At 38.0% G+C, this 110,433-nt stretch overlaps 2 protein-coding genes across 9 annotated transcripts; one reads left to right on the forward strand and one right to left on the reverse strand.

Annotated features, from left to right (window-relative positions):
• The first annotated feature begins 9,638 nt into the window (after positions 1-9,638).
• Positions 9,639-16,608, forward strand: METTL21C (methyltransferase 21C, AARS1 lysine). The gene is made up of 4 exons (XM_019663861.1): positions 9,639-10,015; positions 12,453-12,604; positions 15,030-15,147; positions 16,183-16,608. Exons 1-4 carry the CDS (start codon positions 9,886-9,888, stop codon positions 16,575-16,577), a joined length of 795 nt encoding a protein of 264 aa, XP_019519406.1. The 5' UTR covers positions 9,639-9,885; the 3' UTR covers positions 16,578-16,608.
• A 7,422-nt stretch (positions 16,609-24,030) lies between these two features.
• TPP2 (tripeptidyl peptidase 2) lies at positions 24,031-90,192 on the reverse strand. 8 transcript variants are annotated; one of them, XM_019663875.1, is made up of 31 exons: positions 89,932-90,190; positions 82,939-83,067; positions 76,761-76,856; positions 74,906-75,010; positions 72,684-72,808; positions 68,792-68,955; positions 65,280-65,434; positions 64,537-64,613; positions 62,454-62,581; positions 60,310-60,409; positions 56,718-56,866; positions 53,808-53,923; positions 53,112-53,280; positions 52,260-52,417; positions 51,893-51,969; positions 49,884-49,990; positions 47,518-47,672; positions 46,012-46,128; positions 45,672-45,772; positions 44,970-45,066; positions 44,051-44,188; positions 42,441-42,685; positions 42,117-42,195; positions 40,253-40,291; positions 34,787-34,938; positions 32,772-32,868; positions 31,597-31,727; positions 30,040-30,132; positions 29,042-29,249; positions 27,146-27,265; positions 24,031-24,968 (listed from the first exon to the last, which is right to left on the reverse strand). In XM_019663875.1, exons 1-31 carry the CDS (start codon positions 90,094-90,096, stop codon positions 24,879-24,881), a joined length of 3,882 nt encoding a protein of 1,293 aa, XP_019519420.1. In that variant the 5' UTR covers positions 90,097-90,190; the 3' UTR covers positions 24,031-24,878. The 8 variants fall into 8 exon arrangements, with proteins under 8 accessions (XP_019519420.1, XP_019519418.1, XP_019519422.1 ...); XM_019663873.1 differs by having other exon boundaries at positions 74,837-75,010; XM_019663877.1 differs by lacking the exon at positions 30,040-30,132 and having other exon boundaries at positions 89,932-90,192.
• Between the last annotated feature and the right edge of the window lie 20,241 nt (positions 90,193-110,433).

Here is a 110,433-nt window from a genome sequence, read left to right on the forward strand (position 1 = left end):
CATGGCAACCCACTGCCACAGGGGCTGCAGCCTATGCCATAGCCGGCGACTCACGGCAGCCCAGCTCCAGGTCGAGCTGCTGTTCAGCATCTCAGCTGTAGAGGGCAGTGTCACTGGCCCTCATATGTGGGATCCGAACCGGGGCCTCTGGCGTCCCAAGCCAGTTCTTAACCATCGCACCACTCGGCCGGCCCTGCTTTTAACTTTTAAAATATTTTTATTTTTGGTGATTTCTCATTGTAAATAAATATAACTTTGGTACCCAATTTGTATTTGTAATTAAAAATTATTTTCCTTAAAGAAGACACTCCCCCACATTGTGTAAATTTCAGGTCCTCCAAAGCCTGGTTTACTTGGTCCCAGTTTGCATGTCCTATTGACCCAAGGACATATCTCCTGTCCCCAAGTGCATGAAAACCCAAAGGATTTTTTTTTTAATTCCAGGGTCTACACCCCCATGTCTAATACACTCCAGGCTTGTGGGGGCATAAATTCATTCACTTACTAATGTGGCTTTGGTTTCCCTCTTCATTTATGGCATCTAGGGATTTCCCGTTCATTCAAGCTCGAATATGCTTTTCTAAAGCACATTTGAAAATACTTTATTCATAGTTTATGTGTTAGGAATAGGAAAGAACACCTGTAACCCGTTTCATCAACTATGTGGCTGTAAGTGAGCCCTTATTTTCCTTTGTAACTTTATTGATGCACGCAAATTATAGGATCCAAATAACTAATGATATGCTTACATAGGCCGTGCAGTTTTTAAAGGTGTTTCATATAGTGTGTCTCACTTGATCCATGAAAGAACCTGTGGACTAGGTAGGTGTGTTAAAGGTGGTATGGTCCCTAACGGATGAAGGAAACAGAGGTTGGAGAGGTGACTTCTCTGAGATCACACAGTTGGAAAGTGGGAGGCGCATGCTCCCCAGGACTGCCAGGCCCTCTCTGCTCCACCATGCCTCTCTCACTCCTTTTCACCTGGATTACTGAAATAATTCAGGGTATTTCCACAAATCCATGATGGCACAGCTCCAGATGAGAACATGTTTTTCAAATTAAGTCTGCCATGGAATGAGGGGAAAGAATGAAAGGAATTCTCCCCTGTGGCATATCCCAGAACTGCCCAGCCAGGTAAACATTCTTTCCTAATAGAAATCTGTTGGGAAAAAATTGTTATCTTTCTGAACATGGGTCAACTGCTGTTGCTAAAATTGGAGCATGATTAGTTACCACTAAGCCCCTCTAAAAAGTGCCATTCCCAAGCAGCTGATGGCAATATGGAAAGAACAGATGGCACTGGAGGCATCTGCTTCTGGCGGAGAGTTGTAAGGGTTGTCATAGTCATTTCTGCTTCAGGTTTGACAATAAAAGTGGAACCAAGGGATCAGTCCCCATCATCCCTCTCAAAGTAGAATTACTGGGAAGGGATTTTTTTTCCCATACTGATAGATTCATTTGGTTAAATCTATTCTAGGATTAAGGTGAATTTCGGAAAGCTATCATTTATTACATTTCAAATTAGAAGGAATGTTATTAGCAAACTAATCCTTATTTCATAGGCATTTGGGTGTTAGAATGTCTTATCTAAACTTGTTTCCTAAGCATGACATTCCTCCATGTGATTAATGTCACAGGCTTATAGCTCAGCTCCAAAGTATTCTTGGCTATTTTGATGACATGAACCCTGGCATTAACCAATTGTGGTTTACACACCATTGCAGTTAAAGGTTCTTCTAAAACAATAGCGTTTCTTTGAGGGATAATCTGTTTTAAGAGCTGGCTTGGGGGGAAAATTAAAAATAGAAACAAACAAGTAAGTACAGCTCTTTACTAAAATGCATGTAAGTCCATCGAAGCTACTTAGTGGTTTCCTGTCAGAGCCACTTTACAAGGCACAAAATAATGGAGAGTCATGAGCCTTTCAGTATGGTTAAGTGCAGACTCAAATGCTTAGAAATAGGCATGTGTTAATTTTAAAATGAAATGGCTATAACTTGCTGTTTCCAAACATTGGATTATTTTGCTCAAATTCTTTCTTCCTTCTTCACTGGTAATGTTTGTCATTGTATAAAGGGCATTTAAAATGAAACAGAAGTAAATTCTTTTATGTCCACAAATCTGACAAAATGTAAGTGTTGCTTGAATGAATTTTTGAACACCCTCTTTAACGAGAAGAGTCTCATATTAAGATTCTGGTGCACAGGCTTTCTGTGTCTGATGCGTCTACAGTGCTAGGTGGTCTAAATCTTTACACTCCCCATAGCAGCATCAATGGACCCTCTCCCCTGGCACTCTCAGGGGCTTCACCAAAGTCTGTCTAATGAGGGGCATTGTATTATAGCAACCCTAAATCATTTGACAGAGAGGATTATGAACTTGGAGCCACTGTGTTGCCAGATAATCAAGGGACCGGAAATCATGGAACTGCATTTCACTGTGATCAAATATTTTTTGTATAACATTGACAATCACACACATTCTTCAATGTTAGTTGTGCCTATAGTTACTAAGGAGCATCTAGCTCTCCAGTGAAACCCCACCTTTCTGGAAGTGAATTCCCACCACAGTCCCTCCTGTAAGTAATTATGGTGGACATCTCTTATAGTTGTCTAACTGGCAACCCCTCCTCTGTGGAACTTTTGGGGAAGATCATGTGACAAGCAGTGAGCCTCTCACTCAGATTCTGGGATGTAATGCAGTGATGAAACAGGTAATCAAGTTATTGTCTGTGGTCACCTGGGATTGCATGCCTATTATGAGAGGAGTGGCACTAGTGAAGAAATAGACATCATCTAAAGGTTTAGACTTGGAGGAGAAGGGCTCCATTCTCTCTAGATGCAATAGACAATGAGACTTTAGGTTATCTTCCATTGTAGAGAGGATGGGCCTCCACTTTGAAATTGTTTTTATGCAAATGAGAGTGTGTGCCAGGAGGAGGGGGACAGCCATACCTACCTCTTGCTTTTCATGTGCCCAGCATTCCTCCGTTGAGTTGCCAGACCCAGTCCTCATGATATGGTGGGATGCCTCTCATACCACCCAACTCTAACTATGAGGCTGAGCTTATGACCAAGTTAGGCCAATCAGAATCTTTTCCCCATATCTTCATTCTTGACCACGGTTACACAGGGCTGGAAGGTGACTGCAGTTGAAGCTTCCAACTACACTACTTATAGAGAAGGCCCATGACCTTCTACTGCTGAGATCTCTTGGACCAGAGCATCTCTGGGTCCTTTATTTCTCAAGCCCCAATGCCCAGTGTTTCCATTTGATTCAGTGAGTGACCCAGAATCCTTCCAAACAACACTGCTGATTCAACCCTCTGCTTAAATGACATGCAGTTTAATAGAAGACATTTATTTACCAGTGATTCTTCTAGCCACCAGGCACTGTGCCAAATTCTTTCAGATATATAACATTTAATTTACTTCTCACAGTTGTGCAAAGGAATGGTACCATCTTCTGGGGCCATAGCAGGTGCTGTCACGGGCCTCACTCACATCTCTCAGTGCTCCAGCTGCTGGTCTCTGCACCTGTGCTGCGGTGCTGGTGTAGAAATAGCCCAGAAGCCCTCTGAACCTGAGTGGAAATAATTCCAAGGTGTGTGTTTTGCCTCATTTCCCAGACTTTCTCCATGGGTTCAGTTTTTATTTCCCACTGGCCTACCAGAACACCCTCTGTACCAACCCCCTTTACTATAGATTATTCTCCCTTCCTCTCTTCCCAACTAAAACACGCTCTCAAATTCTTGTCTCTGGGTCTTCTGGGGAAAACCAGATGAAGCCTGGGGCTGTAATGTTGGATCTATGCGAAGATGTAGCTCAGAATCTGGCATGTATTAGACACTCCGGAAATGTAAACCTACCCAAATTTATAGATGAGGACAGTGAGACAGCAGAGGCAGACATGAGCCAGTGAGTAGGCAGTATATGCAGGCGGGCATTAGAATGTCCTCAGCATGACAACTTGGATGTGTCGCCTGGACCAGGGTTTCTCAACCTGGGCACGGTTGACATTTTGGATTGGATGGTTCCTTGTTGTGGAGGTCTGTCCATTTAGAATATTTAGCAGCATCCCTGGTCTCTACATACTAGATGCCAGCAGCATGCCACCCAGTTGCGACAAGCAAAAACGTCTCCGAATTGCAAAATGTCCCTGGGAGCACAGGCAGATTCCTCCATGTTGAGGACCACTGGCCAAGAGAGCCAGGTTCAGCTGGAAAAAACCCAGTGATAGGTCAGAGGTCTACACTGATAGAAAAAGACAGTCACACACACACACACACACACACACACACACAGAGCTTACTTTTTGATCTTGTATAAATCTTTGATCCAATCTTTCATCTTCTGACTCCAAATCTGGCCCACTTTCCACTAGGCTGGGCTCCCTGAGATCAACTGTTCCATTGCTCCGCTTGTTAGAAAGTTCTTTCCTATTGAGCCCAAATCTGCTTCCCCGGGAGCTTACTTCATCAGTGTGCCCTCCAGGAGGCCTAATCCCCCTTCATGGGACGGCACTTCAACTATGCGAACACAACTCCTGGATCCCCTGCCCTATAGATTGACATCGACTGCGTGCTAAATGCTGCTGTCACACAGGGAACAGTTGTCAGCGAGTTCAAACTTCTAGGCTCTTCTCAGGTCTTTGAGCAGGAATTTCCAAGGGCCTAGATTTTACGTATTTTAGAGCTTCCAGATAATTCTGATGGAGCTCATCTCTAGTCCAACATTTAGAAACCTCGGACCTACTTATCCCAGCTCCAGGCAATGGGGTTCTCATTTACTTCTTAAAGCAGCTACCTAAAAGATGGTTTTTGAAGAAAGTATTAAAAATAAACTCTTAAAATAATAGGATACTCCAAACTAGGTCAAAGAGGTACATGTTACTATCCAGTAAAATAGCTTTATAAAGTTCATACCCAAAAAAGCCTAGAAATTGATACCAGGAAATGTTAGTCAGGCTTACTTCTCCAGATAGGGGGATTAAAGGAGATTTAAATTTTTTTCTTGTCATTTATTTCATTTTAAAGCTCATAGGATGAATGCGTGTGTGTGTGTGTGTGTAAATGTACATACATATATTCACATATGTTGCAATCAGTTTTAAAAGTTATTTACCAAGTTGTAATGATGACTGTATTTTTGCTATTTCTTATAAAGATGATGACACCTGGTGGAAATAAGACAGAATCCTAGAACTGGGCAATTTTGGGAATAAGCAAAGCATTAGAATGACAGATTTGGAAAAGACTCTAAGTCCTTCCTTCGTTTAATGGAGCAGGGAAGGCGCCTGAGTGTCGTGGGACCAGCACATCCGGATGAAGATCCTGAGTTAAAAGAAATGAACATAAAGGGGGGAAAGCGACAGCAGAGAAGAAAATACCAAAGTTGAGTAAGAAAGTAATAATAATAAAATAGGCTCTTATATCTACTCAGGCCGAATCCCTCTTCATTTAGCTCAGTGGTTACACATTGTCCCTCATAAATGTGACTGATTATTTAATAACCATTTGCCGGGGGCTTTAATTTACAATCTTCTATTTTAAGGGTTTCCAGGCTTCCCAAATGAGCACATATGCTTCCTCTTTCCCTCTTAGCTGCCCCTTATTTCAATTAAACGAATGACAACCACTGGCTTTTTTCTTGGAAGAATTTTTCTGATTTCCTATTCACTGCTGTCCCAACTAAATTCTTCTTATGTGACTGTAAGCCTTTGATTCGCATCTCTTATGGATAGACTGTTCTCATGTCTTCCTCGCAAAACTTTTCCCAGCCTCTTATTTCTGGGTGCTAGAATCAGGGTCCAGGACAGAGCCTGTGGCAGGCATGCCTCTTCCTTCAGCAGTGGGAGTTTGGCTAATGAGCACAAAGTTTGCAGGCCCTTAAAACCCCAACTACCCAACCCCCACTTCTTTTTGAAGTGAAATATAAGTCCACATTTCAAACTACATCACAGCAACTGGATACCGGAGGACAGTCTCTGCTCTGCTGGAGTGATTTTCTGGCCCTTTGGAGGGTGATTCTGTTTCATGTTGCAAGGATTGTGTGTGTGTGAGTGAGTGTGTGTGTGTGTGTGTGTGTGNTGCAGCCTAGCCTTCGCCGGTGACTCAGGGCAGCCCAGCTCCAGGTTGAGCTGTTGTTCAGCATCTTAGCTATAGAGGGCAGTGTCACTGGCCCTCATATGTGGGATCCAAACCGGGGCCATCTGGCGTCCCAAGCCAGTTCTTAACCAACGCTCACTCAGCCGGCCCAGAGCTCACAGTCTTGAGCGAGCTCTTAACCAACTGAGCCACTCAGCCGGCCCTAAGACTCATAAATTTCATATACAAGATGTTTGCTAGTTCTCCTAAAACACTGTCAAACATCTAATCCTGATCCCATGGCTTTCCCAGAAGCTCAGACAGTCCCCCTAAATATCCAGAAAAGCATCATACTGCATCTTAGCCAACTCATGAATAGATTTAGAACGTGTATATCAACATGCATATCATCATAGCATTACAAGAATTATTACAAAATAAGCCATATCAGCTCTCCTTGCGGACAAAAATAGGCTGGAATTCTGTAAAGGAAAGCTTACTTTTCATCGAAAAATCTCAACTGATTGTGAACTGCTGCGCAGTAAATTTACCAGGCCTCAGCGTTACTGTGTGTTCATTCTAAGTTAATGTGTCACAAGTTCTTCAAAACTCAGCTGTTGCTGGGGTATCATTTTCCAAAGGGAGTAAATATGAGAAGTTGCAACATACATTCCAAACCCCAAATAATACTACCCCAATACACAAAGCAAAGCCATGTGATCATGACATGAGTGACCCTTTCATTAGAAAATTTCTGCTCCCTCATATGCCAGGGATTGCTCACCAGCCAATCATATGAAGCATCAGCAGCCTGATATACATTATGTAATTTACTCTTCACACTGACCCTGGTATCGTCATTCCCATTTTACAGATGTGAAAACTGAGGTTCGATGGTTCAATGACTTGCTCAAAGTCACCAATCAAGAAGCAGCACCTGAGTGCCACCCTCAATCTAATCCCAAAGTCTTATTAGCAAACAGAATATACAATTCACATTACCTTTTAAAGATCAGGCATGAGGAGATTTCAAGGTGGCTACTTCAGGCTGGGTTTCCAGATGTACAGGAGAAGCATTCATTTACCTCTGGTTAGAAAAGTTCCTGGGGCTCTGGACTCCTCTCTGCCCCGTTGTGAACTTCTCCAGCTCTCCTGTTTTTCCAAAGCTGCTGCTCCTCCCAGGCCAGCTGAAGCCAATGAGGAAGAGGCGCTGACAGCCAGGAGAGGGAGGTGGGGTCAGGCCCAGCTCTGTGGCTATCTGCCAAACCCCTCTGGGCTTTCTTTTGTAAAATAAAAGCATTATACTAGGTAAATGGTTTCCTTTATCTATATCANGAGAGAGAGAGAGAGAGAGAGAGAGAGAGAGAGAGAGAGAGAGAGAGGAAGAGAAAATTTAGAATTGAGAGCAGGGGAGAGAGGGAGAGAGGTAGAAAGAGAGAGAGGAAATGCTAGCAAAGTAATATGTCTGAGTGCAAGTGGGTAATGCTACCCTAAATAACTTGAACTTCCACTGGCTGGCTTTTGTTCATAAAATGCTAATCCTTTCAGGTGCAGATATATATAAAACATGGGGGATTAAAGGGTACACAGAAATCTCAAATCTCTTCTGCTACATAAGGTAAAGATACGTTTAAACTAACAACAGTTCAAAATTATTAAGAGGGTACTAACAAGGGGTCATTTAAAAAACGTCCTAATTCTTTATTAAGTACTAACATATGATATATATCATACGATGCATCGAACTAATAATAATGAACACTAGGCAGATTACTGCAGTTATGTTCTACGTTGTTTTTCAATGTACAGCTGTATAGCTGTTTGAGGAAAAAAGTAATTTCTCATGTCAACTATAATAATGAAGGAGGGAGTCATTTTATTTTACAAGGAATAGTACCACCTGTTATTTGAAAATAATTCTCCTTTGCTTGCATGAAAAATGAAGAAATGTCTTAAATTTAATGTGCAGAATTCCATGGTGCTGGATGGGGGTCCTCCATAGTGTTGTATTGGGTAAGTGCTCCAGCTTCGGAGACAATAATCACAGTACTGTAGGAGTGTGAGTTTTTGCATAGATTGCCTCTCTTAATCCTCACAACCAACCTATGAGGTAGATGTCACCATTATCTGTATTTCCGACAAATTAGTACCTGGCCGAGACAAGATTCAAACACAGCCTCCTCACCACTGCCTGCCTGCCTCACTGGCCTGTGGCCTCATCAAGCCACTGGTCTGCTGTCTTTTGGGGGGAAACTTCCTGGAGTTGTGGGGAAGTTGAAAAGAAGGAGCAAGTAAATATCTTCAAGAGAAAACACTTCTGCGAAGCACTGGCCGGTAGAGCACTCGGCTGGTGGGGGATACATTTTGCGTATTTGATTCTAGAGCCAATGAAAACGTTAAGTTACTTTCACAGCACTCCGTTTGTTTGGAACCCTGCGCACATTAATGCGAGGGACACGCAGCTTCTCCAGGTGTGGGATGGGATTACATTAGCGGCAGGGGCTGGCGCTCTTCCTTGCATATTGTTTGCTCATGGGAGTAAGCTAATGCCTGAATGGCTGGGCTTCTTGTTGATTTCTGGCTCAGCTAGTCACGGTGTGATTGGTGTGGCCAGTTATTATCCGCAGTTGGCTGAAACAATATGATGGGGCAACTCCTGTGTATGAAAAAGAAACTCAAAATGGTAAACACATACAAGAAAAGCCATTTACAGTTTGTAAAAAAGACTATAAAATGTCACTATAAACACTGTAAGTAATTTCAGGGCAAACTAGGTCAGGAAACCCAGGGCTGAAGCAACACGACAGAAGCCGTGCTCTGCCGTAAGGTCAGGAAGGCAGTTTCTGCAGCTGAGCCTCCTCGGTTTGACTCCTGGCTCTGCCACTGGCCAGCTGGGGGGCTCTTGGGCTGCTTTTAAACCTCTCTGTGCCTGAATTTCTCTCATCTGTGAAGAGGCATAATAACCGCATCTACTTTACAGGGTTTGTTGTGAGGGTTAGACAAATCCATCCATGTAAAGCACTAGAATGGTGCTTGGCAACAGTGTAAGTCCGTCCTGCAGCATGTCAGGGGTTATTTTGATGCCCATCAAAGATTCCAACAGCCAGGGCCCCCCTTTTCTGAATCACAGCGTTTTCCTGTGCTCTACTAAACACTTTCGCTATCCTGTTTTTTGCTGCAGCCTTGGGAGGTAGGCAGATATTATCATTCCCTTTCGGCTGATGACGAAATGGCGAAATGGCAAGGGGATTAAGTGAAAGCAAAGTGTCGGAGTGGGGAGCCAAAGCAGGCCCTGGCTCTCAGCCCCCAGCGCTACTATCTTGCAATAAAGTCTCAGATGAAAAGGGAGCAGCCCTGTGTTTGCTCCAAGTCCTGGCTTTTCATCCATGTCATTTACCCATTAATCCATAAGGTGATCCCAGTGGTCATATTGCTGGACCAGATTTTCTTTACTACGATTCAGTTTCAAAAGCTGAATATTCAGAAATATATTTTAGACCCCAGCAATGACCCTGACCCTTCGCTATAATTGCTCTGTTTTTGCCTCTCTTCATGCACAGATTAGGTTTGGTCATGTGTCATGGTCTCACACTACTTTGCTCTGCAAAACCAGGATGGCAGCCCTCTGGGTGGCTGCCTTGCTTGCCCAGGAAACTAAGCTGAAAAGCACATATTCTTTTCGGCTCAACAGATGCTAAGGCGATAAGCTGAACCTTTTAAAGTCTTCTGGGAGATTCAAAAAGCCTGAGGCTGAGCGACTTGGGTCTTGTCCAGTTTTCTCCTCTCCAGCCACTCTGCTTATGGACCTGTGTGTGAGCTCCGAGCAGCAGCCCAAGCGCCTGGTGGAAGGACCGAGCTCTCCAGATGGCTGGTTAGAGGCCAAGGGGGAAGACACTCTCCAGAAAGATGGCTCCAATGGGCCCCCAGGAGGTAACCTCCTTCTTTATCACCTTGGCAACTTCTCAGTGGTTTTCCTGGTGATGGCATTTTCCAGTTTACTTCCGTAACAAGAATTTCCATTTCTTTTAACTCTAGATTTAGAAAAAGTTTTTGAGATGTAATTAACATATGACATTATATTAGTTTCAGGTGTGTACAATGTAATGACTTGATATTTGCATATATTGCAAAGTGATGACTACAATAAGTCTAGTTCACATCCATCTAGATTGCTCATTCAAATGCAGCCCACTGACCTTTCCTACAGCCCTGAGAGCCCCCAGTTGGTGATATGTGGAAGGAAGGGAAGAAGGAACAATCTGGACCATAGCGGGGGTGTGGGGGTGGAGGTGTAGGAGGGAGGCCTGCAGGAGCTGACATGAGTCTCTCTGATGGTCTGGCTGCTCTTAGTAGGTGCTCCACTGATGAAAGCCTTTGAGAAAAGGAGCACAGCCCTGTACCGACTCCTTGTACCAACTGGCCTATACCAACTCCTGAATTTAAGGAATTTTGTGAGCTGGTTAGTAAACACAGCCATTATCGAAATCTAAGTTCTATAAACTTATAATACATTATATAAAAGGCAAAGGTATATGAAAAAACAAGGTAATAAGTACTCAAGACTCATTAAGAATTATTTTACTACATTTGACAATTACCTATGCTCTTGAGGCTCTTGAGTTCAGTGTCTGGTTGGTAGAAACACTCCATGATGGCGTGCTGCTCCACATCTTTTCCCAGTGACATCTCCCTGGTAGTTTAAAATCACCAGGGTGGGAGTGTTTACACCATGGTAATCATCAAACCCTACAAATCAGTGTTTCTTCCTCTTGCCTAAACTGGTGGTCAAACATTTACCGGCCCCTGCAGTCTTGCTCAGCCTTCTTATTGTCTCTGAAACAGAATTTGGAGTTAGCCTACCAGCCCTATGAGAGAAGCTAGGGCCTCTTTGGTCATTCCTAAACATTGGGTTGGTGTTCTTAGATGTCAGTGGCTTCCCATAATAAGAGGTAGGGGAGGGCTGTAGGTCTCCTTCCCTTCCCTACAACTTACCCACAACCCCAAGCAGGGCATGTGACAGGAAAGGACAATGTCTCAAGACTGACTTGGCCACTCTTTATTAGCAAGTTCTGGCGAGCTCAGTGCAGTGCCAGGTCTCTGCAAGCTCACTGTTTTGTTCAGGCCAGAGAATTCTCCTCCAGCGGGGGTGGAACACACTAAATCAGAACCTGTGGTTAGCAGCAGCACTCTGAAGAGCTGTGGACATCCGCCATGCTATTTACAAAGCAGTTGCTTTGCTCAAGCTGCGGTCAAAGGCCATTTCCCAATCTGCCACATACTGATACTCTTTTTTTGTAAAAACAACAAAATGAATTTCTAGAAAAACAAATTGAAAATACAAAGACATGCAAAATATAAGCCCCATTTTGGTTTCTTTTCTTTCTTTCTTCCTCTTTTTCTTCCTTCCTTCCTTCCTTTCCCTTCCTTCCTTTCCCTTCCTTCCTTCCTTCCTTTCTTTCCCTTTCCCTTCCTTCCTTCCTTCCTTCCCCTTCCTTCCTTCCTTTCTCTTTCTTTCATAATTAGATTCAACAGACATGATTAAATTGTTGTAAAAATTCTAAATGCTTACTCCCAAGTTTCTGTACTCTCCTTCCTGTGAATCCGGTACAAATGATTTGCAGACCAGCAGCATAAAAGTGCATGTGGAAATCAGAGAGAGCTGAAATAGCCTATCCTACCTGCCTCTCTGGGGTGGACTCCTGACTTGGTTTCTTCAAAGACCCACCATCTTTCAACTTTATTCACATCCTCCTCCAAGCAGATGCTCTTTTCCTCTTATTTTATATGATATTTGAGAGCTGCTAGAGTGGGTCATGAGTATAAAAAAAGTATTCAAAGAAGTAGTAACTTAATAGCCAGAGCTCATCTGACAACCTCCCCCAGGACTGTGGGGCTGGCTCATCTTTGGGTGACCTGAACGTTTGGAGGAGCAGATGTAGGAAGAATTTAAGAAACACTCTCCAGCCAACATGTTGGAATATTACTTCAAGACCTAAAAATAGTCAGGTCCATGTTTGCCGTGGCCCTCCTTACACAGACAGCTCACTTGTGCTATTTAGCTTTCTCCTGTCATCAAAACAGAGTGTGGGGATGGATCCACACCTTTTCTGTCCCCTCCTAAATACAGAAGAGGACCCAGGGCATCCTTTAGTGTTTCATCATACGATAAAAATGTCACATCTTAATTTCATGTCCCTGTCACCCCACATCATTCCGTTTTGTGCCAGTCTGCAGCCATGGTCAACGACAGCATCAACCCTTCTGTGGAAAGAGTTCTTCCACTTCTTCCCATCTTACCAGTTGTACCAAGTGTATATTTGCACTGGATCAACAAATTATGAAACCTATTTTATTTTCTGCCCCACAGATTTTAACAAGATAGAACCATCTCTTCATAGCCTCCAGAAATTTGTGCCTACAGATTATGCCAGCTACACTCAGGAGAATTACCTGTTTGCAGGCAAGGAGATTGTCATTCAAGAATCGATCGAGAGCTACGGAGCGGTGGTGTGGCCAGCGGTGAGAGAACTGCCATGCTGGGACGGCAGGATTTCTGGGGACAATAACACTTTCTGTGTTACCTTGAAGTTTGCCAAGTGCTTTAGCATTCTGTGCTTCTCCAACTGAGGGTCAGTTGTTGGCCCCCCAGGGGTGTGGGCGGTGTGCGTGGGCTCCACAGATACACAGCATTTCTCCCAGAAGCACTGATTTTCTTCTATGCTATGTTCTGGCAACATATTTTGTTTACATTAATATAAACTTGAATTGTTGAGGAAAAAATTAGGGTTTTAGAGTTTGGACTTTGCAGCACATACCTTAGGGCCACGCCCACACACCCTCAGGGTATTCATTTCCCTTTTACATTGTGGATATTCCAGTAGAAACGTTTAGGAAGCATTACTTCATCTCGAGTTCTCCCTGAACAGCCCCTAGAGGACGGCGCTGAGAAGGGGAAACACTTGGAATTTAGAGCCAGAAAACCTGCCGTTTCCTGGCTGTGTGGTAACTGATGTTCGCTTCACCTCCGTTTGCCTTCATTTCCATATTTAAAGCATGGGTCATGTCCAGTTCCCAACATGGTTGTTAGAGTTCAGTGAGGTGCTACACCTAAGCTCATGTTAGCTGTAATTGTTAATGTAGTATTATTCATCAATATTAATGGATTAGGAAATCATGAAGAAACGTTCATTGATTTGGTAAACTATTCCACCAGGGGCATGGCGCAGAGCCGGGCTGGGGCGGTGGCCTCGGATGCCAGCACTTGTTCTTTGCACTGCAGAGGTTATCAGCCTGTGCTTAGGGGGGCTCCAGGTCAGAACAGCACAATTGTTAGCATGGATGTGAATCCTACAGGGACCTTGTTAAAATGCAGATTCTGATTCAGGTCTGGGGGATGGGGTGGGGGGAACTGTGCCTCTGCATTCCTTAGACACTCCCAGGTGATACAGACCTTGGGGGTCCAGGCACCACGAATACATGTAGTCAGGTTCTATGGCGCTCCCTCCGGGTGATCTGGGGTACTGGTGGCAAGTGAAAGGGGGAGCAGGAGGAGTGGAGAGAAGGGGAGGGACAGACAAGGGGCTCCAGGCTCTTAGAACTCCACCCCTCACCCTTGTCCCAACCAAGGAAGCTCGATTTGTGCCCCTCATGCATGTAAGTATGATTTTCTTCAAATGAAAGCTTTTCTTTGGCTTAACAACAAATTTGAAAATCACCAGACGACTCCACAGCTTCCTATTATATTTGGCAAATAGACAACTATAAACAAGGTATCAGAGATTAGGAATGGAAAAAGAATATCTAGACTATTTCATTCTCAGTAAGGCCTCAGTCCTTCACACACAAAACCCTGGCCTCTCTTGGGACCTCAATTCCCTAAAAGCTGCAAAAGAAGGGTTTATATAAAATGGGAAAACACCCTTGTCTTGTGTGATTTCAAGTGTAGCTTTCTGTGAGAGATCACTTTAGGAGTCTGCTAATAGGGCTAAGAAGGGGTGGGGGAGTGCCTGCAATGTCAAAGGATGTAGCTGTTCCTGAGAAAAGCTTTTTCCCCAGATAGCAACCCAGTGGGGCCAGGCTCTCAGAGGGAGTGGCACTTGAAAAAGGAAGTCTCCAGCCAGCCATCTCTAGAAATTCTCTCAAAGCATAGCCTCCGGATGGTTCCTGGGGACAGTGTCTTCCTAATATTGAAACCCCCACATAGCAAATAATTATCCTTTATATTCTCAAGGGACGCCTGATTACCTACATGAAAAGCAATCTGAAGTTATTCACATATATGTTTTTAAACGTCGCCTTGCCACTCTTCAAAGTGTGGTCCCTGGACCGCCACCTGGCGGCTCGTGAGAAGTGCAGTCCTGGGCCCTCCAACCCGGGTCTGCCGCACGATGTGCATCCTTAGCCAGGCCATGTGTGCTTTGTGTGCACACTGGTTTGGGGAGCGCTGTTCTGATCATCTAAGTGTTTCTTAGAGGAACCACTTAAAAAAACTAAATAACTGCCCAGTTGTCCAGTATGGCAGACAAAGCCCTAAGCCACTGGAGTTTTGACAGATGGGAGAGGCATTGAAGAAGTTTACACAATATTCTTAGAGCAGGTGGAGGCCTGACATGACTCAAGCAGAGCAAGAAGTGGCTGTTCTACAGGCCTCATGTCCCAGATTTGAGGGATGAACCCATCTTCCTATTCCTGGAGATTGATCAGGGGTTGTCTGAAGAGGCAATTTAACAAACCTGTTTCTCTAGCTCCTTTCATGCATATTATAATTTTCATATTCCAGAGGTCTAAATATGGCATTAAACGTACGTTTTGATTCTTATGAACCCTTCAATAAACTGAAACTATTAATAACATGTCTTACAGTATTTAACCTGGGGTGGGGATTGGGGTCGCAACTGCTTTCCAATGTTCTAATGCCTAGGTGACAAATGTGAATATTTTGCAGGCAACGGCTTTGTGTCAGTATTTGGAGAAACATACAGAGGAACTGAGTCTCCAAGATGCCAAAATACTTGAAATTGGTGCTGGGCCAGGTCTTGTTTCCACTGTGGCCAGTATTTTAGGTTTGTTTGTTTATTCCTGATCTGGTTTCAAAAGACCTTGACCGTGGCAACACTGATAAGGAGAGCTTGCTGTGGGACAGCCTAGGTGCTTGTCCATCACCTCACTCACTGACGTCCCGCCACGTGTCATGAGCTAGAGTGAACACTGTTATCCCCAGAGATAAGATAATTGTGTCTTAGAGAGGTTAAAGTCACTTGCTCAGTCAACCACCGACTACCGTGTGATGGATTTGAAATTCTGGAGGTGTTCAAGTGAAGACAGATTTAGGTCCAAAATGCATGTTGGAGGTTCTTGGGCACTGGGCAAAAAGTGGGTGCAAATCTGGCATACTTCTGCCTACACTATTACAGTTCTTTTAAAATCAATCTGGAAATATGGTGATCTATTTTGTGAACCATTATCACTAGCTTTAAAATGCCTAAGAATTAACTGCATGAATTTAGATAAAGGGGAGAGGCACACAAAATGGATCATCCTTTGTAGAAAGGAAACTGGGTACTGATTTCTTCACACAAGAGAAAAACAAAAATTTTAAATACAATTTTAGAAGAAAAAACATTATATATTATATTAAACTGATGCTAAGAACCTTAGTATGTTTAGCTAATTATCCTGAAATCTCCCAATATTGCACCACTGTTTAACTTACAATTTCCTAAAAGACAGGCACATTATTCTATTTCAGTTGTTCTCAACCAAATGTGGTTTTGCTCCACCAAGGACATTTGGCAATGTCTGGAGACAGTTTTGATTGTCGTGACTTGGGGGTGGGGTGGGGTGGGGAGGTGATACTGGCATTGAGGGGATGGAGACTAGAGGTGCAGCCAAACACCTTACAATGCACAGGGCAGGACCGCCCACGAGAAAGAATTATCCAGCTGGAATTATGTCAAATATAACCAGCCTGTATTTCAATAGAACCAAAGTTGAGAAGCCCCATTCTATTTCTTTTGTTTCTTCCCGAGTGTATTATGTCCCCTGTGGCTGCCCAAAAGTTTCCAGGTAATATTATACTTTTTATCTTTCTCTCTTAGGAGCTCAAGTCACAGCAACAGATATGCCTGATGTCCTAGGAAACCTTCAATACAACCTTTTAAAGAACACACTAAACTGTACAACACATCTGCCTGAAGTGAAGGAACTGGTATGGGGAGAAGGCCTGGAACAAAACTTCCCCAAGTCAACGTTTTATTATGATTATGTGCTGGCCTCTGATGTGGTCTACCACCACTACTTCCTGGACAAGCTGCTCACCACCATGGCGTACCTCTGCCAGCCAGGGACGGTGTTACTTTGGGCCAACAAGTTCAGATTCAGCGCTGATTATGAATTTTTAGAAAAATTCAAGCAAGTGTTCAATACAACATTCTTGGCTGAATTTCCAGAGTCAACAGTTAAAATTTTTAAAGGAACACGAAAGTGGGATTAAACAAAATGCCCTTCAAAAGACTAGTGTGTATTTTGAGTAGTATTAGGGATTGCATTGTCAGTAAAACGCTTCTTTTAGATGATTGAGAAGATAGTACATAAAAACGACTTGTATACCTAGAATAAACAGAACTTAATTTTACAGCACCTTTCTAAAATAAACTATTTAACAATAAACTATTTAAGATTACCTGGTTAATCTAAATATCTGTAAAGAATAACATGAAAATGTAAAATGACTTCACTGGCTTTCAAAAGTCTCAATTAAATGTTTAATACATTTCACATGAATAAATTATTAAACAAGTGGATTTCCCCCTTGTTATTTCTACTGTAGAGCACAGCTTTAAACTTACCAGTACACTTTTGTCACATGTTTTTTGAAACTAAGCTTGATAGGGTCTTTATATCTTAATTTGAAGACTCTACTTACATGGATTTTAACTGTAACAAAGGGAGAGGATATTGAGTGATAGAAAACAATTATAGACTTAACAATGACTAAAACTGAAAAATATGGAAACAGTGCTAGAATGAGGAATGGATGCTGTCTTAGGAACTTAAGAGAATTTAGTTTACAAATACTCTCCCTCTGTGCCATCTGCCTAGGACCATTTCAAGTTAGATTTCTGGATTGTTTGTTTGATTAATATTTCCTAGAAAATTAGGAAAGAATGGCATTTTTATTTGTTTTAATTAAGTAAGGCTGCAAAAAAAAATCTAAAACAGGGCCGGCCGAGTGGCTCAGCTGGTTAAGAGCTCTGGTTAAGAGCTCGCTTGGGAGCATCAGCTCTGAGCAGCAGGACTGCAGTTCAGATCCCACATTGAGGGCCAGTGACGCTGCGCACTCTACAGCTAAGATGATGAACTACAGCTCGACCTGGAGCTAGGCTGCCGTGAGTCGCCGGCAATGGCGTAGGCTGCAGCGGGGCTGCTGTAAGCTACCGTGAGCTACGTGAGTGGCTGGCAGCCAGCGTGAGCAGCCAGGAGCCACTGTGAGCGGCCGACCAATGACAGGCGACCGATCTGCCTCATCCAGAAAGAGCACAATGATCATACCCACATGGGCCAGTGAAGCAAAGTCCTCCACAACTAGACTGAAGGACAAAAACAGCAATTTGTCTACCTGTATGTTCCCCTTCCCCAATTCCCCAATGCTGTCCCCTTCCCTCCATTCCCTAATAAAATCTTTAAAAAAACAACTAAAACAAACATCACACTTAATTATAAAATATTAAAAGCTTCTCCTTTGAGATAGAGAAAAAACTTAAAATTAAAGCTTACCACCATTTCCCTTCAATATTAAACTGGAGTTTTTAGGCAATGTAGTCAAAGAAAGAAAATAAAACATGCACACTTAGGATGGTAGAAATAAAAGTATACTACTATTCATGGATGACATGATTGTTTATGGAGGCCAAGGTCAGCAAACTTTTTTTGTAAAGGGCCAGATAATAAATCCTTTAGGCTTTTCAGGCCATATACAGTTTCTGTAGCATATTCTTTTTTTTTTTTTTTTACAATCATTTATAAAAATGCAAGAACCATTCTTAGCTTGTGGGCCATTTAAAAACAAGCAGTGGGTTGAATTTGGCACATAGGCCATAATTTGCTGACTCCTGAAAGTGCAGATAATTTACAGTGGAATTGAAATTTGTAAGAGTTTAGCAAGGTTGCCAAATGTCAACATACAAAGCCCAAATGAATTTATCAATTCTAACCACAAATAGTGAGAAGATAAAATTTAAATAAAGAGATCACTTGCAATAGCAATATCATATACTTAGGAATAAATCTTAGCAAAAGATATGCAAGAACACTACGCAAACTTATGGCAGTACTGAGACAAATTAAAGACAACCAAAATAATGAAAAGACATACCAAGCTTATGCACTGGAAGCCATTTTAGAGATGTCAATTTTCTCCAACTTGATCAACAGATTACGTGCAGTTTGCATGTTATTTTTTCTTGTGGAACTTGTTAAGCTGATTCTAAAATTATATAAAAATGAGAAGTCCAAGAAGAGTAAAGTCACTCTTAAGGAAGAACCTGTAGGAAGATCTGCTTTGCAAGAAATCAAGAGGTATTTCAAAGATGTAATAATTGAGACAGCAATTAGTATTGGTTGCTAATACTAATACACATTGATATTGCTTAATACACATGTATGCACGTGCATGTGCACAGTTATTTCTTAAACTTTAAAGACAACTGTGAAACAATTAATATAAATATTCATAAATTCAAAGATGAAATGGGGATTCTAGACATAATTCCAAAGAGGTAGTTGCCTTTATTTTCTCCTTTATTAATACTGCCTATTAAGAATATGAATCTCTAAGGCATCTGGTGATCGTTTTTAAATGCTTTTCAATCCCTCTGGATGGAGATTAGAATTTCTTCTGTCTTTTAAGATAAATAACAGTGTGATCATAAACTAACAGTAAGCTCTATATTGTAAAAGCCTACTTCCAAGATTTTGAAACTAATACTTAAAAAAAATTTAGAGGAAATTATTGTGGCTCCTACCCCCATCCAAAATGAAAGAAAAAAAAGAAAACATCTTGCCTAAGGCAGAAGCCTTAATTTCTTTCTCTTAACCATGCCTTTCACAATGCTCTTCCTTAGGATATGGACCATACAGGATCAGGCTCCCAAAAGCCAAAGAAAAGTGTGGAGAACAGCAGGAATATATTTCATAATGTCTAGATAATGGGTGGCAAGCACAGGATGTACACCTGGTGACTCGATTATTCTACCCAATTATACTTGTTTTTCTCCGTCAGTAAGCAAGGGTGGTAAAGATGAGTCAATCTAGAAAACACTGCTTAGTATAACGCACATCAATTGATATCTGCATAAGGATTGACATATAGGTCAATGGAACGGAGTGGAGTCCAGAAATAGCCCCATGCATATGTGGTCAATTGATTTTTAACAAAGGGGCCAAGGTAACTCAATGAGGGAAAGTATAGATTTTTAAACCAGTGATGTAGAATAAACTGATTACCATGTGAAAAACAATACACCTTGCATCTTCCCTATCGTATGCAAAAATTAAATCAAAATGAATGATAGACCTAAGTGAGTTAAAACTATAAAAACCGTAAAATTTCTAGACAAAACATAGGATCTTTGTTACTTTAGACAAAGATATTTTAGATAAGACATGAAAAACACAACCCATACATGAAAAAAAAATGTTGAATTGGATCTTATTGGAATTAAACTTTTGCTCTTCAAGACACCATTAAGAAACACACTGAAGAAAATATTTGCAAAACATGTATCTGATAGACTTTTATCGAAAATATAGAAAGAACTCTCACAACTCAATAACACAGACAACCCCATGAAAACAAAAATGGGTAAAAAACTTGAACAGAAACTCTACCAAAGACAATAGACAAATATCTAATAAACTTGTCATTTATTAGGGAAATGCAAATTAAAACCACAATGAGATACCATGACAAACCACTAGAATGGCCAAATTTGAAAAGGTGACAATACCAAGGGTTGAGGAGGTGCAAAATCGGCAACTCTCACACATTGCTAGTGGGAATGTAAAATGGTAGCATCATTCTGGAAAACGGTTTAATAGTTCCTTAAAATGTTAAAAAGATATTCAGCAATTTCATTCCTATCTACCCAAGAAAAATTAAAACATATGCCCACACACACAAAAAAACTTGTACATAAATTTTCATACCAGCATTATTCATAATGACTTCAAGTATAAACAATCCAAATATCCATCGGGCTAGTCAAGTGGCTCAGTTGGTTAAGAGCTCACTCAAGAGTATGAGCTCTGAGCAACAGGGTTGCCTGTTTGATTCCCGGCCCGAGCTGAGCTGCCGCTGAGCTGCCAACAGGTGGCAGGATGGCTCAGATAAAAAAAATAAATTAAAAAAAAGACGAGTTCAAATATCCAGCAACCAGTGAATGGGTAAACATAATGTGGAACATCACACAATGGAATATTCCTCAGAAATAAATATTTGATATACACAACATGGAAGACATGCAAGAACATTACACTAAAAGACAAATTTCTAGAAAAGTCAAACTTGTAGCCATAGAAAGCAGGTCATTGGTTGTCTAGAGCTAAGAGAGAGAGGGGAGGCTGACTACAAAGGGGTTGAAGGAACTTTTCCAGATGATGAAAATGTTCTCAAGTTTGATTGTTAAAGGTTGTACTACAGGCACTGAGCTGTGCACTTGTACCAGTGAATTTTATGGTGTATAAATCATACAACATAATAAAGCTCTCAAAAAACCCCCTCATGGTTCGTCCCAAATGTTATGCAAATTTGCTTTCAAACTTCCTCTTTCAAGCACACAATGTAGACAAATCTATTAAGAAATTTATAGTAATGGGATCTGCCTCCTAAATCTCTTCTTGGGCTGCCCTTTTAGAAAAGCCAAGATTGTTTGCAATTACCTAACTTTTGACTTCAAACTTTTCTTACAGAAAAATTTAAACATATAAAAATAGACAAGTTGTACACTTTAGATATGTACAGTTTACTGTATGGCAACTGTTGCTCAATGACGCTGTTTTTTAAATAAGTAGACAAAAAAATGTTATGAACCCCCATGACCATATACAATTTCAACTCATGGAAAATCTTGTTTCATCTATACCTCCACCCACTTCTCTGCTCCTGTATTTTTTTTTTTCTTTTTCAGCTGAGCCATCCTGCCACCTGTTGGCAGCTCAGCTCAGGCCGGGAATCAAACAGCTGTTGCTCAGAGCTCACACACTTGAGTGAGCGCTTAACCAACTGAGCCACTTGGCCAGCCCTGCTCCTGTTTTAATTTGTAGCAAGTAACACAGACATATCCTTTCTCCCATATATTCTGTTCATATCTAAACCATAATCAGATCACATCTAAAAATATATTTTGCATAGAAATTTTTACATTATTAATATATTTAAACATCCAATGTGTTCCAATTGTCCCATAAATGTTTTGACATTTTTAGTTTGTTTGAATCAGGACCTAAAAAAGGAGCCACATGTGATTGCTTGATTGGCATGTCCCTTAAATTTCTTTTGATCTTCAGGTTCTCCCTCCATCTTGCCTTTCCCTCTTGCCCTTTATTTGTTGAAGCTGAGTTGAATGTCCTGGAGCATTTCTACCTGTTGCATTATGCTGTCAGCTTTACCAGGGTATCCTTTAATACGTCCCTCTATCTTCTGTTCTTCCTGTAAATTGTACACTTTAATGACTCAGGCGTAGAACCACCCAGGCCAAGCCCAGCTTAGATCAAACTCCAACCAAGTTACATTCGCGACTGAAAAGATTTTTGGAAACCACTGCGTTTTGAGGTAGCTTGGCACACAGATCATTGAGGCATGTTAGTAACTTTTAAAATCATACGTAAAATTAAAGAATTATAGAAGACATTTCCAGTTGCTTTGTATTCTATTCACATTTTGGATATGACCTGGCATAGTCAGATTCTAAATAAATTTGGTTTACATGACAGGAAATGCAGGTAGTCTATCCTATCTGTATAGTGAAAATGGTGACATCTGGCCTTGATACTGGAACTCTTATTGATGTTTGACCCTTTAAAGAATACAGCTTTAAATAAATTACACACTTGCTTAATTCTTTGAAATCTTCTCACAAATGCAGTTCTAAATGATCCTGAAACAATCCTTTCGCAGAGCAGGGTACAGCTGGCCCCGAGCAGGGCAGTAGGTTGTCGGCTGCTGTCAACCTGGCCTGTCAGGAGGGCCCAGCCACTCATTGTACCTAGAGCTCCAGTCCTTTCTTGGAGTATATCCAAAACGCTCCATGGGTTTACTTTCTCCTTCCACATTAAAAAACATAGCAAACAAACAAACAAACCCAAAACCTGAGGAATCAAGTGAGAAATTAGGGAGCTCTGGTTGAGTTTTGTGTAAAAAGTCATATTCGAAGGATTGTAGAACTTACTGTATATCTTGATAAAGCTCACAAGGTAGTATTTCAAAATAAATGTATTACCAGGAAGTTTCTAATCATAAAACTACTTTAAATTGGATACTAAATATATGCTAAAAAAAAAGAAAAAAGAAAAAAAAGTGTGATGTGAAACAATGGACCATTTTGTCAGTGAGAAAGCACCTTCAAAAATTCTCCAATAAAGCAATGGAGAAACTCTTAAAAATTGTCTGAAGCACCTTTTTCAGAACTCTGGAAATTAACCAGTCATGTAGCAATCTGAAGCATGTTCGCTCAAGTAAAATGGCTCAATCTCAGTAAGAGCGGTGCACTTTGGTATTTCAGACTGCCCTGACCCCATCCTATCTCCAGCTCCACTGGAAATCTTGAAAACAAGCAGCCTGGAAGTCACTGGCGGGAGCCAAATACGGTTGGGAGCTCCTTCAAAGCTGCATTCCCAGAAAACTGTCATTACTTGGCTTGTCTGGGTGTTCCCAAGGCCTCATGGCAAGGCCATCTTTATTAGACTGGACTCAGATCTCTTGTAGGCCCAGAAGCCTTTTCCCAGGGGGTGTCTGTCCAGTTAATTACAGGCAACTGCATAATTTTGTGGCTGCCTGAGATGGTGGATAACAGTTGAGGCTAATCAAAAACCTTAAAAGGAAATGCTGGGAAATGAGATGCTCATAGGGACTCTGAAAGCTCTGACATATATATTCCTGGGTGTCTAGAAGGCCACAAAGGTGGTAGAGCTGTATATAGCCTCAGAAAACAACTGAGAAGGACCCAGGCTCTCATGTCTGGCTGACTCTGAGGCTCTGTGAAAATAGATAGTACTTACCAGATATGGCAAAACCTGGGTTGTTAATCAGTCAGCCAATCAGCATGACCTTGGGAAGTCACCGTAGCTTGCCTGAGCTTCTCAATTTCCTTATTGGACAGAACCTATATATGTAGGTGGACCTGTATGTGTGTAGGTGAAAGCATGTGGCTATTCATAGATGGACTTTAGACGCTAGATGGTTCAGAAATTGTAAGCAAAATGTTTGCATGCTTATCGTAGTTTTTCATAAAGGCTCTAAAACTTTCATATTTCATAGATAAAAGGGTCAACTGCCCAAAACACAATTATGAATGACTAGACAAGATTATTGGTAGGTCTTCTATAGTAGTAAATTCTAAGGGAACACGATTTAAAAACAAACACACACACGCGCACACACATTCGCTGTAAGTGAGTGGAGGCTTTTTAATATTGTCTACGGTGTCTGTTTATTTTACGGAGGAAGGATGAGAGGAGCAAGTCTAGCCAGAAATATAGAAATAATAAAAAGTTAAACATACACAAAAGTTAACCACAATAAGCACTGGAAATATATTCAAATAACTGCAAGCCGATAAGAAACATTATAAAATAAAATACCTCACATTGATATATTTTTTTGGTCTATAGATTTAATATATTACTTCTGTTCTAATCCCAAATTTTATTTATGAAAAATTAAGACCAACTTTAAGAAGCTTCAATATTCACTTTTATTATTTATAAAAAAAAACAAAAACAATTAAGGTATCAGAGTGCATATGGTGTATTGTGATCTTGGTTTTGCACATTTATTCACGTGTTTACATTATTTCAACGTTAATAAACATACCATATGTGTATCTTTAAAATACCTGATAAAGATTTAGCTGTCTGGCACTTATACATGTATTATTAGTTCATTCTGATGCTCTCTGCATGTCAAGAGGACGTTAAAATATAATTGGCCTGAAATAACTCCAAGATGAAGATTTATGGGGGCAGTTATGCTCCAGAAATTGCCACACATTTGTGCCCCTTTAATTTTTTTCCCCTTAATTGAATGTAAATGTTTAAAAAAAAAAATCTGGAAGTGAAGTTCTGTTACTTTTTCAGTCCAATAAATAATTTTAGCTACGCTTAATGTAGCTTTTTTAAGGCCTTCATACAACTGAAAAAATTAAAGTTGAGCATGTTAAAACCCTGTTCATTTATAAAATAAAAAATAGAACTTTACAGGTTTGCAGTTAAAAGGTACTGCTCAAAACCAATCATGCATGTAACAGCTGCAACCCAACTCAAAGTCCTAGTGCTGGCAGTTGGGGCGTCGCCCAGTCCAGCAGTGTGAGGTGTTAAGAAAACACCATGATGTCAGAGGTCTACATTACATGTATGAAGCCACACGCCAGCAAGTTCTCTGATAAATACACAGCATTTTAATAATCAGTATTTGATAGCGGATGAAAACATGCATTAGACTAAAAATGCCACAAATTTGTTTTTGTATCCATTCACTATAAAACTTTCTTTTTTAAAATTTAAACTCTTGGTTCCTATTTTAGAACACACAATAATCAGGAGGATACATGATAGGGAGCCAGTTTTCAGTAAAAGATGCACAATGGGTCCATCCAAGTAACTTCATCAGCTATAACGAAACACAATAAAGTATCATTAAAGCAAAGAACAGATTTTTCAAATTCAGTATTTAGGGTAAATTCTGTATTACATCTTTAGTAATAATAAAGTAGTAATATGTAGAACTTGCCTTCCACCCAGCCCACCTTCTTTCTTACCAACCAAAGCTCCTTACTATCAACTAATCAACTTTCCTACCAACCTGCCTATTCTGGTCATTATTATTATCATCCCTGCCAACTTTCCTTCTTACCTTTCTGTTTTTCCTCCCAATTAACTGACTTGCTCCCTTTCTTCTGACCAGCCTAGTTTCGTTTTATTCAGTGTTTTTTCTGCGTGTCCACTGTAAGTCAAACACTGTTCTAGGCATTGGGAAAACAGTACTGAACAAACTCACTTCCCACTTTTAGGAAACTTATGTTCTATTCAGGAAAACCAAATAATAAAGAAGCAAATTAATGAACAGATGAATAAATAAATAAATAAGATATATATCACATATACAGTAAAAATAAAACGATAGACTAGAGTGAATGGGAAGTTAGATGGTCAAGAAGAGAGGAGGTGACACTGTTGACACCTGAACGACAGGTAGAAACCTACTCTCTGGGTAAAAGCTCTCCTATAGCTGCAATAGTTAGTTCCTCCTGTGGGAAAGGGCATGGCTGTTTTAGTCAAGCCCAGAGGAGGCTCGTGTGGCAGAAGCAGAGTGAACAGGGGAAGTGTGGTTTGAGATATGGCTGGAGAGGAAGGCAGGAGCCAGGTCACATGGGGCCTGATGGGCCACAGAGAGGAGTTTGAGTTTTATTCTAAATGTGATGGAGAGTCACCGGGTGTCTAAAGCCATCATTTCCAGCTGCTGTGTGCAGAATACACAGTAGAGGAGCAGAGTGAAGGTGAGACAAGTTACAAAACATCTCTGATGTGAATGTCTGGGTGGATCACTGGCTTCATAAACGATGAGAAGAACTACACACAACATATTAACAATTAATTCCAGAAAGAGGCCTCTTAGTCTATTCAGAGAGCTGACGGAGCTAATTCAAAATGTCGTATAATTTGGTCTGACTAGTAAAGGTACACATAAAAGGGTCTAAGAATAAAGATAACATATAGTTTAATCAAAATTTTCTACAGGAACCCACTGGTCAGTTTTACATCCAAAGCATACCTTAAATATAAAAAGCAGACCACTGGCCGCATTTAGCACAACCAATATCCTCCTAACCTCCCTATATCCTCTAGGCATAAACCAATCATGCATGTTCAAAGGCAAGGTGAGGCTAAAATAATTTCTGTGGAATTTGGTAAGTTTTTATACTTGACAATTAACTTCTATAGAAAGCTCAACCATAGAATTTCTCTGCATATACGATATATGGTAAAATAACATTATGGACTATCATCTCAAATGAAGAATAAAATCAAATGTAAAACTCTGAAAGTTCAACCATTTTACAATTAATTTTCTTCATAAAGGAAAACTTCATCTTCTAACTACATAAAAATTCATAATTTATTTTGCCTATACTGATAACATTTGAGGCTATGTTGCAGTCGAAAACAATATGGACATGGCTAACTGGCTAACAGTTACACAACAATACATTTTAACTTAGTGTATGTTATTTGCGTGTATATACATAGTTCTCTCTGGAAAGCTACATAAGAAATTGGTAAAAGTAACTGCCTTGGAGAACTTGATGGCTGGAGAAAAGGAAGGAGACTTTATACTATATTCCCTTTTGTACTTTTTGAATACTGAACCATGTAAAGTTTGCAAATCTGTTTATTTATATGTGTAAATATATACACAAATATACTTTTGAAATTTTAGTACATCATCTGATGTCATCATCTGATGACATCAAATCCTAAGCATGTACCCTAAACTTGGAAGCTTCAAGTAATAAAGTCTATATTCTGGGGGGGGGGGGGGGGGGGGGGGAGGGAAAAGAAAACACTTGAGGCTAAACTTCTGGACAGGAGTGAAAAATATTTTAAAAATTTAAATAGCTTATTGTCTCTCATACATTTATTTTATAGTTTACATTATATTAATTAGAATAAAAATTAGTCATGATAAAGTCAGTACTATAATATCACTACCATGAGGCATTTTAGCTATCTTATTCACTATATAATACTGAAGTGACCTTTAATGGTGACAATTTAAATATCACTTACTTGAATACAATTTTTCCAGTTTTCTTTTGTTGGTTTTTCTTCCACAAGTTTAGTTGCAAATTTAAGGCCTCTCCCATACATTTTATTTACTAATGCATGCTTGTATGCAAATGTCAAAACCTATAACATAAAACAAAATAAAGCTTATTTATGAGATATTTACATTTTAAAGCATGTAGCTTTAATAATAAAAGAATTAAGGCTTTTATAGAAGTATAGCTTTTAAAATAAACATGTTACATCAAGTAAAGTTCAAAAGCTTTTAAAAGAACAATTAATGTCTTCAAAAGAGGTGAGTATTCCACAGAACAGATAATTTCTTGGGAAAGAAAATTATTATAAATCACTAGCTGTTGGAATCCATACCAAAACACCTCTTCATGAAAAAGAAAGCAGGGCTAACATAAAAATGCAAAGTATAATAGAAATACAAAACTATAGTTATTATAAATTATCGAAATTGAAAAAGATAAAAGTAAAAATAAGTATGAGATTATACAAACATGTTCTTACTTTCAACTTATTTCCTTTAATGCAAGTTTTGTGCCTTTAATTACTGTCTCTGTTAAATACACTTGTAACCATTTATATACATTTCTGGCCTCCACTTTTAGAATGTGGGAAATGTTCTCAAAGAAAGAAATCCTGTCACATTTATTTGTATTCCAGAGCCAAGCAAAGTGTTCAATAATTGTTGTTATGAACACAGTAAACAGACAGGTAAAATAATGCATGGCCCCTAACACAACAGTACCATGGCAAACGAGAATTATTTACAATAATTTTATCATGATGTTCATCAACTCTGTTGGACCAGGTTCTTATTCATCTTTTTTTCACCAGCAAAGTTTTTGCAGTGTTTTGAACAGCAAATACTGATGAGGTCCTCCCATGCGCTTAATACTCATTAATAAAAGCCTATGTAGGTAGTGTCACTATCCTAATTCAATAGATTAGAAACTGAGGCCACACACACATAAAAGTGGTAGAGGCAGGATTCAAACTCCAGGGGTCTGATTTCAGATCCAAATTCTTAACCTCTGGTGCAGTTTCCTGCATATAGCTTACTGCTTTCTACATAAGCACTACTGTCTTACAGTAGCAAAACCTGAAGCATATAGGAAGAATTTTTCTCCTACTTCCAGAGTTCTTTCCTAGAAATTACAATAGTTAATGCTGAAAACAAGCATCTGTCGACTAAAACAAAATAATTGCTTGTGCTGGGTGAGGAGAATCCCACTGATTTCATTTACTTTGTTTTTCTCTCTAGAGGAGAGGAAAATTGGCAAAAACTTGCAGTTCTATAATCTCTACTGTAAGAGTTATAGTAGAGAGCTATAAGGGACTTAAAACTGTTTTTATAACCAAAATCCAAAAAGTTCATCAATGTACTTTTTATAAACTGGGTTTTAAAACTGATCAGCTATAAATCAAGTTGGTAATTATTTAAAAGTCAAAGAGTTTTGATAAAAATAACATCTAAACTAATCAGAATACCTGCCCCCCTTCCATCCCCCACAAATTAGCACTTAAATAGATGTGGGAAGGCACAAAGATAGTTTAAAAGATGTTCTTAATTTTAGCTTCAAATATAACTGGCTGGCTTAATCAAAAGACCACTACATATGTTCCTAAACCGTTTTCCAAATTAGTGTGCCTAAATGGCCACTTTGCAGAAAGAGAAAATAACAGTAAAAAATGATTTAAAAACAGGTTAAGACAAATATGAGGTACCACTAAACATATCTTCTTCAGAGACAAGCTTAGCCTCATTCCAATTATTCTCTTCTTCCGGCCAGCCATCTGGAAAACAGTAAACAGTAGGCAACGGGGCCCGAGAGGAGTTTGTGAAGTAACCCCCAAGAACTGCAGAAAAACAAGAAGCAGAGAGGTTACCTTATTGTCAAAAAGATCAGTCCACTTTGTAGTTTCCCAAAAAGTTTCTGTCAGAGAATCCAAAGTACTTTCTCCCTCCTCCTCTCTTCCTTCCGCGTCGCTTGACACAGCCCCATCTTCATCCTGTGTGTGAAGAAGATGGTCGGCCAGCGCACATCCTTTTCTACAAAGGGCATCTACGAGGGTGGATTTTTGTTTGTCCATGTCACTGCACACCAAATTGAAAAACATTTCACATGTCAGTAAAAGTTGTTTAAAAGTACAGCCTTATCTGAAATTAAATTCATGCATTCTCCTGCTTGGTATTTACAATGCAGATATCTTGTATAGCCATGTATATACATGTGTACTGTACATCAAATAAAATTCCTTACTTCTAACAAACATCAAATGAGCCACTATTTTACACAGACAGATTACATGAGCTAGGACAGCTGGACTTGGTTGAAACAGAATGCCATAAGCAATAGAGCTGAAACATTATTTGGTTCTAAATTCTGTTAGCTACATAACTCTGAATCAGAACAGTAACTGATAAAGTATTTAGATTTCTTACAAATAGCATTTATTACATATTTGCCTCTGTGTATGTACAGACCTACAGAGGTTCTCCCAGTCATGAACTTATATGCATAAATAGAGCAAACAAATATAATGCTTACTCTGAATGTGCCAGCCACTGTTTTAGCATTTTAACATATGAACTCATTTATACTCATAATTCTACAAGTAAGATACTATTAATGACCCCCATCATTTTGCAAAGGAAGTAACGGAGGCACAGAGAAATAAACTGATTTGTTCAAGGTCCTATAGTTAGGAAGTGGCAACTCCAGGATTCTAAGTTACTTAAGAGTCTGGTTCTGGAATCCCCACCCTTAATCACTGTGGTAAATAAACTGCGTGCTCCAGAGCAGGCATCTTTGTTTTCTTCTAACGTATTCCAACTGCCTGGCACAAAACAGACAATAAATCACTACTGAATGAAATATAATAACCTGCACTCCAGGGAACAGTGGTAGTCTCTAGAATGCTTGCTTATTTGAGGCATTTTGTCCAACTCATGACCGATACTTGTGAAGACAATGAGTCTGTGACAAAAGAATGAGGCATATAGTAATCTCCTCAGGATTCAGGGAGGAATAGAAGGATTTGCTCAAGAAGTGCAAGGGCGCAGGCTGAGGAGAGGGTTCCCGGTCTGAATCCTGGCTTTCCGACTTCCTACTACTGTTACCATAGGCAAGTCCTTTAATCTCTCAGAACTTCAGCTTCCTCTTCTATAAAACCTGAAGCTGCATAATATTGAATGTCAACTATAACTTAATATATATGTACATAATCACAGGATGTGGAGTACAGCATAGGGCATAGGCAATGGAATTGTAACAGCTACAATGTCAGAGAGGTAGTAGATTGGGGGAGGGGGTTATCACTTTGTGAGGGGTGTAAATGTCTATTACATTGTTTTGTACACCTGAAACTAATAAAAAATAATAATATTTAAAAAAAAATTTTTTAATGGGGTAGAAATGTCCCTGCTTTGCATGTTTAGAGGATTAAATTTAAATGAGACATTGTATTTAAAATGCCCCAAGTAATTCCTTATGCATAATTGGCACTTTATAAACGGGGGCTACACTTTTCACTGTTACTGTTATTAACAGTAACAACAACAAATGGCAATGTTTTGAGATTGCTCCTTTGGAAAGTGTGAAAGGGTGCTGACAATAGCCAAGAACCATCTTCAACAAATTTTATTCCGCTTGAAAACCACTGCTTGTAAGATTCATAAGATCTATAATATCAGTATGAACCATGTCATGCCAAGAGTTCTAGCAGTTTCAAATTCAGGTATTTTACTGTATATAGAAAAAAATATTCTGATGGGAGGAGATGGAATCTTTAAGCGAAATTATAGTACTTTTAGGCATCCTGAACAGTTTCAGTTTATTAGTTATTATAACTATGAGAAAATGAGGATATCTACCCTTGTAAATTAATGACTCCCTGGGATGAAAATAAACCGAAGTGATAGTCACTCTGAGGTGAGGGTACATGGAAGGGTGAAAGTGAGAGCTGTGGGGCCATTACACCAACTTATGGAAACCCACTCTCCCATGGAAGGAACCGCACCACTCACTCACACACCTAGCTAAGCCTCTCCGTTCTAGGCATTGCAAACTAAATATGGGGTTTTTCTTGCTATTGGTGATAAACAGTTTAAAGGTTAATTTTTTAGGGTATTATGTGTTTGCCCTCTCCACACATCCAGTTCATACAAATCCCCAAGGGCCTAGACAGCTTGATTACAGCTACTCAAAACTCTCCACCATGACAGCATCTAATGGTAGAGAAAGCAAACTACTTTTCTTTTGCTTAATCTTAAATGACTGGAGAAAATTATTACTAACTATCTAAGGAGGGAATATCTAAATGTTGCTAACTCTAATAAGGATATAACAAATACCAGGAAATAAGAATATTCTCAATAATATCAATCCCTACTTTTAAAAAAAGAAATGAGATGCAAGAAAGATTATTTACTGGTTAGGTACTTTTTTATAAGAGCTGCATCGGGCCTGGGGTCAGTCTTCATTGCAATATAAACTGCTAGGGCCGTTTGATCTATATGAGAAATAACAGCATTTGCAGCTTCAACAATTTCATTAAGTCTTTTCATTCGTTCCTGGGGAAGAAAAAAAACAGAAAAAGAAAAAAAAAAAGGATGTTTCAATGAATATACTGCAGCATTTTTGCTTGTCTCAAATCCAGTGTGAGGGGACTACATAGTCTATATGCAGCCCAGGGCTCAGCGCTATCTTCTTGTGAGAGCTTTGTAATTGTTAGCATATCTACAAAAGCTGAGCACGGGCAGGAAAATACCTAATTTACATTCCCTGCTGGCAGTAAACAATAACACCTAGCAAAATATAAAGTTCATAAACACGTAAAGTGTTTTCTACAAAGGCAATTCCTTTTCTGGGTATCTTAAGGAAAGATTTTAGAGATCAGCTATGTTGCTTCAGTCCCATGCCACATGAAAAGAGAAAAAAGCACTCGCTGATGAAATAAATTCTTTTAATTTATTATTTAAAACACGAACATGGGAGTCAACAAGAATATAACTAACATGGTGTTATGGTGTCTGATTATCATGGTGTCTGTGCGTTCCCAGCAAGTTGTTTCTTTCTTGTTCAAGTCTTTTAGAGGTCTCCTTTCAACACGTCCAGTTCACACTGAACCCTTGATAATTTTTAGTTGAATACAGCTTTCCTACTGCCATGGTTACTAATGAGAGCTCGCCCATGTTAAGAAAGTCTGGAACTATGGCTAATTCTTAAAAGCGAGAATCACGAACAAAGTTAACACAAAATAGGGGTTCTTCTTTTGCTGAAGGTGTTTAGATTTGCAGCAGGCCAGGACCACTGGCCTTCTGTTCCTTGCTCTTTAGGTTAAAGTTAAAAAAGCAATCCTTAGGGTATCTACTCCTCCCACTGACCAAAAATGTGAGTGAGAATCCTAAACTCACAGTGATGGCCTATTTTGTAACCAGCTTAAATGAAAAGAGCTTCAATAGAAGGCTCAATTTGAGTAAACACATTTTTAGTCAGCAAGAGCAGAAGACAAATATAAGGCTGTCCTTTAATACAAAATACGAACCTTATCTAATATTACCAAAAAAATAAGATATTTTTTATATAATAAAATATTAAAAATGAACATGCCCAACCTTTTCAGCATCCAATTGATGAAGTCGAGCAACGTACAGAGGAAGATAATTAGGATATGTTTCTTTCAATTCATTATAAATATCACCAGAATCCAGCCTAGGTACATAAGAAAGAGAAAACATTCATTATTTAATTTCTTTTAGAAAAAGAATTTCCATCTTTCATGTTATTTAACATTATGTTGAAGTTCCAGTCAATAACCTAAGGCATCAATCTGAACTATAAGTACACTTGCTGACAAGGATTATCATTATTTGTAGATAGTATAAATATGCTTACCAAGAAAAAAAAAATCAAAATGAAAATTATTTAAGAGTTCAACATGATGGAAGATAAAAATAAGCATCAACAGCTTTCCTACGTATCAGCTATAACTAGATTTAAAAAAAAGGAGGGGAAAAACACATTCACAAATATCAAGAAAAAATAGAAGATCTAGAAATGTCCAAGACCTATATATAAGAAGAAAAATTTAAACTTTTCTAAAAAATCTGAAGTCTTGTATGAATGACGAGACATTCCATGTTTCCAGATGAGGAAGTTCAATGAAATTATGTCAACTCTTCCTTATTACATGGAGGGGGGAGTAGCAGCCGGTAGTGTTCTCGGCTTGCCTTGCCTGGCATGGAACCACTGCCTCTTGAGCTGGGGCAGGGGTGACTGAGGCCCCAGCAGTGCCATACCTGAGGCAGACCCTCCACTTTACAAGTAGAGCTGAGCAGAAGAAGGAAGCCCCCACCTCTCAACCACATTAGCCTCAGCAACTGGTGGCTGGGCTGGAAGAGAAATGCCGAAATCCTGCTCCTCCCAGGAAGAAAGTCCTCAGACTGGGAGCTGAGGGGAACCAGTCTGGAATAAAGTTTCTACATCACCCACCATTATGCCAGAAGTCAATCTCTGCAATCTCACTGTTGAAGGATCTACATTGTATTTTCAACTGTTTATTACATCCTACCATCAGCCAGAGACGGACCTAAAGACTTCAACTTCTGGTGCAGATAGGACAGGTCCTAGTTTTAAGTGGAAAGGTAGGTTTGAATGTGGACTGACATTATAAGGAATCAATCCCTGGGAATTATTTCTACAATACAATGATGTCTGTTCTCTGTAAGACCTCATGACTGTAAAGACAGAAAAATCTGATGTGTCAATAGAGAAATGAGTAAAGAACATGTTCAACTCACAGACGCTATATGAAGAATGAAATAACACTCAAAGAGCTCAAATTTAATAATAGCTAAAAAAATGCAGTTTAAGACTTGCAATAATGGCCTTTTCTTTTTGCATCTTATACTAGCAAGGCTCTAGTTTTAATTATATGGCTCTCTGCTGGCAAAAGTACAGGAAGAGACATAGGCCCCATCATACACTACTGGATGGAGTATAAATTGTTATATCCACTCTGGAAAGCAATTGGCAAAACATAAGACGATTTTTAAAAATTAGTATTTTGGATTCAATAATTATACTTTTAAGATGCTATTTGATGGAAATAAAAAAAATATGTATAAAAATATCCATCACATTATAAAGAAAATCTATAAACATGTGACAAATAAAGTATTTCAATAGGTTATATTTCATCCACAGTACCATATGCAACATAGTCATTAAAAATAGTATTCTAAAGGACTATTAAATGGCATAGAAAATGCTCATAAACAAATAAGGAACTGGAAAAGTAGGACACAATATCATTCACACTACTATGTATAAATACAGAGACAAATAATAACAGGACAGTGATTGTCTTTGCAGAGTGGGCAAAAAGAGATTTTTATTATTTTTTTTATATCTCCCAACAAAATTCTTCTCCAAGAGCAAATCAGAGTAAGTGATTAAAATATTAAACGAATTCTTATCACAAAAGGGAATAAAAATATAAGGAAATTTAAAGTATGTGTAATCCTACCACTGTTAACATTTTTGAATATAGCCAATGCATATACACGCAATAATGCTGGAAATAGGAAAAGAAAACACTTAAGAGGATTAAAATTCACTAAATACTTACTTTGTCATCCACTGAATTTTAAGATCTCTTAATGCTTCAGTAAACTCTTCTTTTAAATCCTTCTCTTTTTCAGAATCTTTTTCCTTATCTTTGCTGCCATTCTTGGTCTTTGTTGGTGGAGATATTAGGTAGTAATGAACAGGAATTACATCCTATGAATGTGGAGAGACAGACAGTCTTAGATTAACCTGCTTAATTTTACATATTTTAAAATCATCTTCAATATCTGAATATCACATAACATGGGCTGCACCTGAGTTGTACTACACTGTATTCCAGACTCTAAGGCACCACAATACATAAAAAATTCCAATCTGCAATCAAAGTAATTTTCTCCCCAACTTTAAAGTACCAATTCTTCTAATGTCTCCTTTAAAATAAAGGAGATTAATAATAAACTTTTTCTCTATTTGAATATACTTGGCAGTCTTAGTTTTACTTGATCGACTAATTATAAAAGTATATTGTACTCTCCACATTTTATATCTGAGGAGAGGAAATAAGTTAGTAAAAAAAAACCCAAAAATAAACAAAAATTTTTTTAAAATCCTCTTTTCTCTCCAAGTAAATTGAAAGAGAAATTTATTTCTTCATTCAGTCAACAGGACTCATTAAGCCTGTGATGTGCCAAGTAACGAACTCTCACAAGTGAAGAACAAAGCAAACAAGGCCCTTTCTTGCCCTCAGGGAACATACATTCCAGTGGGAGAACACAGACAAACATAGAAATAAGTAATTTCAGATATTAATGCATGATTTGAAGAAAATGAAATAGAATAAAGAGATACTGAGCGAGTGACTGCTAGGTAAGGTGTGGGAACCAGTGGAGACAAAGTGGTTATGGAAAGCCACTCTAAAGGTCTCATCTGATCTAAATGAACTGAAATGACCTAAATAAATGAACCTCAAATGAGGACAGGAAGAAGTATTTGAAAGTTGAAGACGAGCATGTGCACACACCTGAACTTGGTATGTGGTGAGCACAACTGTATGTACTGAGCAAATAGGCAGAGGCCATATTAAGTAAGGTTGATAGAATACGGTAAAAAATACATAAACTGTATTCTAAGGGCAATAGCAAGCCTACCAGAAGAGTTTTATGCAAGGCGGTGACACGATTAAAGAGTTTTGCTTTTTGTTTAATGACTCTGGATCCTGTATGGATTTAGTTTTGCACTGTTCTTAGTAACTCTTGATACTGCTTATAGAATGGATGATAGAAGGTGAAAGTGGAAAACAAATTAGGAAGCAAACCTAGGCATGCCAACACTGCCTTGAACTAAGCAACAGGCTGTAGAAAGAAATGAATGGATTTGAGATGTTCTGGGAGGGCAGAGCCAACAGTGCTTGCTGATGATGTTTTAAACGAGTAGATGAATAAGACTAGATGGGGGTTGGGGTGGGGGGTGAGGAAAGGGTGAGTTCAGGACTTGGTCCAAGGCCTTCTACTACCTAGATGCTCTGTGAGAGAAAGAGGCAGAATCCAGAGAGAATGTGTGGTCATGGCAACCCTGAGAAAAGCCAGCCTGAAGAAAGAGGGAGTGGTCAACTGAAGACTGTAGCTGAGAGGGTTACACCACACAAGACAGAGAATGAAATAACTGGAGCCTGGCAGCAGGGAGTTCAGTGGACAGCTGGGGGATAAGGGCTGACTAAATAAGAGAGGAAGAGAGAATGGGAAGTAAACAAGTATGGATAGTTCATTTGAAAAGTTTTGCTTTGAAGAGAGCAATGTGCAATTATATCTAATTACATCTATTTCCATCTATTTTATTAAAGCACGTAAGTCTTATGAAAAGTAATGCATTCTCTGGGAAATGAAATCATATGTTATACTTGCTAGTTCCGATTTTAGGACAATAACTAATGTCCTTAATTAAATCACTATTTATTAAGCCAATTTCTCAAATTCTGTCTTCAGGTTTACATTAAAAATGCTGCTAAATTCTTATATTTGTTTTAATTAAAAAATGTCTAAAATTGGAATAAGTTATGTTACCAAAAATACTTTCTCTGCTCTAATCACAGTAATTTCAGAAAAACCTTTACACAGGTTGAGTTAAAAAATAGTACAGCAAGCTCCCACCTTCCCCCAAATTTTTAGGTGTAAATACTACAGAAATATGTCCATTTAAACAATTTTCCCAATTAAACTTTATTTTGGAGTATAATTATAATAGTAAATATAAGGAACTGCTGTTGTGGTTCTTCTAATAATATTCCAACATAAAATAATTATTATTTCAACATGACTCATTTTAAGCACAGAAAACCACTGATGTGAAATAATCACACAAAAAATCCACTTTTAGCCATGTGGGTGCCCCTCTCTTCTTTCTCTCTCTCTGTCTCTCTCTCTCAATCCACTTTTAGCCATGTGGGTGCCCCTCTCTTCTTTCTCTCTCTCTGTCTCTCTCTCTCTGTCTCTCTCTCTCTGTCTCTCTCTCAATCCCTCTGAGGTTAGAGAGCCAGAGCCTGCAAGCAAAGATCTTATGTGAAGCATGAGACTGGGAAAAGGAAACAGGTATTTTGCTTGGGCTAGCTCCTTCTGGACCCTGCCACCCATCTTTTCTCCTTGAGACTCTCTTAGGTGGGCACTGCCCTGGGCAAAGCCAGGTTAAAGTGTCTGCAAAATTTAAGTTGATAATTTACCACCAGGTTCCTATGTGAACAGACTGCTTCAGTGTCATCTGTATAGCATAGACAACACACCTAAGAATTAAAGGTATAAGTGGCCCGCAACATTTACACTGTTAATAGGGTCCTATTCTCCCTGGAATCATGATTCTGTGCCATTCAGTATGCTACAATGTGAATGACACTTGCCTGGAGGAGGAAACTAGGCTGTCTCCATTCACGCTAACCTAACCTGAGCCTTCCTTAGCTTCCCCTCCTTGCCTGATTAGGAGAGAGAGAAACTTCCAGATGGGAAGCCTCTGTCGCGGGGCAATTCTCCTGAAGCTCAGAGGTAAGGCATCTGCTATTATGTTTTAGTACAGAAGAGAATACATAGAATTGAATTTAAAATGAGCAATCCGTTAAGATTAATTTATGATTAACAATGAACTCTAACCAAGATCCATAAATAGGAATAAACCCTATATGACAACAATCATAAACTACCACTAAACACAGGGAAAATGTATGATGAATGACTGGGGTTGTGTGTGTGTGTGTATCACGTTTTTATAAGCAACATTTTACATATTAAATATATCAAATTAGAAATTATAAATGTTAATATAAATTTATAAAGTATTTCAGGACAAGAATTTTTATTACTAAAAATTATGTATACGGTAGTTTTAATCACTAATGAAAAGAAAAAGGAAGTTATTTTTCATTTGTTTTATCATGGTCATCTGTTCTTTTTGACAATAAGTATTTTTACAACTCACTTCCCAATTACTTAGCATAAGGTTAATTTAATAGAAATGATTTTGTACCATTAATCTTGAGAAATCTTGATTATGATTTAAAAACATAATCAAGAAGAATCTTCACAACAGAAATGCTCAAGTTCTCTACAGTAGATACTTAACAATAAGTGTTTTTAAAAAAATACCATTCTAGCTATTCACAAAGTATTTCAACAGTGCTTGAATGGTATTTAGACAGCCAAACCTGCAAAACCAAAAACTATTCTTTGGGCAACATGAAAGTCCACCAATTAAATTTTGATTAAAAAATGATAGTTTTCCTAGTTCTTAAATTATAACTAAATTCAAAATTGTAATACCTCCACACAAACTAAAATAGCTATTTTAAAGATTAATATTTTTGAATGCTATTGATTATCTGTTAAAAGTAACTATATACTTTCATATTACAATGAGCTTAAAAAAGGGTAACATACATTTTCAAATCAAAAGTCACCGAAACTCGGAGAACAAGTCCACACAAAAAGCTAGTTGGTATTTTGTTCAGACAATACATTTATATGTTTTTTTTTTTTTTTGGTAATATGACTATAAATATATCATGATTATTTTTAAAATAAGAGCTTCATGTGTACTCACACTGAAGATTGAGATGGGAAGAAGTTAACTCTAGCTGCTGGGTTCTTTATACAAAGCTTTACTAACCATCAAGTAATAATAATCTTCCTATTCATTTGTCAATTTTCTATCTCATACAACCTAATTCAAACAAAATCCACCAAAACTCCCAAAATATATAGGAATAAAAAAAAAAACACTATGCCTTTGTGATACGTGCATTATCTATTTTCAATGGATTCCTAGAATATTTTTTCCTCATTCTCTAAAGCAGTGGCTTGCAAACTATTTTCATTATGACCCGAAGATAAACAATCTACAGATAAAATGAAATTCCAGTTTTATGAGTTTGATGACTGACATTTCCTATTTTATTCTGTTTTCGTTTTGATGCTGGTGATGTTTTGTTATATGAATGTACATGGCCCACAAATGGATCAAGTCACTCAGTTGAGAAATGCTGGTCTACAGAGTAGTTAATATTATTTTTTAATCTGTAAAGATGATTCCCAGTGGTGTACTGTTCTAACAAAGTATTTATCATCACATTTTAATATGGACATTTCAGAAGTCTTTTTAATAAAGGAATTTTACTAAATTCCAATAAAATAAAATGGTGATTCCGTTTCATATCGCTATAAATTAAGAAACACAGGTTACCTTTTTTTCTACCTTATAATGCTATTTCTTCCACTACAATCCTTCCTGCTTGAAAGCGAGAAACCACTAGATGATGAATGATATCAGCAGGTTTTCACCAGAGAGCTCACAGAATATGTATCTCTTTCTCTAAAGCAGACTTGAACTAGAATTTTTCTTTTTTGAGTTAACTTTGGCTCAAGCAGTCAAAAGGAGATAGTCTAATAAGTTGCAGGGAAACCGACCAGATCACTTACTAGTTACGGTTTGAAAATTTGCTTATGATCTTAGTGTAAGTTTAAATTTTGGGTCAACACTCCTTATTTCTGTTCCTGCTTATCTACTACTCTGTCTTTCTGCCCTGCCAGAACTAAGACTCAAGAGAGAGGAATAAACCTCACTTGAAATATGTTAATAATATTTTTAAATCAAGTCATTCAATTTAAGAATGCTTTTATACTTTAAAAATAATTGTTTTGGCTTATACAACTGGAAAAAAAATCATCTCTCTATAGAATTTTAGATATGCAAATTTTCAAATCTTATCACTTAGTATCGTGACTGTAGTAAGAAATGAATAGCATTAAATTTTTTTCTATAGACATATAAAACAGGGGTCTTCCAGCAATTTGTGGTAGGAATATATACTTTAGGAAAGCAGTATGTCAACAATGATAAGCTAAAAGCACTATACTGCACAATTTAAAGAAAGGAAACTAAGGGAGAGATTTGTTTTTAAAAAAGATTTATAATAGTGACAGAAAAAAAACTTTAACTAATATGCGAATAAGGCTTTAAGACATCTTTTTAAAGAACTGACAATCAGTACCTTTTTAAATTTTCCTTGTCGTTTTGCTGCAGACTGCCCCTGGGAGTTAGAACGACATTCTGTAAGAAAACATGCATAATCTACACAGGATGGAGACACCACCTGTCTAATTTTCTTCCAGTTTATGTTTCACCTGTATGTGTCACAGTACTTAGAAAGGTTATGTCTATGATCAAGATGGCAGGCTTTTAAATTAAAGCAACATTGCCACTTTCATTTTATCAATAAAAATGCACTGAAATGTCCTAAGGGCTTCTTTTCAACTTCTGATTTCAAAAATTTAATACAGCAAAATCCATTAGTTATCAAAACACTTTTGAAAACATTAAATTTAGTTGACGATCCAGAATCTGATTTTCAAGGATGTCACAACACATACACACATGCCAACCATCATTCAAGTGGACTGTGAAAGTCAGAGAGGTAAATGAACCTTCCCAGCGACCAAAACCGTAAGAAATGCAAAACTATTGAGGTAAGTTTAAATAAACACTGTGTTGGGAATTATAATTAAGTATAAAGTTTTTGCTCTCGCTCAAGAAAATCTACCTTCATAAGTAATTACCTGACAAGTAATAACTATAGTTCATCTCACATTTATAATTTCACAACTGCCTCTGAAAAACTGCAGCAAGGAAGTAACTATCTCTGAATTGCTAAAAGCATACTTTTAATAACAATGCTCTTCTGTGATACTCATCACAAGGAAGTGGACACTTGAGAAGAGTGATCTGGGTGTGAACCTCATTTCTGAAGCCCCACTGCTGAAACACCACAAAGGAAGCAGATGTGCTGCCCAGGAAATCAAGTCTACAAAACAAGACTACTAGGATTTCTTAAATCAGTGCATCTATAACTTCCAATATCATTAACTACTGATTCATTTCAAATGACACTAAATACACTATATATAAATAAATAGTAGACTGAAATGAGACTCAAGAAATGTCAGGGCAAACAACTTTTTCTAAGCCACAAATTCCTAAGTTACGTTTCTATGGCAGTAAATAAATGATCTTCATTCAATAGAGCAAGAAGTGTACTTTTTAAGATGTACGAAATCTATTCATTTTGATAACAGCATTTATGGGTTTCAACATTATGTGTGGTAGGCTTACTCTGTAAGAACTAACACTAAAGAGAAATGCAAAACTGTAAGAATGACAACTTTTACTGGCATTGAGCTAAAACAATATAAAAGGTGATAGAGCTAAACACTATTCTCATAATAAATTTGTAATGAAAACAGATGGAAAAACTAAAACAAGTACTTATCAAACTGTAACATTTATCTCTAAAATGTAACAACCGGAAACATGTTTTTAACAAAAAAGCATAATTTTGAAACTATAAAAGGCAATACCAAAAGAAATACCTCATATTATCTACATAATTATGGAAAATTGCAACAAGAGAAATATTTGTATAAGTGTGAAAAATGTCATTTATTAGTAATAATTGCTCTGACGGATTTTTAGAAATAACCCAAAAAGATCTGATCTATTCCTGTATCCACACTATTATGTTGGTTAAAATTCTGTAAAATGCTCTAATTTTAAACATCTTATTCACTTAAGCCAAGTTTAATTTGGATCTATGTTTCACAGAAGTTCAAGTATATTAGCCATGCAAGGTAGGAGGTTGAAGGCCAGAGTAACTTAGCGTTGGGAAAAAGAATACTAAATACTTTAAAATACAACCAAATATTAATTGACCTTTACTAGCAACTTGAGAAAAAACTATTAATTTTTTTTGGCCAAGGAGATCTTCTCTTTTACCCATTCTGAAATGTGGAATTCCCATCTTTTAAGAAATGGACATTTTGAACAGGTAATTTCAGTGTAAAAAAAAACCTACTACTTACAGCTTTCTTTCCAAGTTCAGTTTTGGACAATGTTAAGGATCCTGAAAGGTAGCATCCAGGTCCTGCCCCTTTAGGTATTCTAAGATTCAAAAGAGAAAAAGAACAAATGAGCAAGTTTCACAAGGATAATTAGGGGAAAACATCAAAACACCTGCATTCTGAAATAATTCCCACAGCTAAGATTTCAAAAATCAAAGGGAGAAATAACCTTAGTCTAAAATGGTAATAACAACATATCATAAATTTAGCCTAATATAATAAACTAGCATCAATAGACTACAGTGTATAAGATGGGCATTAAATGGAAGCAATGTTATCGCTTACTTGTCATCAGGTAAGGAAGTAACAAAGAATGGCTGGTTATATTTGGGTGGTAGTGTTAAATTACTTGATTTCTTCTTTCCTAGAAGTGCAAGGCTATGATTTTCGTGAATATCTAAGCTCAAGGTATTAGACAACCTATGAGAAACAATAAATGGAAGATCTTTAAGACGTTCCAAATCACTGATTTGCTCATGACGAATCTGTAGTCGAACTGTATAATCTCCTTTCTCCAGTTTCATGGAATACTAAAAAAGAAAAAACAACATTTGTGAAAAATAAAGTTTAGCCAAGTAAACAGAAATTATTGTAAGAGGATAAACAGGAACAGTTATCACTTACAGAGTGCTTACAGTACGTGAGGTACAGTGCAAGTTGCTACACACACAATGATATGCACACAATTGTGTATATCACTGTGCAGGTGAGCAAGCAAGGCCACGGACATCAAGTGAACTGTCCAAGGTTACATACAGAGTAAAGGATAAGGAAGCCAAAGGCAGGTATGACTCCCAAGCCCTCCTTTTCCCCACAACTACAGGCAACTCCCATGTTCTCAGCTAAATCAGTCTGAAAAAAGCTCCAGACTGAAAAAAAGCAATGATTTTTTTGTTGTTGTTCATGGTCGCTCAGAGACATGTCTAAAACACCAAAAATTAGCAAAATTGAGGTTCTATTTAATCTAAGACAGATATATACATGTGTGTATACACATAACTGGTAATCTCTGTTATATTCAAAACATCACACCCCTTTCTTGAGCACAGGAAAAATGGAGCCAATAGAGATCATGAATACAAATCTACTATGCTCCACCTAGCTAACTGCTCGAGAGAATGGATGCTGTATTCTACATCAGCAAATTCTTCTAAGGAGATTTTAAAAGCAACCCAAGTAATGGCACTGCATAACCCAGTGTGTACTGAAGAGGTGTGGCTGGGGCTTGCTTTGAGAAAAAAAGGAAATCATTCCTTGAATGACTAACTGAAAAAACCCCCGCATAAGTTATTTTCATTATTTAGCACAAAATTGTAAATGTTATAGGAAATACCTCATTTCTTTGTAACAATATTTCAATCAGGGATAAATTTTCTGTAAATTATAAGTTTTTTTTCTTTCAATACAACAGTGCCAAGCACACTGCTTGGCATACAGTGAGTTGCTCCATACATAGCTATCCCACGAAGAAATAAATTTGAAAGTTCTATAAAGTAAAGACATTTGGCACTGCTGCAGTGCTCTTTATCCAGCTCAGACCTGGGATCATTTCAAGGTGCTCAAATAACAGATGATTTGCTGTCAACCTTCAGACGAGTAGAAGCAGTGAGTGGAAAGGAGAAATACCAAAAATAAAAGCTGTGCTGGCCAGTGTCTACGTCATCCTTGCTCTCCTCTACCCCAAAATTTACTTCAGCTGAACTACACGGCTGAAAACTACACTGTCCCAGTCTGTTCTACAACAGACAACTGAGCTTCTAGTGATGTGTCAAAGTACTAAATGCAAAACTACAGCATTAAAAGAAAAACCCGATATTACCATAACAAGAAATCAGGAATTCATTAGTTCAGGAAACAGCTTCTGTTAATTCTAAAAATCACTGCCAATTTTATACCTGATGTGGATAGGCATCGCCCGAACCCATCTGTCTTTTATTTTGGTCAAATATAATCCACAGTTGGCTGTCAAATTCTGATTCATATAATAATTCACAAAGTAGTGGGCAGCTTGGCGTTACTTCCCCGCTCTTGGGCTATAAAAAAATTAAGAATTACTTAAATGGTTTACATGATTTCTAAAGTAGGTTTATAATATTGTTATTGATGAGACTTTTACATTGAAAGTATTAAAATATTTTCTTGTGGTAGCCAATTTTAAAACTGTAGAACTTTCAGTATTTCGGCACTAATAAAAGGTACTCCTCTTTTGTACCTTTAAAAAATACAAACCTAGCTATGTGTATTCATTAATAAAGCAATATATATTTTACTTTATAAAATTGTAATTTGACAATTCACTGAAATCAATCACCTCTTGAACATTAAAACCAAATCCATAATATGCTTCAATATGAGTTTTCCTGAATTCTTACAGATCCTACGCAAATTCTCTGATCCATTTACACTAGCCTCAGCTACCTTTACCTTCAACCTAGGAGTTACTCTTTTGTCTCACTGCTCCGGTGCCTGCTTCGTAGAAAGTGCGCAGGCCCACTACTACTGTAATGAGTAGGCATCGGGCACTGATCAGACATCTGACCACTGGGCAGGTACCACTGAATAGGTGTCAGTGATTACAAAAACTAAGGCTCAAAGGCTAGGTCACCACAAATTAGAATTTGTGACTTCAAACTTGAATGGTACTTATATCATTACAAATTATAATTTCCCAAAGAATAACTTCAAATTAACCAGTTAATTACTTGATTCTATTTTGTAGATATACTAAATATACCTTCCATTTCTAATTTTATGATTCACAAACAAAACACAACAGTTCACTGTAAGGGTATACTTTATTAAACAGACACTTACTTGATGAAAGTTATATGTAAGGATCATCTCATAAAGTTGACGATTATTTGGCAAAACATCTCTTGATCCTAAAGGTTTTGTTTTTGCACTAAGTGGGCTGTAATTAGACAATTACATAATTGATTTAAGTTCATTTAATGAGACAAACAAAACTATAATCAACAAAATCTGTAACATCACAGTAAGTGATAAATGAGCACTCCTAAAACACTGTCCTTTTCAGTATATTTTATAATATTTTAATCAACTTACATAATTCTTTACTGACTGAACCACAGCAATACATACAGTTTAAATTTTGCTATATTACAAAGGTAACCTCTTCACAATAAAGACATTTTCAAATGTCAACTGATAGTTCTTAACATAATCAGGTACCAATGTTAGGATGATGATTGCTAATAGCGTTGAAAGACAGACAGGTTTTGACTGCAGATGGTGCTCACTTATCACAGGATGTGTCCTGCCAGGTGCCACACTGAGGGCTTTATATGCACATTATTTAAGGCTAGAAGCCGCTGCAGGGGCTACCTTTCAGACACCTGCCAGGATTCCTAGGCTAGAGTGTCATAAAACGAATTTACATCTCCAGCATTGAGATGGATTTAAGAAAATGACTCTCTCTTCAAAGAGTGTAAGAGGTCCTCTTGCCTCCACATCATCAATACTCCACAAGTGTAGCCCTAAAACATTTAATGATACCGTAGTGTTTGGACCCAGCTCTTCAAAGTTATGCAGGGAGCCAGATCTTCATATTTCAAGGAGGACTGAACATCAAAACGGTTGATTCCTTCCGATGCATGCTATGAAAGACATTTATCAAATTAGTGTCTCAAACTTCATTGAAAATACACAGTATTTTAAAGCAATATTTGGACCTAAAATAAATGTTTAATGCAAAGTTTATAAACACCCATGAACAAAGACTGTTATTTTCAGAAACACAGGTAATTTCCCCACTGAAGTTTAAATCTAACCAGTGAGATTATTTTTCAATAATACAAATAACTGACATTAAAAATAATGAAAACATGGAACTCACAATGTTTAACTGAGGAGCAGTACACACTATCCCATGGAAAGAAATGGTGTAATCAATATTGACATCACTAAGACTTGCCCACCAACGGGCAATGCAAAATTCAATTGCTTTCCCACTCTGCAAAGAAGAAGAAAATATAAATGTGTACACTTTTTCTCAACGTCCTTTAAATTACCTAACATTATATATTATATAAAGAGTATAAATAATAGGTGTTTCAAAGCAATTCTATGCTTTCAAACTTATCCCATTTGTACAGCAAGACAATTCAAAGAACTTTTATCAGTTCTGCTTGGATTTTGCAAATTACAGTTGCAGAGATATAGTGCAGGCATTTAAATAGTTATTTACTCATAACCCTACACTGTTTGTCATAAAAGATCTGAGGCAGTTTTTGAAAACCTATCCAATAAAATAATGGTAAAAACAAACTGGAACAAAAACCTAGGTCCAAAGGAAAAATAATTAAGAATAATGATAAGAGTAAGGTTCCTACAGCTTTACAAGGTATATTCTCAATAGCCACAGTTGAGTTTCAGGCTCAGAGCTGCCTGGTAATGAAAGCGAAATGAAATTATGGTCACTTAGTATCTTTCTCCCTATTAAAATAATGAGAAACAAAAAACGTTCCTAGTGCTGAGCTTTAAATTAAGTTTTATGGTAATCTGTACACTAGAAAGTTTAAAGACTAATGATAACACTGTTACATACATGAACAAAAATGAAAGTAGTCAGAAACATAAGAGATATAGGAGAGATCATATAACCAACTGAAAATAATATAGCAAGTTTAAGAAACAACATCAGTATAGTCACCTTCTATGGAGGAAAGACTAGTCATTATTTCTAACTACAGGTAAGAATAGAAATCTGCCGTATTTGAAGTAATTTGGGTAGCAAGCAGTAGCAGTTTACCTAGAAAACAAATTAACCTCATGGATTCTTAACAACAGTGCATTAATAAAATAAGTGACATGTAGAAAAGTCTTAAATAAGGAAATAATCTACTGGAGGATGGGAAAACAATCTCAATTATGGAAATAATCTACCGTAGGAAACAGTCTCAGTCAGGGTCCACAACGCATGGCAATAGTACCTGTCAGACCAGCACTCTTATTTCTTTTTTTTTTTTTTAGCTGAGCCATCCTGCCACCTGTTGGCAACTCAGCGGCTGCTCAGCTCAGGCCAGGACTCGAACCGCTGTTACTCAGAGCTCAAACTCTTGAGCGAGCTCTTAACCAACTGAGCCACTCGGCCTGCCCCAGCACTCTTCTTTGACTAAATTATGAGAGTTAAAGAAAGATTAATGTTTACCTTGGACTCAGTCTCAAGTATCCTCATTAGACTACCTATCTTCCTACTTGATTTATTTAGCATTAACAAAATATACAGCTCCAATGAACTCTGAATATAAACGATAAAATTAAATTCAAATGCTTATGCTTAGCCCACACCAAAAATGAAAACAAATCATTTTAGGATTTCAAACTGTTAATTAAAACTTACTAAGACAGGAAAAGCTTCAGTCAATGTTCCTTTTTCTGGAAGGGAACAAAACTTATAGAATTCATGGCTTCGATATGCTCTTTGCTTCACAAGCTGTACTGCGTGAAGAACAAACTTGGCTGACACCTCAGAAGAACATGAACACACAGTAACTTCTAAAATAAAAAAGAAGCAAAATTTTAAACTGGCAAGATTTAAAATGGATATAAAATAGTTTAATGATGCCTACTTTATAGAGAACAATATGTCAAAAATGAAATATATTCAAATAAAATATGCATATTTCCTTAAAAACAAAGAATCAATAAAATATTAATAAAGCTTAAAGGGTAAAAAATTGAGCTACGGAAAAATAAATCAGTATTAAAATGAACAATCACTATGCTGTGAACACCCTGAAACAGCAAGCTTTCCATAGGCAGACACACAATTATCCTAATCAGGTACCTTTTAAAATCCCTCTCTCCTCTGCTAAGCTCAACCTTTCCTCTTGTTTTAGCCAAAAGCCAAACAATTCCTGATAAAATAAAGACAATTTTAATTTTAGAAACCTCTATTTGTCATCATTCTTAATTCCATTATTATCTATTTCTTCAACTTTATCGATAACTTCCTAGTCTCTCCCTCTTGATTTGTGTATGTATGTCCTGTTTGCTTCTAGAAAGTATGACTGTCAGAACTATATACCATATTTCCCCATGAATAAGACGCTCCCATGTGTAAGACACACCTTAATTTTGGGGCCTGAAATTTGAAAAAAAATGTATTACATAAGGTTACTAAACTCAAGTTTTATTCATCATAAAATTCATACAATTCCTCATCACTGTCAAAACTCCCAACCATTAGCTTGTCCGCATCTGTGTCTGATGACGAATCACTGCCTTCATATATTGCCTCGTCCTCAGTTCCATCTATGGCTTTGAAATCTACAACCACTGTACAAGATGCACCCAGTTTTTAGACCCCAAATTTTTCGAAAAAGGGTGTGTCTTATACATGGGAAATACGGTATGCTTAGCTTTATTCTGCAGCAGAGGTGGAGATAAGCCCAAATCACTGGGAAGCAAGATCAGCAGCTTATCTACTGAATAGCCACTCTAATATAGGGCACCTAAAGTAAGGCTTAGTTCTCTGGTTCACAAGGTCAAGTTGGCACAGCGCTCTATGAGTCTAATCAATTGCTAAGAATACAAAACTTAGCGTTATAACAATATTTCTAATTATTTGAAATAAAAATCATCTGTAGTACTTTCTCTCTGTTTTTTTTTTTGCTTTGACTTCCCCACCTCCAGCCTGAGATATAACTGAAAATAACACTGTGTAAGTTTACAGTATACAATGCGATAATTTGATATGTGTATACATTGTGAAATACTTACCACAATAAGATTAGTTAACACATCCATCACTTCACATAGTTACTGATTTTCTGGGTGGTGAGAACATTTAAAATCTACTCTCTTAGTAAATTGTATTTGTTAACTACAGTCACCATGCTGGACATTAGATCCCTTGATTTTACTCAAAACTAAAATCTGTACTCTTTGACCAACATCTCCCCATATCCTCTACCCATTTCTACACATTTCTAATCTAAGACTGCTAAATGCACTGAGCTACTTCCACTCTGGATCATCTGATAAATTCTCATTAAAAAACAAAACAAAACTATTTTTGCTAGCTGAGTGGCTCAGTTGGTTAAGAGCTTGCTCAAGAGAGTGAGCTCTGAGCAACAGCGGCTCAAGTCCCGGCTCGAGCTGAGCTGCAGCTGAGCTGCCAAAAGATGGCAGGATGGCGCAGCTAAAAAATAAATAAATAAATAAAATTTAAAAATAAAAATAAATAATAAAAAAATTTTTTAAAATAAATATTAAAAAAAACCCTATTTTCAATATCAACTTAAACAAATCATAATTAGGGCATTATAACTACTGACATTTGCCATTAAAAAGATTTCAGATTCAGTATTAATTAACCATAGATTTTACTTTTAACTATGTTTAGTGTATACATTTCATCATAGCCTAACGTTAGAAAACTCCAAGGGGCCCAACAATGCAGCTTTCTCTAATTAGTGATAGGCATTATTCTACACTAAGTTAAAATCTTGACTATTAGAACATCTAAGATGAGCTAGGTGATAAGATATATGAGCCAAAGTAAAATAGTACTAGACCTTTAAATAGTTTTAAACCTAATATTACAATAATAGCAAATCTAGGATGCCAGCTACATACAGCACTATCATGAGAAAACCATGTATTAACAGATATATGAACTTTATATGGTCATAATCAGAGAAGAAATGGAATGTACATAAAGGTAAGTGGTCAGTGGTCAAGACAGATTTTAATTTTACTTACCAGCCCATGTTGCACCCTCAGGAACCTCAATAAAATGTCTTCGAATTTGACCAGGTTTAAAATGGACATCTGTAAAGGCTAGATCATAATGTGATGATTCATTTACTCTGAAAATTAATAAAAATTAATGATTAAATAAGTGATGCTCTTATAAAAACCCCTTTTGTGGCTTCAAAATGCTACCATATCATAATGACACAGTAAAGAAACAAACTACTTTCATAGCGTTTTTGTAAAAAGTCAATGAAACATAAAGGTCAAATGTATAACTACCCACTATAAAAACCTAAAGTACATGCAAAGGACAAATTCTAGTCAGTGTCACAAACATAATGAGTACCTACTATATACGAACCACTGTTATTAGGAGCTACATACAACAAGGAATATTTTCTTATGCTGTATGCGGACAGACAAACCACCTAAGATGTTTAACATTAATGTGCTCTGGGTAGACAGGAAGCATTAGGGGAAAAGAGATGAAGAGGACTTGGTTCACACAAAGGGACCAGGGAAAGCTTCCTGAAGGAGATGTTTCAGCTGCTTCCTGAATCTTACACATTACCGTGTCTAAGTTCCTACTAAACTGCTAGAAAACATGGCTGAGAATTTAACTGTTCTGCAAATTTTCCATATGTATGCCACTTCTTATCTCAATTTCACCCTATGTTTCCTATGGGCTGAGACGTATTGCATATTTAATATTTACCAGTGCAACTAACTCTACAGGAACTGTTAACTTAGAACTTCCCATTGTTTCTAGTACTCTCATAATTCTAACCTTGTCCTTCATCTACTAGACAAGTTGTTTTATTTGGTATATACTATGTAATGGGCTCCATATAGGAACAATGTGTCTTCAGTGGACTCCCAAATGGGCCAAAAAATTAAACATGACAACATATTCACTAAAGTGTACCACAGGCATGTAGAAAGCGTCATGAAGCAGCAAGAAGGGACTCCCTTTCATCTGGGGATGACCAGGAACATGCTTGCTCATTAAGTTGAGACAGGAAACTAAGCAAAGAAATCAGCTGTGCAAATGCAGCCAGTCCAGAGAAAACCCAGAGTGTCAGCATCGGTGACCTTGTGGAAATGTGTAATTTGCTGTATGGACTGATAGAAAACACTGGATTCTGAAGGGTCATTGCCATTTTAAGGAGCATAACTTGATCCTTGGGTGTGTCACTAATGTATTGAAACAAGAAGCAATATGAACATATTTGAGTTTCTTGTTTCCAGGGTGGAAGACAAGCTGGAAAGGAAAGAGTCTGGAAGTAGCAGGTGAATGGAAAAGTGGAAGAACCAGGAGAAAATAGTGACCCTAAAGACAAGGGAAGAAAATGGAGTGGGGATGGAAGGGGGTGAAGTCATATTGTCAAATATTGCAGAAGGCCTGGACAAGATAAAGGCTAAAATGTCCCCCGAATCGGGCAATGAGAATGGCACCGGCGTCCTGGCGGGATGCAGTTTCAGCTCAGGGCAGGACAGAGGACAGATGCCATCACTTATTCTCACAGTGAACAGGAATAGCATGACTCATTATGCGCCACCTTCAGCTCTGAGCAAGGAGAAGCCTGGTTATCTGGTTCTTTCCTATTAATCCTTTAAAAGTTCACATTATTTCAATAAATAGCCATTAAAAATATCCAGTTGACCCTTGAACATGGTTAGGGGTGCCAACCCCCACACAGCCAAAAACGTGGGTCTAACTTTTGACTCCCCCAAAGCTCAGTTGTCTCTCAGTAGACAAGGGGGATTGGTTCCAGGGCAACCCATGGACACCAGAATCTGCAGATGCTAAGTCCCCAATGTAAAATGGCACAGGTCAGTGCAGTTGGCCCTCTGCATCTGTGGATTCCCAACCACAGGCTGAAAATAGTACAGGTGCTTATTGAACAAATCCAGATATAAGTGGATGTGTGCAGTTCAAACCCATGTTGTTCAAGGGTCAACTGTTACCGTACATGCACTAGCAACCTGTTGGTTATTGTTAACTTGTTACTTACTTTGCTGCTATAACTGCAGTGATTGGAACTCTGAACAGAGGACCTGCATTAGGGGATGCGATATCATAGCCACACACCTGAAAAGAAAGAATGCTAGGTTTCAGTATCCATTAACAAACTTTTAACATAAAAAACACGTATAATCTGTTCACAGACTAAATTAATCTAATACTAAAATTTAAAGATCCTAAGCACAAATTAGTATCAATTTTCTGATGATGGGTCACATAATCAGCGGCACAGCCTAAACAAATACATGTGGGACAATTCTTTACTAATTCAAACTGATGGGAAAAAGGACTGCCACATAAAGGTCTTTTAAACATTTTAAAGAATAAAGAAAGCAAAAATGAAGATACGCCAATACCTCTGTATAATGTAATCCTTCTCTTAAGCCTCTGGGATCCACACGTATATTTATGTGTCTACATTGATTCATGAGTTCCAAATGGCTGGGACACTGAACCCAAGATGAATTTGAAGTTAAAGCTAAATGAAGTTGAAGGGATATTTTTTCAGAGTTTTCTGGAATTAAAAAGACCAAAAAGCGAAGATTAGTGCTTTTCCTTTTCTTTCATTTTACAAAGTTCTATCTTCTCTCAAGAAAATTTAACAAATCTGTTTGGCTGGTTGTACAATGTACTAGATATAGGTTTCTAAAACACAGCTTAAATACAAGTCACAGAATCTTCCTTACTTTGTACACTTGAGATCCATTCACATTTTCACATTACACTGTTATAACCTTAAAATAAGGAGTTTTAGTGGATATTTTTCATTACTGCATGAGGATAGCAGCAATAGACCGAAATAAAGGCTGCTAGATATAAAGTGATGGCTATTTTGTTTACATCTCATTGAGCTGAGGGTCTCTTAGATGCTTCTACTTCCCACTCTCCAACGGAAAACTCTGTGTCATACACAAGTAGTAAAAATGGGAAAGAAATGAGTTTTATTATCCACAGTTTTATAAAACTCAAGGTCAATGAAGGTCCATTCTACTGTTTTTCTTGGTAGTCAAGATGCTAACTGAACTACCATTATATTGGGATCCCTAAATGCCATCACCTTTTTCCTAAAATCTATAAAATTTAAAATGGTAATACTGTCAATTCATGTTGTCTCTTGTAAACATTAGCCCTAACAGCATTTCTCTATTATGATACCATTCATTCAAACCATGTGAGCACTTCAGCTCACTGTCCGTTAAATTACTTACCAGTATTTTCGGGAAACACAGGTTCAATGCCGACACCATGATCTGAAGGTGCAGCCACCTGGACAGGATCTCGGAGGTAGATGCCACGGTTATTTCCAACAGTAACAGTAAAACCTAATTTATTAGCGAATGACGTATTCTGAACGAGGTAGTCATAGGCTTTATCAACCTAATTAAAATACAAGCCGTAAAATATAAAGTTAAGTCAAGAATGTATTTTATTGCAAGTTACCAATTTGATTTCACTTGTAGCAAAGTACAAGCAAAAAGTTAGTTTCTATATTTAGCTCTCTAAAATGCAAAGGACAATTCCCCTTTTTTGATAAATTACGGGTCTAAATACTGTACTCATCTTCCCCTTGACTCTCTTTATTCACACTGTTATTCTCAAGTAACCAAAGTTAGGGACTCTTCCATATGCCATTATGATTTACAAGTTTTGCCCTTTATTTCTTTGCTTTGAATTTTACCCTTTACGTGTCCTGTATCTATTATATTTCTCTATCTTATTGCAACAAATGTATCTTAACTAAAAAATTTGTTTTCATAGTCTCTTTGTTTATAGTTCAGAGACTACTATAAACATATACTCTAGAATCAGATATACTCAATTGTTGGAATAGGAAACATTATCCAGTAGTAGCTAAGCTATCTTCCTAGTGATTTACGAACCATTTTTTACACAAACAACAATACCTGAATAATACCATGTCCTTGGGCAAATACTTCTATATTGTCAGCCTTCACTGCAGTGTTCTCTAGAGCTCTTCTGACTGAATGAACTGTGTAGTTAACATTATTAGCTTTCAGACCTAAAATTTAAAAACAAAATCAAGAAAAAACTGTTAGAGAGCTTGCGCAAACCTTTTTCCCCTCACCAGTACAGACAACATGTACATTCTCTGGCTTTAATGCCTTGGGCTTTAACATTCATTTTTTAATTGTTTGGTTTTTTTAAAACTGAACAGCCATACCAAAATTCTGGCATCACACAAAGACTTCATTTAATAAAAATTACTGCATGCCTATTATGCTATGGCATGAATGCAGGCTATGCAGAGATAATGCAAATGTATGAAACAGATCCCTAAAGGCATTCGAATGACATTTTCTTTAGAACACTGCTAGCCAAACAATATGATTATTGGCAGCAGTTTTCAACCCAGTTGTATTTTATAAACAACAGGGGAACTTAAGCAAAATATCTAGATGATGAGGCCTTATCACAGACCAATGAAATCAGCATCTTTGAGACAGGATTCCAGGGACCCAGAATGGATTAAAGCTTCCTGGGTGTTGACAGGGAACATCCAGGCTGGGAGTGACTGTTCTATGGGCAGGGTATGGAGGCCACCAATCTGTAAGCCCTTTATTAACAGCTGTTGTTAGAGATAAAAGATGAGTGATACAGCATTCCTGTCCTCTCCAGAGCTCATCAAACATGTAAACATGATATTGTAAGAAATGAGCAAAACAAACAAGGAAATATTATGCTGCTGTAAGAGCAAATCAAGAAAGTGACCAATTTTGTCCGCGAGACTCCAAAAACAGGTGGAGCTCTATCAGAGTAACGATACATGAGTTGGATCTTTAGAATGCATAGACATTTGCAAGACTGAAAAATGGCAGAAAGAAATTCTAGGCAGAGCGAGCGGCATGCCCAAAGACAAGAGGCATGAGCAGCCTTGAAATATTCGGTAAGGTTGTCCAGGACTAGAAACAAGGGTGGAGAGTCCACGGAGCTGAAGAGAGAGACTTCTGGTGGAAGTGTCATGACATTCTGGCTACCCTGTGAGTCCCACTCGATGCTGATGCCATCTTATTTATGCTGTCAGCCTCCTCCCCTCCACACCACCCTAGAAATTCCTCCCTCCCTTTACACTTCATTTTGCTCCATAACAACATTCATTAACTTCTAACATGTAACATAAACTATTTCCTATTTTGTTTGTAGTCTGTCTCTCTCAACTGTAATATACACAGATATTTTTGATGTTTTGTTCACTAATTTAGCCCCAGAGCTAAAATGTTTGACAGTTGTTAACAGCCAATAAGTATATTTGTTGAACGAATGAATACACATCCAAATCTTATTATCACATAAATTATTCTCCACCTTAAACTTTTCTTTGAACCAGGATATTACCAATTCTATCACATTTTCTCACCATGGGAATTTTAGAAAACAAAAACATCTGTCTGCAATATGGTAAGATCAATTTATTTAATTATTTTTACAGCTACTATCTAACTTTATGATATAAACATAAAATTGTCAAAATCCTTAACACCTACTTATATAACCTTATAAATAAATTATAGATTTTACAACCAGGACTAAGTAAATTATAAAATGACACATTTAAAATCTATTTTATATGAGGGAAAAGGGGAAGGGACGAGACAACATAAATTGGTAACTACAATATTGCCTCAGGGATAGAAAAGACAGTTTGGGAAATATAATCAATACTGTTGTAAATATTTTTTAGGGGGCCAGATGGTCTCATGTCTTGTTAGGGAGACCACTTCCATGGGTGGTGTAGAGGCCTGACCACTACACTGTACATCTGAAGCTGTCACTGAATAATATTATATGTCAACTATAATTTAATACATATATAGTTACGGGATGTGGAGTATAGTGTGGGAATGGAGTCAATAGAATTGTGATATGTATGATATTGGGGGTTGGGGGGCAGTGGATGGGGAAAGGGGGTTGTCTCTTTGTGAGGGGTGAAAAGTATAACTATTGCATTGTTTTGTACACCTGAAACTAATAATAATAATAATAAAAGTAATAAATAAAATAATAAAAAACAAAAACATAAAAATAAAATCTGTTTTATAATGCCATGTCTATCTCATTAAGAAAAGTAATTAATGGGCCAGCCAAGTGGTGCGTTGGTTAAGAGTTGGCTTGGCCAACTTGGGCCAGTGAAGCAACATCCTCCACAACTAGATTGAAGAACAAAACGACAGCAACTTGTCTGTTCCCCTTCCCCCAATTCCCCAGCACTGTTCCCATCCCCCCAATTCCCCAATAAAAAAAAAATCTTTAAAGAGTTGGCTTGGGACGCCAGCTCCGAGCAGCAGGGCCCTGGTTCGGATCCCACACGAGGGCCAGTGACAATGCCCTCTACAGCTAAGATGATGAACAACAGCTTGACCTGGAGCTGGGCTGCCATGAGTCGCCGGTGACAGCGTAGGCTACAGTGGGCTCCCGTAAGCTACCATAAGTGGCCGGCAGCCGGTGTGAGCTGCCAAGGGCCACTGTGAGTGGCCGTCCAGTGCCGGTGACTGATCTGCCTCACCCGGGAAGAGCACAACGATAATACCAACATGAGCCAGTGAAGTGACATCCTCCACAACTAGACTGAAGAACAAAATAGACAGCAACTTGTCTGTTCCCCTTCCCCAATTCCCCAACACTGTTCCCCTCCCCCAATTTCCCAATAAAATCTTTTTAAAAAAAAGAAAAAAGAAATTAAGTTGTGATTGAAATATATGCAGAATAACCCCAAATTCACCATCACTTTACTGGAAATTTAGAAATAGTACCATGCAGAACACCAAACAGTACAGAGCAATTGGCAATGTGCTCACCTGAAAGTATCAGGGCGATGCCTCCACACGCATTGGGAGAAGACATAGATGTCCCGTTCATTAGCTGAGTTCCCCTCAAAGTCCAGTTAGGAACAGAAGCAATGGCTCCTCCCGGTGCGCTGATGCTCACTCCAAGGGCCCCGTCAGCACTGAATGAAAAGCCATTAGTGTGCTTACAGTGGTGGAAACTGGCATTCATAAAAAGCCCACTGGTCAAATAAATTACAGTACAGTACCATGGACTATTTGCAGTCATTGGAATCAACGGGGAAAAATACTCAGCACAACCATTTCCCGGTTAAGCAGCATTTTTTTTTTCCGTCTAAGGTGACAAAATCTGTGTGTGTGTGTATGTATCTGGGCTTATAAGTAAAAGGTATCAGGTATATTTATAGAGGAAAAGTAAATGATCGTCACTGCTCAGAATCCTTGATGAATATACCTTCCTCTTATCCATAATAAGTAGAAGCTTTGCTTTTGTCTGAAGTTTAATATATCACTGTCCAATAGAAATATGTGGGACACATATGTCATTTTAAATTTTCTAAAAGCTGTATTAAAAAAAGCTAACAAGGGGCCGGCCGAGTGGCTCAGTTGGTTAAGAGCTCACTCAAAAGTGCGAGCTCTGAGCAACAGCAGTTTGAGTCCCGGCCCAAGCTGAGCAGCCGCTGAGCTGCCAATAGGCGGCAGGATGGCTCAGCTTAAAAAAAAAAAAGCTAACAAGACACTCATAAAATTAATTTTAATAATATATTTAACCCAATATATATAAAATAAAATTTTAACATGTAATTGAAAGGAAAAAAATGAGTTAATTTATATTCTTTTTTGTACTAAATCTTTTTAAAATTTGGTGTGTATCTCACACTCACAGCACATCTCAACTCATACTAACCTCATGTGATTAGTAGCTGTCATACTAGACAGCTTAAGTCAACAGGGCTGCCTCATTGAGGGCTTTGGCTAAGTAAGGTCTAATGAGCTAAAATCTGTAGAATTCATCACCGCATCACCACCAAACACAAACTCTGCCCCCTGCTCCAAGTAAAGGAATAATGTAATAATACAATACTTCCTCCTACCTGGAAGGGTGGCCATAAATTCCCCACAGAGGATGCTGGCCTCTCCCTTCTACCGTTCTTCCCTCAACTGAGTGAATTATTTTTATTTCTGGCTAGAAATACTAGTACAATTTGGTTTCACATTTTTACATAGGTAGCTAAAAGCAATGCAAATCATATATCTTCCACCTGAAATGGGCTAGTGGCACTCCTTTTAATGGGTATCGTAAAATAAACATTGTTAGATAAATATCTGTTGACCTGTAAAGATTTTTATACAGCATTATCGAGTGACAAAAGTAGTTTACAAAACTGCCTGCTCTCCCATTTATACACAGAATGACTTAAAAGGATGTTCATCAAAATGTCACCCGAACATATCACAGATAATGAGATTTAAGGTAGTTTTTAATTTCTTCTTCACACCATCTTTGTTGTCTACCAAGTTTAAATTAGAATAAATGGAAAAAACAATTGGGAAGAGTCATGAATTCTAACTATTTCTTATTGCTCTCAATTAATTTTCCAATAGTCTGTTCAAGTGGCTAATCGTAAAGCATTTAATTGGTGTTCTAAAAATGGGTTCCATGAAACGTACGTGAAAATACTTTATTAAAATGAAAAAATAAAATTTTCCTACTATAAACCTTATATATTCCTTATAAAAACCTTATATAAATATTATAAGTATGTTTCCTTAAAATAAAAAAGCTAGTGATATTTTTCTTCAAAAATACAATATATAAGATAAATTTAAAACATGTAGACATTTAGTAATCTGCCTTTAAGAAATACACCCCAAGAAACCAAGTAAATTCTTTGTCTGACAGTCTTTCCTGACAAAGAGAATTTTTTAAATAGTACCATAGAATATACTCATTCAGTGATCATTAGTCAGTACTTTGTATTTCATACTCAGTCTAATAATTAACCACGTATTTGCAATAATATTCAATGTTTATAGTATAGTAAACATGAAACAAATTCTCTCAATTCTTAGAAAAACTGGTTTGTGAATCATATCTCCTTAATCCAAGCTTCCCCCATAATTCATGAACTTGTTTTCTTAATTTTTTAAATGTTCTTTAGGCAAATAAGACTGACAAAGGCTGCTTTAAACATTTTCTAGTACTTTGTTTTATACTGACTGTAAGATAAAAACAACATTTAGAAATCAATTCTAGAAGAGAATTAACATGTTAATAATCAATACATTGATTAACTGAATATAAAACACATAAACCTTTGCCAACTTTGCCTCTTATTCCTAGCCACTCTGATTCAATGATGCGGAGTGTTAGGCCAGTTACTTAGGCTGATGAGGGCAATCTCTGGTGGTGATATAGGCAAAGCTTGCTGAACCACATGGAGATCTACAGCCTGATTTCTTTCAATAAGTTATAATAAACTACTAAGTTTACTTTTTAAAGAAGAAATTACCTAGAGAAGGCTAGGAAGATGCCTTTAACTCAAGAGGATTAAATTTAGCATTACCACATTTGATTTTATCTCAACCAATTTTTCTAATCTTACCTTCTAATATTCCCTTTATGTATTTTATTCTGCAGACAAACCCAACTCCTAGTTATTTCTCCCCAAACCTTACATTAATGCCTGCTTATCTTTGGGTTCATCCTATTCTTGCCATATAAACCTCCCTTCCTCTCTCTCAAAATCCCATCCATCCTTCAAGGCCAACTCCAATATCATTTCCTCCTTGAGGGGTTCTGCTCAAAGGGAAATGATTGCTTCCACCTACATAATGCCATTGTCCTAAAATGGAATTGTGAATTCAGATCACAACCTGCTCATTTATGCCTTGCCTACTGTGGACAACAAGGTACTTGCTGAACTGAATTCAAAATATATTCTCTTTAAAAAATAACTCCAAAGAAAGGTAAAGGGATGAATTAAAATAGGCTTTATTTTCAAGCAAATGTCTGTACCCACTGATGTCATAATGAGGGATTATATAAATTAGGACTTAATATAGCTCTTGAGAAAAATAATCAGTCCCTGGAATCAGATAAATATAGTTCAGAGGACTTCAGGGAACCAAAATAGATGAGCTTCATTTATCAACCAGAACTTAACTGCTATGGATTGTACTCAAAATTGTTCACTGGTATGCAGGCCTCTAACTGTGATGCTTTACAAAAGCTTAGGGCTTTTGTTTCACCCAAGCTCAAATGTCGAAAGTATTGCAAAAAAGACTTATGTTTCTAAAGATAATGAAGTCCTTATTTCTTTAGATCCTCAAAAAAGGACTTGGGGCACAGACCTAAGCTTTACATTCAGAGCTTAGTTATGTCATACATCCAACAATGAAATGACTATTTCTTCTTTAATTATCAGTTTGCCTGAGATGAGACTAGTAATCAAAATGAAAATGCTGGAGAAGTAAAAACTAATAGAAACAATTGATAAAGTTACCAAAACTCTACAATCCCCACCCAACTCCCCACCACCGCCCACCATGTAAAGTTAAACCAAATATTTCTAATAGTCCCCAAGTCCTACTATCAACCTACCTGGGGCCTCTAGAAGACCACGTATATTGATTTGCAGGTAATTTCTCTCTCAGAGAATACTCAGCAACCATCATGTCAGGAGAAACATAAGCACCAACACCTGTGGGATGGATTTTACCATTAACAAAAGGACATAAAAATAAATCCTAATTCTAATCCAGTATTCACGTGGCTGTGTGGACTTGGGTAAGTTGCTTGATCTCCCTATGCCACGGCTCTCTCTCATAAAATGGAAAGGTAAACAAAACTTAACCAAGTAAAGTTTACTATGTACCATACATTATATAATTATACTACATGCCTTGCTTTTGGATATAAAAAACATCTATCAGGATTATTATGTGGATTAAACGTAATAATGTACTTAAAGTATGTGTAGATGTAAAAGAAAAAGAATAATCTGTTTTAAACTATAAAATATAACATTAGAAAAATAAGGGAATTAGCTTACTGGTCATTTTTAAATGACCACTGTATCCAAAATTCTACCCATAAACTTGGCAGTACTCCACTCCTCGACAAAGGCTATAATAATGAGCAAAAAAACAAAGACATAACATGCTACCGTCTTCCAGATAAATATGCAAATGCAGTCTAGTTAGGCTCTGAAATATAATATAGAGATCAAAGTTGGTTCTTTCATTTTATAAATGTGGTTGAAAATGTACAAGATGCACATGTATGATTGGCAGACAAAAGAGATTAAGATTCCAAGTCCACCAGCTTCTAATTCTTCTTTATAACACACACATATTCAGAGTAGAAGACTGGATAAAAATGCGTGAGTTAAGAGGATTTAGGTTAACAACGCTGCCACATTAAGCTACAATCATTTTGTAAAATTTAGTTTAAAATTTTCAGAGAACATGGACATAAGAAAATGAAAAAGCACTGAGTATTAAAGTAGAGTAGTAAATTCTGATCTTTAGGTACCTTTCAGATCTATTTTGTTTCATTTTCATTTGTGTACTTAAAATATTTAGAGAGCTGAAATACACAATGTATGTATCACTGGTAGGCACTGTTGTCTTATCACATGATATAACAGAATTACTTAGGCAAGAGGTTTTAAATTACATAAAATAAGCTATACCTTGCTTAAAATTTAGAAGCTAAAAATAAAAGCATGTCCTATAAACATATCATAGTTAAAACAAAAAAAATTTTAAAGGGCCAGTTTCTAAACTTTAATACCCAAATGTTATTACATATACAAAACATCTATAGTATCTATCTATATACCCATAACATGTATAATATGTATATATCTATGCAGTTACTGATGTACACTGCAGAAAAATTGGGACCGAAGAATTTTTAGTCATACATCCAATCACATATGTTAAGAGGTATAATCCCTATTTTGATCTCATATTTAAAACTAAACAAAAAGATTTTAGGTATCATTTACTATGTACTTCTCTCATTTCACCCTCCTCATTCATTCTGAACATTAAAAAAACAGGGGGTAGGTTTTGTGTTTTGTGGTTTTTTTCTAACAAGTTGGCAGCTATGGAACTACAATGTATGCTAATTTTATTATTTTCATATTATGACTGCAACTAATTTTGATTTCCCATAACTCTTGTTGATGGGCATTTTTCCATTAGTTTACAGTGGGACAGACCACAGTGCATTATATCAAAGACCAAAAAGTGTAAGAAAGTGCATGGAACAAATGTGTTTTAACTGCTTTTCTCATTAAAGCTCCCTTCCTCTACATCTGACTCTTTCTGCATGTCCCAAGAGAAATTAAAGGAGAAAACTATACTATAAATAAAAAGTAAAGTGTCTTTATTTATGTTGCTCAATGAAGTCTGGGAAGCCCTTTCCTTGCTCATTTCTACCTACTGAAATCCTCATTTCCACACTTCTTCCAGAAGTCTTACCTAAATTCTCAAATCAGAAGCAGCTGCACTTTTATAATCCTGCAGCACTGCATGTGTGCTTCCATTAAACCACTTACTCCAGTCTATTTTACAGTAACTTCCAGATCAGCAGGTCACTACTAGATGTCAGTTTCCTGAGGGTGTACTTAAGGTTTATGGTGTCTTGCATGTAGTAAAGATCCAATCAACACTGGATTAACTTGAGTTTTTTTCGTCTATTTTTAAACAAGTCCATTTCTAAAACAGGAAACTAACCTATTACACTTGACGTAGTTCCACCTGGACAACCAACTGTAGAAAGGCATGGACCATTATTTCCAGCACTTGAAACATAAATTATATTATGCTTCCACACTGCTTCATTAATTACTTCACAAATTCTCCTGAAAGAGAAAGAATTCCTTTGAACATAAAAAATTGCCCCACTATTTAAGAACTATATTATTATAGTGTGAAAATATTTTCAAATATGATTTATGTATATAAAAAAAACCCCTAAAATATGGTTCCCAAGTAGTAGAACTAAGACAGTGGCTATAAGCAAAGAGGTGTGCATTATTATAGACTCATTCAGGGGACATTCTCAAACTATAAATGCTTAGCCTCTATTCCCAAAGTATTTATAATAACAAAATATTGTTTAAATGTATGGTTAAGTAAATTTAGGCTCCATCCACCACCGGTGGAACATGATACAGCTATTCCAGGTGATATGCCCTACTTGGGTTTTAGTGTTAGGAAGAAGTTACAAGGCCAGGTTAAACATGGGAAAATGCTAGATACAAAATTGAATGTGGGGAAAACTACAACAGGACTGAAAGCCAAGTACTGACATATTAGCAGTGATTGAGTAGTGGGGCAATAGGTGGTTTCACTTCCATTCCCACTTAAAACAAGATATTCAGAAATGACTCCTCAAGGGATTCCTATACTTATGTGTGACTAGTGACAAAGGTGAAGGGGAAACAAGGAACCAGGGAGAACTTAAGAGTAAGATTTAAAATATAAGAAATCTGGTTAGAGCTTGATAGCAAACAATAAAAATGTACTGGTATTAATTAAAACAGATGAAGTTAGACTGTGAATAAAATGGTGTCAATATAAAAAAGGTATAGGACCAAGGACACTCCAAAGTTTTAAGTGTGAAAAAGGATTAGAAAAAGATGACTTTAAACAGATGAACAGCAAATAAGGAGAGAAATACACTTAGGTAAATAAGATACTGAGCAAAGAATTAGGTTCATGAATAAATGACTGAGGATGACAGGGTGCTTGTTACGAGGGAAGAAAGGGATGTGTCACAAGGAACCTAGAAGTACCAGGTATCTGGGGAAATTAAGTTATTTGATAACAGCAAACTCCAGGGTCTGGCTTGGTAAATGTGCATTTGGAAGAACTTTCATTAAAGGGTTTCAGAAACTGGATGATGGGTATATATGGGTGGCTTGGTGGTGGGAGGGGAAGATCAATGAGTAAATACTCTAAGCGAGGTAATTTCAAAATTATTACTGTGAAGAAAAAAAGGTGAGGTAACATAAGGTCAAGACTCAGCGACCGGGTTTGGCAGCAGGAAGACCCCACACACAGGGAGGAAGGGGTAGGTGTGTGACGCGACGAGATGGACTGAGGCCTGGGAAAGGTGAATCTGCACAACCACGTTTTCCTGGATGAGTGAGTGAAGGCAATGTGAAATGGTTTTGTGTCTGTTTTAAAGCTAGCAGACTCTAGAGCATATCTACGTAGTGATGGACAGTAATCCAAAAAAGAGGGGAATGGAAGCAGGCTGCAAGTGCCTGACTGACTTTGAAACCGGCACTTCTTTCATTACCCAGGCTGAGAAGGTGGGGTCAGAGTAGGTCATAGGAAGGGCACAAAGTCCCCTGATGAGTGCTTTATTCTCTCTGGGAAAGAGAGGTGAGGGTCAGCTGAGGGAAGAAAGGGAAGGTCTCTGACGAGAAAAGGTGTAAAATGATCAAGTAGGAGTGAAAGGGTAAATTAAAGGTAGTGTGATCAAAGACAAGGCTGTGTAAACATCAGAGATTTGTGGTCATAAACTTAAAGTGTGCTTCTCCAGCAAAGTAGGGCAGATGAGGTGTGGGCCACTGAAGGGAAACGAAAGGGTTTCTGCAAGGAAGAGTTCAGGCTGCTTGTGGATGAGGAATTCTAGTAATGATGGGCCGTGGGGTTCTACCTGGCTAGGAGAAAATAAGGACATCAAAGATGTGACCATGGGAACTTTGGGGGTGGGGGGGTGTCTAGGGAGCTCTTTTTCAGTTGTGATACTCAATCCAGTTATGAAAAGCATTTCATACTCTTCGAAGTGTCAAAGAACACTTACCCAGAATTTGGCCAGTGAGTTGCTTCTCCATAGCTATAGTTCACAAGATCACACTTATGATTTATAACTTCTATCATCTATTAAAAAGATGAAGAGTCTAATTTAGGCAGCAATTTACAGAAACAGATTGTCCAGAAAAATAAAGGTATGGAATTCCATAGTTTCTTAAACCATTATATTCTAATTTAAATCCAAATATATAAGTTACTTCCAGGCATATGGTTAATAAATTTAAAAAAAAAAAAAAAGGTAGGGGGAGACAGTCTAGTATGTAGCCAATAAAAAATCAAAACTAACATTTGCAGAATGGAGTGGGGAACAGGAAGAGGAAATTAGATGGTTCTTACTAAATTCTAAAACCACTAAAGTTAAAGTAAAATAAAATTCACATTAAAATGAAATGTAGAATATTAGTTAAATAATTCTTAGGCTGATGGAGCAAGGTAAGAGGGCATTTTTGTTGTTTTTTTAAAATACGTATCTCAAAATAGCTTGCTAGGGGGTTTACTAGAAATGAGAAATACAGTATACATAATATTTTCATATCTTCCAAACAACTTTAGCCTCATTATTTTTAATAAAAACAGTTGAATGAACTATGTTATTTTCGCTTTTAAAAACAAAATCCTGCACCCCAATACAGTTTGGCATGTTCTTGGTACACTCAGAGCACTTTATAAATCTAAAAATATCCAAGAATATCAATCATTAATCTTCTAAGTCAACACCTCACAAATACTCACAGCCCTTATAAGGCCTGTGCCTGTTTCCATTGTGCTCAGTCTGGTATCGCCAATCTTGATTGAAAGAATCTGGGCACCAGGAGCTACCCCGTTCCGTTCAGGCTCTTCGGGAAAATGCCCAGCAGCTATACTACCTACGTGTGTCCCATGAGCACCTAAAGGCAAAAAGAGGGGAATATGACAAACAGTACCACAGATTCAAAGTTTCAGCCATTCAACTCAAAGTGCATGTTCTTAATCATGATAAAAATAATCAAATAAAAATATATTCTCATCTTAATATCTAATAATATATTCTTAGTTCTTTTATCAATAATTCACAAAAAATGAAACTGTATGAACTCCACACACTATTCTGCTACCCTGGATTCTACCCTGTTCACTAAGTGCAAAAAATGCAAGTCAAAAAATGCAAGTCACAAGAGTGAGAAAGTATCTGAAATATACATAACTGACCAAGACCTTATATCCAGAATGTAATCTTTTAAATCCAACAGAAGAAAGCCCAAAAGAAAAATGGGTACACTTGAAAAAACATTTCACAAAAGAAAATAACCAAATGGCGCATAAATATATGAAAAGATGTTCAACTTCATTAGGCTATCTGGGAAATGCAAATGAAAGCCACAATGACATGCCTCTACATACCTTTCTGAATGGCTAAAACTTTAAGGTGAAGGTAGACAACAACTGTGGGTGGGGATGTGCACGTACATTGCTGGTAGGAGAGACCAGCATTTTGGAAAGCTGAACATAGGCAAACCCTATGATCTAGCTAGCAATTCTACCTCTAGCTATATACACCCAACATAAATGTGTACACACATACACTAAGAGACATGTAAAAAAGTTCATGGCAGCATTATTTGTAAAATTCAAAAACTTGAAACCCAAAGATCCATCAATAGTAAATGAATACACAGTGTATTCACAGAATTGAGTATCATACAGCCATATGAACCATTTCTATACACTATGAAATAAAGTACACAGAAATAAGGTTGATCTAAAGAAGTCACACACGAAAGGATATATATTAAATAATCCCACTTATATAAATGGAAAAACACTGTATTGGGTTGAACCATTTGCAATTACCACCATCCAATCATTTACCTACAAAAACAGGAATACCAGATAGCTCAAACTAATGTGCTGATAGAAATAAGGACAGTTAACTTTGGGAGCAGAGTGTAAGCTGGTGGTTAGGAAGTGACATTATGGGAGCTCTGACAATATTTTAACTTTATTTATTTTTTTTAAAAAAAGATTTTATTGGGGAATTGGGGAAGGGGAACAGACAGTTGCTGTCCTTTTGTTCTTCAGTCTAGTTGTGGAGGACGTTACTTCACTGGCCCATGTTGGTATTATCATTGAGCTCTTCCCGGGTGAGGCAGTTGCTCACTGGCCATTGGACAGCCATTCACAGCCGCTCACGGCAGCTCCCGAAAGCTCACGCCCGCTGCCAGCCAGCCCCACTGCAGCCTACGCCGTTGCCGGTGACTCACAGCAGCCCAGCTCCAGGTTGAGCTGTTGTTCACCATCTTATCTATAGAGGGCGCAACATCACTGGCCCTCATGTGGGATCTGAACCGGGCCCTGCTGCTCAGAGCTGGCATCCCAAGCCAACACTTAACCAACACGCCACTTGGCCAGCCCAATATTTTATTTCTTGACCTGGCTGGTTGTTATACAGAAGCGACCATTACGTGGTAATTCAATGCATGTACAATTTGTGATTTGCATAGTTTTCACTATATATGTCATATAGCAATCAAGTAAAACAAAAACTAAAAAGAAATTGGATCCCCCTTTCTTTAAAGTGAAAAAGTTTCTTAAAAGACATGGGTAGAGAGAAATACCCCACTACTGTCAGATACACAATAATACTAGCTCAATTATAAATGACAACTGGCATTGGGCCTTCATGTCTGGGTGACACCAGAGTAGTTGCAGCTCCAAGAAGAATGAGAGCACATGACCCTTCTCACTGCGTCTGCTGCAATGTTGAGACTCCTCTGCTCTAGACAACTGTTGGCACATAAGACTATGGACCCAATGTTACCAATGCTTCCTTTCTTACTTTTTCCAAAAATCCAGGAAAGCTGGGTTTTCATTTAATTCCCCCCCACCAAAAATAAAACCCTGTCCCTACCACCTACCAGTTTGAGTGGCTAAAATTAAGCAGACTGACCCCACCTGTGTGGACAAGAATGTGGCGCTCCTGGAGCACTCACTGCTGGTGGAATGCAGAAAGCTACAGCCACTGTGGCAAACAGCTTGGAAGTGTCTTAAAAAGTTAAATGTATACCTACCATAACTAACCAGTTCTCCTAGATATCAGTCCAAATTAAACAAAAACATGTTTCCACACAGAGACTGGTACACAAATGTTGGAAAATCCAAATGTCCATCAATAAGTGAACGGATAAACAAACCATAGTGTATCCACATGATGAAATACTACTCACCAATAAAGAATGAGCTATTTATAATCATAGTATGGATGAATTTCAAACCGCTATTCTGAAATAAGGCAGGCAAAACCACCCCATATTTTTTATTACTCATATAAAATTCTAGAAAATGCATAACAATCTAAAGTGACAGAAGGCAGTTCAGTGGCCACCTGAGGATGCGGGTGGAGACAGGGCTGGGTTACCAAAGAAGACAAGCAAATCTGACTGAGTGATGAGTTATGTTCATTATCTTGACTGTGGCAATTGTTTCCTGGGTATACACATCTAGTGAAACTTATCAAATTGCATATATGTATATATCACGCAGTTTACTGCACTTCAGTTATGTCTCAATAAATGAGGGGAGGGAGCAATAAAGCCTCCCTACTTCTTTCTCTTTGCTCCCTCACCAGGAATCACCACTATCCAGAAGCTGGTGTGTATATTGTTCCCATCTATATTTTTACAATACAAACACATATCCATAAACACTGTATAGTATTATTTGGCATGTTTTACAATTTTACACAAATGTTTTATCATCAATATATTTTAAGAAAATCTCTGTATTTGAGATTTATGAATATAGGTATATATAGATTTATTCATTTTGATTACTGTAAAATATTCCACAGTAGCAATACACAATTTTTAGAAAAACCTATTATTTTGTTGACAGGTATTTAGATAGTTTTACCCAAGAGTGCAAACAGTCAAATAAAAACATCCTCACTATAACATTCTGTGTAATTTCGAAAAAGTTGGAATTTCTCAAGGGTTAATATTTGAAAGTAAAATTACTGTTCATAAGATAAATTATGTTGATGATGTTTTGTGGTTGGACCACACTTGTACTCTTGGACTGCATCCTATATGATCTCGAGTTTAAAAAAGCAACACCTTGCCAGGAATCAAATCACATTTGTTATTCCAGACCTTGTTCTTTAGTTGGAATCTCCAGATTAAATTATCTTTAAGGCTGCTTTTGGCTATAGAGATTTATCATCTTGCACTTTCTAAGTTTATCTCTAATTAGCAAATGTGAAACAATACCTCCGCTGGTCACAATAGAGAGCAGGTTTCCATCATCATATATATTAACGGAATAATTCAACATCTCAGCTGTGCCAAAAGTGCCATATTCTTGGGCTTCTTTATAGTTTCTCAACACAGTCGATTTACTCAACTCCCCATCCTCATTCGAATCAATGCAGGCTCTGTAAATTGAGAATATAGGATAATGAAATTTTTGTATTTTCTTACCTTCCTAAAAATCATGTAATATTGTTTCTTAGATACCTTCTTACTACCCTATCTATTTCTACTGCAAACACAGTAATTGCCTAATTTAGATTCCTCCGTTTCATCATCATCAGTAAAGATTAGGTAAGATAGCTTAGAGGAACCAGCCCGAAAGTGAAGCCACATAACAAAGGGCTTTAGGAACACTGTTCGTCTCAAAGCTACAGGCAGACAACCTTATAGACACTTAAGAAATTAGGCCAAAGCTCAGCTTACAACTTTAGAATAATTTAGGATGATTTTGAAACATAGCCTAGGCCTTACTTCCTGCATCTTCTAGAACTGGCTTCATGAATCCAACAGCGTATGCAGGCTCCTTAAAACTAAAACTATATCAAGCCTTCGTCTCACAGGCAAACATTTATTTTTTTATAAAAAGCATTTTCTGCATAATTTTATGGTTGGACTCCTGTCTCTCTTTCCTCCCTTTAACTTTTTAATTAAATAGAGAGCCATTTATTATAAATACTAAGGCATATATTTCATTGACAAACTATAACAATTTGGAAAAAAGGGATTTCTGAAATTGTCAGTTTGATTTTGTGTACCCCAATCAATGTGCAGCTAAAATGATTTACATTTCAAAAACAGACATACAATATAGCAAGATACATCAGACTGAACACTTATGAGGAAAATGACGCAGAGAGAAAACAAGCAGCATACCAAATGGAGTTAGGACAGAAGTTAACAGGTAAAACGTAGCCATCAAATCCTCCACGTTTGCCAGACAGAGTAGGGCTTATGGTTACAAAATGTATGGCCCATATGTATCCTGGAAATCATCTCTGAAGTTCTCCCTTTCTTTCACCCAGCCCATCATACACTCCAAATTTCTAACCATTCCTCTCTTGTCCTCTGGATCTTTCCCCTCCAACCTTCAATCCCCTTTCCTACCCTCTTTACTTAGCTAACTTTTGCTGATCCTTCATGAAATCTTTCTTGATGCTTCCTAGACAGGTTCAGATGTTCCCAGTACTTGCTTCCATAGAGCCTAGACTCCTTGAGTAGCTTTCTAGAGTCTACGTGGTACACAGAAGCTACTCAAATATTTGCCAAATGATGAAACAAAGAATCAACACCTTTAACAAACTTCTCACAGCAAATACTGTGACACATTTCACAGGCCAGTTTCTTACCATCATCATCAACATGAAATGATTCAACAATTCAAGCACGTTATCAAAAATAAATACAAAATTTATTGACTTCAGTAAATAACTCCACAGAAGGCAAATCTGAATGTGGTGCAAAGGTTATAACTTTCTGAAGGTCTGGTTGGCTTAATTCAAGGAACAGTTGTTAGAATACAGGGAAAGGGATTATGAAAATGAGGTTCATGGAAAGAATTAGAGTACATGTGTGAAAGGAGAGAGGAAAAGGGGCTTGGGGGTTATAAATTCCCAAATATTTTTAATACATTACTCTGCCCAACTTTTTAATGGAAAAAATCCACAGCTATCATCAAAATCTCAAAAAGAACCTAAGATAATAAGATCAAAAACTACTGAAAATAAACCAATTAATGGTCTTTCCTTTATGTACTCCTCTATAAGCACGATCTGTTTCTCTCAACCAGTCTTTGCTCCATGTCGAGTGACAGTGACGTTGACACTGAACACCCTGGTAGGTACTTAATAGTATAGTTATATTAGGTTACCTGCTAAGTTCAGAGATGCACGTTTAACAATTAGTGTAAATGTGGCAGGGGAGAGCAGAGCTTGACATTCTTTGTAAAAACAAAACCAAAGAAACACATGGTACTTATGGTCACTTTAATCTCCTTCAGAAATGGTTGGCATTTCTGAAATGACAGTGGGGTGGGGGAATTAAAGCCATACATGATGCAAAAAAGAAGTGAAATTATTTCTAGTAGCACCTGAAAGCATAAGTCTGCTGCATTTTTCACTCCTTATAACATTTTCTGAAATGTTACTCGAGTTATTTCAGATATTTCATTTAAAATTGATTAAATTTCATTTCCAACACAAAAATTCTGAAAGATGTCTTCAAATACTGTCGACAAACTGTTATATTGTATCACTTGCTCTGTCAACTGCCTTAAAGACCAAGGAAATCTGGTGGAAACATATTGGCACCCTGGACATCCTGACCCCAAATTCCTTTCCCTTAGGACAAAGTAGGAAGTGTTTTCAGTTATGTATAGAAAACATTTTAATTGAAACCATCTATTTCCCCACTACCCAATCCCTGCTAATTTTATAGTACTTTCTTAAATCCTTTGGTACCATACCACATGGTACATTTTCCCCACATATACTGTTTTAACCTTGCCTCCTCTCCCACACTAAAACTCACCTAAGCCTTATCATTGGGAATGACTTCATCATGTTACACCATGTGGCAGATGTACCAAAATTTGCTAAACCATACGTTTGAACCTTTTTATATTACAGACACTGTGATCAAAGTTTTCTGCACAGCTTTTAGAAAAAAGTTGTTCACAAATGTGTGTACATTTGCATATACACACACACCCAAACATGCCTGAATACACATAAAACTGCATTAATATTTACTATCAGATTGAAATATGCAAATATTTTATTAACACTTTCAGTCCCAAAGGGAGCAGGGATTTCTCATTCAACTGAAAATTTTATATACTCATTGTCATATATGAGTTAGCACCCACATCCATGGGAGAAAAACCCTCCTTTAAGGGTGCATTGTAACATAAACAACCTGAGAAAAGTAATCAAGTCATCATATTTTGTTCTGTATCTGCATCTCGGGAAATGATTCTTTGCATATGAGCTGGGACTCGAACTATAAAACTATTCTTGATTTCAAGTTTTAAGGAGGCCCTTGGTTTACCGCAAGTACCCTAAAACACACTATGCCTAAATATCTGTATTAAGAGCTTATTCCTACTTCCAGGCAGATAGTAATTCAAGAGGCCACATAGCTAACTCCAAGAAACACACATGCAGTGTACAATTCACTAGGAAAGAAACTGAAAATGTACATAGTAGGTAACTTGGTATAAATCATAATTTTGTTAGTAGTAGTAGTAGGAGCAGCAGTAACAGCTGACATTGAACACATACTGTATCTAGAAACAGCAAAATTAATGTTCACAAAATCCTCTATGGAGGTACTATTAACCCAACTACCAGACGAGGAAACAGGTTGAGAGTGGTAGATAAAGTGTTCAAGATCACAAAGCTAGGATTCCATCGTGGAGACTGAACTCTGCATCACACTGCCTCACTTCAACTTAGCTACCTTGTCTCTACTGAAATGTCTTCACTCAACTTTTCCTGCTTTGCCCAAAGTAGATGCTTTGCAACAGCCTCTTGCAGTAACTTCCCAAGTTGCCCAGCTTCAATCAGGAACATTTCTAAATATACCAATGTTCAACCTGCTGTATCTGGTTAACAGTAACTATCTGGTTAGTAAAATAAGTTTTTTTAAAACGTGTTAAGTTTCGTGTCTAAAATACTAAAAAGTTCAAAAACGGCTTGTCCAAAACTACCCAAAAGCCAATTTGGCTATCAAATAGTTTTGCTTAGTGATATTAAACGTCACATAAACCAAATCTCTGGATGGTTCTGAGGGGTTAGTGTTCTTCAGAATAGATAAAAACACGTCGAAGAGCCATAAAATATATAAAGTTTACCTCCAGGCTTCACCATCATGCCATACCAAGCAGTCATATACAGGCCCAGGATCACTATATTTTTTCTCAAAAGAATTTAGTAATTCCACTTGGCTTTGAAGCTCCTCCTTGATTAGTTTATTTGCCTAATCAATTAGAACATACGTTAATATTAGTACATTTTGTACTCTTGAAAAGCTACATTAACATACAACCAAAGACACGGTGTGACCCAACACAATCATAATGTCCTATTTAGCCTGAAAAAATTTAAGAAAAATTTTTTTATATCTACACAACTTGTAGTTCAATTTAATGATGCAGATATTAATTATTGGGTTGTCGGAAAAGTCATGACGTATTTTTTCTATGTTTTTCGTTGCAAAAATGTGTCAAGACTTTCCGGACAACCCAATAATATATTAAATATTTAAAAAATAATACTTCTTTTATTCAGTCTCTCATTCAGTCACTCACTCCACCTGCTTTGGGAAAGATACTGTGTTACAAGTTGGTGATATCATTTGGCCAGACATGTGTTGGTCACATATCTGTAACGTGTATAACTCATTTCTAAAAATTGCTATAAAATAAGTTATCCATCAACCTTTAGATTTTCTCATTTTTGGACTGTTTCCATTTAAAATCTGTTTCTTAAGAGCTCAAACAAATAATAAAATCCATCAACTGTCTTATCACCTATAGAAGATTCTAAGTTAAATACATAATGTATTCAAGTCCATGTACATATAAGCTACTATTTAACCGCTTTGATCTACAAAAATGAGAATTTCACATGCTTTGACCTGAGGATTTTTTAACTGCATATACATTAGACTGCTCTACATTCACCTGCGTAGTCCTAGTAAGTAAAAATTTTCACATGTTCCAAAAATCTTAAGTTATGCTTTGTTTACAATTATTCAACATATTCAACATTTACCATCCTTAAAGGAAAAAGGCAATTATATAGACATTTTTGTTATATAAAATAAAGTGGATAATTCAATCCAGATTCTCTTTTATAAATTTAGCTGCATATATGTAGTACTTGAAATACTATATTTAATGTGTCATAATAAGAGGCTGAATCAGGACAAATAGTGATCTAACAGAAAATTACACAGCTGATAAAAAAGGATGCTATACATAGATTAAGAAAACGTAAGTTAAATGTGCATGCAGGCCAGTGGTCCTCAGCCCTAGTTGCATATTAATTAAAGATCAGGAGCTTTTAAAAATGTCTGTCTCCCTACAAGGTTTTGATTTAATTCCTTTCTAGGCACAATCACAGACTGTATTAAAAAGCTTTTCATATGATTCTAATATGCAGCCAGGGTTGAGAACCACTAATAAAATTCCATACTTGTTTAAGAAAAGGTACATGTATGTAGTAAAAGAGGAATCCATAAGGATAAACATCGAGTTGTTGTTACCACCCCTGGAGGGTGGCATTTGGGAGGCTTTCACTTGCTACTTTACACACCTGTGTTGCAACTAGCATATATTATTTATAAACCAAGACATTATTTTTATTTTATAAGTTAATTCAAAAAAAATGTACTGGCTACTTAAGGATGAAGAACAATGGGAACTCTCTCATATACTTCTTGTGGGAATGAGTTGGTACGACCACTTTATGACCCACCAAATACATGCACAAGAATGTTCAAAACAGCATTTTTTCTAATAGCCAAAAACTGAAAACAAAGCAAATATCAATCTGCAGAATGGATATATAAATTGTGGGTCATCCATCACAAAAAGAAAAGCGAACTACTTCAAGACCCCAAATATGGTTGAATCTCACAAACATAACACTGAGTGAAAGCAGCTACACATTAAAGAAAACACGCTGTATGATTCCATTTTACAAATTCAGAATAAGCAAAATCATTCAACAGCGTTAGAAGTCAGGACGGTGGTTGCCTTTGGGGTGCAGGAAGGAAGCAATAACTAGGAAGAGGCCTGAGATGGAGTTCGCAGTTCTACCATCATGGGAGTGTTCACTTTGTGAAAATCCATGACCACACACTTATGATTTATGCACTTTTACATATGTATGTTCATTAAGAAGTTTTAAAAATTTTATAAATACATTATGTGAATTGATTTCAAATATAAAGGAAAAATTAGTAAAATTAACTTAAAACTTGTGAAAAACAGTCTATTACTTCTCTAAGAAGTCTGTGGTATATGGATGGTTCTATGGTAATGTTTAAATAAAAACCACTAGCACCGACTTGCGAAGGGCAACTGTTGGCAACATCAAATTCTTCCTGTTTCCTACAGGCTTCTGCCAGGGCCACTCTGTGAACAGGGTCCCAGATTTTTTCCTTCCGTTCTTTCTGCAAAGACAGAAAAATTACTTTACAATGAGGCTGACAAATACTCAGGTAAATCTAAGCAGTCAATTTGCGAGGACCTAGTTGTTCTTAGTTGTGATGCTACACAATTCTCATATAGAGGCTTAAAAAAAACCCATTTATAATCAAATTGATAAAGCAATGAATCAATTATTAAAAACTGATTAATTCACTGCACCTAGGTTTTATGAGAATAAGTTGATCAAGGCATATCCAAATGTATTTGTTTACATCATATGCCCCAATTTAAATCCTTCCAAGAATAAAAAATACTATGTCAGATAACTTAATTCCCAATCATTTAAAAGAAAATACTGTATTCTGGAACCTTACAGAACTGGGAAATCTCTCAAGTCAAGTGCAAGCAGAGAACAGGGGGAAGATCGCAGGTGCATTTTAATGGACATACGGATATCTTCAATTTCCTCCCTCTCTAGCTTATGTTTTTCAGATCCTCTTTGATCTGATAGGATTCTTTGTTACTGAAATTGGTTTTACCTTCATCTCCACTGTCTTTAACCCATAGTGCCTCCCAATGGAAGTCTACTAGTTAAAAAAAAAATTCTTTCCAATAAAAGATTCAACTCAACGAAGGTAAGGAGGGGTGTCAGCTTTAACTTAAAAACTCTACATCTGCATGTTAATTTGTATTTTATCAACAGTTGATTAAATGTAATAGAGTGTGTAAAAATACTGTGCTATGTGTGTTTCACTCTGAAATTTTAAAATAGTATCCAATAAGTTATGTTCATTATTTTTTTCATAATTTTCTTCTGGCAGAATGACTGCAATCTGACTAGTAAGTAATGGTTATAGCATATGTAATACATTGAGTGACTTCGTATGGTTCATAGACCCCAAGAAACAAATAATAATATTATGATTACATGAAAGGGCCCACAGGTCTTACCTGTCGGGTTCATTTTCAAGGATTACATCTTGTTTCACAATGGAAACCCTGAACCTGTCTGTGTCAGCTAGTGTCATAGCAATCCTCTAAAGCCGCACTATCAAATACAGGAGCCACTAGCCACATGTTACTATTTAAACTTAAATTAGAGCATTATATAAAATTAAAATTTCAATGCCTTAGTCATATCAGTCCCATTTCATGTCCTCAATAGCTACTTGTGGCTAGTGACTACCATAATGAACAGATATGGAACACTTCAAACATTTCCATGGTCACTGAAAGGTCTATTGAATAGTGCTGTTTTAAAACAGGCTCTGTATCACTCAATTCACAACTCTTATTTCTCTAATGACAGACTTGTGTTTCTGTAGCTGCTTTAGGTTTGAGTAACCCTTTCCTTAACACTGAATGATGACTAAATGGGATCAAGAAGACTAGGTAAACAGTAAGGAAAATGGGAAAAATTGTAATAAAAGCTGTAGGAATGGGAATAAACAGGGCAGTCTGGACTTTAAATCTTTAGCCTTGTTGAGGTTAAAAATAAATTCCTTCAAAAATCCAATGAAAGCTATATCCCTCTCCCTGAAAACCACAAATACACAAAAATTTGAAAATAATTTCAGTGTATTCAGATTGTTTAAGCTTATCCATGTAAATGGGTAACATTCCATTGAACAGACTCTTTAAGCAATCACTGTTTGAAAACCTCCCATTGTCCAAAATAATTAAGAGTTAGTGATATTTTATGATTTTTTTTTTCTTTAGTAGAAATAAAATTTAAGAAAGAAACTAAGTCATTGATACAACATTGTACATTACCTGTATCCTTTCCTTGAGAGCCTTTGGATAGAAGTCATAGCCATTTTTTATGCCAATGTGATATCTGCCTGAGGGATTTGTCCAGTTCTCAGGAATCTATAGAAAAAAAGTAAAATACTGATTCACTAAATGCTTTCCAATTCCAATGATTTACTACTGGAGAAAAAGGTATTTCACTTCTAATGGCTCAACTTGGATGAGCAGGCTCACTATTTAGAGCACTATTTCTAATATTTTAAGGTGCCCTTTAATATAATCTCGCTGGCTCCTTTTCTCATCCATAAATGAGATGGTTAAACTAGAATACTTTTCATTTATACAATGCTTCATAGTTTATAAAATGCTTTCAACATATGCAACCTCATTAAACCACTGAGATCTTCAGTTCTCAAGCATCAATGACACTTCACTTCTCCTTTCAACACCCTAGTGTCCATTAACTAGTGGGGAGGAAAAGCAATTTACAGAACCTCTCTACCCTTAGGTTTCTTACTAATAACAAGAACTTAACTCGGCTCTAAGATACAACAGGGATAATGCCTAGAAACCAAATAAGTGCTCTGTGAGTTCTTAAGAAAAAAGTTCTATAAAATCATTTTAATTATATACAATATATTATATAGTCTTTTCAACTACCGCAAAGTATTTAAAAATAACACTTAAAGCTATTAACAGAATGATGTAAAGATTATGCCAGTTTACCAAAGGAGAAAGCCAAGAAGCCAAAGAAATTAAATTGCTTGCCCCAACATCAGGAAGGCTGAAAAGAAAACTGGAATCTAGTTCTACCATGGAGACCAAAATATTCAGTGTAAAGGACATGTGATTTAAAGTCAGATAAACCTGAATGTGAATCCAAACTCTACTATTAACTAGGTGGGATTCACAGGAGTCTTCCTGTAAAAAGGAAGAAAATAATCCCTACCTGTGGTTGAACTATCAACCACTCAGAGTTGGTTGGCTCAATCTTCCCTTGGGCAACATCTTTGACCCACTTATTCCCATGTCCTTCATCAAATTATTCCCCAGGTAGGAAACTTTTGGATGATATTTTCTCACAACTAAATAGAGGAAAACAATCATTCACAGAAGTTCAAAGATCTACTGACCTTTTAAAAACCTACATAGCAGTAATCATTTCTGAATGAACTGGATATCTGCAGTGTGTGAAATTTCAACTATGAAGGCATATATGTTGGCATACAAACTAGAAATTTTCATTCAGAACTCATCAACCTTCTTTAGAGACTAGGGATTTTAACTCTAATGCTCTTGTAACGGTCTGTGACATAACAATAATAAAGTACTGCAACAATGAGTTAAGTAGTCACTAGTTGGCAAATTCAAAGAGTATTTACTCTCAGGTGTGCCAATATACACAGGTGGCTTTGTAACCCAACCCTAGGCTAGTGACAACTTCTTTGTGTATGGAGATTACAGAAAGCTGTGAACTATCAAAAAATTAAATGGAATAACTAATTAAAATGCCTGCAAAATAAGCAGGTGTTAAGACATACTTAATTACAATTACTTAAAATATATGTAATACAATAAAAATAATCTAATAGACATAATTTATAACTAGTTATAAGATCAAAATCTGCAGGGTCCTTGCAACCATACTTCTTAATCACTATTATATATTTTCTTCACAGACTAGCTACAAAAATTAAACTAAAAAAAAAAAAAGAAAATAAATGTTATATTCATGGTTTTGCTATCTAACATTAAGTAAATTAGAATAAAGCTAACTTTTCTCTATGAAGCAATGATGGAATGAATATGTAATTTCACCTGAGTATTCTATACAACATGAAGTTATTTTCAGTCTCTTTAAGAATCAAAGCTTTATATTTAGACCATTTTAAGTCGATATCTTTAAAATGTTTTTAATTAAATGGTAAATACAACATAAAAAGACTGATTTTCATATGAGGAACAGAATCCCTTTAATTACTAATTACACCTCTTTTCCCTCTTTTAAAGAGGGAATGCCTAAAGAACTGAACATTTTCTTAAAAAGCCAAGTGTCATCCTCAGTATTAATATTCCATGAAGTCAAATCCTGTTATAGTTTTTACCTCAAACCTGTATTTTAGACTTGTCAGACAATGGTACTGGCAGTACACGCATATACGCTCTCCTTTAGCTATCACTGCATCTAAATGGTCACGCATCATGTCTGGACTTGAAATCGTTTTTTAATATGTAATACTAAATATGGATGATTTTAAAAAATGACTTCAAGTTGAATGTAGTAAAATTTCAAAAACCACTGAGCTCTCTTCCAAAATGCTACTATAATTAGAATAAGGGTAAGGGTGAAAAAACCCCAAAAACAAAGAGAATAGGTCATGAGAGTTTAGAAACCAAGTCACCACATTTTGAAGGCTGAAGGCTGCAAAATAAAAGAAGACATTGAAAATTAGTAGGGAAATTATGGAATTTGAATACATGGTGTTGGGGCAATTGGGTGCCCAAATGGAAAAAAAGATATAGGACTCCTACTTCAAAGTAAGCTTAAAATCAATTCCAGGTGAATTCTAGAACAAATAAGAAAAGACAAATACTGAAAGCTTTTGGAAAATAACAGAAGAGAATATCTTCATGATCTTGGGGTCAGGAAGAATTTCTTAAGACATGAAAAGCATTAATCAAAAAGGCAAAGACTGATATTTAATTACATTGAATTTAAGAACTCTATTCATCAAAATAAATCACATAGAAAGTAAAAATACAAGTCTAGAACTGCATACCTGAAGCACATGTAATCAAAGAACAAGTATATAGAATATATAATGAAATCTTACATATCAGTAAGAAAACGAGACAATTCAATAGAAAAAAAAATGGGTAAATAAATTTGAATAGGCACTTCATAAAAGAGAAAATCCAAATGTCTAAACAACATATGAAAAAGTGCTCAATCTTACTAGTAATTAGAGAAATGCAAATTAAAATCACAATGTGAACCACTAGATTATCAGTATATTTGCAAATTTTAAAAAGCCTAAAAATACCAAGTGTTGGCAGTACAACTATTACAATTCTTATACACTGCCCATGAAAATGTGTTTTAGTACAAACACTTAGAAAACCTGTTTGGCATCACTTAATAAAGTTAATACTATCTCCATGATTCAGCAATTCCACTCACAGGTACATATCCTGGAGCTATCTATAAGCATGTGCACAGGATATGTATACAAGAATGTTCTCTAAAAAATTGTTAGGGACAGTCCCAGACTGGAAGCCATTCAACTAACTCATCAGCAGTAGAATGAACAGAATATGGCATATACAAACCATGGCACACCACGCAGCAATGAAATGGGACAAATCATTTCTACATGCAACATCATAGCTGAATCTCATGTATCTCCCAAACACCCAGAGAAAGATGACATAAAATGATACATAAATAAGGTCATTCATATAAAGTTCACAAATAGGCAAAACTAATATATTTCACGTATCCACACAGAGGTGGTAAAATTATAAAGGAAAGTAAAGAAATGATTATACAAAAGTCAAAATAGGCTGTGATCCTGGAGATCACAGGAAGCTTCTGAGGTACAACAGTCTTGGTCTAATCTGGGTGATGGATAAAATCATGTTCTAGTTAATTATGAATTAAATTGTATGTATGTGTTTTATGCACTTTCCTTTACAACTATACATTTCATCATTACAGGGATTAAGCTTCTACTAGTCCCTTTTTGGCTTCTGCCTGCTCATAGCAACACCATTGGCAAAAAGTAACCGACCACTAGTTTCTCCAGAAGGCCAGGAATAGTATCCTAAGACACAAACTATCAATTTTCTGATCTTATTTCATAGTATATATATGGATATATAATTCTACCTTTGAGCACTCAGGATATAATCAGTTCATGTGTTTATTTAAAGCATAGGTTACCATAGCTATTTAAAAATAAATGAACAAGGAAAATACTTTATATGATTCTAAATCTGCCTGACTTACTAGGAGTGCTCTGCAGTTTCCCAGAGTAACAAAACTCACAGGAATCCCACGTTTCTCTCTGAAACATACTCTAAAAAACAAGGTTTTCATTTTGGGGGGAAGGCAGGCAAAACTAGAGTAATTCAGATGTGTAGATACTCATTTCCCTGCAGTTCACAATTTTTTTTAAAAAGCACATGGTATCTTAGTCAGCTTGGGCTCCATAAGATTGGGTGGTTTAAACACCAGACATTTATTTTCTCGCCATTCTGAAGGATGGGAGTATAAGACAGGTGCGAGCACACTCGGGTTCTGGTAGACTCTCTTCCTGACTTGAAAGCACAGCTTTCTCAGTGTGTCCTCACATGGCAGAGAAAGAGAGAGAAAGCAAGCTCTCCCTAATAAGGGCACTAATCCCACTATGAGGGCCTCACCCTCATTACTCACCTACCCCTAATCACCTCCCAGAGGTCCCATCTCTGAATATCATCACATTGGGTGATTGGGTGTTAGGGCTTCAACATATGAATGGGGGGGCGGGGCGGCACACAAACATTCAGTCCATAACACATGGAAAAGGAAGCAAAACCTGGATATTAATACCACCTGTGTGCTTGTTGTAGGCCGATTCTATGGCAACCCAGGGCCTTGTACAGTCCTCTCACCTTAGTGAAGGCAGGACCTGTAATATCACTCCTGTGATTATTATGGTAAACAATACAGCAAAGGTGAAGGGATACTGCAGATAGTTTCAGGCCCTAATCAGGTGACTGGGTTAATCAAAAGGGAGATTAGCCTGGTGGACATGACCTAAGCAGCTGAGCTCTTTGAAAAAGAGACTCAGGCCACATCCCCAAAGTCAGAGACATTCTCCTAGAGGCCTTCAATAAGCTAGCTGTCAGTTCTACAGCTGCAACAAAATTAATTCTTCCAGTCACCATGTGGACTTGGAAGAGGAGCCTCAGATGAGTCCCAACTAACACCCGCTTGCAGTCTAGTCTGTAAGACCCTGAGCAGACAGCCACAAAAAGCCATGCCTGGACTCCTGACCTGTGGAGACAGTGAGATAATAAATGTAGGAATGTATGTGGTTTGAAGCTGCTAAGTTTTTGTTAATTTGTTCTGTAACCCAGAAAATGAATCCACTGCCACAACAATCTTATCCAAAAGACAATGCATAAACATAATTCAGACAGACAGTGAAAGATGGAAAGAGTTAAATTTAGCTCTTTACACATAAATAATCACAAACTTCTGCTTGTTGGTTTAAAAGACTATTGAATCTCAATCAAATTCTTGCCATCTAACAAACTCATTAGCTAATGTCTCATGAATTACTGTTTGTATTCGAATTATTTTTCCTGTTAGCTTACCCAGCCTTTCTACCAAGTACATGGAAAAAGCCAGTCATTGAAGTCCATAATTATTAAGGTCTTAATATTTCATGTTCGAGTTCCCAGAAGGGATAGGAAAAGATGAAGGCAAAACTCATCTGGTCACTTTTCCCACCTTTATATTCAAAACTTAAAATTTTTAGAATTTGGCAACCACATTGAAAAAAATACCCCAATTGTAAGCCTGCTATCAAACAAAACAATTATTTTCTTCTAAAATTGCCCCTAATGACTCCTACACTTCCTGGTATTCATGCCCTTGTAAAATCCCCTCCCCTTAAGTGTGTGCTGAATTTAATGACTCAGTTCTAATAAAAAGAACATAGAAGTGATAGGATGTCACTTCTAAGATTAATTTATAAAAAGGCAACGGCCTCCTTCCTGGACACTCTCTCCTGGAATACTCCTCCAGGGGGAAGATAGCGGGATGTTGTGAAGCAGTTTCACGGAGAGGCCCTCATAGCCAAGAACCAAAGCCTGCCAATAACCACTTGATCGAGCTTGGAAACAGACTTCCTTCCCCACTCAAGTTGAGCCTTCAGATGAAACCACAGCCCTACCCGAGAGCAAGCTCAGAAAAGATCTTGAACGAGAGGCACTTAGCTCAGTCACACCCAGATTCCTGACTCACAGAAACTGTGAGATAATATGTTTGCTGTTTTAAACCATGAACTTTTGGAGTAATTTGTTATGCAGCAATAGCTAACTAATACTCACCATACCAAATGTATGCTAAAAACAGTAGATGGTATGAGGTGACAGTATATAAAAAAAAAAAAAAAAAAGAGAAAATATTCAATAAAAAGATAAAAGCTCCAACCTTAAGCACTCTTCCCGAAAGGCCAATAATTTCACCATCTTTTGGCTCTACTACTGTAGTGGTATTCACATCACCACTTCCTGTTGTGTCAATGATGTCAATGATTTTTGGTTTTCCATCAGTTGTAACCTGAAAATTAAAGAGAATTATGTATGAATTATATATTTAATACTTTATCCTTAAAGAAAACAATGCCCTAAAAAATCTGTATTCACTTAAAAAAGAGAACTGAATTGTTTTAAGCCCAAACCCTGACAATCCTAAAATAAAAAAATTTAGTCATGGAAAATATCACAGAATCCTTCAAGTGGTTTCATATATTTGGTTAACAAATATTACTGAACATTTACTATAGGCCATAATGTTTTAGGTGTTGGCAATATAGCAATAATCAATATACAAAAACCCTGACCTCACAAACCTTGCTATATACAGTCAATAAACAAATATATAACATGTCAGATAGTGATAATTACTATGGAGAAAAATTAAGCAGGGAAAGGAGACAGATGGTATGGGGCTTTCAATTTTAAACACGCTGGCCAAAAAAGGTTTCAATGAGAAGGTAACATTTGAGAAAAGATCTGAAGGTGAGCTTAGGGCTGGAAAAGTACAAAACTTGAGGGGAAAAATGTTTAATAATATTTCATTACTGGATGCCACAATAAGCACTCAAACTTAGTGTAAGCCCAAATTCAAACTTAACACTCAAACTTTTTTTCTCTCCAGGCTTTGCCATTTCAGTAAATAAACACATACTTAGTTGCTCAAGCCTGAAACTTTTCTGACTCTTCCGTTTACTGCCCTTACTTCTACCTCTAAAATATACTTCAAGTCCATCTTCACTTGACTTTTCACGACCAGGATCCTCCACCACCATCCTGTCTTGCCTTCATAATGTGGATGTTCCTTACAGGTCTCCCGGTATCCATTCGTGGCCCCCACCAAAATCAGTAACAAAACAAGCTGTGTTATGCCAGTCCTCCACTTAACACCTTGGCTTAAAATCTGCAATGGATCTAGAATGCGTAATATAAAAAGCCTGTGCGGGATCTGAACCCAGCCACTCATGACTTTACATTGGCCTCCTTTCAATTCCTGGAACGTGCCAAACTTTTTCCTGCCTCACAAAAGGGTCCTTCTGCTTGGAATTCTGTCCCTTCAGTTTTTCCACAAGAATTCCAATCTCATCTTACAGTTTTCTAAAATATCATCCCTTCAGAAAGACCTCCCTATGATCTCTTTTGAGTGGTCACCATCCTAAACCTGATTATTCTTTCTCTCTGTACCTGTCTCCTTTACAGAACTTAAATCAATTAGTAGTTATACAGTTAGGTGACCCCTTCTCTAGTTTCACTATTAGAAGATAAGCTCCATAAAGGCAAGGGCTGTGTCTACTTTATTCACCAAAACCTACCAGTGCCTATTAGGTACTAGATATGTATTTAATTACTGAGTGATCTGACACTAACTATTCAGCAGTAAGACTGATTTTCCTAAGGTCTGGTCCACAAACTTTCATTTGGGCCACGCTCACTGCTACAGGTAACAGTAGTACAATATTTTCAAATTATTTTTATGAGGAAAATCATTTCTGGGATCTTTCTGGACTAGCTTTGCAATGGAAATCTATAGCATTCAACATATATGTACTGAGTTGTCAGCAGGAATCATGCACAAGGACACAAAGAAGGCTGAAAGAAGACGCCTCTCAAGAAAGAAACAGGAATGTAAAAAATGACAACAGTTGACAAGAGCACAAAGCCTTCGGACTCCTGACTCCTTTTCCTTTTCCTTTGGGGGAATTCACTCTCTTTAAGATAAAGCTTAGTGTCCCTTTATATGAGTCACCTGCGTCCCTCCCCAACACCAACTGCAGTGTCCATAAAGCCCTGTAGTTAAGGTACACCTGAAAGGAAGAGAGGGAACGTCATTAGATGGAGTAAACAAGGGCAAACATTTTTTTTTTTTTCACAAGGCAAAGCAAGGGGGTGGCTGGTGGATCCAAATCTAGCTCCAACCATCGAACAACCAGGGGCTGACAGCTTTGCCCAGGGCTGCACAGCCGTTGCTTTTACGTATGGTAACACTTAATTTGAAGATATTTCTCGGGACTGTCTATACAAATATTTTAATAGCACTAAGAACACAAACCACCTATCTTCTCATTCAATGAGCAAACAACTTCAGTGACTTGAGATCAAGTAATCACATGAGATAACAAGTCAGACATAGATCCCTCTCATTAGAAACCTTATTATCAATACCGTAAGCAAAGGAAGAAAGCCTAAGGGGATTGAGTGGCTTATCTACTATCTACTATTGACACAGCTTTACTTACAAGGATCTCTCTCTCTCTCATTAAAAATTTTCTTATATATGTAATTTTCTATCCATATACTTCTTACTTCACCATTATGTAAAGGCCAACCATTCCACTGGTGATACTAAGACAAAAGATGAAATTTAGAGTTAAGGAAAGGTTTTTAAAAAGGGAAACCAGCTGAGAATTTTGCAATGGAGCTTTGGGAGAAGGAAAATGAACTGCTAACATTAGAACCATATTCCTCATCTTTCAGGAACCGGAGGTGTCACATGGGAAGAGGGACTAAAGGCACAGACAGTTATTACGAGCAGAGCAAAGGTCATCAACCCAGTGTACTGGGGGTGGGAGGCTAAGAAAGGCTTCCTGGGCCATCACATTGACAGGACAAAACAGAAATTGCCCAAAGGTTTTCCCCAAATGTCAAGAATGTAAGCTACTTTGGTAGGGCCAGCCGAGTGGCTCAGTTGGTTAAGAGCTTGCTCAAGAGTTTGAGCTCTGAGCAACAGCGGTTTGAGTCCAGCCCGAGCTGAGCAGCAGCTGAGCTGCCAACAGGTAGCAGGATGGCTCAGCTAAAAAAAAAAAAAGAAAGAATGTAAGCTACTTTGTATTCCCACTGAAACAGGTATGGTGGAGTCCCTGAGGGTTGGAAGCCATCCATTAAACATTTGTAGAAGACCAAAACAAAGGGTGGGGAGTTCACAAATTATCACAAACAAAACATGAATGTATAAGTATTTGCTTGAAATTTCAGGGAAGATACTGAAAATACTCCTTTAAGCAAGGGAAGATATTTCATACACAAATACTATTAAATGAATAGTATTCATAATAGAACACAATGAAAAAGAAGATAGGCTTTGCTTTCAGAAAGCTTATAATCCAGCTAGGAAAACAGATGAGTAAAGCGATAACTGCAGTGCAGGACACTAAATAAAGGTACAGACAATATCTATGAAACTATTCAAGAACACAAAACCTTGTTTGGAGGAATGAGGAAATGCTAACTGAAAAAGAGGTAATACAAATTAAAATTAATTGCTTTTAATAATCAAAAGTACCCAATTACATATGCATATATTTACTGATTACACTTTATATTTTAGTGAATATAAAAACAGATTTTAATAGGACTACTTGTTACCTCTTTTCCCAAACCATTTTTTCTCCATGAGGAAATGATGTACATGTACACATTTTTTTCCATTCAGCTAAAAAATGTAATGTTACAAGCACATTATGCCAAATGAATTTGGATAGGTGCTTTCAAAGAATTTTAACTTAATCAGGAAAAAAGGTGTGTAAACAGAATACTAAAATGAAACATCTTAAGTGCTACAGAGGTATATGAACAGATTGCTATGAGCAAAGAGAGTGAAAAAAAGACTAAAAAATTCTTTTAGCAGGGTCTGGGCCTTATTCATCCTTGGACTCCCAGGTCCTAACACAATGACACATAAACATAAATACACGATGGGGGGCTGAGTTAAATCAGTAGATACCCCAAAAGGTAATGGGGTTAAGACCCAGCTAGGTCTTATTAAACAGTTTACAGGTGATCATAAAGGCTTGCACAGATTAAACTCCGTGTGCAAAGGCATTGTTGGGGAGAGACCTGAAACATTTGGGTGAGCGGAAAAAGAGTGAAACGTTCCAGGTGGGGCACAGGGTGAGGAGTGGGTGCAGTGAATACCAACAGAGGAAATGGTGAGATGAGAACTGAGGCTGCATGAGGAGGTGAAGTTGGATGGTGAAGGGCCATACATAGTACTAATTCTTGTATTTTTATGCAAAGGTAAATAGGATGCCAAAATAGTTCTGTTTTATGTTAAATAAGAATGTAACGGAAGGGGTATTTTTAAAGGAAAATAACTTCGGCAATGTGAAGGATAAATCAATAAAGCAACACTAGTAGCAGGGAAGCCTGCTGGATATTGCATGTTTATTTCCAGGTCCAGCCCAAGTCCCTCATCTGTAAAGCCTCACTGGTCCAGCTCTCACTGGTCCTCTGATCAATCTCTGTAACAGTCAGCAGGACTACATCTTTTAACACAACATTAAGCAACTAACAGGTGCCTGGGGAAGGACTTTTATCTTTATTAAATAAATATTTGCTGAGGAAAGATTTAATCATTTATGTCATTATCACTCTTCTTGTGCTGTCCACCATCATTCACTTTTTTATTTATTTTTTTAAATTGGGGAATTGGGAAAGGGGAACAGCCAAGTTGTTGTCCTTCAATCTTAGATGCGGTGGGCATAGGCCACCATCCCATGTGGGAGTTGAACCAGAAACCTTGTTGCTAAGAGCGCAGGCTCTAAACACTGAGCCATCCTGCCACCTGCTGGAAGCTTAGCTCCGGCGCAGCTCATTGGCCCACGTGGGAATTGAACCAACGACCCTGTTGCTCAGAGCATGTGCTTTTAACCAACTGAACCACTTGGTGGGCCCGCCGTCATTCACTTTTAACAAGCCCACACAACTGTCACAAAAGAGAACTGGGCTCAAGGCAGTCACAGAATAAGACAGCCCACTGTGTTCTTGAGAGGTTTCACTTGTGCCTGTAAGACCTCTGCCCAGATCCCACGTGGCTTTCCGAATGTCCAGTTTGGCTTCCTCTTCCCCTATTTAATTCTTTCCTTCCTTTTTACTTCTATTCACCTTATCTTAATGATGTATAGAAAATAAATTTGTTAAAGGCAAAAAAAAAGCAAATAACCCAAAACTTAAAAATTCACTCATGTTTGCAAGACACCTTACTGAATTTCTTTTAACTAGCCATGTTTAGGTCAATCTCTTGTTAGAAGAGTTATGTTTTCATTTTACTTCAATATTTTGTTGCTTGAACATTTGTTATTACATGCAAAGATCTAATGCATATTTATTCTTCAGATAGCTGGTGGATTCAAGACCCAGAGTAAACTCCTTCTACCAAATATCCTTGCTTTAAAAAAAAATGGTGTTTAACACTTTTCTTGAGCACTTTAAAGTCACATGTAATTAATCTCAACTTTCATAGTGACACTGTGCGATGAGAATTACTGTTACTTTACAGAGAGTAATGGAATAATCTGATAAGCAGATATGTGAACTTCTACAAAACCATTTTTACTGAGGCAGTACTCCTCCAAACTCTTCTTGTCCACTTATCCTGACAAAAGAACCAGAGAACCACCTACCCCAGCTGTTCTCCCCCTTATCCCTATAAAAAGTAAACATATACCACAACAGAATATAAATCATTACTAGTCAGTAATAAAGTCTCAAAAAGGTGACAGCTGTCACTGTTGTAAGTCTTCAGGGTTATTAACACAACTAGTTGTTCCACTAATGCTACCAGGATGGTACTGAATCCCCTTCGGATTCACTAGAGCTGTCCGGGAGAGTCACCATAAGGTATACTGTACTCCAGATGCTGAAGAATTAACAAAAGGAACCAGAGGGATTCAGTCAGTCAGACTGGTTCCCTTTTCCTCCTGCATTACATCCTACCCTCAAAATGCTACTACCTCAATTATTAGAGAGCACAATAGAGGATCCAGAGGCGGGAGGGGCGTGAAGGGGAAGAAGAGAATTATTTAACTTCAGCGATTAGTGTAGAAAGGAGTGTAAGATACACAGATAAGGAGTGATATAAGGAAGAGATCAGCATACAGTAGGATTGGCCAGGTTAGACTTTTGGAAGATGGATCCTTAACAAAGGCGAAATTTTGTTTATTACAAGATTTCAGGAAAACGCTAAGGCTGAATTTACAAGTCAAACTTTGAAGATTTTACTCAGCATACTTTTAATCCAGAGACACAGCCTTAAAATTACCGTTCAGTATGGTACCTTGGCCTAATGAGTCAAAGGGTGCCTAACGCAAAACGAAGTAATTTTTTTTAAATCGTAAAGCATGTTGTCTTATATTTTGAGGCTAAAAATACACTGATGTGTAATTTAATAAAGTCTAAGGAGTTCGCAAAAACAAAACTAAATTAGGTTCTTCCTATGCCAAACAAAGACTAAGCCATGCGTTTCACTGACCCTAAACAAGTACTTTGCAGACGATGGTTTAAAAATAGAAAACACAAGACTACCAGAGGAAACAATTCCGGAAGTTGACCGAGTTATCTTCTTGAAACCCGGCTTTAGTGTTTCAAGATCAACAATTCTTCCCCAAAACCAAATTCTCAAACGACAGCAATAAAAAGGAAGTACTGATAGGTCATTTGCCCCTTTTCTATAATATTTCCTTCCCATCCCCTGACAAATAATAAAAATTGTAAAACCCTCGTTTGAAAATAGAAGACACTGGCCGGCGCCCTAGGCACGAGGTATCTGCGAAGTATCTGTACCGGGAAGGAGCCCGAGGGCCCAGGCCTGGCAACACCTGGGGAGGAAGGGGCTTCCGAGCCAAAGGCGGACCCAGGCGCCCGTCCAGCCGCGCCAGGCACGCCGCTTTTGTCTGGGCCGGGATCACCGCCCAGCCGGGAGCCCGGGCCCCCGGCCCCTTACCGCCCCCGGGCCTCGCGCGCACGCTCTGCCCTCCGCCTTCTCCCGGTGCCCGGCTCCCGCTCCGCCGCAGAGCGGGCTTGGGCCTCCGAGCTCGGAGGCTGCGTCCCCTCCGTGTCCCCTGCCCGCCGGTCGCCCGCGCCCCCGCGCCCGGGCCCTCCGCCGCTGCCGCACCTGCATGCCCGGTGCCCCGGGGTCAACCCCGGTGTCCAGGATAGCGATGAGCACTCCCCGCCCGTCATACTCCGGGTAGCGACAGAGGAAGGAGGCGGCCCCGGTCTCTTTCTTGGGCAGGAGGCCGTGGAAGGGGAAGGGCTCCTCGGTGACGGAGGTGGCCATGGACGCAAGCTGGAGGACGAGGAAGAGGCAAACTGCCAGGTGGCGCGCGGACAAGCAGCGCGAGGACACCCGGGCGGCCGCGGGCCTGGGTGGGGGTGAGGGGCGGGGCCGGCCGGCCGCCAATCCCGGCCCGCCAGGGCGAGGCAGCCAATCATCGGCTGCTATGTAAGCTAACGGCGCCGCTCTCGGGAACCGTGCGGGAGTGTTGCCCGGGCCGCAGAGAAGGAGGCGGAGTCTGAGACATTGCTGGAGGGTTCGGTTCTCCAACCTGGGGTCTTAAAGACGCCGCACTTGAACTTTTAGGAGAGGGCCGGCCGCCAAGTAAAGGTCCCGGCCGAAACACTCCCCTAGGAGTCAGGGAGGAAATGGGCCGACAGCCTGTAGTAGTGGAGACCGCCGCTGGTTAGCGATGATTTCCGAACTTGAGGCTGTGGACCAAACTTTTTGGTCAACTGCTGCTGTTGAAGCCCCAGCCGACAGGAAATGGAGCCAGTTCATTCATGCACACCAGAACACTAGTGGTCGTCTGATACCGGCAAAGTGCTCCGACACACATTTTAGAGAGTTCTTTGATTCGGTGCTGTAGGGTTTGTGTTTCCCTGTCTGTCTCGAGTGTGCCCCTTTGATCCGGGCAGGGCAGGAATAGGGACGGGATAGGTCCTAGCTTCAGTCAACAGGAAGTGGGTTGTTGGCCCCCAGTCCCTGGAGCCAGTAACAAAGTATGAGACTGGAGTGGGCCCCTCCTATCCTCATTGCTTACCCTTGGCTTCCGGATTTCTGAAAAACATTTTTTTCCCTCTTTAAATTGAAGTTCTTGGTTGCTCCTTAAGGTTCTCCTCTCAGTTATCGATCCATAATTTGTAGTGTTTTTTTTTTTAGATTTACAGCGGCAGCTATCAATTGCTCCGTGTTATACTAGTAGCCCTTGAATGATCTTTTTGTATGTATTCATGCCAGGATAATCTTAGACCTTTTTTTGTGTGCGTGCCAAAGACTCCTTTGGCAACCTTGTGAGGCTTACATACTCCTTCCCAGAGCAATGTTTTTAAACACATAAAATGAAATATATCATGACAACGGAAATTACGTTGAAATACAGTTATCAAAAATAAACTGTTACATAATAGTTTCGTGTATATATAGTTATATGGGTGTTTCTTTGCATTAAATAACGAGCTAATAAGCTCCCATAACTTCAAAATAGTGAAGAACATAAATGATATTTTGAGATATCTGTAACAACTGTGATAAGAAATTGATTTTTATTGGTGACAGAGTAACAAACAGTAACTGCTAATACTACTCTGGTTACTGCCTACATTCATAATTGAAGAAAACTAAGAGGTTAGTGAAAATAAAGATGTATTTTTTTTTCCTACGTAAGTTTTTAAACCCCTTGGAGTATGGATCCCAGGTTAAGAATGCCTGGTGTAAAGGGAAGCCCCTCCGTATGCCAGTTTCCACTCCACAGGATTTAGGAAATCCTCAATAAAGTCTCAAAAAATTACTGTAATGGCTGTGCAATGGTTTTAATTCATTGCTTGACCATTTATTCATTCCATAAGTCTTAGAGAAGCGTGTTCTCTTTAGCAGAGGAGGAAAATACAGTAATGTTTTCCTTCTTATTCCCAACTGTTTTTATGTTACCTCTAGAAAAGAACTTCAAACTAACAGGAAAGAAAAGAGAGAGACAAACTCTCAGAAGATACTGAAATAGGGGTCAAGCTGATCAACACACACATTTTATATAACTCCTGAAATCACTTGAACTATATACAAAGTACTCTACTCTGTCTTGAAGCCCCAGTACTCTTCACATTATGTATTTACACCTCTTGCTCCTTTTTGATTTAATGCTCAGCTAAAGGAAATCTCTCAATGCCAAGTCAGTTTGTGCAACTTGACCAACAGCTTGACAGTTCATTGGATAATGGAAGGAAACAAGTAGAGGGAGGATGCTTGTAGCAAACAATGAAGACATAGATAAATAAAACAAGCGCTTAGGAATGGGAGGAGGAGGGCAGGACAACTGGGTCAGTCACCCTATCTGGGGTAAAGTAACAAGCCCGGCGCAGGAAAAACTCCCACACTGCGTTCTTTGTTTAAAGCAGGAAGTACTAAGCCAGGTATCTTGATGCCTACCTCCCTTTTCCGTCACCTGCGGGGGTTGAGGCTGCAAGCAAATGCAGAGGTATGGCGACAGGCAATAGCTTCCCCTGAGTCACCTTCTTTGTAACTATTGCGGCACAATAGCATATCATTTAGAGAATATTTTTAATCAGTTTCCAAAGCCGTGTAGAGATTGTGAAAGCATCCAACGTGTCCCAGCAGCTGGGCTGTTACACCCTGCGCAGCATTTGCTGTGAGGCGACTCCTCCCATGGGTGGCTCCCACTCAATGATTGTGTGAAGTAGGAACACTAGGGGCGGATCCGTTCCAGGGAGATGGGGAACTTCTTTGACAGCCGATTTAGGCTGGAGGACTCCCCAACAGCTTTGCCAAGCCTTCCCTAGGCTGCATGGCAGTCTAGGACTCGTCTACCCAACCTTGGCTTCTCTCTTCTTTACTCAGGGTCAGACTTGCACCGCGGCTTGATGGCCATCCCAGCCTTTGACTAACTTACTTTGCACAGACATTTCCCCAATAGAAACCCTGCTCGTTTAAATAGTTCTTCGCGTCTGTTTCTCAAAGGACTCAGACTAAAATAGCTCACACCAAAGAAACAGGCTCAGACGATTAAAGCTTCACCACCGCTGCCCTCTGAAGGCAAAAGCCGCCATTACCATTCCTACCAAGTATGCCTGCTTCCTAGCCATTTCTCTGCAATGCAGAGCCAGATGGTCGACCGTCTTTGGCAAAGTATGTCACACGCCTGAGCCTAGCTGTAAAAGAGGCTGGAGATTAAGATCTGTCTTCCTGAATGGACAGGCAGGACTGATAAGGTGGAAAGCTCTATAAACATAAGAAGGCTTTTCAAAAGATGCCGATTAATTCAAAAGATTTGTTAGTCATGACAAATATTCACTATACCACAAGACTTCTAACCAGTCTTAAGACTTCTGTGACTCTAAATACTTAAATAATCCTCGTTATCCGCTCACTTTCTATTCTTCCTACCTGCAAACTAAAGCTATATAACACCAAGTTCCAGGTACTTGAACCTTCAGTAACAAAATTATAAACCAGGCATTTGGACCAAGACTCTTGGTGAGAATAATGAGAAAAACTGGACAATAAATGGCAAATATCTGATTGTGGGCATTAGAGAGCTGACGGTGTGTTGAAGAATTTCTGGTGCAGATGTAAACTCAGAGACTTGAGTCTTATACTGGAACAACTTTGCCTTTCAGAACTGCTGCCAATTCTCAAAAATGTAGCAGGAAGGCTGAGGCGGTTTTTTGTTCTTTTTACTGACCTCCAGAGCTGTGAGATTATTCTAATTGGTAACCAAGGTTGAGACTCACTCTGATAGAGGTACCTGGCAGAAGCAAAGATAGAGAATTTTGGCAGAGAATAACTCATTATTTTTAAAAAAAGATATAGCAGATTTGGAAAATAACCAAATAGAAATTCCAGAACTTAGAAATACAAAAAAACAAAACAAAATTAAGAACTCAGTGGATGAGTTTAATTGTTAATTTGCTATAGCTAAAGGGAGAATTACTCACAGGCAAATAGGCTGGAAGAAAATATTTGAAAATACCTACAGAACTAAAGGAAATAAAAATGCAGCATAGAGGAAAAGAGTCACCGAGGTAATAGAAGTTCCAATAGCTTTTAGGAAATGAGAAAGAGAATGAGTAGAAGACATTTTTGAATAAATAAATTATGAGAATTTTCCCAAACTGGTAAAAGACGTCCAGCTATATATTCAATAAGTCTTATGACCCCTAAATACAGGATAAATAAAGACAAATCCACATCAGGCACATCATAGAAAAGAGAAGACAAAAAGTAGCTCGAGAAAAAATAACAGATTACTTTCAAAGAAGCAGCAATTGACTGACAACTGAATTCTCTACAGGAACAAAGAAAACCAGAAGAGAAAGAGATGATAGTTCACCAATGCTGAAATAATTGCCAATCCAGCATTCTGTAGGTAAGAAAAGCATCCTCCTTGAATGAAGATGTTTTAAACACATTTACAGAGACACAAAAGCTGAGAGAATGTGTCACCAGTAGAGAGAGAGAGAGAGAAAAAAGAAATACAAATATCCCTCTGGCAGGAGAAAGATGATCCAGGTGCAATGTTAGAACTGCAAGAAAGAATGAAGAACAAAGATAATGTAAATATGTGGGCAAATCTAAATGTTGACTTAGGAAACGCTAACAATATTAATGTCCTGTGAGATTTAAAATACACTTAAAGTAATCTTCAAGTTTGCACACCATGTGGCTATTACCGGTTGCATAATACCTCCAGCTCTATTTCTTTGGTGTTATAAGTGAGCAAAAATAATAGAAAAATAGAGTAACGTTATACTTTCTAGCACCATAGATAAATAGGAATGCCCAAGAAACATCTCACCTTGAAGAGTGTAGAATTCTCTAGACTTCTTTAAATTGTATATCCTTTCAGAAATGTTGTATGCATAAAAAGAATACATATATATTCCTATGTGTACATATACTGCACTGTTCTCTATATGTACGTATACATGTATATATGTGTATATGTGTGTTGATATATAAGTCCTCTCTTGTTTTGTAAACAAGTGATAACATACTGCCCTGCTCTGCACCTTGTTGTTGTTTTTACTTTACAGTATTTCCTGAAGAGTATAAGTACATAGAATTATTCCTCTTTCTTTTTAATACCTGCATACTATTTATTTGTTAGAGCATGTCATTATTTACTTAACCATGTGAGTTTGTTTTAAAATCTTTTCTTTGTGAAGTTGGGAATGGGTACTTCCTTGCAACTATAGTTGTTTCCAAAACATAAACCTTTTAGGCTATAAAATGCTTCATTCACTTTGGTTCTGACAAAGTCGGATCTCCATATACAGCTTATATCAGTCTCATTCCTATCCTTGGAGGAATTCAGCCCACAGTCCCTGCTAAGTGGGCAGGAAGGATGTAACACACATGCTTTTGGCATAGGTCATTGGCCCAGAAGCGGACTCCTGACCTGAAGCAAATGAAAGAAGCAGATTGGCATGCTGTTTGCGGTGAAGTGTTGGAGCAAGGTTCTTGAAAGAGGGATTCTCAGGCCTGCTGCTGGAGGCCTGAGAGCCCCCTTTAATTCAGAGGTACTCTAAAGCTCTATTCTCAGAAAAGCCCAGGTCCAATGAGCTTTTGGGTTCATTTGTGATTCCCCTGTATCCTTATATCCAACACTCTTACATGATAGTGTTTGGAATTTTCATTCTTTAAAAAAATTTTTTTTATATATTAGTTTCAGGTGTTCAAAACAGCATAATGATTAGACATTTACATCTCTCACAAAGTGATAACCACACCCCCCAAGTCTACTACCCTTCTGACATCTTATATAGCTGTTACAATACCATTGACTATATATAGACCCTATGCTGTACTTTACATATATATGTGTGTATATATGTATATAAATACATATATATGTACTTTACATATATATATGTATATATACATACATATATACATACATATATATATATATATATATATATATATAAAACTATAGTTGACATTCAATATTGTTCTACATCAGCTTGTGGAGTACAGTGCTGAAATTTTCTTTCTTTATCAAAAGAGTTTTAACTAGAACAGAACATGTGGTACTTACTTTGTTTCACCCCAATTCCTGGTATATATTAGTTGGCAAAAATATATTCCCATTGAATTCTATGACAGTAAGTCATGCTTATATTGACAGATATGAATTAAATCATGCAATGCAGAAATTGTTCAGGGAGTAGTACGTGCCCACTTTTGCTTCATTGCAAGAGTCATGGATCTCTGGGCGGGCGTAGGCCTGGATATGCGTGTGACTCTTGTTATTTGCAGCACGTGCATGGAATTTCATAAGTCCCATCCATCTGCCAAACTTAGAGTGCTAGAAAAAACCTGTTAGGCTTAGGATTCAAATTAAAGGCTGATACTAATGATGATCCTGAATAGATCTTGAATGTTCTGACTTGAACAAGAGAAGCAGAGGATATGCTAATAAAAGCACTTAGAAGTCAAGGCATCTTGTTTTCGAGGACTAGTTCTGCCACTAATTACCTTCAGGACCTTTAACAAGACCTCAGTGTCCTCACTACAAATCTTAGGGTTTTTATCAGAATTAAATGGGAAAAAGTACCTTCCTCACTGTCAATAAATAATTGTTATTAGTATAATATGGCTGGTGGGTAGTAGGGACTCAGTGCACTGAGGCTGGTTGTATAATTTGGCATTAGGTAGTGGGCTACCATTACCATTTAAATAGTGGGCTACCTAAAGTTAGTACTTAGATAAAGTAGGCAAACTGATTTTTTTTTTTAAGATTTTTATTGGGGAATTGGGGGAAAGGGAACAGACAAGTTGCTGTCCTTTTGTTCTTCAGTCTAGTTGTGGAGGACGTTGCTTCACTGGCCCAAGTTGGCACCATCATTGCGCTCTTCCCGGGTGAGGCAGATCAGTCACCGGCCCCTGGACGGCTGCTCACTGCGGCTGCTGGCCGCTCACGCTGGCTGCTGGCTACATACGGTAGCCCATGGCAACCCACTGCAGCAGGGGCTGCAGCCTACGCCATCACCAGCGACTCATGGCAGCCCAGCTCCAGGTTGAGCTGTTGTTCAGCATCTTAGCTGTAGAGGGCAAGCGTCACTAGCCCTCATATGTGAGATCCGAACCGGGGCCCTCTGGTGTCCCAAGCCAGCTACCAACCAACGCGTCACCTGGCCGGCCCAAACTGATTTTTTTTTTTAAAGGACTACTTTGCAAGGAATTGTTTTAAAAGTCAATTTGGACATGTAGTAAAGAGACCTTATAAACCTTGAGGTTTACTCCACAATTTGTGAAACATGATATGGACAGGTAAGTTTTTACTATTTCTAGAGTTTTATTTATTTATTTTTAACAAAATATGTCTATTTCCTTTGCCAGGTTAGGAAAGTTTTCAGTCATTATTTCTTCAAATAAGTTCTCAATCCACTGAGTGTGATTCACCCCAGCAGGCTATGGTACCTGCTGAGACAACTCTTTGTGTATGCTGTTTGTGGAGCTAATTGGGTGGTGCTCTGCTGTGGTCTGAAGCCAACCTCCAAGTATGTTGGTTCTGCGGCCCCTTGGGAGGGGTTCCGGTGTAGACCAAGGTCACCCACTGCCTGTGACTTGTTGCGACTACCTGATAAGAGCTACAAAGCAATCTGTGGTTGTTCACTGCCTATGCTAAAGTTGGAGTCACGTGAAAGAGGTGACACTGTGAACCGAGGACATCTATCACCAATACTGGACATGGGGTAACTCTGCAAAAAGCCAGGACACCCAGAGGCCTGCTGCCAACTCCCTTAGGGTTCAACCACTGATAAAGCTTGTGCAGTATGCAGGTTGGGTGAGGCAGGGCCTCAGGGTGTCACTAGAGTGGGAAGAGTTGTAGTCACTGGATTAATGTAGACTCTGGTTTGGTGCCAGTGCTGAGCCTGGAGCTATTCAGCAAAAGTCTCAGAGCACACCAAGGTCAGTCACTGCCTTCCTGGGGCCCACAGACTCCAAAAGTTTTCCAAGAAAGAGTGCAATGTGGGCAGGGCTGGCTGGCCCGCAGAAAGTGCCTCTGGCGTTGGGGGAGTTGGGTAGGTCAGGTTCCCAGTGAGTCAGCAGTTTGGAGCAGTGGAGAGCACCAGACCAATCAGATTTAGATTTGCGCTGTGGGGGGTAGGCTTAACACAGGAAAGATGGCGTCCACCTGCTGGCTGCATGGGAGGAGGACTGCCCCCGAACCTCGGGAAAATGGCGACTCTCCTCCAGCCCTTGCTCTGAAGCCACATCAGTCTGCCCTCCGTATGCCTTCAATGCCCCCTGAGTTCCTCTCCCTTCCCTGGCGCCCAAGGTGAGTGCCTGAGAGTGAGAGTCTGTGCACGGGTCATTTAAGAGGACGTCTGGGTTTCCCGCAGCCTTTTGTCCCACCAGGATGGTCGGAATCCCCACTGTTTTTCACAGCCAGAAGTTGTGGGGGCTCCTCTTCCCGACACCAGTACTCCAGTCTGGGGAGTCTGGGGTCCCTTGGTCCTCTGGGGGAAACCTCTGCTGCCCGGATATCCCTACTGATTCTTAACTGCCACACGGAGGTTTGGAGCCAGCCAGTTTTGTCTCCACCCCTTCTACCAGTCTCGATGTGGCTTCTTCTTTATATCCTTAGTTACAAAACTTCTGTTCAGTCAGACTTCAGATGGTTCTCCAGGTTGATTGTTCTATAATTTAGTTGTAATTTTAATGTGTTCATTGGAGAGAAGCACACAGTGTTTATCTACTCCACCATCTTGGATCACTACAACTTTGACTACTTTAGATGTCTTTTATGGTGAAGACTCATGTGGTATTTATTCTCTGTGACTGTCTTATTTCTCTTAGGATAATATCTTCCAGTTTCATCCATGTTGTAAAAAATGTAGAATTTTCTTATTTTGTTAGGGCTGAATAACATTCCATTGTATGTATATACTAAATTTTCTTTAGTCATGAGTTGATGGACATTTGGGTTATTTCCATAGCGTGGTTATTATGAATAATGTTGTAATGAACATGGGAGTGCAGGTATCTCTTAGAGATTCTGACATTAATTCTTATGGGTATATACCCAGAAGTGGGATTGCTGGAACATATGGCAGTTCTATTTTTAATTTTTGGAATGACCCTTCTCCCTGCCCCATACTGCTTTCCATAGCAGCTGCACTATTGAACAGTCCCATGAAGGGTTTCTATTTCTCCACTCCTTGCCAACATTTATTATTATTATTTTAAACAATAGCCATCCTAACAGGTGTGAGGTGTTACCTCATTGTGATTTTTATTTTAATTAAAACATCCTAATTCCACTGCTCTGAAATAGAGAACAATGACCAAATTAGACTTCTTCTGCATATTAGAAGTTCATGTATGATCTCTTCATTTAACATTATGTTCTTTACATTTTCAGTGTTTAAAAACTCATTTATATACATGATTTATACATAGTGCAATAGGTGTATCAAAGTTTTTTGAACCATTCCCAATTTTTTAACATTTAAGTTTTTTCTAAGGTATTGTTTCTATAAGTAGTGCTATAACAAACATCCTTACAAAACCAGACTCTCGACTATGTCTCTTGTTATTTACTTAGAAATATCATTTCTTAGTCAAAGTGCATGAACATTTTTAAGGTTCTCAGTCAAAATGCATGAAAAAGTTTCAGATTGGAATTCGGAAAACCTGAATGTGTGGGAAATACACATTCATAAAATGACAAGAAATAAATGTGTAGGTAAACAGATTCTAATTAAGTGATGTTTCCAAAAGAAGTTGGTGGCCAGCTTTTGGAGAGACTTTCAAGACAAGTGGACCAGGGCCATTTTTCAGATACTAGAATATAACTCAGCAGATAGAGTGGAGCACTTAGTAGCAAAGAGCTAGAGATGGTTCTCAGTCAAGGCCTCTAAAAGGAGAACGTTCTCAGCAGCAATCTATCCTAAAAATTAATTGACTTTGGGTAAGATGCTCAGAACTATTCCTGACAGAGGGTGAGGGATAGAAAAGTGTTTGCTGTTTTGCTTTAAAGGTTGTAATATTTACAGCGGAAAAATTGGCTACAGTGGGGAGTAAATATCAAATCTACACGTTGCAGGAAAGCAGGCTTGTGTGATGCCAAACTTAAAATATGTGTTCAGTTTTACAATTATAATTCCATTACAATTATCCTTAGCAGGAGTAGAACTTTCTCAATTTGTTTTTTTTTTTACCTTTGATCCAATATTTATTTGTGTGTGAATAAATCCTAGAAAATGTATGTATATGAAAAGGAATTCATTTAGGTTTTCATCTCAGCATTGGCTTTGCAATAGTGCCACCTTCTGGTTGGAGCTTGTCTTTACAAGCCGGCATCTTGCGCTCTAAGACTCTTCCCACTCTGCTTGGTAAATTGTGATTTTGTTGCAGGGAATACTTGAATGAGCAGTGGTAAATCAATCCCAGCAGACTATCCCCTAAAGATGCTGGCCAGTAGGTGTTACAGGACAAAAAAGCATACAGAATGCAGGAAACATAAGGAAAGAGAACTAAGACGTTATGCCAAACATAAAAATAAACCAATAATGTGTCTAAAATTAGAATGCTTCTTTGCTTCTGATTCTCCTTTAGAAAGATACAATGGAACTAAATAAGTTGCAGAAGAGGTGAAATGAAATGACTGTTTCCAAAAGTCAGTCTCTCTCTCTCTCTCTCTCTCTCTCTCTCTCTCTCTCTCTCTCAAAACCTGGGGTATAAGTAAATCAGGAACCCTTCAAAGTGGATCTTGTGGGCCACTGGACATCTGCCTGCTTAGCTTTCATATAAGCATTTGAAAGTTGCCAAATTGAAATTTGAGTTCATCTAAAGCTATAGTTCTTAAGCCTCAGCCCCTCTCACCTTTTTCTCCTTTAAGTATGAAGTCAAAATTTGAGACAACTGCCTTAGGCATACTCAGATTTTAATAGAAGCTCCTCCCACTTTTATTTTGGTAAAATAATACATTACAGCAATTTGTATTCAACACAACTATTCAGATTCAATGTAATGGTTACTTACTGCAGGAGTTCAGGGTATGTACAGTTCCTCATCTCTGTCGTTCACTTTCTCACTCAGAGAAGCTTGCAGACATGAGTGAGTCTCTTTGTTATAGGAAAACCCCTGAGTTCCCTCCCACATATAAAGCTCAAGGACTTTACCACCACACTGTTTCTTGGATACAGTCTCAGGATAAGGATAAGAAGTTCCCCATGTCTCAAACTGCTCCTGGTTAACACAAAAGTGGCACGTTATTAGTTGCAACAACTTTCTTGAGACAAACCTCACAAATGATCAAGACAACTTAAATTGAGATTGAGAATTTCCCATCTAACTGTCCCCAAATCAATGATGGTAGGTGCACTATTTATTTAACTATTCAAAATGTACATAAAGCAAAACCTTCCTACAATGAAGACCACTAACAGCTTACTAAATTCATATACGGAGGCATGAAATCCTTTGTCATATTGTGATACTTTTAAGCAAAAAAAAATACTAATTCTCAATCATGGAAAATAATACAAGGGCATTTTCCAAGATAAAAATGAGCAACTAAAAGAGTTAAATGGCATTTGTTTGTTTGTTTGTTTTCCAAAGTTGTCAAACTTCTCAGCAGAAAAGAAAGCAGACTTAAAGGACCTGTTGATCTCACTTGAGGCACACAAACCAGAATTTAGTGATATGTGATATGTGTGAATATTAATAAATTGATAGAGCTGTTTCCTTTTATTCTTTCTCTAAATCTGATGATAAGCAAAGATTTTAAATCTCACACACACATATTTATATTCACTTGTGAAAACTGTTCGTGTTATCTGGACGTCACTCACCAAAGCTAAAAGTACATTTGACAGACCAGATCTGGTGGCTCATTAATATAGAGTTTCCTCAAAGAACAAAGGAGCTGAGCAGAGTTCCAAACAAGGAAGAACCTATAGATGTCACCGTTCGCCTGCTGTGTGTGGACTCCTGAGATCATCAGTCAGCAGCATTATTTATCTTCTACACAAAAGTATTTCAAGGTTGGTAGGAGTTTTTTTCCAGCTAAGGCTGATCAATATTTATTACTCTCAATTTCTAGCTTCCCAGCTGCTAAAGTTGGCAAATTTTTTTAATATAAGAAAGATGAGTTCCTTGATTATAGTTAATAATACTGTATTATATACTTAGAAGTTGCTAAGAAAGTAGATCTTAAATGTTCTCACCACAGACAGAAATCTTAATTATGTGACGTGATGCAGGTGTCAGCTAACACTAAGGTGGTGATCACTTTACAATATAGAAGTGTAGCAAATCAACACATTGTACAACCTAAACTTACACAATGGTTTATATCAATTAACCATTTTCAATGACCTGAATTCACATAAGTATTAAAAATGAATACTAGAGACACTTAAAAGAGATTTTCTCTGAAAATCTCTGAGAACATTTATTGCACCGCATAGCCCGATAAAATAAGATGGAGGGGAAAATGTTAACAGGTTTAGGCTTTTGAACTCAAGTGGCTTCCCTGAGCCTTTTGAAAACCCATAAACTCTACATTTTTAAACTGAGGAGAACTACAATTTAATTCATTCAGCTAGAAATCATTTATACAGGAGGGGAGATTTTGTGCTAAGCTCGAGTTTAACATAAAACGAAGAGCTATGTTTAACATAGTTGTGTTTCTGCTTAAAATAAATTTTCCATAAATTTTATCTTAAAAATGAATTATTAAGCTAGTCCCTGGGCTCCCATGTGACTTTGGCTTGTTCCAAATGCTCTACGTCACTAAATTGGATTCCTTTTCTGTCATTAGAAATCCAATTTCCCCATCTTGCATTGTTATCTTCTTATATTACCTATGCCAATATTTTCTTCACTATGTCCCACCAATATGTGGTGCAAATATATATAATCTACAGTTTTTTCACCAGTAAAATGAACTATCCCACCTGTGGTTCTTTTTCAGGTCCTCCCAGGATCCCCAGGGCATCCTTGCTTCTGTTGGTTGGTTTTCATCTCCACCTCTGGCTGTTGGGTTCTGCTCTCTGGCTCTGGCTGTAACAATGCTATCTTGTCTTCTCCCCTACTTTCCCTAATACTGTCTCTAGCAGGTCCTTTTTAGCATCTTCTCTCTGTTATTAGCCAAAGACAGCAGCAGAGGAATATCAATTTTGATATCTATGCTTGCACTCTATGTCTACTTCGTGGTCATACATAGGGTTTGTCTTAATTTCTACATTAACCTGCTTAAAATTTTCTCAAAAGCCACTATTTACATTTGTATTCATTCTGCTAATCAATAAATACTCAACAAATTTAGTATCTAAAAGGCCTGTTGCAAATGCAATTTAAATTTGGCAAGGGCTTTCAATACACCATTTCAAGAGACCCAGTAGTAGAATCTCATGGAATTGAGGCATCCATCAGTCTATTGTAAAGGTTCCCTACTATGAAGACAGTTCAATATCCTTAGATAGAAAAAAATAACTGTACATGTATAGTTGTTTTGTTTGTTCATTTGCACAACTGTCAAAGAAAAATGAATGGATAATATTTCTGAAGAACATAGCTTCAAGGCTCTTTTGGGGAAAGGGGAGGGACTTTAGGAGATGCTTTCTTCTGATACAGTAAATAGGCTGGAAAAGTGTTACTTGCAAGGACATTTTTTTTTCCTTTTAAAAATAACACAGTTGCTTGTAAAGCAGGTGCATAGGTGGGAGTTAGGGGCTCAGAGATGGGGGAGAAGTAATGGAAGCAGGACATAGAACAACTCTGTTTTAATTTTAGTATTCAACAAGTATGATACTGCCTGGGGGGCGGAGGGCACTGCCCTGGATGCGAGGCCATCATCAAAATGCTGCAGTGTGGTCGGGCACATGGAGCAGAGGGGGGCACTCTGTGTCAGGAACAGCTGGAATGAAGAAGCCCTTGGACTACAGAAGGGCGACCATGCAATGAGATGTGCGTGTGTGACTTTCACACATGCTCCTCTGTAGACTGTCATCCATGGTACTTATGTCTTTTCCATCTTTTACAGCCCTTCATTGCTGAGGAGTTGTCCCGCCTCTCCCCTAAATTTGACCCTCTCACGGAATTCCTCCAGGAGCCTTCTCAGTTGAGGATTGACGAATGCACCCATACTGGGAGGCATGCCTTCCACAGCAAATGTCATGCCCAGCAAAGACTCCTTCACTCTTAGGCAAAGCCACGCACTGAGTAATAGCCGCCATGTGCTGCAAGAAGCCTCCTGATATAACAGACTCTTTGGTTTTCTGAGCAAAGTGCCTTGAGCACAATAAATACTTCATATTTATGACTAATAGTTTTAAGGGCTTGCATTATGGATGCCATCTTTGCAGCTGGAGAAATGGAACATCTGAGAAAGAAAGCCAGCCCTGTATTTCGAAGTATGAATACACCTAAAGAAACAATCGAATATCAGACATTTCCCACCAGACTGCAATCCCCAGTTGTTTATGCTGAATTCTGTTGAGCATACATATGTGATGATTGCTCAGACAATTCCCTGTGACACTCCCTCAAATGGGAAGGCATCTGTTGGGTCTTAGTTGGGAAAGCAAGCTAAAAATGTCTTCACTTTTGGTGTTAAATCAGCATATAGGAACAGGGTACACTCAAAACCACACATTTCTTACTTTTTTTTTCAGTCAAGTATTTCACATTTCTAATCTATTTCTGGAGGAACCAGGGACTTTACACATTCCGTTTAAGGTGAGGACATGGTTTTGCTAGCTAAAAATAGTGGTTGTTTTAATTAAAATGTCAAATGATCAGATAAGAGAGTTTCTTAACTAAACATTTAAAAAAATTTACTCCTGAGATAAAAATCATAAGGACACATGAGTATATTAGTTTCACATAAAAACGTTTGCCACCCTAAGCCCAAAACATACTGTCTAACAAACTTTACCTAAAAAGGATGATTTTCATAGTTGTTGGTTTTTGGGGTTTTTTTTTGACAATAAGTTGAAAATTCACTTCTAAGCAATGGATAATAGTTCAAGCACTTCATGTCTTCATAAACTACTTTACTTAGAATATGTAACGACTATGATAAGGGAGCATTAACAGGTGACTTTTTAATGTTTCAGTGATAGATAAAATTTACTCGTAATTAGAGTCTGTAATAGTAATGCTGGGGTTAATGCTGGGTGAGAGCTGTTCTATGTAACAAGAAGAGTACACATAAGCTAATTAATGACTGTGACCTCATAGGTATAAATGGTGGCCCAAACAATAGTGTTGGAATAATGGATATCTTGATAGTGAAAGGCCTCTCTCCAAGATAGCACTGGTAGTCCTCTCGTTTTGTTTATTTGCTATCATGAGAAATACTCACTGACATAGAACCATGACTTACATTTCATAACGTGGTAGGTGATTTCACTCACTTTTGGTATTTCTGCCAGATTTGAGCAGTTACGATTTTTTTCCATTGGGCAGCTCTATTTTATGTTCCCTCAATACTGCATGAGTGTCATATTTCTTAGAGTTGAGATGAGGGAACCATTTAGCAGTAAGGGAAGTGTCCAGAGTAAGAAGCATAATATTGTGGGTAAGGGAGGGAGAGTGTGTTGAGATGAGGGGAAGCTGTGGGTGGAGCTTGTGGGAAGAAACTGGCAGAGGGAAGTTAGCTTGTCTGTTTTAGCTGCACTAGAGCACAAACAACCTTTGCAATTTGTGGAGCCTTTGACCACTCCTGATTTCCCCAGCCACCCTGGGGGTGTCACAGTGATGTCAAGACACCCTGGCACATGCCTTTGTTTACTGAGGTGCACACAGCAGGACTCTGTGTTACTTAGGAAATATACAGGTTAAAGATGCAATCTTTCTATTGGTTAGTTGAGAGCTGCAGGCCTCAAAGGAGTCTAAGGAAGTGCTGATCATACAAAACCCTGGAAGAGAAGACATGTAGTGAAGTCTGAGGACCAACTGGAAACAGAGACACAAATGCCACCAGGGGCCTTTTTGTCAGCTCTTGACTCTGCCTTAGTATGTTGCCTTCATTCTCTCTTATTTCACACACTTCCTGCACTTGATGGGACCCACGGCCACTGACTTCTTGAAGTTTGCTTCCATGGTTTCAGCCACTAGAGAAAGAATGCCCTTTAGCTCTCTCCAGTATCAAGTCCAAAGTCTTTCATATTTTAATGCCTGAGGGCGGTGGTTAATTTGGATTTCTGGGTGACACAGTCAAAAATCTCAAGGAAATCCCATTGGGCCAGCTTGGCTCACAAGTCCATCCTAGTGTGAATTAGCTGTGGTCAGATGGGTGGGGTCAGTAAGAACCTGGAGCTGCCCCTGCAGCCTGGTGGATGGAGCAGGGCAGCTTCCAGAAGGAGGTAGGGGTGCCTGGAAGACATGTCATGGATTTCGACTAGAAAGATAGGATCATTCCATCTAGTCATGAGGCAGCAAGTCAATCCCCTTTTGTTACAGCTCTCTGAATGACCCTCATTTTATTTTCACTGAATTCTAAGCTCTTTTTTTTGTTTTTCCTGCTCTTCTCAAAAGTCATAGTGCATAATAGATACTAAAAATATCTTTTGCTAAAATGAGTAGGATTTGTTTTCATGTCAATTATGACATGCAAATGTATTTTACAGTTTTCAGATATTACAGCTGAGAATTATCGAGATTGATGTTCTAAATTCCCTTTCCACATCAGTCATGAGAATTTATTTTGTAAGAAGCCGTGGTCACTACTCTTTGTACTTGCTTCATGTATACCAGTGAATTTCAGCGATTAAGGAGAACATTTACCTACTTTCTTTTTGAAATCTGTGGTAAGGTAGCTGTACAAAGTGTAAAGCGGACATTTTGTGTTATTTATTATTAGGTCAGGTGGTGTCCCACATTGGGTGTCATTGTCACACAACAGGGCTCAGAATGAATTACACGATGCCACTTCATATGGCATAGGCTTTATTGGAGAAAGGAAAAACAAGGCAGAATCCTCAAGAAGAGAAGGCAGGAGTCACCCATTATTATTTCTTCTGCTATCCCAAGAAAGATGTACCAAAGTCCATCGGACACAACATGGGTTTGAGGTTCGGTGGAGAGACAGTCCTATCAGGAGTCTTCCTCCTTATGGGGGAACAAAACTAAATAACTGAAATAAGCATAGAGCCCTTTATGTATGCTTCGTGGTTGTTAACCACTAGCATCTATGGAGAAATATGGGGCGGAAGCAATAAAAAGGAAAAAAATTACAAGGTAATGAGTGTCCCCCAGATGTTGCCCCTGATGCTCATTGGATGCAATGAGCCAGACTCACTCTCTTGTTCCTCCTTTGCTGCAACTCTTTCTCCACTTGTAGAAGCTCCAGCCAATCCTCTTTTTCTTTTATCTTCCAGAATTAATGAGATTGGTTCTCCTCGCTGTCTTGTAAAACAAGGCTCCACGCTGCCTTCCCTTCTCAATTGCTTGCGTAGCTTTTGAAATTAAATGAATCATCCTTTTTTTATTTGGGGTTTTTTTTATTCACCTCTTGGGGGCAGCAATCCCTCAGTACTTAATGACATTGTTCCATATGGGATGATGTTAAATTTCAAGTGAATCCGTGGTGGCTTATTTGTTTTGTTGTCTCTATTGAAATATGTTATGATGTCACTGTTTTAATTCTATGCTTCCTTCTATTAACTAAAATAGTAAATCTATGAATCAAAGTCAGATGTCTTTGCAAATTACCAGAGGGCAAATTTGCATGTTCAAATGAAAGAAGCCGCTGATAAATTGTCTCGCAGCTTAATTTAGCTCACTTTCATTTTTCTGGACATCTATAGTGAAAAATTCATTTTCCCCATTAAATCACCCAAAGAATTGGATTGGTCTTTAACTGCTTTATGTGCTTGTTTCCATATCTGACTGGAACCTCCATCAGGCCAAAGGCTACATGTTATACTTTTTATGTATTTTTTAACTAGCCCAGCCAGTACTTAATGGCTGTATTCATGTAGGTACTTAATAGCGTGAAAGCTATTGAATTGAATTAAATTCTTGTAATGGATATTTAAGTGTTTGTTTTAGAGAAGGCATAATGCCAGATAATTAAGACAAAATGGCAAATAAGATATAATTCCTTTATTCTCACGAAGCTTACATCTTTTCTTTTTAATCTCTGAATCCAAAGTCTTTGAGAATAGATAATGGAGACACATGGTTCCAAATTAAAACAATGCATTGAGATTTACATCGAGAAGTGTAGCTCCTACTTATGTCTCTGCCCCTCCACCCGGCCAATCAATCCCACTGGTAATCATCTTTATTAATTCCATGTGTCCTTTTAGAGTTTCTTTATGCATCCACAAGCAAATACACACATATATGGATTTGCTTATTTTCTTTCTTTTCCCATACAAAAGTTAGCATGTAAACCATTCAGACTTAAGCACTTAATGTACTCTAAATATCTTTTTATATCTGTACGTAGAGAGTGTTCTTATTCTATTTTTTAGGCTGCATAACATTTATTGTTGGTATGATTATTTAACCTTGGATTCTTTACCCTTACATTATGGAAAGTTTGGGCTGGATAATTTTTTGTTACGAAAGTTGCCCTTTGCCATGTAGAATGCTTAGCAATATCCCTGACCTTTACCTACTAGATGCTGGAGCACACCTCTCCAGTGTGACAACCAAAAATAAATTACCCTGGTTGAAAACCCCTGGTTTAAACAATCCTCTAATGAGGAACACTAGGGTTGCTTCCAATCTTTTATTATCACAAACCATGCAGTAATGAGTAATCTTGCACATATGTTTTTTTGTATGTGTGCAGGATATAAATTCCTAGTCATAGGATGCTGGGTTAAAGTGAAAGCACTTTTGTCAATTTGGAAATATTGTAGAATTCCTCCCCTCCCACTAGGGACATGCCATTCTGGAGTCCCATCAGCAATATATGAGACTGTGATCATCTTTCTATGTAACAAATGAAAATGTAAAGAAATATAAAGAATTATGAAAAGGCTGGTACATGCAGAGATTCAGTGTGACAGAGGCATGGGGCTCAAAGAATGGTGGGTGGACAAAGAGGCCCGAGTGTAGATTGGGAACAGACTTCTAGGACAGTGAAGAGGGTTAGGATTTTATGATGTAAGACACATGGAGCAAATAGCAGGAGAACAGGGACAGGATAGAGTTTGGTCTGTGAGACGAAGCTGGGGACACACAGGAGACTAACCAGAGGAGGAAGGGATTTGTGGCCTGCACTAGAAGGTGATAGCTGTGGTTTAGAGAGAGACATGTTAGAAGAACGGGCTAAAGCATGGAGGAGGGACGCAGGGCAGAGTCCATGAGGGACAAGGGGTTTCTCCTAGCTCTCTAAGCTCTGTCCTGGCTCCCTCTCCAGTCCAAGGTAACCATAAGTCAGATCATATCACTTCTCTGCTTACACCCTCCAGTGGCACCCAATGTCTTCTGAGTAAAAAACGAATTGATTGATATGGTCCACAAGGTCTTATGAGATCTGCCAGACTGTGACCCTGGGGAAAACTGAGGCTTTCCAGGGAATAGAGATGCATACAAGCTTGACTTCTTCTCGTGCTCCACTGGTGTCTCTCCCCTTCTATCCTTCAGTTACACAGGCCTGGGAAGCACCAATGGTGGCTGGTTTGGGGCCATTCAGTGTAGAGGCTCACATGGCTTGATGGGAGGGAGGGGTTATGGGCATTTGATGTGCATCTACAGTTCCTATCCTGGCCTTTAATTTAGGTGGCACTGTTGAATATAGCAAGTAGAAATAAGCATATTAATTCTGCTTCGGTAATTGTTGAGCTCCTTGGCATGTTATTGAAACTAACATCATGCTGTATATCATATTTTCTTCAGCCCTTGACTGCCACTAATTCACCAATGTATGTATGTTTATTTGTAGTAAGTTTCTTATCCAGGTTCCTTTTATATTTACCTTCTTTCGTTCTGAATGGTTTGTGATCTCTCTTTTATCTCTATGTTTTATCTCTCTGTCCCTTTGTGGTATGCTGAATAATGGCCTCCCAAAGATGTCCACCTAATCCCTGGAACCTGTGAGTGTCACCTTACATGGCAAAAGGGACTTGGTAAATGTGATTAAGTTCAGGATCTTGCGGTGGGGGATTATCCTGGATTTATTTTGTGGGCCCAGTAATCACATGGTCCTTATGAAATGGACGAAGGAAGAATCAGAGTTAGGTGGAAGGCGATGTGACCCCAGAGTCAGGCGGAAGTGGAATGATGCACTTGGTGAGGGAGGGGCCACAAGCCGAGGAATGCAGGCGGCCTCTAGAAGCTGGAAGGGAAGGGCATGGAGTCCCCCCTGAATTGTCCAGAAAGACCCAACTCCTCTGACACCTTGACCAGCTTAGTGAAACTGACTTCAGATTTCTAGCCTCCAAAATATTAGATAATAAATGTGTTGCTTTAAGCCTACATTTGTGGTAATTTGTTATAATAGCAATAGGGAACCATAACTATTAAAAACATCTTTTATTATTATCCACCTCAGGAGGTATAGTCTGGTCAGTAAGAGCATGGGCTCTATTATTTACTCTCTGTGTAGACCTATTGAGGTTACTAAATCTCACCAAGCTTTATTTTCCTCATCTACAAAATGGCCATATTTATTCTTTTTTTTTTTTT

This window comes from Hipposideros armiger, unplaced genomic scaffold (genome assembly GCF_001890085.2).
Source record: "Hipposideros armiger isolate ML-2016 unplaced genomic scaffold, ASM189008v1 scaffold_408, whole genome shotgun sequence".
NCBI classification, from domain to species: domain Eukaryota; kingdom Metazoa; phylum Chordata; class Mammalia; order Chiroptera; family Hipposideridae; genus Hipposideros; species Hipposideros armiger.

What these genes read in the sequence shown, in the direction of transcription:
- METTL21C (XM_019663861.1), top strand. Translation starts at nt 9,886, where the DNA reads ATGGACCTGTGTGTGAGCTCCGAGCAGCAGCCCAAGCGCCTGGTGGAA. An exon ending in CTCCAATGGGCCCCCAGGAG is followed by an intron (nt 10,016 to 12,452) that starts GTAACCTCCTTC and finishes TCTGCCCCACAG; the next exon opens with ATTTTAACAAGATAGAACCA. An exon ending in CACTGTGGCCAGTATTTTAG is followed by an intron (nt 15,148 to 16,182) that starts GTTTGTTTGTTT and finishes TTTCTCTCTTAG; the next exon opens with GAGCTCAAGTCACAGCAACA.
- TPP2 (XM_019663873.1), bottom strand. Translation starts at nt 90,096, where the DNA reads ATGGCCACCTCCGTCACCGAGGAGCCCTTCCCCTTCCACGGCCTCCTG. An exon ending in ACTTCCTTACCTGATGACAA is followed by an intron (nt 42,196 to 42,440) that starts GTAAGCGATAAC and finishes TTTGAATCTTAG; the next exon opens with AATACCTAAAGGGGCAGGAC. An exon ending in CTGAACTTGGAAAGAAAGCT is followed by an intron (nt 40,292 to 42,116) that starts GTAAGTAGTAGG and finishes TCTAACTCCCAG; the next exon opens with GGGCAGTCTGCAGCAAAACG.